This window comes from Hyla sarda, chromosome 11 (assembly GCF_029499605.1).
Source record: "Hyla sarda isolate aHylSar1 chromosome 11, aHylSar1.hap1, whole genome shotgun sequence".
Classification (NCBI taxonomy): Eukaryota; Metazoa; Chordata; class Amphibia; order Anura; family Hylidae; genus Hyla; species Hyla sarda.
In genome coordinates, this window is record NC_079199.1 from 54,407,425 (window position 1) to 54,551,603 (window position 144,179).

General features: G+C 46.3%; 1 protein-coding gene and 1 non-coding gene across 4 annotated transcripts; both read right to left on the bottom strand.

Annotated features, from left to right (window-relative positions):
- Positions 1-9,029: 9,029 nt before the first annotated feature.
- On the bottom strand, positions 9,030-70,968 carry EIF5 (eukaryotic translation initiation factor 5). 3 transcript variants are annotated; one of them, XM_056544945.1, is made up of 12 exons: positions 70,823-70,967; positions 29,901-30,097; positions 26,886-27,165; positions 26,697-26,778; positions 26,256-26,428; positions 23,402-23,513; positions 22,969-23,087; positions 12,882-13,046; positions 12,643-12,804; positions 12,271-12,435; positions 10,553-10,693; positions 9,030-9,385 (listed from the first exon to the last, which is right to left on the bottom strand). In XM_056544945.1, exons 3-12 carry the CDS (start codon positions 26,955-26,957, stop codon positions 9,293-9,295), a joined length of 1,284 nt encoding a protein of 427 aa, XP_056400920.1. In that variant the 5' UTR covers positions 26,958-27,165; positions 29,901-30,097; positions 70,823-70,967; the 3' UTR covers positions 9,030-9,292. The 3 variants fall into 3 exon arrangements, with proteins under 3 accessions (XP_056400920.1, XP_056400919.1, XP_056400921.1); XM_056544944.1 differs by lacking the exon at positions 70,823-70,967 and adding an exon at positions 30,298-30,453; XM_056544946.1 differs by lacking the exon at positions 29,901-30,097 and having other exon boundaries at positions 70,823-70,968.
- LOC130296125 (small nucleolar RNA SNORA28) lies at positions 23,161-23,285 on the bottom strand. The gene has a single exon (XR_008849125.1). It is a non-coding gene; the product is annotated as a small nucleolar RNA SNORA28 (small nucleolar RNA).
- Positions 70,969-144,179: the final 73,211 nt, after the last annotated feature.

The window sequence follows — 144,179 nt, forward strand, 5'->3', positions numbered from 1 at the left end:
GCGCTGCACTCTGTCTTCCGAGCGAATGCGCTGTTTTTTTTTTTTTTTTAACCCAGCCCTCCGTCCTGATGACGTGAAAGCCGTGCATCCTCAGAACCGCTCGGCGCCGCAAAACCGCGCATGCGCTTGGAATACAGAGCGCAGCGCTTAGGGGGGGGGGGCGGATAACTAAAATGTATATGCAACAAGGGGGGCGGGCTTTGGGCACCTGCCTCCAGAACCCAAAGTAAGACTTCCGGCAGAGGATCCGCCTTCTGTGCACAAAACCGGGATGGATGGCGGACATTTTAGAGGACGCAAACTCATCCAAAACAAAACTTTACTAAGTAAGTGAGCACGTTACAGACTCCTGTTCACCCACACTATAACCCAATGTATTGGGTTTAGTGTGGGTAAACTTGCTGACAGTTTTCCTTTAAGGGTCTTAAAAATGGGAAAAGTCTTGGCCCCAATAGGTTTACTGCCCATTTTTATAAAACATTTTAAGACCTGCTGTCTCCTCCCCTGTTGCTGACCCATAATTCGCTGGTAGATGGAGCCTCCTTTCCTCCTCAGGCTCTGACGGCCCATATCACTGTGATCCCCAAACCAGATAAGGAGCAATTATCGACCTATCTTATTGCTCAATCTTGATATCAAGATCTATTCTAAGATTTTAGCTCTCTGTTTAGGCCCTCTGTTTCCATCCCTGATCCATACTGATCAGGTCGGATTTGTCTCGGGTAGAGAGGCCAGGGAAATACCCTGAAGACGTTTCCCTCATTGTCACCGCTAGATCCCATAGTCTTCCATAGGCTTTTGATAGTGTAGGGTGGGACTTTCTAAATTTAATTTTAACTCACCTGGGTATGGATCCTTGATTCCATGAGCATATTATGGCCTTGTACCATGGTGCCATGGCACAGGTTAATGGACAAGGCAAGGGTGCCCCCTATCCCCCCCTTCTCTACATTATTGCTATTGAGTATATGGCATGGCATTGAGGCAAAATGCATCCATCCCTGCTCTCTTACACTTCTGCCCTTATAAGCTCTCCCTCTAACAGATGACCTGCTGTAAGTCACGAAATCCTGCTGTAAATCTTTGGGTCTCCCTACATGAGATTCTTACGGAATTTGCAGAGTATGAAGATCTTAGTCCCTTCAAAGTCCCGAGGTACTTGCTTGGACCTCTTCTCAATTCCCTTTTCAGACTCAATCACATTCTCTCCAATACCTCGGAGTTAATCTATTAGCTGACCTCAATAGCTTGTTCGAGGCTATCTCCAACTGTTACAGGTAATTGAGCAAGACCTCTTGGGGAGCTCTCCTTCTTGGTTTGGCAGGATGGTGACAGTCAAAATTGATGTCCTTCAATGGCTTCTTTATCTCATGCAGACTCTTCCAGTCTGTGTCCCAGCCTCTTATATTGGGAAACTCTGTTCTTTAGTTACGAGTTTCATCTGGACCTCTAGTGGTCCTCCCCTGTGCCATCAGGTGTTAGTTCTAAGTAAGGAGAAGGGGGGAGTGGCCTACCAGACTTTCGTTTGTATTATAGGGCTGCACTTTGCTCTTGTATACTTGACCTGTGCCATGATGCCAAGATTAAACAGTGGATGAGCCTTGAGATAGGTCTTTCTTCTCCACATCCTGCTGCCCTGCCCTGGTTACCGCCTCCCTCTTGCCCATCTGGAGTTGATGTTCCTTACCTCTCCTGGGTCCTTCTTCCGGTATGGGATTCCTTATTGAGCTCTTCAGATATATCTGCCCACCCTGGTCCACTCACCCCCTTTTCAGTAACCCAGCTTTTCCTTTTGATGCTGAATTACTGGCCTTAACGGGTCGTGAGTAAGCTTCGCGACTCCGGCTTCTTGATGTCACCTTGGGGTGGCTTTGGTACCCCTGACATCCTTTACCTCAGAGGTTGGTTCACATTTGAAAAGCTTTGGTGCTACTACTCTTCTTTATTCCCTAAGGAACAGCTTCATAGGCCACTTATACCCTTTGAACAGATGGGTGTCCTCTCCTTGCCCTCCTCTCATATGATTTCTTGATTTACGGAGTGCTGCTTAGTTCAGTTGAGAGCCCTGTCAAACCCCCATACTTTCTGGGAGTCTGATCTGGGGTATGAGTTCACCACCGATGATGATCATAATGACTATTTCTTCCAGAATACAAGAACATAACTTTAAAATTCTGTCAAGGTGGTACCGTTGCTCTTCTTTCTCTTATCCTGGTCTCACTCCTGCAGGCTAAAAGGGGGCTTTTGTTAGTATCTGGTTATCCTGGGAGTCACCTAAGTTTTTCTCCTGGGTCGGTTGACCCCCGTGGTTGTGTTTAATAATGTAGGAATGCTCCCCTTCCCTGACTTTCCCTGATATCCATAACCTGTAATATTATAGCTTACTAGAAAAACATCCAGGCCCCCCTTGAACTTGTTTATTGAGTCAAACATCACAACATCATGTGACAGAGAGTTCCATAGTCTCACAGTAAAGAATCTCTGTCTGTGATGATGGTGAACCCTTCTTTCCTCTAGATGCCTCCTTGTCATGGTTATCAGCCTAGGTATAAAAAGATCACTAGTAAGATCTCTGTACTGTCCATTCATATATTTGTGATCAAATCGCCCCTTAGACATCTTTTCTCCAAATTAAATAACCCCCAGCTTGATAACATGTCTTGGTCCTGTAATCCTCCCATACCACCAATGATCTTTTTTGCCCCCTGCACCCTCTCCAGTTCAGCCATGTCCCTCCTATACCCAGGTGCCCAAAACTGAACACAATACTCCATGTGCGGTCTGACTAATGATTTATACAGAGGCAAAACTATGTTTCTGTCCCGAGCCTCTATGTCACTCTTGAAACATTCCATGACTTCGTTAACCTTGGCAGCAGCTGCCTGGCACTGATCACTAAAGTTGAGCATACTGTCAAATAAAACCCCTAAGTCCTTTTCTGTAGAAGTTTTACCTAATGTTTTATTATTTAGCACATTATTTAGTACATGTTTTTACGGCCCAAGTGCATCACCTTACATTTATCCACATTAAACTTAATTCGCCTTGCCTGTGCCCAAGTCTCTAGCTTCCCCAGATCCCTCAGTAATATTATGTTATCCTCCTCTGTGGTGATCACCTTACCTAGTTTAGTGTAATCTGCAAATATAGAAATTCTTCTCTGTATTCCCTCTACAAGGTCATTAATAAAAATATTTAAAAGAAGTGGATCCAGTACTGACCCTTGCGGTACCCGACTTGTAACTGTCACTCAACCAGAGTAAGTTCCATTACCATCCTCTGCTTCCTGTCACAGGGCCAGTTACTAACCCATTACATATATCCTCCCCTCGTCCCAGCATTTTCATTTTATATACTAACCTTTTGTGAGACAGTATCAAATGCTTTAGAAAAGTCCAGATATACAACATCCACAGCTTCACCCCGATCCAATCTATAACTGACCTCCTCATAGAAGCTGATCAGATTAGAGGACCGATCCCGCATAAACGCATTGTGTTACTTTGTTATTAGGTTACTTTCATTGAGATATCCCAGAATAGCATCTCTCAGAAAACCCCCAAAAATCTTACCCACAACAGATGTTAAACTTACAGGCCTACAGTACCTAGGATCCCATTTTGACCCCTCTTTGAATATCGGTACCACATTTGCTAAGCGCCAGTCCTTTTGAACAATTCCTGTCATAATAGATATATTGGTGTCATAATACCATCAATATAAATATAGCTAGATGTCAGAAAAATAAGTTCCTAAAATAAGACCAGAATAATCTGACAGGATAAAAGTATTTGGTCTTAGAGATGGAGTCGACAGGGAATGAAGGGGAAGTATTTCCGAAAATCCATCATAGCAGTTACTGGGGAAAATAATTGCCAAAACTCAAAAATGTAACAGGGCTATAGCCAACTTGATTCTACAAATGGGAATAATGAGTTCTGAAATGTTATTATTCTGGACAGAGTGGTGGAGGTCAGAGTCCCCAAATTGGAAATATATACTGATAAAATAGCACAGCGCATATATAAGCAATATAGAAAGATAATGAATGACTAAAGACCAAAGTTTGCGGCATCGAGGACAGATCAAGGAAATAAAATATTAGGATCCTGGGGTTCTCTGAAGGGACTAAAAATGGAGATCCAGTCGCCTTTGTACAACAACGGATTATTAAAGGGGTATTCCAGGCAAAAACTTTTTTTTATATATCAACTGGCTCCGGAAAGTTAAACAGATTTGTAAATTAGTATAAAGGAAAAGTTGTGTGCAGCTCACAAATCTGAAATCCGAGGATATAATTGGTTTTATGCCGAAACCCCAACGGCCGGGAATAAATAGTATATGAAAAGAAAATATATAACCAATCCTAGGATTTTACCCCGAAGGGTACACAATGAATTCAAAAATAATAGAGAAATTTCAATTGATATGTTATTAAACATATATAAAACAGTTGATGAAATTGTATAAAATTATTCTAATCCTGGCACAGATATATATAGGTGAATGTTCCACATAACTACTACAGCGCAAATAAGGCGCTGTAGTAGTTGCACCAACACACACACACACACACCAGATAATAAAGTGCCCCATACTATATGCCCCATAAAGTAAGGAGCCTTATAAGATATGCCCCCTCAGGTGCCACTGCCCCCACAGCATAACGTGCAGTCCCTGTATAATCAAGCCCCATGACTGAAGATGGGCAAAAACAGGGGGTCTCCAGAGGTTGCGAGTCAGTACCTATGGAGAAAAAAAAAAGGGGGGGGGGGGGGGGGGGAGTACTTACCTCAGTCAGAAGAACTTACCTAATGGAGTCTTCAGTGAAGTCTTCAGTCCGCTTTTGTCCCTGCATCACGCCTGGCTACTATGCACGAGCGAGGAGAGAAAAAGGGGGACCCGGACCCATGAGGTTCCACCCAGACGCTGACCGTTGGCGAGGGGGGTAAACAGCGCATATACACAATGTCTGTGCCCCCTTACTCGCAATGGGGGAACAGGGAACCGGAGTCCCTGAGCCCCCACCTGAAATCGGAAAAGAAAAAGGAATAAAAAAACTAACACGTCCCTATACTAGGAAAATAAAAAAATCAGAAGACCTGGTCTGGAAAATCCAGACCATGTCCACCTCTTTGACACTAAGCTTAAACTGACTAGCTCAGAGCCTGAAGGCGGGTATATCCTGCTGGGAGCAGCTGACTTTTTTTTTTTTACCACCATAGTGTCACACCTCCTTAGAGACAGCAGCATACACCCACGGTCTGTGACCCCCAATGGAGCCGATAGAGAAGTAAGGTTTGCAGGATTTCCAGAGGAGACAGAAATAGGAGATATTAGAACTTTCTTGTCCCAATGGATAATAGACTCTTTCGGTGCCCACTCTTTTCCCCCTTATATTATATATGGAGCGAACCCACCGTGTTCCATCCGTAAGGCCACGGTGCTATGCCAAGGACTATTCTGGCTAAAGTTCTATGTTCATCAGATTGTGATATGCTGTTGTGTAAAGCTAGAGAGACTGGTCCAGGTTTCTAAAGTTAACATAATATGTTAGTTATTTTCTGATTTCTCTAGACCACCACCGGTTCAGCGGGCCCCTTTAGACAAATTAGAAAGGGGTTAATGGCAGGAAAGATCTCGTACTCATTGATCTTCCCTGTCAAATTAAGGATAAAGATTAGAGGGTCTATTTTTAGAGATGCTAAAGAAGCTAGAGACTGGCTTGATAAAGGAGGGTTTGTGATAATTGTATCAATATATTGTGTATTACTGGGGGAGGGAAGGGGAAGATGAATATGATGAGGTTGAGGGCCCTGTTTCTTCTCTTGAACAGGACAAGTGTTGGGGGTGGGTGGATAGGGAGGGATGCGCCTGCATGGTATGTTGGTGTTTTTTTTCTCCTTTAATTGAAGGTTAAAGTTGTGTTCTGGAATGTGTTGGGAATGGATGTAAGAGAATGGCCGTTTAACAGATACAGAATTTTCTTCCAGCAATTGTTTATCAGAATCACATGTAACAATGGATAACATACATAAAAGTTATAAAGAGATGGGCAAAAGTGACTTTACATTTGCACTTTTCGAACTTCTCGGGTATTTATACGTGCATAATTCAAATTGTACTCACTATAGTGGGAGAAAAAAAAAAAATCAAAGGGGTCGGTTTTTTATTCCCTGTAAAATTAAAAATCAGGAACTGTTTATGACCTTTTATATGCCCCTTCAATGCTCTATATAACCGTTAGTTATTGATTGAATTGACATATATTGCTACTATTCTGCATCATACCAGACTATTTCAAGTATAGACCTGGTATTGGGAAATAGGAAGGGAATGAGGATGGTTAGAAATATCAAATACTACCCTAAAAAAAAACAACAGTATCAGACCATTGCTTAGTGGCCACCAAAACTGATTTGGGAGGGCCTGTGCTGGGTTGACAGCAATGTTACGATTAATTCCCATTGGCTATCGATATTAGATAGGAAGGATTTCATTAAATCTCATCTACAGGAGTTTTGGGAGGTCAACTACTCCTCCACTAGTATACAAATGGTATGGGATAGTCCTAAGGCTTTTTGCGTGGGCTCCAATGCGCACGGTCACACAGGATGTAAATGTTCTGGTGCACTAAGTACCGCCGTACATTTATGTCCGTGGTTTTTAAGGGGTTAAAGCCGAAGAGGCTTCCCAGAATTTTTTGTAGCAGACCATCCATTTTGCAGTCAATGGTGTCTTTAAGTGGAGCCGCACCCTCAAATGGGAGTGCAGTACTTTTAAACACCTTAGAAAGCTGGACATTTTATTAACCTAATTCGGTTCAAAGGGGAAACTGTTGCGAAACTCTAGGCATTCGCAAGCGCCTCTCCATAGTCGGCCACTCATCTGTGGTGAGATTTTATACTATCACGAATCGGGAAAAAATAAAAAAAAACTTTAGAGGTTTTAGCCAGCAAACATTCTGTCTTGAACAGACATGGATTCTAATGAAGACTTAAATTCTGACATATTACTTACTGCCATAAGAAGTGCAATGAATATTTTTGACACTCCAGAACATGAGTGAGCCCAAAGTAATAGCAATTTTTCATTTTTTTTTTTTTTTATAAATGGAGGAGGTTCAGCCACAGGCATATCAAAAGTAGCGGGAGCTGAAGTACTAGGCAAAGTAGCTGTGGCAGATTGTACTTGCTCATTAAGTGAACGAATCTCACCCATAAAGGACGAGGATTCTTGGGAAACAATTTTCAGTGCAGGCTTTGGAAAGGTTTAGGATGGGTATTCGGTAATACTACAGCACAGATTCCACATTTTTTTTGGACATTGATTCTTTACATGTTTCTTTAGAGGATTCTCTTGAATTCTTTGGGGCCTCCTTGTCTCCCCAAGAGGGGAAAGGAACACCCACAAGAATCAAACTACAGTGACCCCCGACCTATGATCAAATCAACATACGATGGCCTCTCAAAGGCCATCGCATGTTGATGTCAGCATCGACATACGATGCTTTTTTATGTCGGGGCCATCGCATTAAGTGCTATCCGGCAGCGCCAAATGCTTTAGCTGCTGCCGGATAGCAGCTTAATGTTCCCTGTGTGGTGCGGTAAGCATTACTTACCCCTCCACGATGCTCCTGGGTGCCCTCCAGGTCCAGCGCTGGTCTTCCGGTGTCTTCTCGGCCCTCTCTGATGGTGTCAATACGCTGCTGTGCACGTCATCCAATAGGAATGGTGTACGCAGCGGCGTAATGACGTCGCTACGCAGGCCCAGTAAGGCCTTGCAGAAGAGGACCGGAGAAGACAGCGGAGGCCAGGGTCACCATCGGGAGCGACGGGGACAGGTAGAGTACAGCTTCCGATACTTTACACGAATCCCTCAACATACGATGGATTCGACAAACGATGGCTCATTTGGAACCAATTACCATCGTATGTTGAGGGACCACTGTATACACTACTTGAAGTAGAATATAGGGGAACAGCAGAGCAAAGCAATATGGTGCTAACCCCAAAGAAACCACTGGCAAGAAAACATGTGAGCGAAAGATATTTAAAAAAAAAAATAAAAAAATAAAAAAAACACAGGAAGTGAACCCCTGAGGGCCAACTACTCAGTTACAGCCAATGCTGAGCACTCCAGATGAGCAGAGCGGGGGGCAGCAGACCCATCCATGACTCAGGAGGGATGTATGATTGAACAGAGAAAATGTATACTCTGTTCAAAGTCTGCATCCCTCCATGATTTTCAGGCAGGTGCCGCCACCTTGGGAGAGCGACTTCTGGTCCCCAGCCAGTGCTTGAGCGCGTACATGTCAGTGCACGTGACACCACACGTGTCACAATGTCGGACTCACACCCGGGCGGCATGGAGCCCAGAATGGCCAGGGAGCTCCAAGTAGGACTGCAACTGCCCCCCCCTGCCGCATAAACCCACAGCACAAGGAAGGGACCAGGAGGCAGCAGCCCGAAGGAAGCACGACCTGTTGCAGCACAGAGGGACATTCCGGCATGACAGACCCCTGCTGCCTGGCATCCCCGCCCAGATGAGAAACCAGGCCACCAGAGATAAGAGCTCACACTTATGTATGCTCCTAGAAACAAGGGTGGATGGGGAGGGGCCTAACCTCTGTGTTTCCTGTTCCTATTAGAGCGACATGGGATAATCTTCATGGTGGTGCTGTCATGATGGAGATTTGAAAAATAAAAAATAGTGATTCTGTACTGCAATCTGGCAATGTCATCTAATCTAAAGAAGGATGTAGCTACTTCTCAACCTATTCAGGTATGAAAAGGTGGGTAAACATCCAGTTTCCATGTATAAGCTGCATCACACAAAAAAAATAAATAAATAAGATGTCACCTGTTTCCAAGCCCTGCAACTGTCTTTAACTGAACAACGTTTTACAGAAACCCATGTACTTGCTGCAGGAACAGCCTCACTCACATGTATTTAAAAGCCACATGCAAGTGGATAGGCTCTCACACAGAAGAGTCTTTGCTTCCAAATAAAATCCAATACTGCAGTGATCAAAAACAAAAGCCTTTATTCACAACTGTATAAATGTGCACCAAACACTGGAATTTAAAAAGTAATTAACATGCTTATAGACAAAACAAGTCTCATTTCTGTCTGCAGTTCTCAATAGTGAAGCTTAGTAAAAGACCAAAATCACAGTAGAAAGAAACTAAGCATACAAAAGTGTAGCAGGATGTTCAGCTAGTGCAGCTCATTCACATACATGTCGCACTTTAGGCATAAAAAGCAAGTGGTGAACTGCTTTATGTGAACTTTAAATGGCATCGATGTCAATATCATCATCCTTCTCGACAGGTGACTTTATAGTCTCCACTTTAGGGACGCTCACTGTTGTTGAATATACAACCTGTGGAAACAAGTTAACAGATTAGACAGATTAGCCTGTACTAGGCTGCTGTAACCAGTTAGAAACAGAAAGTCTGCCATGCACCAAATACATTACAGAAAGTTTCATATCTCTTGAAAGTAGGTAACTGGATGGCTGTCCTGTCCTCTTTCTGAACAGTCAGAGTACCCTTCATGATCTTAATACATTTTATATTCCCCCCCAAATTCACTCCACCCCCCCCCCCCCCCCATCATGAACCACTACCTGTCTATTTTTCTACCTTATTACTGTGCTGTATTTTTGCTTGGTCTCAGTCAGCTCCACAGACTGGGAAGGGGTGTTCCCCAGCAGGCATGACCTCATCTGAAGCACTGCTAGGGAGAACTTCCCCTCTCACTATGCTTCACTACTCTGAACTGCTATCAGTGGTGTTCAGTGAGTGATTGGCTGAGACCACCCCCTCCGCTCTGTGCACTGAATTTTATATAGTGTGTCAGCTATGCCCACCAGCAGAAAAAGGAGCAGAAATATCAAGCACTTTGCATCATAACTCTACAGCAGTATTTCCCCATCCAGGGTGCCTCCAGAAGTTGCAAAACTATGAACCCACCCCAGCATGCCTGGCTGTAGTTTTGCAATAGCTGGAGGCACACTGGTTGGGAAACCCTGCTTTACAGTCTAGTTCAGCTCAAAAGGGAGCAAAAATATTCAGTTCTATACACAGCTGAGGTTCCACCTGAATTTCCTGACTTGTCTCTGCCAGGCTGCTGCAGAAGACAATCTGCTAACAGGACCAGAAGATTGGGTTAAATTAGCTTGGCCAACAGGAATCAGTTACAAAATGCTATCCAGGAATTCCACAGAGCAAATTTATTTAAAATACAGCTCCCCATCTGTCCCCAGGTTGGGAGTGGTATTACAGGTTGGCTCCAATTACTTCAAAGGAACTGAGCATCAGAACTATACTCAACCTGGAGACAGACGTGGAGCGGTTTTTGGAAGAAATTAGCTGTCTTTCTATTCCTGGATAACCCCTTGAAGTATATATGAGAAGTAATTCTAATAGGCTAACCTCTAATATAAATTTGATTGTGACAGGTACCATTTAATTTTTTCTAGTGATTCTCCTTTCCTGTTATATTGCTTATTTTCTTTCCCTATATGGATCACATAAGTAGATCTTACCTCAATATTTTCATCTTCCTCTTCTTCCTCATCATCATCTCCAGAAGACTCCTCTTCGGCTTCCTTCAGCCATTTAATGAAGGGCTCTGCCTTTGCCCTTATGTCTTTGGCAAGTTCTTTAGACACATATTTTTTGGACGGCTAAGAGAGGGGGGGGGGGGGGGGGGGGGGGGATGGGTTGAAGAAAGAAAAAACACTGAGTAGAGACAACGAGAAAAAACCCTTATGATTGGGTTGAGACCTATACAAAAGCTTTAATCTATTTTATGTAAGCACTTTAAGCACTTAGAATTAGCAGGCTAGACATGCACACTGCTGCTCCATTCAACTGATTAAGATTGCTGCACTTTCAGGACCTGGAGTTGAATGGAGTGGCAGCACACCTGTCCAGCTAACTGCTGCTCCATACAAAAAGGGGACACTCCTGAATGGTGCGTCACTGCAGTCAGCCTTTCAGACTTCAGTCACCCACACTATAACCCGATATACTGGCTTATAGTGTGGGTGAGCAGGAGCCCAATGCGTGGTCTGGAACTGCTATACCTACCTGCAGTTTGGAGGTCCCCCTCATCCAGCGCCGACTTGCATATTCATAATCCCAGGTCACATGAGTGCTCAGTAGGCACGAGCGCTTATGAATATTTAAATCCTGCGAGCACGCCTCAAAGCACACGTCAGCACTGGAAGAGGGGGGCTCCAGAATGCAGGTAGGTAAAGCAGTCCGCGACCCCGCACTATAAGCCAGTGTATCAGGTTATAGTGTGGGTGAACGTTTTCTTTTAAAATCAACCCTTTAGATAAGTGATGCTTTCATGGGATGATCCCCTTAAGCACAAAAAACAAAAGGAATTCGTAACTTTTCACCAATATCCAATATAAAAAAAAAAAAAAAAAAAAAAAGTAGGCTATGTTCACATCTTGTTTTTCTGTCCATTACGCTTGTGAAGCGAAGAGTTCCCCAATATTTTAAAATTGAGGATGTGATTGACAATATTATAGCTTCCATTTTAACATTCCTGATTGTTTGCCCTCACACGCCACCATGTCTGCCTATGGAAACACATAGGTTAGTGTTTTTAATAAAAGTATTAAAGTGCAAGTTATTCACAGTCTACAAACACATTAGCTTTCCCAGCATACACAGTAAACTTGAGAAAACCTGATCATGAATAGGGCTTTAAAAGTTGTTCTCCTGGAGTTTATATATGAACTAACCAGTGAATTCCCATACCACTAGTGCTCCTCACCTATTGCAGATATCACATGTATTCATGAGACCTCTGCAGCCAGTCACTGACATAAGCAGTGATGTTAGCATGTACAACATGAAAGCACTGAGGCTACTGACCTGCTCTAGCAACTATTTTTTTGCTGCAGCAAACCAGAGGCCACAGGAGCATTAGAGTTTATGAGTTTGACCAAGTGCCCATCCTTTTTCAACTCAAACAAGCCTAAAAACGATATATTGTATATTTACTCCATACACAGTGATGGCACTGGTTAACTGCAGAACATCTCCCAGTGAAGTTAATGGAACCTGTGCTGTAGTGAAACCACTACAAACAGTCTCTGGAGCTTATGTTTCCAGCACTATTAGTGATGGCCAATCCTGTGGCTAGAATAGTGATTGTTTTAGGTTGAACCCCTTTTAAGAGCACTATATGCAAAAAAATAAAATGTTTTTTGTTTGTTTTATTTTTTAAGTAAAATGGCAGTACCTTCTCAGCCCAGCCAAAGATCACCTCTTCTTCCAAGAGATCTGCATCATACATTTCTTTCAGGATATGTGGAATTTTGGAGAGAAGCTGTGTCTGGTGAATACGCACAACACACTCAAAGCCATGGAGTAGATATCTCTGTGCTTTCTTGTTGTTGTGGCAAAACTAAAAAAAAAAAAAAAAAAGTGTTAAAGATTTATTGGAAAAGTTCATAAAAAAAAAAAAAATCTAGGAAAGTCAGAACAGCCCAATCATTTGCAGTTTACAGAGTTCTTGCTGTATACTAAGTACAATATGCTGACTAAGTAAGAATGACAAACTGCTGGGCAGTAGATTTGTGTAGTAATTGGTGGTTCATATGACCAAACTTACACGTAGGAAGTGTCGTCTGTATTTCTTTATCTGCTCTCTGATCTTGTCATCAAAAAGAACTTCAGTTAAGACCAAAGGTCCCAAAATCTTTACATCAAGTCTTTCAGCTTCAGCAAGAATCTCTTTGTCAGAAGAATCAATAATACCTTCTTCCTTCTTTTTCTGTGAGATAATACGCCACATTAGCTTTAAGTCCCCATTGCTGGACATTACATTAGTAAATTAGACCTTTATCTTACTTTCACATAGTCAAACAGCATGTTTACTCTGTACTCCACAGGCTTCTCTAGGTCTTCACTAAGAGTTAGATTTTTTGCATGATCACTTATTTCCTCCATTCTGCGTCTCTGAGCCTCATCAGATGTGTCTTCACCCCAGTCTTCATCATCATCCTCCTTGCTAACCTTTAAAATAGACAAAACCTCTAAATAACCAAAGCCAGCAAATACAGACAACTTTGCAGGAAAACCCCCTTTAAAAGGCAACTGTCATGAATATCTGTCATCAAAGCATAATTTCTAGTTATCCCCTTTCCACAGACTAGGGGATATGTTCACAAGATGGCACAACCCCTTAACGACTCAGGGTTCCCCCCCCCCCCCCCCCCCACTCGTTTCTTTCTCCACCTTTTAAAAATCATAACGCTTTCAGTTTTCCACCTACAGGCCCATATGAGGGCTTGTTTTATGCACTACCAATTTTACTTTGCATTGACAGTCATCTTACCAAAAAATCTACGGCAAAACAAAAGCCATTTGTTAACTTTTGGGGGCTTCTGTTTCTACACTGTGCACTTTCCAGTAGAAATTACACCTTATTTATTCTGTAGGACCATACAATTAAACCCTACTTATAGGTTTATTTTTTACTACTGTTAAAAATTGTTTATTTTTTTATAACTTTTGCACGAAAATTAGTACGTTTCACAAAAAAAAAAAAAAAAAAAAAAAAAAAAAAAAAAAAAAACACAGGTCCTTTTCTGACCCCTATTACTTATATTTCTGCATACAGGGCGGTATGATGGCTCTTTTTGTGCCGTGATCTGAAGTTTTTATCTGAACTTTTATGGGAGTTTTTTTTATACTCTAAGGTATACAAAGTGACCATAAATACGCAATTTTGGACTTTGTAATTTTCTGACAGTGTCGTTAAATTACCATATTTATCGGGGTATACCACGCACCGGCCTATAACACGCACCCTCATTTTACCAAGGATATTTGGGTAAAAAAAGTTTACCCAAATATCCATGGTAAAATGAGGGTGCGTGTTATAGGCCGGTGCGTGGTATACCCCGATACAGCCCCAGGAAAGGCAAGGGGGGGGGGGGGGAAAGAGGCCGTCGCTGCCCGCTTCTCTCCCCCTGCCTTTCCTGGGGTCTAGAGCGCTGCTGTCGGCCCTTTTCACCCCCTCTCCCCCTGGCTGTCGGCGCCGCTTCTCTCTCCCTGGCTGTCGGCGCCGACACCGATAGTCAGGGGGACAGAACGGGCAGCGGCGCCGATAACCAGGGGGTGAAAAGGGCCGACAGCAGCGCTCTAGACCCCAGGAAAGGCAGGGGGAGAGAAGTGGGCAGCGACTGCCTCTCTCCCCCTGCCTTTCCTGGGGGTGTATCGGCGTATAACACGCACACAGACTTTAGGCTAAAAATTTTAGCCTAAAAAGTGCGTGTTATACGCCGATAAATACGGTAAATGTTTTTATAGTTCGGACATTTACACACGTGGCAATATCACAAGTTTATATTTATTTTGTTAACTTTTTTTAAATGGGAAAAAAACCTTAAATCACATTTGTTTAAAAAACACTTATAGCCCCCATAGGGGACCATAACATGCAATCCTCTGATTGCATACACTGAACAATGCTATGCCATTGATTCAAGTCCTTCAACCTCTTAAGGACAAAGAGTGAGATTTATCAAAACCTGTGCAGAGTCAAAGTTGCCCATAGCAACCAATCAGCTTGCTTCTTTCATTTTTCACAGACCTTGTTAATGTAAGAAGCAAGCTGATTGGTTGCTATGGGCAACTTTGACTCTGCACAGGTTTTGATAAATCTCCCCCATGTGTACAACCTGTTCTCCCTTAAACTTTAGAGCACATTTAAAGCAGCAAGGACCCAGGGTAAGTGCTGGACAGTGCCAAATCAGGCAGATTCCCAGCATTAACCCGTTAAGGACTCAGCCCATTTTCCCCTTAAGGAATCCAAACAATTTACATTTTGCACTTTTGTTTTTGCCTCATTTTCTAAAAATCATAATGCCTTAATTTTGCAGCTACAGACCCATATAAGGGCTTGTGTTTTTTTTGCGTCACAATTGTACTTTGTTTTAAAATAAGTAATGTCAATACAATCTGCAGGAAAAAAAAATAAAAATAAGCCCATTATGCAAATTTTTAGACTTCCGTTTCTACGTAGTGCACTTTTTGGTAAAATGACATTTTTATTCTGTAGGTCCATATGGTTACAGGGATATCCAATTCATGTAGGATTTATTTTACTAAAATTTAAATCTTACTTATTTTACTTTGAGCCCCCTCAGGGGACTATACCATGCAGTCTTCTGATTGCATATACTGATCAATGCTATGCCATAGCATTGATCTGCTACTGTGCTCTGCTGAGCATGCATGAAGCAGTAGATCAGACGACGAAGAGGCAGGTGAGGACCCTTCAGTCGTCCAGTAAGTTGATCGTGACTTTGCGATTCTGTTGCGATAGTCCTGATCAACTGGGAGTTTCACTTTCATTTTAGACGCCTCGATCAAAGTTGAAGGGTCAATGCTGGTACTAGCGTACTGTAAGTCTATGGGAAGGAGCGTGACGGCCGCCACACCCCCTCTCAGACTTATTGAGGGGGCGGGAAGTGATGTCAGAAGGGCACCCCGCTGTCACAGCAGAGGAAAAATCTCTGTGCGTGATGACGGGGTGATACAGGGGCTGGAGCACCGTGACTGCCCCAGCATTGCCCTGTCACCACACAGATTTTCATCTGTGCTGTGATGACAGCGGGGTGCTGCTACTGAGAACACGGGGTCCCCAGTGGTGGGACCCCCACGATCAGACATCTTATCCCCTATCCTTGGATGGGGGGGGGGATGATATCTAGGGGCGGAGTACCCCTTCAACCCCTTAACGACCAGATGTAAGTGTTGCTTGCATCATACACTGCCAGTCCTGGCTGTCATCAGCAGCCGGGGACCCGCTGGTAACAGCGGACATCTGTGAACGCGGAGGTCAGCCATTAACCCTCAGATGCCGTGATCAATACAGATCACAGCATCTGCGGCAATGCGCATGTTAAAATACATTATAGGATCGCCCACAGCGATGCAGCGAAGATCTGACAACACATTTTTACTGTAAAGTGTGAAAACGAAACCCTACAAAATGTGCAAAGTTGTGGTTTTCATTTAAATTTCCTCCCTAAAAATGATTTTTTTGGTAAAATGAGGTTTCATTACAAAGTACAATTGGTCACGCAATAAACAAGACATTATATGGGTCTGTAGATTGAAATATAAAAAAAAGAGTTATGGATTTTAGAAGGCGGAGGAGGAAAAACCGAACACTCAAAAATAACAGGCCTGGTCCTTAAGGTCAAAATGGGATTGGTCCTTAAAGAGTAGCTCCCACCACCACTTTTTTCTGTCCCTGCCTATTATCCATCTATCCCTAACCCCCTCCCTGCCTTTAACCCCTTAAGGACCAAGGACGTACCGGTACGTCCTTGGTCCTGCTCTTCTGATATAACGCGGGGTTACACAGTAACCCCGCGTCATATCATGGCGGGCCCGGCGTCATAGTGAAGCCGGGACCCGCCTCTAATAGCGTGCAGCGCCGATCGCGCTATTAACCCTTTAGCCGCGCGCTCAAAGCTGAGCCGCGCGGCTAAAAGTGAAAGTTCCCGGCTAGCTCAGTCGGGCTGTTCGGGATAGCCGCGGCTAATCGCGGCATCGCGAACAGCTGACAGGACAGCGGGAGGGCCCCTTCCTGCCTCCTCGCTGTCCGATCGCCGAATGACTGCTCAGTGCCTGAGATCCAGGCATGAGCAGTCATGCGGCAGAATCGTTGATCAATGGTTTCTTATGAGAAACCAGTGATCAACATAGAAGATCAGTGTGTGCAGTGTTATAGGTCCCTATGGGACCTATAACACTGCAAAAAAAAAGTGAAAAAAAAAAGTGAATAAAGATCATTTAACTCCTCCCCTATTAAAAGTTTGAATCACCCCCCTTTTCCAATAAAAAAAAAAAAGTGTAAATAAAAATAAACATGTGGTATCACCGCGTGCGGAAATGTCCGAATTATAAAAATATATCATTAATTAAACCGCTCGGTCAATGGCGTGCGCGCAAAAAAAATTCCAAAGTCCAAAATAGTGCATTTTTGGTCACTTTTTATATCATTTAAAAAATGAATAAAAAGTGATCAATAAGTCCTATCAATGCAAAAATGGTACCGTTAAAAACTTCAGATCACGGCGCGCAAAAAATGAGTCCTCATACCGCCCCATACACGGAAAAATAAAAAAGTTATAGGGGTCAGAAGATGACAATTTTAAACGTATTAATTTTCCTGCATGTAGTTATGATTTTTTCCAGAAGTCCGACAAAATCAAACCTATATAAGTAGGGTATCATTTTAATCGTATGGACCTACAGAATACATATCAGGTGTCATTTTTACCGAAAAATGCACTACGTAGAAACGGAAGCCCCCAAAAGTTACAAAACAGCGTTTTTTTTCAATTTTGTCGCACAATGATTTTTTTCCCCGCTTCACCATAGATTTTTGGGCAAAATGACTGACGTCATTACAAAGTAGAATTGGTGGCGCAAAAAATAAGCCATCATATGGATTTTTAGGTGTAAATTTGAAAGAGTTATGATTTTTTAAAGGCAAGGAGCAAAAAACGAAAATGCAAAAACGGAAAAACCTCCGGTCCTTAAGGGGTTAATTTCCTTTTTTTTTTTTTTTTTTTTTACATATTAAAAATGCCTTTTGTCTGCCTGGTAGTGTGCTCACTACCAGGCAGACTTCCCCAGCAGGCACCACGTCACTGATGCCTGCTGGGGCCGACACTTCTGCCCGTAGTTCACCTATACAGGGCGCCTCAATCTGTTTCCCCACTGCAACTCCCAGCTTGTCCTGACATCTATTGGCTGTCGGGGCATGCTGGGAGTTGTAGTGGGGAAACTGGAGGCATACTGTATAGGTGAACACTGATGGCCGCACATCCCGCTCCCCGCCGTGCAGCCTGCAACCCCCCCCCCCCGGCGCGCCGCTCAACTCCCTCCCCACCCCCCCCCCCCTCTTAGTTCACCTATTCAGTGTCCCTCCAGCTGTTTCCCCCACTACAACTCCCAGCTTGCCCTGACATCTATTGGCTGTCAGGGCATGCTGGGAGTTGTAGTGGGGAAACAACTGGAGGCATACTGTATAGCCCGCAACCCCCCTGGCCCTGCTCAACCCACTACCTCCCCCCCTCCCCTCACAAAAGCACAGTCACATTGAGAACTTTACCTGTCGCCGGGAGCCGGCGTGCGAGGCCAGGGAGCCTGCGCGCGTACTCTTCCTTCAAACTGTCTGACAGGCGGGAGCGAGCACAACAGTGAAGGAATCCTGACTCGTTGCCAGGCTTCAACGAGTCTAAATTCATTAGTGACGTCACTGCCTAATGCATTCGGCCATTAGGAGGGCGACCCCTAGTGGCAGAATTTAAAAGTGATTTTAAACAGTTTTAAAATCACTTTTTTTAATTAAAGTATATTAGAGATATGTTTCAGTACTTAAGTACTACAACATATCAATTTTTTGATTTCATGACAGTGCCCATTTAACTGGTTAAGATGCAGAGATCAAAGTTGATTGTGGAGTCTAAATGTGTGATCTATTGCTGCCGGTTAGCTCAAAGAGCTAATCGGGACATCCGCGGCAAAATAAATGACCCCTCCTGTAATAAAAGTTTGTATCACCCCCATTTTTTTTATAAAATACTGTAATAAAAAATTAAAAAATAAACTTACCACATGTGGCATCTCTGCATGCATAAACAAACTAGAGTTGAGCAAACTTACAGTATATTGGCTCGTAGAAAACCTCGCAGCTCGGCTGTTGATTACTTTAGTCTGCATAAATTAGTTCAGCTTTCCAAGGGATCCAGTTGCCTGGAAAAAGGTGGATACAAACCTAGGAGACTTAAGACTGTCATCCCGGACTTTTCCAGGCAACCAGAGCCCTTGGAAAGCTTAATTTAGGCAGACTAACGTAAACAGCCTAGCTGCCAGGTTTGCTACAAGCCAATTTACTGTAAGTTTGCTCAACTCTAATTAAAACATAAGGTTAGTTAAACCACACAGCTGATGGCTTAAACGTTAAAAAAAAAAAAAAAAAAAAAAAAAAGCCCTTATATAGCTCCGTATGGAGGAAAAATATATAAAAATAAAGTATGGTAGTCAGAAGGGGACAATTTTAGGTATACTATTTTTGGAGCATGTAGTAATTTTAAAAGCAGTAACATAAAACCTACATAGATTGGGTAACCTTGTAATCATATGGACCTACAGGATAAAGATAAGGTGTCATATTTTCCAAGAAGTGCACAGTGTAGAAACGAAAGCTTGCTTCCTATAAGTCACACAGCACTTCAGCCTATCACCTGCCGCAGCGATGTCCCGCATCGGCCAGTGATAGGCTGAAGCGCTGTGTGACGTATCGGGCTAAAGGAAGTAGGAAGTAAACAGCCTGGCCGACCGATCAGCTGTTGCAGATCTCCGGGAGAACATATGGAGGCAAGTGAAAGTTTGTTTTGTCTTTTTTTGCAGCCCGGAATAGAAAGAGTCTGCGCCGGACATCTCCTTCAAAGGCCAAAACGGGCTTGGTCCTTAATGGGTTAAATGTTTATTCAAGTGCTTTCAAAACAATACTGCTTAGAATTCTGAATACAAAGTCACATGGGGTCAGGGAATGGGGTCTCCCATTAAAAAAAAAAAATAAAAAAAATATAAAAAGGAGCAGTGGTCATGTAAACACCAACAGAATTGTTATTTTTGGCAACTCCAATAAAGAATGGAGATTCAATTGCTCAGTTTCAACAAGAGACCTAAATCTGTTAAGATACCATGAGGTACCAATCTCAAAGGTGTACAGCCAACTGAGATTTTCTAACTAAGCAATGTATGAATTACTACATACACACCAATGCATCGACTTATGGACTGCACAGCATTTGCTATTGCTGGACTTATGTATGCCTTATGCTGACTAATCATGTACAATAAGTAAGCATAGCTACATATGACTGCCACGTCATTTCAATGTCAGAACTTTGACAGCCTGTTATATGAAATGTCAATAGCTCTGACCCCTCAACCGCCAACCATACTAGATACGCGCACAGTAAAGCAGTTTAACCCCTTAAGGAACAAGCCAATTTTAGCATTTTTTCCTTGCCTTCTAAAAACCACATATTCATCCACAATTATGAGAGCTTGTTTTTTGCGCAACCAGTTGTCCTTTGTAAGGACTCATTTTACCATAAAATGTATGGCGCAAGAAAAATTAAATTTGGGTGGCGAAACTGAAAGAAAAAAAAAAACGCAATTTTACTAAGTTTGGAACGTTTTGTTTTCATGCTATACAATTTATGGTAAAAATGACATGTTCTCTTTATTCTGTGGGTCAATACAATTAAAATGACATCCACGATTACACTTTCTATTGTACAGCCTAAACTAAAACTTTTTAAACCAAAATTAGTACAAAATTAGTCGTCTATTTTGACGACAACTTCCCCCCGTATAAGCGGCGGTATGAGAGCTTATTTTGTGCTCATGATCTGTAGTGTGAGCGAGATTATATATTATATAAATTAGGGATCGACCGATAGTTTTTTTTAGGGCCGATACCGATAATCGGTGCAGGTTAGGGCCGATAACTTATACCGGAATATCGGTATAAGCTATTTAACCCCCCTGTGACACCGCTGCAGAGCATTGATTTAAAGCGGGCGCTTTAAATCAATGATCTGCAGTGGCTTTTGCGGGGCCATAGGCCGCCGCCACCACTCGCTTCTCTCCCCCTACCTGTCAGGGTGGTCCGGGCCATCCATCCATCCTTCCTGTAGTGTCCGGGGGCGTTCCGGGTGAAGAGTGAACCGGTCCGGGCTGTCCTTCTCCCACGGTCTTCTCCACTCCAGGCAAGCTCCGGCCTAGTACGCTGCATAGACGCCGCTGCGCAGTGACGCCCGTGCGCAGCGACGCACCTGACGTCACTGCGTAGCAGCGTCTATGCAGTGTACTAGGCCGGAGCGGAGAAGAAGACCGTGGGAGAAGGACAGCCCGGACCAGACCACCCTCCACCCGGAACGCCCCCGGACACTACAGGAACGATGGATGGATGGCCAGGGAGTGCGCAACGCAGTGCGGTGGGTCGGGGGTGCGGTGCGTCGAGGGGGTGGCGGCCGCGGTGCGGGCATTATCGGCAAGATAATTGCTGATACCGATATTGCCCAAAATCGTGATTATCGGCCGATAACATCGGCCATACCGATAATCGGTCGATCCCTAATATAAATTATGGAAAAAATTTTTTTTAAAAAGCAGAAATTTTGGACTTAATTATCCCGTTTGGTGAACAGCATAAACATTGTTTGGACATTTATGCATGTGGTGATACCAAATATGTTTACACATTTTCTCATGCTTTATTGGGGTAAAATGGGAAAAGGACTTTTAATGTCTCCATAGGGGACTATTTCAATCACTTCATTGCAGATACTGAATAGTGCCATGCATAGGGAATAGCACTGATCGGTATTGCGGATCTTCTGCTCAATCTCAGAGCAGAAGACCCCCAGGAGACGGACAGAGGCAGGTGAGAGGAACCTCCGTCCACCATTACGGATGATCAGATCCCCGCGGCAGCACTGCGAAGTGAACCGATCATCCATTTTAAGTGCCGCACTGCCATGATCTGTATTGATCTCAGCATCTGAGGGCTAATTGAGGACATCGGCTCGATTGCTTATGTCTGCCATTACCGGTGGGTCTCTGGCTGCTTACAGTAGCCAGGACCTGCTGTGCATGATGTGAGCACCGGTCCGGTGCTCGGGTCATGTCTGGAGTGTAAGTTAATTCAGTACCATTGCACCATGACGTACATTTACATCCATAGTCATTAAGGGGTTTAAAACATACTTCAGTCATATGGCAAGGGTGTGGAAATATAAAAAAATATAAAAAAAAAAAAAAAAAAAGCACACTTGTCCACAGGACTAAAATGAAGCAAAATCTACTTGTCCGGGCCAATTTTTACTTTTACACAAATTTTTTCCTCCTTGCCCTATAACAGCCATAGCTACCTACTATAATGATACCTTTAAAATTTTACTATAACCTTCTCCAAACCAAATGTTTTTATATAGGAAAGGGGTTGATCTGAACTTTTAACACGGAAGGGGTCAATGTGTGTCTTAAACTTTTTTTTACTTGAGACTGGAGGAATCATTAGATTCCTCATACAGATCAATAGAGTTCTATAGAACTCCATTGATCTGTATGTTCTGCAATCCATTGATCATGCCTAGTCCAGCAAGTAGAGATGAGCGAACTTACAGTAAATTCGCTTTGTCACGAACTTCTCGGCAGTTGATGACTTATCCTGCATAAATTAGTTCAGCTTTCAGGTGCTTGCGTGGGCTGGAAAAGGTGGATACAGTCCTAGGACTCTTTCCTAGGAATGTATCCACCTTTTCCAGCCCACCGGGGCACCTGAAGGCTGAACTAATTTAAGCAGGATAAGTCATCAACTGCCGAGCCGAGAAGTTTGTGACAAATCGAATTTACTGTAAGTTCACTCATCTCTACCAGTAAGGCTCCATCAGTGACAGAGCCAGACAGACAACTGGGAACAGAGGTAAGCCCTCCGGCTACCTCTATAGTGGAACTCCTCCTCCCCAGCGAGCATTCAGATGTCCCTTTATATGCCGCTGTCAGCTGTTAAACAGATTTCTAAATTACTTCTATATAAAAAAAAAAATAATCTTAATCCTTCCAGTACTTGGCTGCTGTATACTACAGAGGAAGTTGAGTGGTTCTTTTCATTCTGACCAGTGCTCTGCTGACAGACAGGTGTCAGAGAGCACTGGTCAGACTGAAAAGAACCACTTAACTTCCTCTGTAGTATACAGCAGCCAAGTACTGGAAAGATTAAGATTTTTTTGATAGAATTTGCAAATCTGTTTAACATTCTGGAACCAGTTAATCTGAAGAAAAATTCTCAGAGTACTCCTTAAGAAAATAAATAAAAAACTTCAATACTTACAACAGGAGGACTTAAATCTGTCAAAACTGCTGTCTCGTTTTTATCTGCAGCACCGTTTTCTTTGACCCTTTTGTTTTTCTTGTCTTCTTTCTTTTTGCCTGTAACGCTGTCTGTGTTCTCTGTAATGAGAGCCACAACTAAATATTTAAAGCCAAATCAATGCCAGATTTTTGCCAGGTAAAATACAGAGATAGTGTCCAAGTCATTATAACAGTAGAACTCACAAGACAGAGAATACTGGAATAGTAGAGACTTTAATTTCTCTAGCAAGCATAAATTGGGACAGATGGTTTTGCAACTGCCCCAGAGTGTTGCTTGCACTACAGGATGTTGAACTATAAGAAGTACATAAATATTTATTGGGTGACTTGTATGTTATGAGTACAGTCACCACAGCTTGCATGCAATCTCAGGTGGCAGCATCAGTCCTTACCTGGTGGATTTTTGAGAATGAAAGTACAGAGCTTATGGTTTGTGTCCAGCATGCCTCGATAGCCACAGGCTTTACAGGAATTGCCTATTGTTTGTTTCTTGGGATTGACATGCTGAAACAAGCAAATTAAATCTTTTTTACACAAATCAGTGCATGATAACTCAATCCACAAAATTGACTGCAGAGATTTTTTTTTTAATGAAAGCTCTGAGCTTTCTAAGATAACTGCCAAGCTGTGTGCGCCCCTTAACCCCTTAAGGACGCAGGACGTAAATGTCCTGGTGCGGTGGTACTTAACGCACCAGGACGTACATTTACGTCCTAAGCATAACCGCGGGCATCTGAGCGATGCCCGTGTCATGCGCGGCTGATTGCAGCCAGGGACCCGCCGGCAATGGCCGACGCCCGCGATCTCGCGGGCGTCCGCCATTAACCCCTCAGGTGCCGGGATCAATACAGATCCCGGCATCTGTGGCAGTTCGCGATTTAAATGAACGATCGGATCGCCCGCATCGCTGCTGCGGGGATCCGATCATTCATAACGCCGCACGGAGGTCCCCTCTCCTTCCTCTGTGCGGCTCCCGGCATCTCCTGCTCTGGTCTGTGATCGAGCAGACCAGAGCAGGAGATGACCGATAATACTGATCTGTTCTATGTCCTATACATAGAACAGATCAGTATTAGCAATCATGGTATTGCTATGAATAGTCCCCTATGGGGACTATTCAAGTGTAAAAAAAAAAAAAAAAAAAAAAGTAAAAAGTAAAAAGTAAAAAAAAAGTGAAAAATCCCCTCCAATAAAAAAGTAAAACGTCCGTTTTTTCCTATTTTACCCCCAAAAAAGCGTCACTTTTTTTTATTAACATAATTGGTATCGCCCCGTGCGTAAAGTTCCGAACTATAATAAAATGTTAATGATCCCGTACGGTTAACGGCGTGAACGACAAAAATATAAGTCCAAAATTCCTACTTTAATACATTTTATTAAAAAAAAAAAATTATAAAAAATGTATTAAAAGTTTTTTATATGCAAATGTGGTATCAAATAAAAGTACAGATCATGGCGCAAAAAATGAGCCCCCCATACCGCCGCTTATACGGAAAAATAAAAAAAGTTATAGGTCATCAAAATAAAGGAATTATAAACGTACTAATTTGGTTAAAAAGTTTGTGATTTTTTTTTTTAAGCGCAACAATAATAGAAAAGTATGTAATAATGGGTATCATTTTAATCGTATTGACCCTCAGAATAAAGAACACACGTCATTTTTACCATAAATTGTACGGCGTGAAAGCGAAACCTTCCAAAATTAGCAAAATTGCATTTTTCGTTTTAATTTCCCCACAAAAAGTGTTTTTTGGTTGCGCCATACATTTTATGATATGAGTTATGTCATTACAAAGGACAACTGGTCGCGCAAAAAAACAAGCCCTCATACTAGTCTGTGGATGAAAATATAAAAGTTATGATTTTTAGAAAGCGAGGAGGAAAAAATGAAAACGTAAAAATTAAATTGTCTGAGTCCTTAAGGCCAAAATGGGCTGAGTCCTTAAGGGGTTAAGGACTCGGCCCATTTTGGCCTTAAGGACTCAGACAATTTAATTTTTACGTTTTCATTTTTCCTCCTCGCTTTCTAAAAATCATAACTTTTATATTTTCATCCACAGACTAGTATGAGGGCTTGTTTTTTTTGCGCGACCAGTTGTCCTTTGTAATGACATAACTCATATCATAAAATGTATGGCGCAACCAAAAAACACTTTGTGGGGAAATTAAAACCAATTTTACTAATTTTGGAAGGTTTCGCTTTCACGCCGTACAATTTATGGTAAAAATGACGTGTGTTCTTTATTCTGAGGGTCAATACGATTAAAATGATACCCATTATTACATACTTTATTATTGTTGCGCTTAAAAAAAAAAAAAAAAAAATCACAAACTTTTTAACCAAATTAGTACGTTTATAATCCCTTTTATTTTGATGACCTATAACTTTTTTATTTTTCCGTATAAGCGGCAGTATGGGGGCTCATTTTTTGCGCCATGATCTGTACTTTTTTTTGATACCACATTTGCATATAAAAAACTCTTAATTTTTTTATAATTTTTTTAATATAATGTATTCAAAAAGTAGCAATTTTGTACTATTTTTTTCGTTCACTGTACGGGATCATTAACATTTTATTTTAATAGTTCGGACATTTACGCACGCGGCGATACCAAATATGTCTATAAAATTTATTTTTAACGCTTTTTGGGGTAAAATAGGAAAAACGGACATTTTACTTTTAATTGGGGGAAGGGATTTTTTTTTTTTTTTTTTTTTAAACACACACACTTGAATAGTCCCCATAGGGGACTATTCATAGCAATACCATGATTCCTAATACTGATCTGTTCTATGTATAGGACATAGAACAGATCAGTGTTTTCGGTGATCTTCTGGTCTGCGCAATCTCAGACCAGAGCAGGAGACTCCTGGAGCCGGACGGAGGCAGGAGAGGGGACCTCCGTGCGGCGTTCTGAATGATCGGATCCCCGCAGCAGCACTGCATGCGATCCGATCATTCATTCAAATCGGGCAGTTATGACAGCTGCCTAAATGCAGAGAAAAGAGTCACCTAAGAATATGCATCTTTATGGGGTAACTGAAACCACAATCATTTTCTCTACAGCCAAATCCAGACCTCAATCGTTATTCTGGTCAGTTAAACAATTCAGGTTTGGTGGGAGGAGAACCATAAACAATGCTTACACTGAAGCCCAAGCAAAATTTGTCTGTTTGTCCATGAAATAGATTGTAAGCCATTATAAGATCATAACCAATAAGAATTAGCAGCAAATTCAACTTACCAGATCAGTTTCAGGGTTCTCGCACTCAGGACATAGAACAAACTTTTTAATGAATCCATCCAACATGTCTTGCAGCTTATTTGCCTCATGAGATCCATTGACAATGTAACGGTCATTCTTAACATCAAACTGGGTCTGTGCTCCCAGCTCACAACCAAAAAATTTGGTGGGATCTGTGATAGAGGAGAATGTGTTTAACAGGCAAACAGTCACCCCTTACAAACACACCATTATCCTTCATTTAAAACTGTCAACATATTTTAAAAGGGGTTCTGGTGTTGCAGGAAAAGACAATTTTAAGACAACCCATTTAAACAAGCACTAAAAATAAAATGTATTTTCCCCAAACAGCACACAACATTCCAAGTTGCCTTGACATCATAGGCTTCATGACTACCAAGACAAAAATTGTTTAAATTAGCTGCAAGCCACTTCACTTACACGTTGGAGGCCGATTAAGCGCCTTTGCAACGTCAACCATGTTGACTATTACTGTCTTTATTCCATTTCCTTTGCCCTCTACCTGCAAGAACAGAAAAAAAAAAGTTACAAAAATACTGACAGACAACTCATTCAGATACGTTTGCAGTGGAAGAAGAAAAAAAAAAGAAAAAAAAAAAGACACATTACCTTGGCAATCAGACGGGGCATTTTGTACCGATAGAACTGATCGGAAACACTGCGGTTGACGTTGACAGACATTTTGGTCTATTACTGTCTCTTTCAATAAGAGGAAAAGCTCTTTGATTGCAACTTTTTGGTATCTTCTGTCTGGAGAAGACTGGATGACATAAACGAGTGCAAGAGTTCTCGGTCTCTGACATGAAAATAATTTCGCCACCGAGGCTGTGAGCTTCTTGTTTGTATGCTATGTTTCCCCAATACAGGTACCAATGGCTGCGCAACAGCTCTGAATAAAAAATAAATAAAACAACATTTGTATCAGTTTGTTTCCAGTAGAACAAGCCTAGAAAGTTGTAGTGGTTTTAACTTGGTGTTACGCTTTTTTTAAATGCTAGTGTAAGTCATGTATTGATTGGTGCCGAGACCTTTACCCTATCACTAGATTAGACAGAGAGAAGCATTTCTGCAGGAGACCAGTTCTCTAAATCAGCCTCCTGAAGCAAGGAGAGACACACGGAAAAAGAATGCTCGGCTGATCTCTGCCCCAATCAAAATGTTTAACAAGTAAATTTTTTTTTTTTTAAAGACTAAAAGATAGATAGATAGATAGATATATATAGATATATATATATATATATATATATATATATATATATATTTATTTATTTTACACACACAGACTTCTAGATAACAATTGTTCTATCTACATGCTGATTAAATTCCTTGAGGCAAACTGTTTCCTATAGAGAAGTCAAGTTGGGCTTCAAGCTTTGCCAAACAGAATAACCAAGTGTAAAAGGTGGTTAAAAATAAATAAACAGACCTTCTTTAAAACCTGTTCACAGAGGGGAAGGGGGGCAAACACATTCCTCGCTCCCACACCGCTGCAACAGAGCTCCACTGTCCAGCACTTCTGGGTTTGGAGACATGACACCTGCTCAGCAAATCAGTGGCTGGGGCAGGACATCACTGGGCTGCTGATTGGATAAGTAATGAGTGGTGGACGGCAGAGCTCAGTTGCTTAGTGTTGGAGAGAGGAAATTTAACTAACTCTCCTGACTAGTAGGGTTACCCCACAATTCAGTTTTAATTAACCTATCCTTTGGATTGGGGATAAACCCTCTAAGGCTGCCAAAAAACTAGTTTTGATTGGCTCTTTCCTGGAAAGGGGGGGGGGGGACGCACACCAAAAATGTAGGCTTGGAGTTTAATGAGGGAATATTCCTTATTGAACCAACTTTCAGTCTAACAGCAGTATCATATCTGCAGCTACCCCGGTCAGCCAGCTTTTCAGGCTTTCCTTACACTGCATTCAGCAAAGGTATAACATAGGAGGATTTCTGTTGTATGAGCACGACAGCCTTTTACTGAATCTTGTCCAGCAGTGTTTCCCACCAATCAGCATGCATCCTGCTGGTGCAAGTGTACAGCCATCAGCATGCTGGGATTTGTAGTTTGACAACTTCTGGAGGAACACTGTAGCCCCACCCACCAAAACAGACCTTGGAATGCTGCACCATATATACTGTCCCATTACTATAGTCATGAAGAAAAAGGATAAGAGCATTTACAACATACATATGGCTTGTGTGTATGCTCAGACAAGCTAAAAGGGAAAAAAAAAAAAAAAGTTTCAACTACTCTATGGAGACAGCCCAGAGCTGAATTCATAGTTGTTTGCCTTGGGGGTTGAATCCCTGCAGTTGTTAAGTTTAAGACCGGGGTCTAAAACGTGCGGAACTAAATTTTGCAGCCCACTGCAAAGGGCTGGATGAAGTTACAGCTCCAGACCCCTATGTTAAAATTGGCCCAGAGGCCTGCTGCATAGGCGGCCAGGCACTTGCACTGTGGTCACAGAACACTGACCGCAGTTGCGAGTGGTGTGACCGCTGCCGCACAGAGCTTGTATGCTTTTACGTCAGAGTCTAGCTGCGCCACGCTAAGGACAGCGCTGATGTCGAGAAGGAAGACCGTGTTAGAAAAACAGCAGAACACAGGAGCCCTCTCGGTACATTACATAGTGATTGATTTAGGGTGGATAAGGCATGGGGAACCGTAATAGAGAAGGGAGTCCAGGAATAAGGCACAGTGAAAAGGTGTGAGGGCAGTGCAAGAAAGGATTGAGGAACTGTAATGGAGAGGAAGGGGGATGCAGGCATGAGGCAGTTATGAAAGATGCAGGCAGGAGGAACAGTAATGGAGGGGGATAAAGGAGTGAAGCATTGTAATGTGTATTAGTTCAGAGGGCGCAGTGAGACAGAATTATATTTATAGGATGCAATGTGAGGCAGGGTTAAAGTCAGCACATGATGGGGGCATTATATGTGAGAGGCCTCACCCAGTTGCTACCTCCAGTGGCCCCCAGATTACTTGAGTTTAAGGTAAACTACTGCCCCCCAGTATAACACCAGCTAAGGCTGAACATGACTGAGCCCTGGACCACAAGTGTGACAGGATAAGGAAAAAGGAACACACTTGAGAACTTTGATCTACATTGCCCATGTTAAAAGGCGAGCATGCCCTACAAAGCCTGTGCCAAGCCCATACACTCACATCCCTGTTCCATTAGCAGCATATGTTCACTAAGCCTGACATCACAGTAGTAGAAAGCCTAAGAGGCAAGGTATAGAAATAATGCATGGAAATAACATAGGAATACACCCCCATCCATCCAGCCTGAGCTCTAGGGATAAACACACAGGGGAGGGAGCGCTGATGACTCACAACTGCAGCACTGAGTCAGCCCTGCCAGGTCACGCATGCGCAGTGAGCCTCCTCTGCTCTTCTCCCCACCATACACCCACCTCCCTGCACCCGCCACACAGGGCTCCCTACACCCAGTGGGGCACCACACCTCAGCTATGTATCTCCTCCAGCGCCCATTATACAGTGCCCGAGAAACCCCTCCACCCGCTCCACAGCGACCTGCGTCACGTCCTCGAGTCATGAGGCGCGGCCGCCATTTTACCTCAGCGTCCCCGCCATCCCGCACTCTCCTCTCACACTCGCACAAGTACTCACCGTTTTCGTCCAATAAAGACATAAACACAACGCTGCTCGCCCTTGGGTGCGATGAACGGAGAAGGGCAGAATGAAGCAACGGATACACCGCGGAGTATGGACGGCACAGCGCAGAGCTGGCCACGGCACTGGACACGGGCCGAGCGGAGCCGGAGCCTTTTAAACACCAAGCGGGAGACACCCTCCGAGTGGAGAACCTGGGGCACAAACCGGTCACATCGTTAATTCCAAGGGAGGGCGATGACGAAAAACAATGAACTTACACACACTGCATAGGGTTAATAGACACAGGTGGGCGGGTAATACACGGACACCGCGTGCGGGTCATTACAGATCATTAGGTCACAGGTGCGGTAATTGGCTTCATGTGCGGGACCCACGTTGCGCCGCTACTCACCTCAAGAAGCTTCTAGTTCTCTAGTACGGAGGCGCAGTGACCGAAGCCTCTCAGCCAGAGACCAGCCTACCTGTGGGCGGGCACCGCCTACTCCTATTCTCAGCGGACATTGGACGACGTGGGGGTTCTACATCGTGTCTGATTGGCCGGCTGCTCCAGCCAATCAGGAGGCGTACTCTGGCAGCCCAATGACCGCGCTTTTTCACAGGGCGAGGGAGGGGTGAGGTGTACGGAAATCTCGCGAGAGTGTTGATGAGTGCCAGGCCACATGTGACTGGCCTAACCTTTATGTGTGGTGTATGGTGGAAAGGGCAAGGATAGTTTATTATTAACCTGAACCTTGTTCACACCACAGAGCTATGTAATGATCAGAACGTCTAGTGTATGCAGAGCACTACCTGAGTTGTAGAAAGTAATGTTATATCAAAGGTTTTAACCAGTGGGGTAACAATAAATTTGGGGGCCCCCCTGCGAGATTTTTTGAGGAGGCCCTTAAGCTCCTCCCCCACAAGGTATGTCACGCCCACGCCAATATACCCGACCCATCACAAATTACTCCGCCCATACTGATATGTACTGCCATGGGCATTTTGGACTTATGAAGAGCATCTGTAGGTAATTCTTACATTTGTTTTTGCCCCCGCGCAGCAGCGAAGCGGCACACAATTTTCGGTAAGAGGTCCACGAGCGGCAGCGCAGTGCAGCGCCAGCGGCACACACAGGGCCGTCTTTAATTTTGATTGGACCATGGGCAAGCGATTTTTTTTGGCCCCCCTGGTCCCCCACCTCCATCCCACACACACTCGGGATCAGTACAGGATAAGTAATGTAATGTATGTACACAGTGACCTCACCAGCAGAATAGTGAGTACAGCTCTGGAATATAATACAGGATATAACTCAGGATCAGTACAGGATAAGTAATGTAATGTATGTACACAGTGACCTCACCAGCAGAATAGTGAGTACAGCTCTGGAATATAATACAGGATATAACTCAGGATCAGTACAGGATAAGTAATGTAATGTATGTACACAGTGACCTCACCAGCAGAATGGTGAGTACAGCTCTGGAGAGAGGTTGTGTTCTGCTGAGCTCCTGAGTCTTCCAGTGAAGCAGTGATTTCCATCCGCCCCTCCCCAGGTGTGTGGCAGATACCTGGGTAGAGGGTTTTCCTGCTATGGAGCCCCAGGAGGCTTCATCTTGCACTCCCCGTACCCGGCCGGCGGGGGGTGCAAAGGAAAATGCGACGGCCAGCAGCCAGGATGGGGTGAGACGATCCACCAGGGCCCATCGCCATGTGGGGCCCCCTCCCCCATCCCCAGCTGGGAGCTGCAAGGCTTCCAGCAAAAGTTCCTCTGGGAAAAGAAGCGCATCCAGGCAGAGGAGTGGAGTGAAGGCTTCTACCTCAGGCTCCTCAGAACCCCAGCAATGGGGGGTAAAGGAGCCAAGGGAATCCCTGGAGACTTTCGGATCTAGAATCCAGGCAAAGATGGCCCAATATGAGCAACTTGGGAAACAGCTTCGTGGTCTTAGAGAAGACATTAAGTTTGCAACTTACCAGGCGGATACAGCAGCCAAGGGCAAGAGAGCAGCGTTCACTGCAAAGGTGAGAGCACTAAAGAAAGAGGTGGAGGAGATTGTGCAGCTGAGAGCGGACATTGTGGCTGGAGCCGGCTTCTTCAGTGAGAAGATTCTTAATGAAGAGAGGTTCCCCAAAAAGGGGGTCTCCAGAGGTGCAGAAAAAGAAAGTCACCAAGATGAGAGTGAGGAGGAGGAGGAGATGGAGGGAGGTGAGGAGGGGGATATGAGTGAGGGGGATATGGACACGGGTTCTGTTTGTACCACCACTGTTACCCCAGACCCCCCACTTACCCTCAGTGTGGACTACATAAATCCGGCTCAGGTGGCCTTACCTCCCTCCAGTGAGGACGATGAGGATGGCAGTGACTGTAGTGATTGCAGCAGCTTGGCAGATGGGGGTCTCCTGCGTGCGATTGTTATGCAGGAGTCCCCCACCCGTCTGGAGAACTTCACTTTTGGTGATGATTTGGGCCCAGAAGAGAAGGGGAAGAGGAAGAAAGTGAAGGGCAAGAAGAGGAAGAAGGCACAAGGAGTGAAATTTGTATTTTCTTCTTTCCAGCAACCTGGGTCGGCTGAGAAGTCAGCTCAGGGTGCTGGGTCCCCCAATCTGCCAGACCCCGTTTCTGTAGTGGAGCGGGGCCAGCATGGGGGATACAGTAGTGCACCCAAAATGGCCGCGGGTGCTATAGAAAAAAAAGGGCACCCTCCTGTGAGGGGGGAGGGTGTCCAGGCACCAGAAAATGGCGGCAGTTTCTCCCGTTCAGGGGGCGGTCCCCGGGTTGAAGTGAGCGGTACAAGTCCTGGCGCTGCAGGGCACTCCCCTGTGAGGGGGGGGAGTGTCCGGGCACCAGACCTTGGTGGTTCAGGGGGCGGTCCCCTATGTGCGGTTGGTACCGTTTCTGGCGCTGCGGGGCACTCACCTGTAAAGGGGGAGGTTCCCTGCACGTCAGCTGCAATAGGCGGGGCAGGAGTGCGTCCGGAGGGACAGCTCCTGCCAAAATCCATGACTTCGTGTGAGGGGGCGGTGCCATCCATATCAGAGGCGGAGCCTGTGTCTGCACCCCAGAAGACTGGAAATGCAACCTTAGTCCTGAAACCAGCGACCCTTATACATAATGCAATAGACCCAGCCAGCCCAGCCTGTAATATACAGAGTGTAAGCAAGAGTGAAAGTGAGAGCAAAAATGTGTGGAAAAATGGTAATGTCCAGAGTGTGAGTTATGGTAGTGCGCATGGGAGGAGTTGTAGTAGCAGTGTGGATGAGGGGTGTGCAAGTGGGGTGCAAGAGAGGGGTGCAAGGGGAGTGCAAGAGAGGGGTGCAAGTGGAGTGCAAGAGAGGGGTGCAAGTGGAGTGCAAGAGAGGGGTGCAAGTGGAGTGCAAGAGAGGGGTGCAAGTGGAGTGCAAGAGAGGGGTGCAAGTGGAGTGCAAGAGAGGGGTACAAGTGGAGTGCAAGAGAGGGGTGCAAGTGGAATGCAGGTGAGGAGTGGTAGTGGAATGCCAGAGAGAGGTTTGACTGACACCTCAGCTAAGAACAAGGGTCCTGGTTTGGGATCTGGGTCAGGTCCTGGTTCGACTGCCCCCCCGGTAGTGGCTGCTTCTCCCAGAAGCTATGCCAGAGTCACTGCCGGGGGATCAGGGGGATCCCCATCTCCATCTGGCTCTGGGGGTCACTTGCAACAGCGCCTCCTGGAGGCTCTACGTAGGGGAGACAGGTCAATCCATGTAGAGGGGAGGGGTGAGGTTGACCTGTCTTTTTGGATAGAAAGACATGGCTTAGGCGCATTCCGAGAACATAATGGGGAGGTGGTCTGGTCCCTCCCGACATCCGGGCAGGAAAGTGGCCGTAGGAATGTGGTCCGTTTAGTGTGGAGGGGCGAAGATGCATGTCCGCCTCGGGGTAAGGTGGTTGAGCTCCTCCTCCGGATGGAATTCAGGGCAAGTGACATCTTTGCCCTGATCCACCCCTATGGTACTTCCGAGTTTGACATCAGCTTCGTTCGGCCGGAGGGTTTGGAACTCTTCTGGTCGAACTATGAGGTGGTGAAGAGTGAGCCCGGCTGGCGGGATTTCGCCGTAAAGGCGATATCCCGTCAGAATCTGGCCAAGAAAGTGACCGTATTGACACGTAACGAGTCACTATCTTGCTATGACATCATGACCTGGCTCAGCCGATATGGGGATGTGACGGACATGCCAAAAAAGAACTATGACGAACATGGGATCTGGTCTGGGGCCTGGACGTTTTCCGTCAAACTGAAGCGTTCGGGGAGCACTGTTGCCCACATCCCATCAGCTGCTTTTCTTGGGAGAGACAGAATCCAAGTTTTCTACCAGGGGCAGCCCAAGGTCTGTCACAGATGTGGCAGCCCCACCCACTTTAGCGCAGCTTGTACCGTGCAGGTCTGTGCACTGTGCGGTGGGGTAGGTCATCTTGCCGCATCCTGTAGGCAGATCCGGTGTCATCTGTGTGGTGTCTTAGGACACCCTTTCAGCCGTTGTCCTAGCGCTTTTGCCCGGGCAACTGTCACCTTGGCTGGGGAGAGCAGTAATGTTGCCTCAGCTGGGGAGGGCACGAGTGCGGGTGAAGGTGCAACAGGGTCAGTGAAGAGGAAAAGTCCCGCCAAGCTGAGGCGGGAGGCTAATCGCAGAAGGAGCAGGGAACTGGAGAGTTCCCATGTGGCAGGGGTAGCTTCTGACCCTGCTCCAGAGGTTAGTCCTGAAACTGCTGAGGCCCTGGAGGAAAATGTGCTGGAGGAGGAAGCGAGGAGAATCTGTGGAGAAGAGGGCAGCAAGGCCGATCTTTCCGATTCCTCCCACTTTGAAAGTGTGGATGAGGAGGGTGAAGAGCGGCCAAAAAAGAAGGGCAATAAAAGGGGAAAGAAGAGGTCGGAGCCCTCTAGTCCCCGTGCTACGGACCAGGTCCCAAGCGGAAGCCTACCTGCCCCCCCTCTGATTGATCTGTCTAACCGGTTCTCTGTCCTTGATGACATCTCCTCCCCCTCTTTGGAGGGGGTGGTCGAGGATGGGGTACCTGAAGTGGGGGAGCCTCCGGGGGGAACTGGGCCCTGTCCTGATGGGGCAATTTCCTCAGGGGATGGGGCCAAACCAGAGCCAGATGGAGATGGGGATTCAAAAATGGACCAATCAGAGTCTAAAAAAAGGCTAAAAGAGAAAGAAGCCTCCTCGTCTGGGGATGAGGGGGTAAAGAAAAGACAGAAGTGAGGGGGTTAGGGCCGTCTAACTCAATCACCCATGATGGCGGCACTCACCCCATTGACGCTGGCATCTATTAATTGTGCCAGTATAAAGTCTGATACGGCTAGATTCGCAGCCTTTGATTTTCTCGGCCGTGTTGAAGCCGATATTTTGTATCTGCAGGAGACCAGGTTGTCAGATCTTGCCTCCCTGGTAAAAGCCAGGAGAGAGTGGAGGTGCGGGCCCTCCCACTGGTCTCTTGCGGCTGAGCCGTATAGTGGGGTGGCGGTCCTTTTTACCGCTCCGGTTGAATGCAGACGGGTTATTGAGTTAGAAATGGGGAGGTGCCTGATCTTAGATGTCCTCATGAAGGGACAGGAGCTCCGGCTCATTAACATCTACGCCCCACAAACCAAGTGGGGCCGCAAAGATCTCTTTATGAGGATCAAGCCCTTCCTTTTTACTAGCCGGCAAGTGATCTTTGGAGGGGACTTCAATACTGTCACAAGGTCCCAAGATAGGAGAGGTTCCAATGGTCCGCTGGCTTACGATAGCATAGCTCTAAATAATATAGTTAGGGAAGCTCGCCTAGAGGACGCCCACATCCGGAGCCCCTCAGGCCACGCGGGTTTCACCTATCATCGAGGTAGCTGCAGGTCTAGGATAGACAGGTTTTATTTAAAGGAGGAAGCCGTCTCTTCCGCAGTGTCCGTGGTTGAGGTGGAGTTCTCCGATCACTGTATGATTTTGTTTTCCTTGAATGTTTCAGAGACCCCCCGGATGGGTAAAGGTTATTGGAAGCTGAATTCGTCCCTCCTGGAGGAAGCGGAGGTAAGACAGTCCTTTGAGGATTTTCTTCAGAGTCAGGTACCTTTACTGGACCTTTGTAGTAGTAAGTCAGAGTGGTGGGAGATATTCAAGAAGCGGGTTGCGGGATTCTTCCGCCAGCTCTCGAGCCTCAGGTCCCTGAACAGGTATCGCTTGTATCAGGGTCTGAGGAGGAAACTCGAGCTTCTCGTCTCGACTGGAGGTAGTCGTGATGATATCTCCAGAGTGAAGTCCTTGCTGATGAGGTGTCAGTATGATAGGCACGCATCTTTGGTTTTTGAGAGGGATTTTGGGAAGTACCGCTCGCCCGACCCTTACAGAAACTGCAAGATGTCAGTGAGTAGTAAAATCATCTCAGGACTGATTGATAGTACGGGATCTCTGAATCGGTCCAGATCAGGGATCCTGGAGGTCGTCAGATCCTTCTACTTGCACCTCTTGGGGAGGAAGGATCTAGATCGGGACAAGATGTCGGCTTTCCTGGCTGAAACCATTCCTGAGCCAGGGGTAGACCCCTCTCTTGGCGTTTTGGCAGAAGAGATTAAGGAAGAGGAAGTGAGACTGGCGATCGAGGGGCTTGCCCCCAAGAAGTCGCCAGGTCCGGATGGCTTAACATCCGAGTGGTACAAGACCTTTAAGGAGTCTTTAGCTCCCCTCTTGACTGTGGTATTCAATGAGTGTCTCTCCTCGGGCACTCTGCCTAGGTCAATGAGGAGGTCAGCCCTGATTCTTCTCTCAAAGGGTAAAGATCCTAGCCGGATTGAGAATTGGAGGCCCATAGCTCTTCTCAATACGGACAGGAAGCTTCTGGCCAAGATACTGTTTAATCGGTTGGTGGATTTTGCACCCCGACTCCTTTCGGGGGCCCAGCACTGCTCTGTTCCAGGCCGAAGCACGTTAAGTGCTGTCCTCAGTGTCAGGGAGGCAGTGGAGCGGAGCAGTGCAGGTCTCTGGAAGGGGTACTTACTGTCCTTGGATCAGGCAAAAGCATTTGATCGGGTGAACCATGACTACCTCTGGTCCGTCCTTCTAAGATATGGCTTACCGAGTACTTTTGTTAATTGGCTCAAGATCTTGTATGCAGGGGCAGAGAGTTTCCCGCTGGTGAACGGTTGGTCTGGCCGCTCTTTTGAGGTTGGGTCCGGAGTCCGTCAGGGTTGTCCTTTGAGCCCGCTGTTATACGTGTTCGCAATCGATCCCTTCGTCCGGAGGGTAGATTGTGGACCGTTGGCGGGAGTCGGGATGAGTCTGGCGGAGCCGGATGTCGCCCAGAGAGTTGTGGCGTATGCTGATGATGTCACCATTTTCGTCTCCTCGAGGGGGGAGGTCGATGTGGTGATGTCAGAGGTGGACCGCTACTCGGAGGCTTCCGGGTCTAAGATCAACCGGGATAAGTGTGAAAGTCTCTGGCTGGGAGGGGGGGATCCCACATTTGATCTCCCGGACACCCTTCCGGGGCCCCAAGAATCAGCAAAAGTTTTGGGCATCACATTCGGCCAGGATGATTATCCCACCAAAAACTGGGATGGTAAGCTCCAGGATGCCACTCAGAAGGTGAACCAGTGGAAGGGTTGGTCTATGATCCTCAGGGAAAGGGTACACCTGATCAAATCGTACCTGCTCCCCTTGTTTATCTACCTGGGCAGCGTATGTATCTTGCCAGAGGCTTACTACACTAGGGTCTACAGCCTGTTTTTCCAACTGTTATGGGGGAACAGGATGAACCTAGTCAAGAGGGAGGTTACGTACCGCACGAGGAGACTAGGGGGTTTATCTATGGTAAACCCTGTGGTGTTCTTAACAAACACCTTCTTGAAAGCCAACATCTCAAACCTCTGGTCAGAGAGGGCTTTTCCGTGGGTACTCTCCTGCAGGGAATGGTTTCGGCCTTTCTTCCAGGAATGGGAGACAGGAGGGCAAGTGAAGGACCTCCGTACGCCCCATGGATATCTTCCGGCTTATGCTACCCCGACTCTGAAGGCGATACGTCGGTGGGGTCTGGGAGTGTGGGAGATCAGGACCCAGTCAAGGCAGTTCCTTGACAAACGGGTTCTGTTGACCCACTTCCAGAAGCCTCTGGCGCTCAGGGACTGCCCAGGTCAGGATCTGAGGGTGGGGTTGTTTCTTTTAAACATGAAAAGGATCCCCCAGAAGTTTTGGGACTTGGCCTGGCGCTGCTTTCAGGGGAAGCTATATGTGAGGGACAATTTGAAGTGTAGGAGATCTGATGACCGGGACTGTCCCCGAGAAGAGTGTGTGGACACGCTGGAAAGCATGGACCATTTCCTCCTTCATTGTCCCTTTAATATAGGGGTTTACAACAGGGTGGGCGCTTCCATTGGCTGGAGTCAACTTGCCGGCCTTACCTACCCGGAGTGGGCTTATGGGGCATTCAGGAACCTGGGTGGTCGAGACCGGGGCACTTTATTCTTAGTTAGCTTAGTGATTAGGTACCACACGTGGAACGCACGGTGTTTAGTGTCTACGCAGCGTAAAGTCCTCTCCGAGGTGGAGGTCTGTAGGAATATCACAGGTGACCTCGGGAAGATCAGGTCTTTGGAGTATGGCAGTCTTGGTACCAGTAGGGCTTCTCTCCTATGGAGAGGGTTTTCTTTTGATGTGCCCTAGGTACTAGACCTTCTGGGTAGAGTACCCTTGTTTTGGTTAGGGACAGTGATGTAAGGGGACAGGGTTAGGGTGATAGTAGGGTCAGTTTCTATTTTAGGGATAATGGTAGGGTGAGAGGTAGGGAGGTGTTAGGGAAAGTATGTAAATTTTTGTATGTATCAGGATTGCCATCCTTCTTCCTGGTGGTGGGCTAATGCATGTGTACCATAGCTTTTTGTTTTGTTTTCCGATGTTTAGGTTATGAAGGGCTTACAGGCACCGAACTTGGGCCTAGTGTGGGTTATATTGTTTATGTATGTTATAAAGTTGGTTATGGTTAAGTTGGTTGGGAGGAGTTCTAGGTTGGGTGGGTGTATTTGGTGGGTGGTGGTTTTTTTTTGGTGGACCTGGCATCGGTCAGTCGTGGCTGGACATTGAGAACTGTGGACTCTGACCCATGTACAGAAGGGCGGGTGGTGTGGGTGAAGGGATAGTTTAGAGTAGGATGTTTTATTGTATATTTAGGTGTGTTTCCTGTATAATAATAGGTGTGTATATAGTGTATATAGTTTATATGTATAAATTGTGTACATTACATGTAATTACTATAAAAATATATATATAATTTTTTTTTTTTTTTTTTTTTTTTTTTTTTTTTATCTTGATTTGTGAATTATATATTGTTTATATTGTGTTTATAGTAGAGATAGATATGGCAGTCGAACCAGATGTTATTTTTGTAGTAATTTTTGTATCCAGTTGTGGTTTAGGTCTTGTGGGATAACGTAGAAAACTAATGTATATATGTGTGTGTGGAAGGGGGGAAAAAAAAGTGTGTGTGTGTGTATATATATATATAACATTTGGTGTGCAGTGGGAGTGTTTTCGGTTTGTAATATGTGATTTTTCCCAAGTTTGGGTGTTTTTTGAGTTGTAGATTAATTTATCTTTATGCCTTTGTAAAGTTATGGATCTGTGATGCATGTGTGTGGCATAGTATTATTATTATTATTATTATTATTATTATTGTTATTATAAAAAAAAAAATAATAGTTTACAAAAAAAAAAAAAATACAAAAAAAAAAAAAAAATAAATAAAAAAAAAAGGGGTGTGGTGTGTAGTGGGAGTGCTGTGTTTTCTGTGTGTTTGTGTTTTTCCCAAGTCTGGGTGTTTTTGAGTTACAGCTAAATAGTGCTATTTTTATGTTTCTTTTTGGTTATGTAAGTTGAGTATGCATGTGAGTGTGTTGTTAGATCTTAGGTTATGTAAGGTGTGTTTCTTTTTGTTAGGAAAACTGGGCTGGCCGGTTAGGCAGGATTTATGTTCTTTTATTTTAAATGTAAAGTTTTGGTTTATGTTATTTCATGTTGCTGTTTTCAGTTATGGCCAAGTTGTGCTGGTTTTGTGTTTTTGTTATGATTTATATTTTTCTAATAAAAGATCTACAGGATATAATCAGGATCAGTACAGGATAAGTAATGTAATGTATTTACACAGTGACCTCACCAGCAGAATAGTGAGTACAGCTCTGGAGTGTAATACAGGATATAACTCCGGATCAGTACAGGATAAGTAATGTAATGTATGTACACAGTGACCTCACCAGCAGAATAGTGAGTGCAGCTCTGGAGTATAATACAGGATATAACTCAGCATCAGTACAGGATAAGTAATGCAATGTATGTACACAGTGACCCCACCAGCAGAATAGTGAGTACAGCTCTGGAGTATAATACATTATATAACTCAGGATCAGTACAGGATAAATAATGTAATGTATGTACACAGTGACCCCACCAGCAGAATAGTGAGTACAGATCTGGAGTATAATACAGGATATAACTCAGGATCAGTACAGGATACGTACGGGGGGAGGGGATTATCAGATTATACATGTGAGGGGAGGATAATAATGATTATTATAATCCTCCCCTCACATATATGTAACATCTCCCCCTCACATGTATAGTCTGATAACCCCTTCCTCACATTGATTATCCCTTCACATATATAATATCATAATCAGATTATATGTGAAGGGATAATCAATGTGAGGAAGGGGTTATCAGACTATACATGTGAGGGGGGAGATGTTACATATATGTGAGGGGAGGATTATAATAATCATTATTATCCTCCCCTCACATGCATAATTTCCTCCCTTCTCACATTATATAATAAATCCCCCCCACCCCCACACTATATAATAAATCCCCCCCACACACACACACACACTATATAACAACAACACTCAGGGCCCATGGACCAAAAAAAAGCAAGGGCCCCTGCTAGGCTCTGCAGCTCGTCAATCTTCTGCCATGCTCCTATTCCACCCAAATCCCACACACAATAAACTAAAATTTATATATATAAGAAACACTTTGACAAAGTTAAATTTCCATGACCAATAATACTGGTATACAAGGAGTAAATATATACCACCACACAATAACTGGATAATACCGCCATACTGTACTGAATAAAACCACTATACACAGACCAGTATACTATAAAGGATCTGTATAAGTGATTATATACAGGACCATATGGCGGTAGATATCAGCTGCACACAGGATGTATATACCATATAAGTGATTGCAGTTACATTTTGGGACTCACAATTACGTCTTTTCTGATCAGCAGCGTCCTCTTTCCTTTTCTTCTCCGTCCTGATAAGACCGCCATGTGGATCTCTTAGCATCTGCAGGAAAAACATGTCAGACTCTGCATATATTCAGTGCCCTCCTCTACACAATCTTTCCATCTATATACCCACAAACTGTAATAATGCCCCCCTTGGTGTCCTGCACAGTAAACGGGCAGGTAGGTAGGTAGCCAGGTAAATAGGTAGGTAGATCAGGAAGCCAGATATGTAGGTAGGTGACATGTTCGGTAGGTAGAGGGCTAGCTAGGTAGTTAGGCGGCCATGGATGAACGCCAGGTATGTACATAGTTAGGTAGCTGGGTATGTAGGTAAGAAGTTAGGCATCCAGGTATAAAGTTAGGTAGCCCCCCTTCCCTGTAGGTATAGGCAGCAGAGTTAAACCCCCTTCCCAATAGGTATAGGAACAGAGTTAACCCCCCTTTCCCCGTAGGTATAGGCAGAGTTAAAAAAAAACTCCCCCTGTTTCCCATAGGATAGAGGCAGAGTTAAACCCCTTTTCTTCCATAGGTATAGGCAGATTCCCCCCCCTCCCTCTTCCCAATTGGTATAGGCAGAGTTACCCCCCTCTTCCCCATTGGTATAGGCAGTTACCCCCCCCCCCCCTATGGAGGTATATGTAGAGTAACCCCCCCCTCCCCCATAGGTATATGTAGAGTAACCCCCCCCTCCTCCCCCATAGGTATATGTAGAGTAACCCCTCCTCCCCCATAGGTATATGTAGAGTAACCCCCCCTCATCCCACATAAGTATATGTAGAGTACCCCCCCCTCCCCCATAGGTATATGTAGAGTAACCCCCCCTCTCCCCCATAGGTATATGTAAAGTAACCCCCCCCTCCCCTCCCCCATAGGTATATGTAGAGTAACCCCCCTCCTCCCCCATAGGTATATGTAGAGTAACCCCTCCTCCCCCATAGGTATATGTAGAGTAACCCCCCCCCTCATCCCCCATAAGTATATGTAGAGTACCCCCCCTCCCCCATAGGTATATGTAGAGTAACCCCCCCTCTCCCCCATAGGTATATGTAAAGTAACCCCCCCCCCCCCCTCCCCTCCCCCATAGGTATAGGCAGAGTTGAGAAAAAATAAATAAAAAAATTATGCTCACCTGATGTCCCACGCAGTGATCTCCTCAGCTGCAGGGCCGCGTCTTCTCCCCTCCACAGTACAGGTGCCGATGAGTGACGTCACCGGCGCCTGTACTGCTTGCTGCGTGGCGGCGGAGGTCACGTCTCCTCTGTGTAGCTGCAGATCCGGCTCACACAGAGGGGACGCCTTCTCCTGTATGTGCGTGTATCGCGCATACAGGAGAATGTAGTGCTGTCTGCTGGGGATCTGGGATGAGTGTCCCGGATCCTCAGTAGTGGTGATGGCGGCGGCTGCGGCGGGTCAGTCCGCCCCTGGCACCCCCCTTGTGAGCGGCACACGGGGCGGGCCGCCCCCCCCCCCCTTAGTACGCTACTGGGGCCAAGGGGCCCCAGCCTGGACGGGGCCCCCCCCCACCGCGGGGGCTGCGGGGGCCCCCGCTACGCCGCTGGTTTTAACCCCTTAAGGACCCAGCCAATTTTCACTGTAGGACACGGCCATTTTTTGCACATCTGACCACTGTCACTTTAAACATTAATAACTCTGGGATGCTTTTACCTTTCATTCTGATTCCGAGATTGTATTTTCGTGACATATTATACTTTATGTTAGTGGTAACATTTTGTCGATACATGCACCATTTCTTGGTGAAAAATTCCAAAATTTGATAAAAATTTTAAAAATTTAGCATTTTTTTTTACTTTGAAGCTCTCTGAATATTCCAAAAAAATTATATATTGATTCCCATATACAATATGTCTACTTTATGTTTGCATCATAAAGTTGACATGTTTTTACTTTTGGAAGACATCAGAGGGCTTCAAAGTTCAGCAGCAATTTTCCAATTTTTCAAAAAAAAATTCAAAATCTAAATTTTTCAGGGACCAGTTCCGTTTTTAAGTGGATTTGAAGGGCCTTCATATTAGAAATACCCCACAAATGACCCCATTATAAAAACTGCACCCCTCAAAGTATTCAAAATGACATTCAAAAGGTTTGTTAACCCTTTAGGTGTTTCACAGGAATAGCAGCAAATTGAAGGAGAAAATTCAAAATCTTCATTTTTTACACTGGCATGTTCTTGTAGACCCAGTTATTGAATTTTTACAAGGGATAAAATGAGAGAAATCTTCCTAAAATGTGTAACCCAATTTCTCTCGAGTAAGGAAATACCTCATATGTGTATGTCAAGTGTTTCGCGGGCGCAGTAGAGGGCTCAAAAGGGAAGGAGCGACAGTGGGATTTTGGAGAGTGAGTTTTTCTGAAATGATTTTTGGGGACATGTCACATTTCGGAAGCCCCTATGGTAATAGGACAGCAAAAAAAAAAAACCCACATGGTATACTATTTTGGAAACTACACCCCTCAAGGAACGTAGCAAGGGGTCCAGTGAGCCTTAACACCCCACTGGTGTTTGACGACTTTTCGTTAAATTTGGATATTAATTTTTTTTTTTCACAAAAATGCTAGTTTTCCCTCAAATTAAATTTTTTTACAAGGGATAATAGGACAAAATGACCCCCAAAATTTGTAACCCCATCTCTTCTGAGTATGGAAATACCCCATGTTAGGACGTAAAATGCTTTGCGGGCAAACTACAATGCTCAGAAGAGAAGGAGCGCCATTGAGCTTTTGGGAAAAAAATTGTTTGGAATGGAAGTCAGGGGCCATGTGCGTTTACAAAGCCCCCCATGGTGCCAGAACAGTGGACCCCCCCACATGTGACCCTATTTTGGAAACTACACCCCTCACAGAATTTAATAAGGGGTGCAGTGAGTATTTACACCCCACTGGCGTTTGACATATCTTTGGAACAGTGGGCTGTGCAAATGAAAAATTAAATTTTTCATTTTCACGGACCACTGTTCCAAAAATCTGCCAGACCCCTGTGGGGTGTAAATGCTCACTGTACCCCTTATTACATTATGTGAGGGGTGTAGTTTCCAAAATGGGGTCACATGTGGGTATTTATTTTTTGTGTTTATGTTAGAACCGCTGTAAAATCGGCCACCCCTGTGCAAATCACCAATTTAGGCCTCAAATGTACATAGTGCACTCTCACTCCTGAGCCTTATTGTGCGCCCACAGAGCATTTTACGCCCACATATGGGGTATTTCCGTACTCAGGAGAAATTGCGTTTCAAATTTTGGGGGTCTCTTTTTCCTTTTAACGCTTGTGAAAATAAAAAGTATGGGGCAACACCAGCATGTTAGTGTAAATTTTTTTTATTTTTTTACACTAACAAGCTGGTGTAGACCCCAACTTTTCCTTTTCATAAGGAGTAAAAGGAGAAAAAGCCCCCCAAAATTTGTAGTGCAATTTCTCCCGAGTACGGAGATACCCCATATGTGGCCCTAAACTGTTTCCTTGAAATACAACAGGGCTCCGAAATGAGAGAGCTCCATGTGCATTTGAGGACTAAATTAGGGATCGCATAGGGGTGGACATAGGGGTTTTCTACGCCAGTGATTCCCAAACAGGGTGCCTCCAGCTGTGGCTAAATTCCTAGCATGCCTGGACAGTCAGTGGCTGTCCGGAAATGCTGGGAGTTGTTGTTTTGCAACAGCTGGAGGCTCCTTTTTGGAAACACTGCCATACAATATGTTTTTCATTTTTATTAGGGGGGACAGTGTAAGGGGTGTATATGTAGTGTTTTACTCTTTATTATGTGTTAGTGTAGTGTAGTGTTTTTTGGGTACATTCGCACTGGCGTGTTACGGTGAGTTTCCCGCTAGGAGTTTGCGCTGCGGTGAAAAATTTGCCGCAGCCCAAACTTGAAGCAGGAAACTTACTGTAAGCCTGCCTGTGTGAATGTACCCTGTACGTTCAAATGGGGAAGCAAACCTCCAAAACTACAACTCCCAGCATGTACTGACAGACCATGCATGCTGGGAGTTATACTTTTGCAACAGCTGGAGACACACTGGTTGGAAAACCTTCAGTTAGGTTCTGTTATCTAACTCAGTATTTTCCAACCAGTGTGCCTCCAGCTGTTGCAAAACTACAACTCCCAGCATGCACTGATCGCCGAAGGGCATGCTGGGAGATGTAGTTATGCAATAGCTGGAGGTACGCAACTACAACTCCCAGCATGCCGAGACAGCTGTTTGCTGTTTGGACATGCTGGGATTTGCAGTTTTGCAACATCTGGAGGGCTACAGTTTTAGAGAACACTGCAAGGTGATCTCCAAACTGTGGTCCTCCAGCTGTTGCAAAACTACAAATTCCAGCATGCCCTGACAGCAAACAGTTGTTTGGGCATGCTAGGAGTTGTAGTTTTGCAAGATCTGGAGGGCTACAGTTTAGGGACCACTATATAGTGGTCTCAAACTGTAGCCCTCCAGCTGTTGCAAAACTACAACTCCCAGCATGCCCAAACAGCTGTCTGGGCATGCTGGGAGTTGTAGTTTTGCAACATCTGGAGGGCTACAGTTAGAGACCATTGTATAATGGTCTCAAACTGTACCCTCCAGATGTTGCTAGGCAACTCACCGGCCTCCGTCTGATCCAGCCGCACGTCATCGCCGCCCGCCGATCTCCTTCGCCCGCAGCCTCCGTCGCCCGCCCGGATCGGTAAGTGGATCTTCGGCGCCGGTCCCCGTTGTTTCCCTGTCCTGCCCCACCTATTGTGGGTGGGCAGGACGGGGAAAACGAAAGTTAACCCCCCCGCCCCCGATTTGCTATTGGTGGTCGCATCTAGACGACCAATAGCAGGGATAGGAGGGGTGGCACCCCTGCCTCCTCACTCCTATGCCTTCAGGGGGATCATGGGTATCTTAGACAGCCGCGATCCCCCTTATATTCCGGGTCACTATAGACCCGTAATGACCCGGAATCGCGCAAATCGCAAGTGTGAATTCACTTGCGATTTGCCGTGATCGCCGACATGGGGGGGGGTCTGATGACCCCCCTGGGCGTTTGCACGGGATGCCTGCACGGGATGTCATGGGCCGGAATTCTCCATGACGTACGCGTACGTCATGGGTCCTCAAGTACCAGGGTGTCATGACGTACACGTACGTCAAGGGTCCTTAAGGGGTTAAAGGAGATCTGTTGCACAAAAAAGTGTAAAATAAATGTAAAAAAAAAGTTTGTAAAAAAATTAGAAAAATCCCCTCCCCCAATAAAGTTTTAAATCACCCTTTTCCCCCATATTAATACATAAAAGCTTAAAAAAAAACTATAAATAATAAACACATTTGGTATTGTTGCGTGCCTAAATGTCTGACCTATAAAAATATAATGTTAATGATCCCCTATGGCGAACGACATAAACGTAAAAAAAAAAAAAAAAAAATGTCTGCTTTTTTTGTCACATCAAACTGAATCAAAAAGTCACATATACGCAAATCTGATACCAAAACAAACTAAAAATCATGGTGCAAAAAATGAGCCCCACACACCCCTGAATACGGAAAAATAAGGAAGTTAGCGCTGGTCAAAATAGGGCAATTTTAAACATACTGATTTTGTAAAAAAAAGTTAGAGATTTTTTAAAAGCAGTACAATTATAGAAAAATATGTAACCATGGGTATCATTTTAATCGTATTGACCCAGAGAATAAAGAAAACATGTATTTTTTAACGCAAAGTGTACAGCGCGAAAATGAAACCCCCCAAGTTGGCTAAATTATGATTTTTGTTTACATTTCCTTACACAAAAAATATTTTTTGGGTTTACCATATATTATAGGGTAAAATGAGTGATGTTATTACAAAGTACAACTGGTCATGCAAAAAACAAGCCCTCATATGGGTCTGGGAATGGAAATATGAATGGAATGGAATGAGTTATGAATTTTAAAAGGCGAGGAGGAATAAACAAAAATGCAAAAATAAAATTGGCTGCGTCCTTAAGGTGAAAATGGGCTGAGTCCTTAAGGGGTTAAGGGGCTGTAGTCTCCACACCAGTTCTCTTTCCCTTGATTCCTGGACAAGAAAGCAAGCACAAGTCCTCTACAAGTTCAGTCCAGCTAGGCCAAAGCCTACAAGTCTGCAGCCACATCTAATCTGTAAGTCTTCTATGTCTACAAGTCAAGTCTCTACTGTCCCTACCAAAGTCATAACAGTAGCACAGTGGCCTGCATCATCATTATTATCACTACAAGTCCAAGCAAGCCTGAGAGGTTCCCTGTGTACCGGTCACCTCTGTGGAAGTTGGCTACCTGTAAGAAATGTTATGCTGCCTTCTTCAGTAAAGTTCCAGTTGCTTTAAAACCCTCTCTCATTTAATATATGCCATTTTGGGTTGGTTGTCGGTGGTGCCCTACACCATACAACCACATCCTGGCGTCATGAACACTAGGGGTTAAAAACATCTTGCCCCAGGGGTTAATTCCATCTGATCCCACCACTCAGTCCGCCACACCCGTGGTCTCACCACAGTGTACAAACAAGATTTATCCTTCAGTAGGGCATAGGGCATTGTGTAAGCATTCTAATTGGGTAGCAGACTACTTTAAGTAAGCATTGTATCATATTTTCTGTGCCAAGCAGGGTGGTCACACAGGACGCGATACAGGGTGTAACCTCCATTTTAGAAGAATGATCTTCATTTTATATCTATTATCCATAATGCTGGAGGGCCACAGTTTAATACCACTGGTCTATGGACATCCATTATGATGGTCACACATGCTCAGTTTAACTGCATGATGCTTGTTGGTCTGTACTGTATATACACCAACAAAAAGAACCAATAGTGTCAAATGTTCAGTTTATTAAACATATATCAAAAAAAGTATAAGACAGACATTTAAAAATAAGTTGTTAAAACTAAGGCACTGATATGACAATACAGAAAAGTGGAGATGGTGGGACAAGCGCATACACATGGAATACAGGGGACAGAGAAATAGAGGAGAAAGTCCAGCAGGCACATTACTCAAGGAAGTCACTGGTAAAAACACAGTATTATAGTAGCCAACATAAAGAAATATGCCACAGTGTATAAAACAGTAGAAAAATCACATGGGAAAAGCATGAACTACACAAAAAAACGACTGAAACTCCATAAGACATTCTGCCATGTGTGCTGCCAACCTACCAACTGGTAGGAGCTGGTAGGTTGGCAGCACACATGCAGAATGTCTTATGGAGTTTGTCTTTTTTGTGTAGTTTATGCTTTTCCCATGTGATTTTTCTACTGTTTTATACACTGAGGCATATGTTGGCTACTATAATACTGTGTTTTTACCAGTGACTTCCTTGAGTAATGTGCCTGCTGGACTGTCCCCTGTATTCCATGTGTATGCGCTTGTCCCACCATCTCCACTTTTAGTTTTAACAACTTATTTTTAAATGTCTGTCTTATACTTTTTTGATATATGTTTAATAAACTGAACATTTTACACTATTGGTTCATTTTGTTGGTGCATATCTTTGAAGTGAACCAACTGTGGTATATTTATCATTGGTTGCTATCTGTTGGAGGTATAATTGGTCTGTACTGTGTATGTAAGCAAGGAGGAGTATGGGAAACTGTATGCTCTTGCATGGCAACACCAGAGTCACACTTCAGAGGAAACCAGGAAGTGATCAGATCCATGGGAATAGGCACAATACAGGGATGTAGTCAATTTGTTTTCCTTTACATATATGTATGCTCCATGACAAACTCCCTTTAAATGGGCACTGTCAGATCCAAAAATGTTTTATATTTTGTTACTGATGAAAATTAAAGACCTTTCGTAGTTGTTTAATATTTTTGGAATATTTAATAAAGAAAACGGCTCCTGAAAATCCAATCACTAGAGGTCCCCATACCGACTGGGACAGTAACCAGTCCTGCAGCAGCAGCATCTTGTCCATGAGTCATGGACAAGAGATGACTCATAGACAAGGCTGCATGAGCAGATGGACTAATCACCTCCCACCACCACAAGTGAGGGACCCGCCCCCTTCCCCTGAGAGGATTTCTAACACTGTGAGCTAATGAAAAGAGGGATTTTTATAATAAATATACACCAGGTGATAGAGGCATAAAAAATAGATGCACATGGTCAGGATCAGGAACTGAGTAACATTTTTTTTTGTAATCTGACAGGTAAACTTCAAGGCTTTGTCTACGCAGCATTCATTGGAGCCAGGGCCGGCCTTCGGGGTGTGCAAGCTGTGCGGCTGCACAGGGCGCCATAGCAACAGGGGTGCCGGGCGGCCGGCACAGCTTGCAGCCCCCGTCACATTCTGGACATCCCTGTGTCCCCAAAAATCTTTTCAGGACACAAGGATGTCCTGGCAGTTACCTCTCTGTGGCGGCCCCCGTGTTAACTTTAAAAACGCAGGGGCCACCGGGAGGTAGCGCCCATGTGTCCCGTGCGTGCGCCCATATGAGAAAAGCGGAGCAGAGCATCGAGGAGGACGCGTGCATGGTAAGTCACCAGCGGCACATCATCTTCAGTGTTCCGACCTCCGCTCCCTGGTCCCGGGACCTACTGCTATGGCCCATAGGCCATAGCAGTAGGTCGTGACCCCGGTCCCCGGGGTCCCCGGACCGGAGGAGCGGTGGTCGGAACACTGAAGTGGGGCAGTAAACAGGCATACAGCTTCCAGCCGTACAGTATATGGCTGAAGGCTGTATGTCTGTAGTGGAACTATAATTCACCTAATGTGAATACTAATGTGAACCTAATGGGGGGGAACTGTACTGCACCTAATTTGGGGGAATTATACTGCACCTAATGTGGGGAGCTATACTGCACCTAATGTGGGGGAACTGTACTGCACCTAATGTGGGGGACTATACTGCACCTAATGTGGGGGAACTATACTGCACCTAATGTGGTGAACTATACTGCACCTAATGTGGTGAACTATACTGCACCTAATGTGGGGAAACTATACTGCACCTAATGTGGGGGAACTGTACTACACCTAATGTGGGGGAACTGTACTGCACTGCACCTAATGTGGGGGAACTGTACTGCCAACCTAATGTGGGGGAACTGTTCTGCCAACTTAATGTGGGGGAACTGTTCTGCCAACCTAATGTGGGGGAACTGTACTGCCAACCTTATGTGTGGGGACTTATACTGCCAACCTAATGTGGGGGACTTATACTGCCAACCTAATGTGGGGGACTTATACTGCCAACCTAATGTGGGGGACTTATACTGCCAACCTAATGTGGGGGACTTATACTGCTAACCTAAGTCTGATTAAGGGGGACTGGTGAAGGGGGGGAGGGTCTGATTAAGGGGTGAAGGGGGAGATGGTCTGACTATGAGTGACAGGGGACTGAGTAATAAGAACATGGGACTGGTGAAGGGGGGGTCTGAGTCTGCTTAAGGGGGACTGATGAAAATATTTGTTACAAAGATTTTTTTGTGTATGTTTATGGGGTAATAAGGGCCCCCCCCTTATTACCCCATAAACATACACAAGGTTAGCTCGCACAGGGTGCCTGAACACCTAAGGCCAGCCCTGATTGGAGCATGGGGTACATGCCAGAAGCCATGGGCGGGATGGCGGGTATGTTGTACTTTACATTTACATGACATTTCCACCCAAGTGTTAAAGTACAGTATAAATTAAGTCAGCAACCTCTTAAAAGTGGACCTGTGGCCCTACATGTCCCCTGTGGTCCATTGACTTTAGTAGGCTGAATACATTATATCTCATAATGACTTTGTTCTCTCTATTTCCAGAACATATACTGTCTCTGTTCAGGACTCAATAACATGGCCTACTATGTTTATAGATGAAACTAAATGAAAGATTATCGTTCTATAGTAATTTTGCCTTGGGTTAGGGTCCATAAGGCTAGATTCATACATGCAGTTTTTGGTTTCTTTTTTGATGCAGTTTTTTGCACCTAGGCTAGTAGGGTATCTTTTGTATCCACTCCTGTGTGCTTCTGTAGCCATATAATAAAAGTTATATTCTGTGAGGTTGTATAACACTATATCATTATACCCTTCAGAGTCGTCCAAGTCATATTATGAAACTTTCTGTACTTTTGTGGCAGGAAGAAGCATGAATGTCACATGCAAATGCAACTTTCATATGAGTTTATCACTTATCACAAGAAAATTGTGTTAATAAAAATCAGAAGCAGTCTTATGTATGTCTCTTTTCATACTGCCTCACGCTGTGTCGGAGGTATACCTTAGGGGCAACAAATAACTGTGAATAACAGTGTGTTTTAGTCTGTATAATCTGCAAAATTTAAATTGCACTGTGTCACAGCCATCATACGTAGGCACCCATTTAATCAAAACTATTGGGAGATTTATCAAGAAATGTCTATTTTAGATCAAATAATTTCCACCTTTTTTTTTTACTATACTTTGACTAGCGTGCGCCTTATTCATCAATAATGCGCAGCGTAATGATGAATAAGGCGCAGCTCTCCTTTAGGGTGTGTTCTCACAGGGCGTATACGCAGCGTATTATACGCTGCATAAAATTTGCGGCAGCAGCGGGAAATACGCTGCGTATTCCTTGCTCACTATACACACGGGCCTTTCCTGCGGCAGCCCTATGTGTTCAGTATGTTTTGGAAGCGGTGCCGCGCGTCACAGACACACCGCCACACTGCCCCGCCTCTAGAATTCACTACACACATAGGGCTGCCGCCGGAAAGCCCTGTGTGTATAGTGAGCGAGGAATACGCAGCGTATTTCCCGCTGCTTCCATAAATTTTGCGCAGCATCAAATACGCTGCGTATACGCCCTGTGGGAACGCACCCTAAGTGTGAAAAGTTGTCTAATGTACACCTTTTCTACAAAAGAGTCAGACCAAAAACCAGAGGCCTGGGTTCTCAACCCGTGGTACACGTACCCATAGGGGTATGCCACGGGTTCAGCGTTGGTATGCTAAAGCGCCGACAAATACTGGCCATGCACTGGCAAGTACTTGTCAGTGCATAGCCGGGCAAACCTCCAGCTGTTGCAAAACTACAATTCTCAAAATGCAGTGACAGAAGGGAATGCTGGGACTTGTAGTTATGCAACAGCTGGAGGCACACTACTATAACTTTCAGCATGCCCTTTGGCTGTCCGTGCATCCTGAGGGTTGTAGTTATGCAACAGCTGGAGGCACACTGGTTGCAAAACACAGAGTTTGTTACATAACTCAGTGTTTCCCAACCCGTGTGCCTCCAGCTGTTGCAAAACTAAAACTCCCAGCGTGCATGGTCTGTCAGTACATGCTGGGAGTTTTAGTTTTGCAACAGCTGGAGGCACACAGGTTGGGAAACACTGAGTTAGAAAACAGATAATGTTTCTCAGACAGTGTGCCTCCAGTTGTTGCAAAACGACAACTCCCAGCATGCCCAGACAGCCAAAGGGAATGCTGGGAGTTGTAGTTTTGCAACAACTGGAGGAGAACAGATTGGGGACCACTGTGTAGTGGTCTCCAAACTGTGGCCCTCCAGATGTTGCAAAACTTCAACTCCAAGCATGCCCAGACTGCCTAGGCATGCTGGGAGTTGTAGTTCAGCAACATCTGCAGGGCCAGATGTTACAGAACTACAACTCCCAGCATGCCTGGACTGTCTGGGCATGCTGAGAGTTCTAGTTTTGCAACATCTGGAAGAGCACAGATTGGAGACCACTGCACAGTGGTCTCCAAACTGTGGCCCTCCAGATGTTGCAAAACTACAACTCCCAGCATGTCCAGACAGCCAGAGGCATGCTGGGAGTTGTAGTTTTGAAACTTCTAGAAGCAGCAGCAAAGATTAGTGACAATCTTCACTGCTGCCTCTGATGCCGCTGCCTCCTCCACTTGCCTGACGCCTCCACGTGTGCCTGCCGCAGGTCCCCGGTCCCCACGGCTGCGCCGTTCCCCCCGCAGGTATGTGCCGTGGTCCCCCCACAGCTCTCGGGGTCCTCTTCACCCGCTCTGCCCGACGTCTAGGGGAGGGCAGAGCGGGGGATCTGAACTTTCACCCCACGTCAGCTGAGACACTATGATTGGTCCACAGGGACCAATCACAGTGATCGCTGACCAGGACCATCCACAGATGGTCCTGGGGGGGCTAGCAGAAGTTGTCCCCCGCTGGTAACAGCGGGACTTCTGCCAGTTAACCCGTGCAATGCTGCACATCGCTGGGTTAACTGAATGCCGTCTATAGATGGCGGAATGCGCAAAGGACCTGGACGGGATTCTGCGGGAAGGGGTTAAAGGTTGAATTGTGGAAGGTAGAAATGATTCTCACGCCTACTAGTAGGTGATGTAGTTTTGTACCTAAAAAAGTCGCAAATGATAAATACGTGACCACTGCATGGTCAAAAAGACAAAGTTCTACGGGTAGACAAAAAGAGTAAAACTGTCTCTATCAAAGGGCGCATAAAAGTCTCAAAATATGCTGCTTGCGCCTGAACTGCAAAAGCAATGATAAATCTTCCCCTATATGTTTTTCATAGTATGCAGCTCCATGAAATAGCTAAAACGGAAAAGAGACATAAGCCAAAATTACTCTATTTTGGCTTCCTTTGGGTAACGGGGTCCAAAGATATGTTTACATATATGTAGGGAGTAGAGACGAGCAAATTTTTTTAAAAATTTGATTCGGCTGATTCGCCAAATTTTCCCCAAAAATTAGTTTCAGTCCGAATTCATTTGTGGTGAATTGCTATTCAAAATGTCTATTTCTGGCCTACAGAGAGCCTCAATAAGGGTGTAGAATACTTTGCTTTGCTGTAACACGCATAGGGGGTGTGCTGGGTTAGAGAAATAATACTGTTATTCAGTATGACATGCAGATTTTTTTGGAAATGTATGTTTACGTCCTTGGCCAGCTCCCGCGATATAACGTGGGGTCACACGGCTTTGCAGTGAACAGTGTAAAAGATCAGTGTGTGCAGTGTTATAGCCCCCTATGGGAGCTATAAAAAAGCAAAAAAAGTGAATAAATGTCATTTAACCCTTTCCCTAATAAAAGTCCAAATCACCCCCTTTTTCGCATTAATAAAAAACCATGTAAATAAAAATAAATATAAACATATGTGGTATCGCCGCGTGCTTAAATGTCCGAACTATAAAAATATATTAATTAAAGCACACGATCAATGGTCTACGCGCAAAAAAATTCCAAAATAACATATTTTGGGTCACTTTTTATGTCATGAAAAAAATTAATAAAAGCAACCAAAAAGTCTGATCAATACAAAAATGGTACCGCTAAAAACTTCAGATCACGGCGTAAAAAATTAGCCCTCATACCGCCCCATAAGCGGGAAAATAAAAAAGTTATAGGGATCAGAAGATGACAATTTTGGGGTGTGTTTGGGATCATTGTCATGCTGAAAGACCCAACCACATTTCATCTTCAATGCCCTTGCTTATGGAAGGAGGTTTTCACTCAAAATCTCACAATATATGACCCCATTCATTCTTTCCTTTACACGGATCAGTCGTCCTGGTCCCTTGGCAGAAAAACAGCCCCAAAGGATGATGTTTCCACCCCCATGCTTCACAGTAGGTATGGTGTTCTTTGGATGCAACTCAGCATTCTTTCTCCTCCAAACACGACGAGTTGAGTTTTTACCAAAAAGTTCTAATTTGGTTTCATCTGACCATATGACATTCCCCCAATAATCTTCTAGATCATCCAAATGCTCTCTAGCAAACTTCAGATGGGCCCGGACATGTACTGGCTTAAGCAGGGGGACACGTCTGGCACTGCATGATTTGAATCCCTGGCGGCGTAGTGTATTACTGATGGTAGCCTTTGTTACTTTGGTCCCAGCTCTCTGCAATTCATTCACTAGGTCCCCCAGTGTGGTTCTGGGATTTTTGCTCACCGTTCTTGTGATCATTTTGAAACCACAGGGTGAGATCTTGCATGGAGCCTCAGATCGAGGGAGATTATCAGTGGTCTTGTATGTCTTCCATTTTTTTTTATAATTGCTCCCATAATAGATTTTTTCACACCAAGCTGCTTGCCTATTGCAGATTCAGTCTTCCCAGCCTGGTGCAGGTCTACAATTTTGTTTCTGGTGTCCTTCAACAGATCTTTGGTCTTGGCCATAGTGGAGTTTGGATTGTGACTGTTTGAGGTTGTGGACAAGTGTCTTTTATACTGATAACAAGTTCAAACAGGTTCCATTTATACAGGTAACGAGTGGAGGACAGAGGAGACTCACGCACCCTTAAAGAAGAAGTTACGGGTCTGCGAGAGCCAGAAATCCTGCTTGTTTGTAGGTGACCCAATACTTATTTTCCACCATCATTTGCAAATAAATTCTTTAAAAATCAGACAATGTGAGTTTATGGATTATTTTTTCTCATTATGTCTCTCATAGTTGAGGTATAACTATGATGAAAATTACAGGCACCTCTCATCTTTTTAACCCCTTAACAACCACCGACATAAATGTACCTCCTGGTGCGGCTGTACTTAGCGCACCAGGACGTACATTTACGTCCTGTGTATGACCACGAGCATCGGATCTGCGATCTGCGATCGCGTGGATGTCTGCCATTAACCCCTCAGATTCTGTGATCAATACAGATCACGGCATCTGCAGCAATGCACATGTTAAAATAGATGATTGGATCACCTGCAGTGCTGCCGCGAGGATCCGATCACCTGCCTCCAGCCATCTCCCGGCATCTTCTACTCTGGTCTGAGATCAAGCAGACCAGAGCAGAAGATAGCTAATAACACAGATCAGTGCTAAACCCTATGCTTAGCACTGAACAGTATTAGCAATCAACTGATTGCTATTAATAGTCCCCTATGGGGACATAAAAAGTGTAAAAACAAAACGTTGAAAAAATGTAAAAATAAAAAGTAAAAAAATGTGAAAAATCCCCTCCCCCAAATAATAACGAAAAATTTTGCCTTTTTCCCATTGTACCCCCAAAAAGCATATACATTTAAAAAAAAAACATATTTGGTATCACCGCATGTGTAAATGTCCAAACTATCAAAATATAATGTTACTGATCCCGTTCGGTGAACGGTGTAAACGTAAAAAATAAAAAAAAAGTCCAAAAATGCTGCTTTTTTGTCACATTTTATTCCTAAAAAAATGTATAAATAGTGATCTAAAAGTTTTATATATGCAAATGTGGTATCGATAAAAAGTACAGATTACGGTGCAAAAAAGGAGCCCTCATACCACCCCATATACAAAAAAATGAAAAAGTTACAGGTGGTCAAAATAGGGCAATTTTAGATTACTGATTTTGTACAAAAAGTTTGAGATTTTTTCAAGGGGTACAAAAATAGAAAAGTATCTAGCCATGGGTATCATTTTAATCATATTGACCCACAGAATAAAGAAGTAAAGTGTGCAGTGTGAAAAAACCCTCCAAAGTGTGCAAAATTGTGGTTTTCATTTAAATTTCCTCCATAAAAAAATAATTCTTTGGGCTCTCCATAAATTTTTTGGTAAAATGAGAGGTTTCATTACAAAGTACAATTGGTCACGCAAAAACAAGCCCTTAAATGGGTCTGTAGAAAGAAATATAAAAGAGTTATGGATTTTAGAAGGTAATAAAATTGAAAATCCAAAAATAAAATTGGCCTGGTCCTTAAGGTCAAAATGGGCTTGGTCTCCGTGGGAGAACTTGCACAACTGGTGGCTGACTAAATACTTTTTTACCCCACTGTATATGGTGGATGTCTGAATCTTCCAACAATGTAAGCCTTCTAGACCAATTTAAGTATAAAATTACATTTATTTAAAACACATGAACAGTTAATGCACTAGTTTTATAAAAGATTCACAGACCGCAGGGCCCTACGGCTGTGTAATAAAATAATCACTTGAACCTCAATTTACACACAAATATAAATATGTTTGTTTGCCACAATGTGTTTGTTTCAATATATACAGTGACCTCCCTGACCTACGATGACCCCGACATACGATAATTTTAACATACGATGGCCTCTCAGAGGCCATTGCATGTTGAAGGCAGCATCAACATACGATGCTTTTGTATGTTGGGGCCATCGCATAAACGGCTATCCGGCAGCACAGACTGCTTCAGCCAGTGGTGTAGCGTGGGTTGTCAGCACCCGGGGCAAGGCAAGTAATTTGCGCCCCCTAACCCGTGGATTTTAGCACGAGTCTCTTCCACTAGATTAGTTAAAGAAACGCTTACCCCCTAAGCACATGTATTGTTGGTTATGAAAATACTGATGTAATTAAAGTAAAATGCATCTAAATACAAGTTTATTTTCAAACACTTTATTGAGTGTGAACATGCATTACACATTCTCCTCATTTTCAGCAGGTCTATGAATACAAATCTACAAATGTAGTAACCTAGCATGGGCCATGCTATTATATGTCATCTCACAACCATCGTAAACGACAAAAAATATCAACAAAAACTAAACATAAAAAGGAACCATACCCTGGAGATGATCCAAGGCGACTTTGGGTATTATAAGTAAGCGGTAAATGTCAGGGGGGTATTAAATGTGCATTATATGGGCACATGACAGGGGGCCCCTGTCATGTGCCCCCACATATATTGCCCCCTGACAGGTGCCCCTCACATATAATGCCCCCTGACATGTGCCCCCAAATATAATGCCCCCCTGACATGTGACCCTGACTTATAATGTCCCCTGTCCTGTGCCCCTCACATATAATGCCCCCCTGACATGTGCCCCGCACATATAATGCCCCTGAGGGGGCAGGACAGGGGGCATTATATGTGAAGGGCACATGTCAGGGAGGGCATTATATGTGAGGGGCACAGGACATGGGGTATTATATATGAGGGGCACATGACAGGAGGGGTCCTGTCATGTGCCCCCACATATAATGCCCCCCTGACATGTGCCCCTTACTCATCATTTGCCCCTCTCACTTATAATTTGCTCCCCCCTCCCCTTTCTCACGCCCGTCACCTTTCTCCCACGCTGCAGCTGCTCCATTCCTGCAGTCAGTGAGAGCCGCGGGGACTTGATCTCCGGGCGCCGGCACGATGATGTGATGTCATCGCGCCGGCCTGCCGTGATTGGCTCTCACTGACTGCAGGAATGGAGCAGCCGTGGCGTGTGATAGCAAGGTGACGGGCGTGAGAAAGTGGTGGTGGAGCGGGACAGCCGACAGCTCCCGCTCCACCATGCGATAACAGTGGGCGGCGACCCGACGGCTCGGATCGGATTCGCACAGCCATCACTGCAGAGAAAGTGAATGAGCCAGGCAGGGGCAGAGAGCTGCGAATGCGCCCCCCCAGATGTTGTGCCCGGTGTGGCCGGCCCACCATGCACCCCCCACACTACGCCTCTGGCTTGAGCTGCTGCCAGATAGCCATTTAAGGTGCCCCGTGTGGTCCGGTGACGATCACTTACATGTCCCCGGTGCTCCGGACCGCCCTCTTTGGGATCCCCTGCATCACCATCGCTCTCCATCATCGTCATGACGGCGATAAGGAACGACGAACCCGTGCAGCAGGAGCGACGGGGACACCACAGGGACGCGGCAACAGCGATGGAGGGCGACATCCAGGGCAGAGGTGATGGTCCGGAGCAGCGGGGACAGGTGAGTAAACCTTCCTATATTTAACATTGCAAGGATCCCTCAACATACGATGATTTCAACAAACGATGGTTCATTTTGAATGAATTGTATGTTGGGGGACCAATGTATCTTACTGGAAAGAGGACCAATACAGCATGTGTTCGGCACTGTGTGCCTGTAAACACATTCACTGAATGATCAGTATTAACAATTTGTCATTCTATATAGACCACCTAAGTTCCCTATTACTCATGTACAATATCTGCCAAAACAATATACATATCCATAATTCCTGTATAAAATGTGCATTGTTCCTCTATATCATGTAAGGACAAATAGCCACAAATCCTGTAAAAGAAGATATGCAGTATTCCTTTGTGTATGATATGCAAAATGACGTCCTTGAATCCTATAAGAAAAAATATGCAATGTCTGCAAATCTTGTGAAAGGTAATATACAGTTTTCCTTTCATATGCAACAGCGGACAACAGGTATCTGTAGTGGTGATTATGTGCCCTTATGGTGAACAGATCCTGCAAAGCAAAATTGTTCAGACCCTAGTGAGACAGTCACAGCATTTGTTCCTGCAAAAGAATATTGTAGGCACTGAGTGCCACTCACCACTCCCGACTCCACGCTTAGACCTGTCCGGACGATGGGATAGTGGTGTCACGTTGTTCCAGCTAGAGGCAGTGATGGAGGTTGGAGGTTTGGGCTGGGAAGTGGAAGATGAGGTTCAACACTGATAAATGTAAGGTAATGCACATGGGGAAGAAAAATCCAGGCTGGGATTATGTAATAAATGGGAGAACACTTGGGACGACTCACATGGAAAAGGACTTGGGAGTCTTAGTTAAAGGGGTTATCCACCATAAGGTGATTTTAGTACGTGTCAGGATTCGGCAGGCTGGAGGTGGATCCTCTGTGTCAGAGAGGGATTGGCGTGGACCGTGTCGGTGGACCGGTTCTAAGTTGCTACTGGTTTTCACCAGAGCCCGCCGCAAAGCGGGATGGACTTGCAGCGGCGGTAGCAACCAGGTCGTATCCACCGGCAACAGCTCAACCTCTCTGACTGCTGAGATATGCGCGGTACAAGGGATTAGACAAGAGCAGGGTCGGACGTAGCAGAAGGTCAGGGCAGGCAGCAAGGATCGTAGTCAGGGGCAACGGCAAGGAGGTCTGGAACACAGGCTAGGAACACACAAGGAACGCTTTCACTGGCACAATGGCAACAAGATTCGGCAAGGAAGTGCAGAGGAAGTGAAGTAATATAGGGAAGTGCACAGGTGAAGACACTAATTAAAACCCATGCGCCAATCAGTGGCGCACCGGCCCTTTAAATCGCAAAGACCCGGCGCGCGCGCGCCCTAGGGAGCGGGGCCGCGCACGCCGAGGCAGCACAGACGGGGAGCGAGTCTGGTAAGCGGGTCGGGATGCGCACCGCGAGCGGGTGCGTCCCGCATCGCGAATCGCATCCCGGCTGGGAACATTATCGCAGCGCACCCGGTCAGCGGGTCTGACCGGGGCGCTGCGAACAGGAGAACGCTGTGAGCGCTCCGGGGAGGAGCGGGGACCCGGAGCGCTCGGCGTAACAGTACCCCCCCCCCCCCTTGGGTCTCCCCCTCTTTTTAGAACCTGAGAATTTGTGGATAAGGTCCTTGTCAAGGATGTTGTCCTCGGGTTCCCATGACCTCTCCTCCAGGCCGCAATTCTCCCAATCTACAAGAATTTTTTTTTTACCTCTGACCGTCTTGGATGCCAGAATTTCTTTAACCGAGAAGATGTCAGAGGACCCGGAAACAGGAGTAGGAGCAACAACCTTAGGAAAGAAGCGGTTAAGGATGAGTGGTTTAAGGAGAGAGACATGAAAAGCATTAGGAATACGGAGAGAAGGAGGAAGAAGGAGTTTGTAGGAGACAGGGTTGATTTGGCATTTGATTTTAAAAAGACCAAGATAACGTGGTCCCAGTTTATAACTGGGGACACGAAAGCGGACATACTTGGCGGTGAGCCACACTTTGTCTCCAGGAGAAAAGACAGGAGGAGTTCTTTTTTTGTCAGCATGTTTCTTCATCCGGGATGAGGCCTGAAGGAGAGATTTTTGAGTCTCTTTCCAGATGGTGGAGAAGTCCCGAGTCCCCTCATCAACAGTGGGCAAACCAGAAGGCATGGTAGTGGGGAGGGGGGGAAGAGGGTGAATGCCGTACACCACAAAGAATGGGGATTTAGCGGAAGACTCAGAGACTTTGAAATTGTACGAGAATTCGGCCCATGGTAGGAGATCGGCCCAGTCATCCTGGCGGGAGGAAACAAAATGTCGCAAATAGTCACCAAGAACCTGATTAACTCTTTCCACTTGCCCATTGGATTGGGGATGATAAGGGGACGAGAAGTTTAATTTGATTTTAAGCTGATTACAGAGGACCCTCCAGAATTTCGACACAAATTGAACGCCTCTATCCGAGACGATATGCGTAGGAAGCCCGTGAAGGCGAAAAATGTGCACAAAAAATTGTTTCGCCAACTGAGGCGCAGAAGGAAGACCTGGAAGAGGGATGAAATGTGCCATCTTGGAGAAACGATCAACGACCACCCAAATAACTGTGTTGCCATGGGATAAAGGTAAGTCAGTAATAAAGTCCATAGCAATCTGAGACCATGGTCGCTCAGGAACAGGCAGAGGATGGAGGAGACCGGCAGGCTTCTGGCGAGGGGTCTTGTCCCGGGCACAGACTGTACAAGCCCGAACAAAATCAGCAACATCAGCTTCCAGGGTAGGCCACCAATAAAAACGAGAGATGAGCTGGACGGATTTTTTGATGCCAGCATGGCCGGCGAGGTGTGAGGAGTGTCCCCACCTGAGAATCCTGAGGCGCTGGCGTGGAGGGATGAAGGTCTTTCCTGGAGGAGTTTGTCTGATGGAAGCTGGAGAAGCGGAGATCAGACAGTCAGGAGGAATAATGTGTTGCGGAGAAGCTTCCATTTCAGAGGCATCCGAGGAACGAGAGAGAGCGTCAGCCCTAATGTTCTTGTCAGCGGGGCGAAAATGAATCTCAAAGTTAAAACGGGCAAAGAACAATGACCACCTAGCCTGGCGAGGGTTCAGCCGTTGGGCAGACTGAAGATAAGAGAGATTCTTGTGATCGGTGTATATAATAACTGGGTATTTGGATCCCTCCAGCAGGTGCCTCCATTCCTTGAGAGCCAGTTTTATGGCCAGTAGTTCTCGATCACCAATGGAGTAGTTTTTCTCCGCCGGAGAGAAGGTAGAAGAAGAAATCCGCACAGGCACAGTAAGACGTGGAGAAGCGGAGTTTACACCTAGAGCTGTCTCACCTTTGTGCGGAATCGGAGTGCGTCTTTCCTGACGTGGAGGTCGGATAGGACAATCCTTCAAGAAGTGTTCGGTACTGGCACAGTACAGGCATAGGTTCTCAATGCGGCGGCGTGTCCTCTCTTGAGGTGTCAGGCGAGACCGGTCTACATGCATAGCCTCCACGGCGGAAGGCACAGGAACAGATTGCAGCGGACCAGAGGAGAGAGGAGCCGGGGAGAGAAACCGCCTCGTGCGAACAAAGTCCATATCCTGGCGGAGCTCCTGACGCCTTTCGGAAAAACGCATGTCAATGCGGGTGGCCAGATGAACAAGTTCATGCAAGTTAGCAGGGATTTCTCGTGCGGCCAGCACATCTTTGATGTTACTGGATAGGCCTTTTTTGAAGGTCGCGCAGAGGGCCTCGTTATTCCAGGACAATTCGGAGGCGAGAGTACGGAATTGGATGGCGTACTCGCCAACAGAAGAATTACCCTGGACCAGGTTCAGCAGGGCAGTCTCGGCAGAAGAGGCTCGGGCTGGTTCCTCGAAGACACTTCGAATCTCCGTGAAGAAAGAGTGTACAGAGGCAGTGACAGGATCATTGCGGTCCCAGAGCGGTGTGGCCCATGACAGGGCTTTCCCAGACAGAAGGCTGACCACGAAAGCCACCTTTGACCTTTCAGTTGGAAATTGGTCCGACATCATCTCCAAATGCAGGGAACATTGCGAGAGAAAGCCACGGCAAAGTTTAGAGTCCCCATCAAACTTGTCCGACAATGATAAACGGAGGCTGGATGCGGCCACTCGCTGCGGAGGAGGTGCAGGAGCTGGCGGAGGAGATGGTTGCTGAAGCTGTGGTAGAAGCTGCTGTAGCATCACAGTTAGTTGGGACAGCTGGTGGCCTTGTTGCGCTATCTGTTGCGACTGCTGGGCGACCACCGTGGTAAGGTCAGCGACAACTGGCAGCGGGACCACAGTGGGATCCATGGCCGGATCTACTGTCAGGATTCGGCAGGCTGGAGGTGGATCCTCTGTGTCAGAGAGGGATTGGCGTGGACCGTGTCGGTGGACCGGTTCTAAGTTGCTACTGGTTTTCACCAGAGCCCACCGCTAAGCGGGATGGACTTGCAGCGGCGGTAGCAACAAGGTCGTATCCACCGGCAACGGCTCAACCTCTCTGACTGCTGAGATATGCGCGGTACAAGGGATTAGACAAGAGCAGGGTCGGACGTAGCAGAAGGTCAGGGCAGGCAGCAAGGATCGTAGTCAGGGGCAACGGCAAGGAGGTCTGGAACACAGGCTAGGAACACACAAGGAACGCTTTCACTGGCACAATGGCAACAAGATCCGGCAAGGAAGTGCAGGGGAAGTGAAGTAATATAGGGAAGTGCACAGGTGAAGACACTAATTAAAACCCAATCAGTGGCGCACCGGCCCTTTAAATCGTAAAGACCCGGCGCGCGCGCGCCCTAGGGAGCGGGGCCGCGCACGCCGGGGAAGCACAGATGGGGAGCGAGTCTGGTAAGCGGGTCGGGATGCGCACCGCGAGCGGGCGCGTCCCGCATCGCGAATCACATCCCGGCTGGGAACATTATCGCAGCGCACCCGGTCAGCAGGTCTGACCGGGGCGCTGCGAACAGGGGAACGCTGTGAGCGCTCCGGGGAGGAGCAGGGACCCGGAGCGCTTGGCGTAACAGTACGTACCTGCCAATCAGTAATGGACATGCTTAGGAAGGATCTGCGCTTGTCTTGGGGCTAAATGGCTATGTTGTGAGATTACATTAACACTGTGGCTAGCTGTTTGTGAACTTGTATTTCCTGTTTGACTTTTCTTTTTTTGACTACAAATCCCACAATTCCATCTTCCTCCCTCCCACACATCAGCCACCCCACCCATTGAAACATAAATGAGCTGCATCCATTCAAATCAGTGTGGTTTTCAATCAGGATGCCTACAGCTGTTGCAGATTGATCCCTCTCCTACAAAGCGATCGCTCCCCCCATTGAAGCAGATAGGCTCCCTGTCATCAGCTGACTAGTGAGTCAGGTCTCGGCCGCATTGCAACCTGGGAAAAATCTGAGACAACATTCATTTTGTATGCTGGTAAAAATAAATATTGGAGTGAAAATCCCAGAAGAATTGTGAGAAAACAGTCACACACAGGTACAGACACTATATCATGAACTACACTAACTTTACAGCACCTGTAGCATAGTCTAATAAAAAAAATTCCTGGAATACCTCTTTAATAGTAAATTTTGCTGTAGTGACCAGTGTCGGACAGCTGATGCCAAGGCTAATAAAATCATGGGGTGCATCAATAGGGGCATAGATGCCCACGACAAGGAAATAATGCTACTGCTGTACAAATCACTAGTCAGACCACACATAGAATACTGTGTACAGTTGTCACGATGCCCTCTGGCAGGAGGTGGATCCTCTGTGCCAGAGAGGGATTGGCGAGGACCGCGCTAGTGGACCGGTTCTAAGCCACTACAGGTTTTCACCAGGGCCCGCCGCAAAGCGGGATGGTCTTGCTGCGGCGGTAGTGACCAGGTCGTATCCACTAGCAACGGCTCACCTCTCTGACTGCTGAAGATACTGAAGATAGGCGAGGTACAAGGGAGTAGGCAGAAGCAAGGTCGGACGTAGCAGCAGGTCGAGGCAGGCAGCAAGGATCGTAGTCGCGAATCGCATCCCGGCTGGAGGCGGGACCGCAGCGCACCCGGTCAGTGGATCTGACCGGGGCGCTGCAGCAACGAGGATGAGGCGAGCGCTCCGGGGAGGAACGGGGACCCGGAGCGCTCGGCGTAACAGTACCCCCCCCCTTGGGTCTCCCCCTCTTCTTGGGGCCAAAGAACCTGAGGAAAAAAAAGTCAATTTTTCCGTGATGAGGTCCGATGCACATTAGGAGGGGTTCTGTGCGGAAACACATGAGACAGTCCAATCTTTCATTGTTAATACAAAAGATGTAGAGGGGTCTGGCGAGACTGGTCACGGGGAACCTGTTGATGAGAGAGGCCAAAAAAAATTTTCCTGCAGACCCGGAATCCAAGAAGATCATAGTAGAGAAGGAGAAGGTAGAGGCAGATATCCGCACAGGCACAGTAAGGCGTGGAGAAGCAGAGTTGACATCAAGAACTGTGTCACCTTTGTGCGGAGTCAGCGTACGTCTTTCCAGGTGGGGAGGACGGATAGGACAATCCTTCAGGAAGTGTTCGGTACCGGCACAGTACAGGCAAGGATTCTCCATGCGGCGTCGTGTCCTCTCTTGAGGTGTCAAGCGAGACCGGTCAACTTGCCTAGCCTCCGTGGCGGGAAGCACAGGAACGGATTGCAGAGGACCAGAGGAGAGAGGAGCCGGGGAGAAAAAACGCTTCGTGCGAACAAAGTCCATATCCAGGCGGAGCTCCAGACGCCATCCGGAAGAACGCATGTCAATGCGAGTGGCAAGATGAATGAGTTCATGTAGGTCAGCAGGAGTCTCTCGTGCGGCCAGAACATCTTTAATGTTGCTGGATAGGCCTTTTTTAAAGGTCGCGCAGAGAACCTCACTATTCCAGGACAACTCGTAAGCAAGAGCACGGAACTGAATGGCGTACTCGCCAACGGAAGAAACACCCTGTTCCAGGTTCAGCAGGGCAATCTCGGCAGAAGAAGCTCGGGCAGGCTCCTCGAAGACAACACGGACCTCAGCGAAGAAGGACTGGACTGTGGCTGTGGCAGAATCATTGCGGTCCCCATCAAACTTGTCCGGCAGGGACAAGCAGGGGTTAAGAACGGCCGGTTGCTGCGGAGGAGTTGCAGGAGCCGGCGGAGGAGATGGTTGTTGCAGCTGTAGCTGTGACTGAAGTTGCTGTATCTGCGGCAGCAGCTGCTGTGACTGAAGTTGCTGTATCTGCGGCAGCAGCTGCTGTAACTGTGACTGAAGACGCTGTGTCTCGGAGATCAAGTATGCCAGCTGTTGATCTCGTTGGGCGATCTTTACGCCAAATTTGTCTGGCAGGGACAAGCAGGGGTTAGGAAGGACCGGTTGCTGCGGAGGAGTTGCAGGAGCCGGCGGAGGAGATGGTAGTTGCAGCTGTAGCTGTTGCTGTATCTGCGGCTGCAGCTGCTGTATCTGTGACTGAATACGCAGTGCCTCGGAGGTCAAGTATGCCAGCTGTTGATCTCGTTGGGCGATCTTTAGGGCTAGCTGGGCGACCAGTGTAGGATCTTCAGCGGGATCCATGGCCGGATCTACTGTCACGATGCCGGCTGGCAGGAGGTGGATCCTCTGTGCCAGAGAGGGATTGGCGAGGACCGCGCTAGTGGACCGGTTCTAAGCCACTACAGGTTTTCACCAGGGCCCGCCGCAAAGCGGGATGGTCTTGCTGCGGCGGTAGTGACCAGGTCGTATCCACTAGCAACGGCTCACCTCTCTGACTGCTGAAGATACTGAAGATAGGCGAGGTACAAGGGAGTAGGCAGAAGCAAGGTCGGACGTAGCAGCAGGTCGAGGCAGGCAGCAAGGATCGTAGTCAGGGGCAACGGCAGGAGGTCAGGAACACGGGCTAGGAACAGACAAGGGAACGCTTTCACTAGGCACTAAGGCAACAAGATCCGGCAAGGAAGTGCATGGGAGGAGGTTAGATATAGGGAAGTACACAGGTGATCACACTAATTGGTAATTGGGAAGATTGGGCCAGGCACCAACATTGGTGCACTGGCCCTTTAAATTGCAGAGACCCGGCGCGCGCGCGCCCTAGGGAGCGGGGCCGCGCGCGCCGGGACAGGACCGACGGAGAGCGAGTCAGGTACGGGGACCGGGGTGCGCATCGCGAGCGGGCGCCACCCGCATCGCGAATCGCATCCCGGCTGGAGGCGGGACCGCAGCGCACCCGGTCAGTGGATCTGACCGGGGCGCTGCAGCAACGAGGATGAGGCGAGCGCTCCGGGGAGGAACGGGGACCCGGAGCGCTCGGCGTAACAACAGTACTGCGCACCAGTGTACAAGAAAGATATAGTGGAGCTGGAGAGGGTTCAAAGACGGGCAACTAGAGTAATACGGGGAATGTGAGGACTACAGTATCCAGAAAGATTATCAGAATTAGGGTTATTTAGTTTAGAAAAAAGAAAACTTAGGGGAGACCTAATAACTATGTAAAAATATATCAGGGGGCCGTACAGAGATCTCTCCCATGATCTATTTATACCCAGGACTGTATCTATAACAAGGGGGCATCCTCTACGTCTAGAGGAAAGAAGGTTTCTACACCAGCACAGATGGGGGTTCTTTACTGTAAGAGCAGTGAGACTGTGGAATTCTCTGCCTGAGTAGGTGGTCATGGTGAACTCTGTAAAAGAGTTCAAAAGGGGTCTGGATGCATTTTTGGACAATAACAAAATCACTGGTTAAGTATGCTAAATTATAGGGACAGAACGTTGATCCAGGAATTTATTCTGACTGCCACATATGGAGTCGGGAAGGAATTTTTACCTCTAGTATGAGGGTTTTTTGCCTTCCTCTGGATCAACTCAATAGGGACTTATTAGGGTTATAGGTGGAACTTGAGGGACTCTGGTCTTTTTTCAACCTTATGAACTATGTTACTATGTTACTGTGTTACTATGATGGAGATACATATTTAATAATACTCTCAATAATATTATTATTATGATTATTTTAGAATTTTTCTACCCTTTTATACACAACTATGCCTTTGTATTCAGTTTATAAGTTTAGTCTCGGCTCTGGATAGAATCATGTATAATCCACCCCAGATTTTGAGGATAATCTAGGTAAACACAGGTGCAAGACCTCTAGACCATGTATAAGAAACATTGAGCTTCATAGTGCACACCACTGCCATTTTGAAATAACTGTATTGAAAAGAGTGTTACTCCAACAAGTAAGCAAATAGAAAGACCTGTGGAAGCCTGGAGAGGTTGATACAAATCTGCACAAATTGCAATAATATCCAGAGCACACAACATGACAACTACTGGAACCAGCATTCCCTGTAAGGACGTAACAATGTTCCTGAAGTGTGCGCTCAGCCCTTTCGACACACTGACCTGCAACCAACGGACCAGCATATGTCACACGCCACCGGGAATTCGCTGGAGTGAGCCGCCGCACTGTGTCTCCATCGCCACCTCTAGCTGGAACAACGTGACACCGCTATCCCATCAAACGGACTGGTCTAACCGTGGAGTCTACAATATTCCTTTGCAGGAACAAATGCTGTGACTGCCTCCAATAGTCGGAACTATTTTGCTTTGCAGGATCTGTTCACCATAAGGGCACGTAATCACCACTATAGATACCTGTTGTCCGCTGTTGCATATAAAAGGAAAACTGTATTTTTCACAGGATTTGCGGACGTTGCATATTTTTTCTTATAGGATTCAGGGACGTCATATTGCATATCATACACAAAGGAATACTGCATATCTTCTTTTACAGGATTTGTGGATATTTGTCCTTACAGGATATATATTAGAGGTGCACCGAAATGGAAATTTCAGAACCGAAACGAAACCGAAATAAAAAAAAATGTCTGGCCGAAACCGATACCGAAACCGAAAATGACTTCTCCCCGTCTTCTGGTAAAATGCAGCGCTCCGCTCATTAGATTAGATTCCCCCACATTAGATTGCCAGCTCCCCCACATTAGGTCGGGAGTTCCCCCACATTAATAGGCAGCTCCCCCACAATAGTAGGCAGCTCCCTCACATTAATAGGCAGCTCCCCAACAATAGTAGGCAGCTCCCCCACAATAGTAGCAATTCCCCCACAACAGTAAGCAGCTCCCCCACATTAGGTCAGCATTTCCCCCACAATAGTAGGCAGGTTCCACACAATAGTAGGCAGTTCCCCCACAATATTAGGCAGCTCCCCCCAACAATATTAGGCAGCTCCCCCCACATTTGTAGGCAGCTCCCCCCCCCCCACATTAGGTCAGCAGTTCCCCCACAATAGTAGGCAGCTTCCACCCACCCCACAGACATACAGCTTCCAGCCATATACAGTGTATGGCTGGGGCTGTATGTCTGTACTGCTGCCCCCCCACAGTGATCCGGTCACCGGAACACTGAAGATGACGCGCCGCCGGTCACTTACCAGGCCCCGGCCAGCGCGCGTTCTCCTGCGACGATCCTGCGGTCCTCCTGTGTCTCTACGGTTGTACGCACAGGATGTCCCATGCCATGCGTACAACCATAGAGGCGGAGAAGTGAAGGACCGAAGGAGGACGCGCGCTGGCCGGGGAAGGGTGAGCGACCGGCGGACATCCTTATGTCCCGAAAAGACAGGGATGTCCGGGATAGGAATACTTCTTTTTATGTGCCCGGGCCGGCTCCCATGCATGGCTGCAGGCGAGGGCCGACCAGAGCATATAAAAACTAATATTGTATATTAAAAACCAGGGGGCCTCCAGCTGTTGTGAAACTACAACTCCCAGCATGCCCGGACAGCCTTTGCCGGTCCGGGCATGCCTGGAGTTGTAGTTTCACAACAGCTGGAGGCCCCCTGGTTTTTAGTATACAGTATATTAGTTTTTATATGCTCTTGCCGGCCCCCACCTGCAGCCACACACGGGAGCCGGCCCGGGCACATAAAAAGATGTATTCCTATCCCGGAGAGCGCGCCCCCCCAGATGTTGTGCCCCACCTGCACCCCCCACGCTACGCCTCTGGCACTGGCAGTGTTTGTAACTTGTGCTGTGGGTGGGCAGGGGAGGTGGGTCATTATCGGCAAATTTTTTCTTGTTTCTATTTCGGCCGATATGTATGCATGCATGTTTTTTTTACAGGAATTATGGATATGTATAATGTTTTGGCAGATATTGTACATGAGTAATAGTGAACTTAGGCGATCTGCTTAGGTGGTCTACATAGAATTACTAATAGTTAATACTGACCATTCAGTGAATGTGTTTACAAGCACACACTGCTGAACACATACTGTATTAGTCCTCTTTCCAGTAAGATATATATTGCAAACAAACACATTGTGGCAAACACACTGTATGTATATGTATATGTATGTATATATATATATATATATATATATATATATATATATATATATACATATATATATATATATATGTGTGTGTAAATTGAGGTTCAAGTGATTATTTTATTGCACAGCCGAAGGGCCCTGCGGTCTGTGAATCTTTTATTATACTAGTGCATTAAAGGGGTACTCCGGTGAAAAACTATTTTTTTTTTAAATCAACTGGCGCCAGAAAGTTAAACAGATTTGTAAATTACTTCTATTAAAAAAATCTTAATCCTTCCTGTACTTATTAGCTGCTGAATACTACAGTGGAAATTCTTTTCCATTTGAAACACAGAGTTGTCTGCTGACATAATGAGCACAGTGCTCTCTGCTGACATCTCTATCGATTATAGGAACTGTCCAGAGTAAAAGGAAATCCCCATAGCAAACATATGCTGTTCTGGACAGTTCCTAAAATTGACGATGTCAGCAGAGAGCACTGTGCTCATGATGTCAGCAGACAGCTCTGTGTTTCAAAAAGAAAAGAATTTCCGCTGTAGTATTCAGCAGCTAATAAGTACAGGAAGGATTAAGATTTTTCAATGGAAGTAATTTACAAATCTGTTTAACTTTCTGGCGCCAGTTGATAAAAAAAAAAAAAAAGTTTTTCACCGGAGTACCCCTTTAACTGTTCATGTGCTTTAAATAAATGTAATTTTATACTTAAAGGAAAACTGTCACCTTGATCACCCACACTAAACCGAATATACACTGCGTTATAGTGTGGGTGACCAGGAATCCAAAGATGGGTCACTTACTATAATCGGTGCTGTGGTTCCCGAGATATTGGCTGGCGAAGTTCCTCTTCTGAATTCAGGGAGTTGCGCGCAGGAGGCCGGGTCCCCTCTGGCTGGCCGCCCCTGCTTCTTTCCGTCTTCTCAATCAGCAGTCCCCTTAGTTAGCATATTCATATTCTGTGACTCCACGTCCTAGTGACGGGAGTCACATGTCACATAAGCGCTGTGCTCTGTCGGTAGAGCACATGCGCCTACAGCTCTCACATGACTGTTTTCAGCAGTTAGAGCTCAGGACATGAAAGCTGTATGTAAACTGCCTGCGCATGCGCTCTACCAACAGAGCGCAGCGCTCACGTGACATGTGACTCATGTCACTAGGACGTGGAGTTGCAGAATATGAATATCCTAACTAAGGGGGTGACTGATTGAGAAGACTGAAAGAAGTAGGGTCAGCCAGCCGGCAGGACCCCTCCTCCTGCACACGACTCCCTGAATTCAGAAGGAGGACTTCGCCAGCCAATATTTCAGCAACCACATCACCGATTATAGTACGTGACAGCTCTTTGGATTCCTGGTCACCAACACTATAACCCATTGTATTGGGTCTAGTGTGGGTTATCAGGGTGACAGTTTTCCTTTAAATTGGTCTAGAAGGCTCACATTGTGATGGATGATAAGCTGAAGACTGAGAAATCCCTTTTTTAACCTTGAGAGAAGGGAACTGCAACCCAAGAGTTGTATTTGAAATCATAGTTTGCAACTGTTCATTATTGTGCTGTTATTTGCTGGATTTATGCAAGTAAAAGTTACTGCAAGTGAATGTGTGCGTGTGTTTGCCACTGCCAGACCCACTTGTCGCCACTGAGCGGCCTTGCTTTAATCACAGAACCTGTAGGCCTGCCACCTACTAGGACAGTGTCATGCCTAAATGTGCCCTCCACATATCCTACCCCTAAAGCTCAAATTTTCTGTCCCCCAGAGATCAGTGGGGGGTCTTTAATCACGCACAGAGGTAATTGGGAAGGGAGGGACAATAAAAATATTTATGGACATTTATCAACGGGTTTAGTCAGATTTTCTTTACTATAATTGTCGCAAAATTGTCGCAACTGCGACTACACGATTTTTCGTGCGACATTTTGACTGGAAAGCGAGAAAAGCAAGTTTTCCTAAAATTTACTATGTAGTAATAATTTTAAAATGGACTACGGGTAGTCAGGTATTTATTAACTGCGACAGTCGCAACTGCGCAAAAGAAAAGTCGCAACAGCGTTAAAAATTTACTAAATTTACTCCAGCTCAAACATGGAGCAGAAAAAGCTACTACCAAAGTAAAAAAGGAAAAATTGCTTACGTGAAAGAAAATTATCAACAGGCTGAAACCAGTTGATAAATACGTCGCACATAAGCAAAAAAAAAGTAAGGAAAAAATTACTAAAAAAAAGAATACATAAGCAAACATTGATAAATGTCCCTCATAGAGATCCTATGTGCCCCCTAAGCCACTTACTAGAGATGCTATGTTCTGGAACATTTACACAGGCTGTGACTATGTCTGAGCCACAGGCAGCATATGGGTGGCAAGTCCTCCTGCAGCTCCTTTAGCGATGAACATAACGCCCACCTTCTATGGTGCGTTGCCCCGAATATACACCTCCAGGGCACATACAGTAATACATTGATAAGTGTAAAAGCCTTCAGCAAACTCTTTTACTTACTGTGATCATGTGATCACTTTTTTTTTTTTTTTGTTAACAACCTCAGTTACTTAAGAATTTTCTGTTGGGATCCAAAATACATTTGTTTAAATTTTGTCATATAGTACAATATTATACTTGAATATCATGGGCGCAGTGTACACCTATACTAATGTTCTTTGTGGTCATGATGAAGTGTTTAGAGAATCCAAATTGATGAATGAACTATAGAAACTAAGAGACTAAGTAAACAGTTTATTACAGCCACATTTCAATAGCTGTACACATACTTATTTCATGAATCTTTGCTGTTTTCATTTGCAGAGTGGCAAAGACAGGATTCGCCTGTTCCCTTAAACACTGGCTCCAGTGTAGCTGATGTGCGTAGGTAGGAGACTCTACTTTTAAAGGGGTATTCCAGGCAAAAACTTTATATATATATATATATATATATATATATATATATAATCAACTGGCTCTGGAAAGTTAAACAGATTTGTAAATGACTTCTATTAAAAAATCTTAATCCTTCCAATAGTTATTAGCTTCTCAAGTTTTCTGTCTAACTGCTCAATGATGATGTCATGTCCCGGGAGCTGTGCATGATTGGAAAATATCCCCATAGGAGCTGCATAGCTCCTGGGACGTGAGTCATCAGAAAGCAGTTAGACAGAAAACAGCAACTCAACTTCAGAAGCTAATAACTATTGGAAGGATTAAGATATTTTAATAGAAGTAATTCACAAATCTGTTTAACTTTCCAGAGCCAGTTGATATATAAAAAAAAGTTTTGGCCTGGAATACCCCTTTAACTACCGGTAACAAGCATTACAATTACCAGTAGAGAGAACACCATGTGGATGCAGAGATAAGGGTACTTCAGCATCAGTAGACTTGGTGACATTACAAACAGTTGTACATTGTGCAAAACATTCATATTGAAATAATTCTTGTTTATCCATTAATGTTAAAGGGGTACTCAGGTGGAAAACTTTTTTTTTTAAATCAACTGGTGCCAGAAAGTTAAACAGATTTGTAAACTACTTCTATTAAAAAAATCTCAATCCTTCTAATACTCATTAGCTGCTGAATACTACAGAGGAAATTCTTTTCTTTTTGGAACACAGTGCTCTCTGCTGACATCTCTGTCTATTTTAAGAACTGTCCAGAGTAGAAGAAAATCCCCATAGCAAACATATGCTGCTCTGGACAGTTCCTAAAATGGACAGAGATGTCAGCAGAGAGCACTGTGGTCATGATGTCAGCTCTGTGTTCCAAAAAGAAAATAATTTCCTCTGTAGTATTCAGCAGCTAATAAGTACTAGAAGGATTAAGATTTTTTTAATAGAAGTAATTTACAAATCTGTTTAACTTTCCGGCGTCAGTTGATTTAAAAAAAAAAAAAAAAAGTTTTTCACCGGAGTATGCGGTATGCCGTATGTGGTCCCGTATGGGACAAAATGTGATGTGAACCCAGCCTTAGTTGTCCCAAGTGTGCTCCCATTTAATACATAATCCCAGCCTGGATTTTTCTTCCCCATGTGCATTACCTTACATTTCTCAGTGTTGAACCTCATCTGCCACTTTCCAGCCCAAACTTCCAACCTATCGAGATCCATTTGTAACAGTGCACTGTCCTCTATAGTGTTTACTGCTTTACAGAGTTTAGTATCATCTGCAAAGATTGCTACTTAACTATTCAACCCCTCTACAAGGTCATTAATAAATATATTAAATAGAACAGGGCCCAAGACGGACCCCTGTGGCACCCCACTAGTAACAGTCACCCAATCAGAATAAGTACCATTAATAACCACCCTCTGTTTCCTATCACTGAGCCAGTTACTTACCCACTTACACACATTCTTCCCCAGCCCATACCTTCTCATTTTATGCACCAACCTTTTATGTGGGACCATATCAAATGCTTTGGAAAAATCCAGATATACGACATTCAGCGATTGCCCCTGGTCCAGTCTGGAGCTTACCTCCTCATAAAAGCTGATCAGGTTAGTTTGACAGGACCGATCCCATGCTGATATGGGGTCATACGTTTATTTTTATTAAGATACTCTAGAATTTCATCCCTTAGAAAACCCTCAAACAATTTACATATAACGGTGGTTAAACTAACAGGTCTATAATTCCCGGGGTCACCTTTTGATCCCTTTTAAATATTGGTACCACATTTGCCATGCGCCAGTCCTGGGGAACAGTCCCTGTTACTATAGAGTCCCTGAATATAAAAAATAGGGGTCTCTCTATCACATTACTTAATTCCTTCAGAACACAGGGGTGAATGCCATCTGGACCTGGCGATTTGTCTATTTAGATTTTTTGTAGGCAGCACTGTACTTCTTCCTGGGTTAGACAGGTGACCTGTACTGGGGAGTTTACCTTATCACACTACTTTTCACCTGGCATTTCATTTCCCTCGGTGAACACAGTGGAGAAGAATTTGTTTAATATATTTGCCTTTTCCTGATCTCCGTTTATAATTTCTTCCTTACCATTTTTTAAAGGGCCCACACTTTCATTTTTGCTATTTATATAGTCAAAGAACATTTTGGGGTAAGTTTTACTCTCTTTGGCAATGAGTCTTTCTGTCTCTATTTTTCCGATTTTTATCATTTTTTTTTTAGTTTTTTTTTACATATTTTACATTTTTCTCTATAGCTTTTTAATGCTTCCTCACTGCCGCCCTGTTTTAGTATTTTAAATGCTTTATTTTTGTCATTTATTGCCCCCTTAACATTTTTGTTCATCCATATTGGTTTCTTTTTGTTTTCTTTTATTTCTGACCCTTTTCCCATAAGGTATATACATCTTACAGTGAGAATTTAAGATATTTTTAAAAGTCTCCCATTTAGTGTCAGTATATAGTGCTATACGTTTTCTGTACAGTATAATAGGAAATATTGACATTTTCAGCACCAGTTGATTTACAGTGCCACATCCCGTCAAGTGGCTGTGGCCCCTGCCAATGTTGCTGGACAACTAACCACTTCACTTCCTCCACTGTTGTCCTGCCTCCTGTCCTCTGTTATGGCCCTGCTAGTTCAGCCTTTGGCTCTTCTGCTTGGACTGTACAGCAGTATCAGGTTCTTAAGGCAACTTTAAATTAAAGTTAACACCTGGTCTGTCTTGCATTTCTATTCATCAAGGTTCGTCTCTATCCTGTTCTTAGCCGTGTTCCTGGATATGGCCTTTTGTTTTGCCCTTTGGATTGTTCATCTGGTATATGCTGTTCTATGGCTCCATTCCTGACTGTACCTCTGGCGTGTTGCTGTTACGCCGAGCGCTCCGGGTCCCTGCTCCTCCCCGGAGCGCTCGCGGCGTTCCTCTCTCTACAGCGCCCCGGTCAGACCCGCTGACCGGGAGCGCTGCACTGACTCTGCCGGCGGGGATGCGATTTGCATAGCGGGACGCGCCCGCTCGCGAATCACATCCCAAGTACTCACCTGTCCCGGCCCCCGGCTGTCACGTCCTGGCGGGCGCGGCTCCGCTCCTTAGGGCGCGCGCGCGCCAGCTCTCTGGGATTTAAAGGGCCAGTGCACCAGTGATTGGTGCCTGGTCCAAATAGCCTTATTAGCTTCTACCTGCTCCCTGGCTATATTACCTCACTTACCCTGCACTTCCTTGCCGGATCTTGTTGCCCTTGTGCCAGTGAAAGCCTTTCCTTGTGTGTCCCTAGCCTGTGTTCCAGACCTCCTGCAATTGCCCCTGACTACGATCCTTGCTGCCTGCCCTGACCTTCTGCTACGTCCGACCTTGCTCTTGCCTTATTCCTTGTACCATGCCTATCTCAGCAGTCAGAGAGGTTGAGCTGTTGCCGGTGGGTATGACCTGGTTGCTACCGCCGCTGCAAGACCATCCCGCTTTGCGGCGGGCTCTGGTGAATACCAGTAGCAACTTAGAACCGGTCCGCCGGTACGGTCCACGCCAATCCCTCTCTGACACAGAGGATCCACCTCCTGCCTGCCGAATCCTAACAGTAGATCCGGCCATGGATTCCGCTGAGGTGCCGCTGTCAAGTCTCGCCGACATTTCCACGGTGATCGCCCAGCAATCCCTACTGATCGCCCAACGAGATCACCAGCTGTCGTACTTGACCACCGTGACACAGCAACTTCAGTCACAGATACAGCAGCTGCTACCGCAGATACAGCAGCTGCTACAGCAACAACCATCTCCTCCGCCGGCTCCTGCACCTCCTCCGCAGCGAGCGGCCGCTCCTAACCTCCGCTTGTCCCTGCCGGACAAATTTGATGGGGACTCGAGACTCTGCCGTGGTCTCCTGTCTGGGAAGGCCCTGTCATGGGCCACACCACTCGGAGCACCTCTCTCACAGTATCCTTTGCAATCTACCCCTGTGCCTCCCGCCGAGGAGGCTATGCAAGTGGATCGGTCTCGCCTGACCCCTGAAGAGAGGACTTGCCGCAGAAATAAAAATTTACGTCTGTACTGCACTATGCGTTACCGCACAGAACCCCTGCTCATGAGCATTGAACTGCATCTCGAAAAAGTTGAACCTTTTGTTTTGCCCAACTGCACCTCTGAAGTCCTCCTCGGTCTGCCATGGCTCCAACGCCACTCTCCTACCCTTGACTGGACCACCGGGGAGATCAAGAGCTGGGGTGCTTCTTGCCACAGAAAATGCCTCACGTCTGCTCCCAGTCCCGTCAGTCTAACCTCAGTGTCTCCTCCTTTACCTGGTCTCCCCAAGGCCTATCAGGACTATGCTGTGTCTCCTCCTCATAGCCCCCGTCCTGTTAACACTCTGCCCCGTGCCAAGCTTCACCCTCTTCCCTCCCTCCCTCCCCACTCCCACGCCTTCTGGTTTGCCCGCTGTTGATAAGGTTTCCCGGGGCTTCGCCACCGTCTGGAAAAAGACTCAAAAATCCCTCATACAAGCCTCATCCCGGATGAAGAAGCATGCCGACAAAAAAAGAAGAACTCCTCCTGTTTTTGTGTGGCTCTCCGCCAAGTATATCCGCTTCCGTGTCCCCAGTTTTTATCTGGGACCACGTTATCTTGGACCCTTTGAAGTTAAGTGCCTAGAGAAAGCTACTCCTGTCTCCGGGTCCTCAGATGTCTTCTCCATTAAAGAATTTTCAGGTCCCAAAAAGAGGGGGCGACCCAAGGGGGGGGGGGGGTGCTGTTACACCGAGCGCTCCGGGTCCCTGCTCCTCCCCAGAGCGCTCGCGGCATTCCTCTCTCTGCAGCGCCCCGGTCAGACCCGCTGACCGGGAGCGCTGCACTGACTCTGCCGGCGGGGATGTGATTCGCATAGCGGGACGCGCCCGCTCGCGAATCGCATCCCAAGTACTCACCTGTCCCGGCCCCCGGCTGTCACGTCCTGGTGCGCCCGGCTCCGCTCCTTAGGGCCCGCGCGCGCCAGCTCTCTGGGATTTAAAGGGCCAGTGATTGGTGCCTGGTCCAATCAGCCTAATTAGCTTCTACCTGCTCCTTGGCTATATTACCTCACTTCCCCTGCACTTCCTTGCCGGATCTTGTTGCCCTTGTGCTAGTGAAAGCCTTTCCTTGTGTGTCCCTAGCCTGTGTTCCAGACCTCCTGCCGTTGCCCCTGACTACGATCCTTGCTGCCTGCCCTGACCTTCTGCTACGTCCGACCTTGCTCATGCCTTATCCCTTGTACCATGCCTATCTCAGCAGTCAGAGAGGTTGAGCAGTTGCTGGTGGATACGACCTGGTTGCTACCGCCGCTGCAAGACCATCCCGCTTTGCGGCGGGCTCTGGTGAATACCAGTAGTAACTTAGAACCGGTCCGCCGGCAAGGTCCACGCCAATCCCTCTCTGACACAGAGGATCCACCTCCTGCCTGCCGAATCCTAACAGTTGCTTTTTGACCACTCCCCTGGTGGCAAGACTTGGCCCACTTCATACATTGCTATTATCTCCAATCCTTGACTATTCTAGGTACTGTGGCTTGGGGATCCTCTTGCATCAAAGTCTACACCTCCTTGAAGGGCAAAGGGGTTTTACAGCTGGTTGAATAAAAAAAAAAATCCTGCTTAGTCAACATAATAAAGTTCCCCTAAGCCACTCACTAGCCACAGATGTGACCAACCTCAGCAGCGATTGGCACAGCGGGGAACAGGCACCACCTGAATGGCCGTGGCAAGGGATTATGGTAGGTGAGTATAGATTGAAAGCATTTTAAAATAAGAGGAACCTCTAGACAACCTCTTGTAAAGACCATGAGATCCTTTAGACTTTGCACCCCAAGCTTACCAGTGTCAAATGGATTAGGGCACTTTTAGATGGCCCAACTTTCAGTTGTAAACAAACACTGATCTCGGTTATAGGTGCTTGTTTACAGAGCCTTTACAAGGCCCAATCAATCAGGCACAGGGCGATGTGCGACCCAAAACAATGATTTTATTAGCTGAACAAAATATGCAATCAACTAACATTTACTCATTACCTGGCTGATCGATGGCCCCTGGCTGACTATAGGGAATGAGTGTGTTAGAAAAGTGTCTGCAATGTCAAAAGTTGTGCTAAATATATTGGCCGTCTGTTCTTCCTGGGGCTGTATGCACTTGCAATTTTTCCCAGCCAGTATGGTGATCCCCAGGCATTGGACGTCTAAGGTGACCCCAACTCAGCTGTATTGACTTGCAGCATTTAATAATATCTATCGCATGGAGGATTGTGCTGTGAAACAGAGAATGAAAGTATGATCCTACTTGGAGAGTATGGTCGCAGGCCCTCAGGGTTTGGCTCTCATGGTCCTCTATCGCTTCCTCGCTTTAGAAACTATCTACTCATTCTCCTTACTCCCCCCCTTTTTTTTACCCCAATAGTATTATCCCATCTTGTCTTATTTTATCTTACTTCAAGAAGATGCATCACCATTTGTGATATCATATTCTTATATATACCTAATTTATGGAGGTTAAAATCTGCCTTGAACCGACGTGATATTTCCTACTAATACCTAATAGACTAGCCAATTGTTTACAATGATGTTCTTTTTGTTAAAACTGTTTTCTTGAAAACGTATTGAACCATAAATATATCAGGTAGTGACGTATTCATGCCCAGTTTGGTTCAATCTTCACCTAATTAAATGACTTGTAATGAATTCTATAAATCATTATTAATAAACTTTTTACTTTTTTATTTGAATCTCCCTTTACTACCTTTATCATTTAATATTTTATGAGAAAACATACGCTGTGATCGTGTTTATAATATGGTAAGAATGCCAGATGATAAATCCACATGAGACTGAGGTTGTGTCATGAGAATTGCTCCAGGTGCCTGGTGTTGGTAATTATACAAAGATAGTGCAACAGAACAAATATGTTGTCTGATCTAGATGAAAATGCTGTCTGATATTTCATATAGAAAAAGTTGTCAACATTAAGACAAGTCATACATATTGCTGTCACGTACCCCAAAATTAGTTGGTTTGCAGATTTTTTAACCTGAGGAAAAGGGTTGTACTCCTTGAAACACATACGGTAATTGCTTGTTACATGGAATAAAAGTTTGTGTGTTACAGTATTCACAGATTTTGTTACTACTTCTTTGGGATTGGAGCACCTGTCTTTACTGTGGCACTTACCAGTTTGACTTTGGGCCATACTTGGGCTTCAAGCCTAAGTATACTCCTGATTTTCACCCTTTTTCCTACTTCAGGATGCAGAAATTGGACTTCAGCTGAAGGGGAGATAACAGGTCGCTACTGCAAGAGTGGTCCTGGCTAAAGGGCAGCAGACCAGGAAGGCCAGAATGCCCCAGTGCCAAGCACTGGGGATACAGGAAGGTGGGTCAAGCTGACACTGTAGATGGTAATAGCACAGTTCAGGTCATACACAGGAGGGCAGCGGGGTACAGGAGGATCAGACAGAGGCTGAGTAAGGAAACAAACTTACTGTATGAAGAAAATGAACAATGTCCCAATGTTTGTATACACCATAGGTACAAAAGACAGGGAAATCACAGGTGACTCGTTTCAGCCCGTCAGAGGGCCTTAGTCTGATGGGCTGAAATGCGTCGCCTGTGACTACCCTGTCTTTTGTACCTATGGTGTACACCGAATAAAGAAGCATATTTTATACGGGAGCAACGCTGGACTTTGTTCTTTTTCTTCAGAAGAAATAGCGTTACAAATTTTGGAGGGCTTTTTTTTCCTATTGTCTTAGACAACCGCGATCCCCCTTATATTCCAGGTCACCGGGTCACCATAGACCCGTAATGACCCGGAATTGCGCAAATCGCATGTGTGAATTCACTTGTGATTTGCCGCGATCGCCGACATGGGGGGGGGGGGGGGGTCTGATGACCCCCCCTGGGCGTTTGCACGGGATGCCTGCTGAATGATTTCAGCAGGCATCCCGGTCTGATCCCCGCCCGGCGCGCGGCGGGGGACGGAATTCTCCATGACGTACGCCTACGTCATGGGTCATTAAGTACCAGGGTGTCATGACGTAGGCGTACATCAAGGGTCCTGAACAGGTTAAGAGACTGTTATGTATAAACACTGTTAAAATCTTCAAGTAAAGTTCCTCAGTTTATTCATAAAATTTGCTGTGGACATTCCGTTATTTTTTGGGACGGTTGGCGGTAGGATCATTAACCCCTTAAGGACGCAGCCCTTTTTCACCTTAAGGACTGAGCCCTTTTTCGCAATCATGACCACCGTCACTTTACGAATTAATAACGCGAAAACGCTTTTACCAAATGTTCTGATTCTGAGATTGTTTTTTTGTGACATATTCTACTTTATTTTGGTGGTAAATTTTCGGCGTTAATTGCATCCTTTTTTGGTGAAAAATCCCAAAATTTCATGAAAATTTTGAAAATTTTGCATTTTTCTAACTTTGAAGCTCTCTGCTTGTAAGGAAAATGGATATTCCAAATAAATTTTATTTTTCTTCACAAATACAATATGTCCACTTTATGTTGGCATCATAAAATGGACATATTTTTGCTTTTTGAAAAAATTAGAGGGCTTCAAAGTAGATTAAAACTACTTTGTAAAATTCATGAAAATTGCTAAATCTGAAGGGACAGATGTTACAGAACTACAACTCCCAGCATGCCTGGGCAGTCGAGGCATGCTGAGAGTTGTAGTTTGGCAGCATCTGGAGGGTTACTGTTTGGGCACCACTGTAACAGTGGTCTCCAAACTGTGACCCTCCAGATGTTGCAAAACTACAACTCCCAGCATGCCCAAACAGCCTTTGTCTGTCTGGGCATGCTGGGAGTTGCAGTTTGGCCTTCCTAGTGGTTGCCTCAGTAAAGATCGTTTTACTTTCACTTTCAATTCCCCCCCCCCCCCCACTGTCGATTCCCTACCTGATCCAGCAGGCTCCAGCGAAGATCCCAGGTCCCCAGGCATCTTCTCCTGCAGGTACGGCCTCCATCTTCTTCCCAGATCCCCTCGACATCCAGGGGCAGGCAGAACGGGGGGTTGCCATGGCAACTCCCGTCCTGCGCTGCCATTGCTCATAACTCCGTTCTGACTAATGGCAGGGGATAGGAGATTGCAGCTTTGCGACCTCACTCCTATCCCATAGGCTGATCGGAGCTGTTGCTGACAGCTCCGATCAGCCCTATTTTCCGGGTGATCGGGTCACCAGAGACCCGATCAGCCCGTAATTGGAGAAAATCGCATGTCTGAATTGACATGCGATTTTCTCCGATCACCAACATGGGGGGGGTCTCAGGACCCCCCTGGGTGATGTGCCAGGGTGCCTGCTGAATGATTTCAGCAGGCATCCGGCTCCGGTCCCCAACCGGCTAGCGGTGGGGACCGGATTTCCCACGGGCGTATGGATACGCCCTCGGTCCTTAAGGACTCGGAATGCAGGGCGTATCCATACGCCCTGTGTCCTGAAGAGGTTAACACTAAGGAAACCATACCCTGGCGTCACGACATCTAAGGGTTAATACCACCAGACCCTGCACTTACATCACCGCAACACCCCAGACCCCACAACTCTCCTGGTTCACCACAATACAACCAGTAATGCTGGGTTCACCCAATATTTTTTTCTGATTGCAGAACAATAAATATAATGGCAGTGCCAAGTCCCCTGCATGCTCGATACTGACGGTCCAGACGAACTCTGTTGACCCTTATCGAGTCGTCCGGGCAGTTTGGAGGTTTCAGTCACAGTTGGTTTTACACGACAAAATAGTGCAGCATTCTGCGTTATGTCTTGGTTTGGGTGGAGGGGACAGGGGTATTATGTTTAGATTGTATAACTGCATACCTGTACTTTATAATCATTAATGGCTTATTATAGTGATGTACATAAAAAAGTGTCAAAAAATAATAAAACTGTAAGCCCCAAAGTTCCCCCTAGTGTTGGCAAAAGCCAGAATCTGATCATTTCACTCAATGGCTATGCAAAAATTTAAAGCTGTGACCACTATAACTTTAAGAAAGGATAATCAAACCAGAATTTGGGACTTTTTTCAAAACCTGTCCAGCGGAAAAGTTGCCCAGTTGCCCATAGCAACCAATCAGATGCCCTAACCAAAGTCACTGACGATCTTCTGACGGCCAAATCAAATGGAAATTTCTCTTTACTGATTCTCTTGGACCTGTCTGCGGCTTTTGACACTGTGGATCACCAACTCCTCCTCCGCTCCATCGGTCTCAAGGACTCTTCTCTCGCTTGATTTTCCTCTTATCTCTCTGGTCGCTCCTTTAGCGTCTTGTTTTCTGTCTCTACTACGTCTACTCTTCCCCTTGCTCTCGGGGTTCCCCAGGGATCGGTCCTAAGTCCTCTACTCTTTTCACTTTACACATCCCCCATTGGAAAAACAATCAGTAGATTTGGAGCGCAAAGATACTGGGGGAGATTTATCAAAACCCGTGCAGAGGAAAATTTGCCCAGTTGCCCATAGCAACCAATCAGCTTGCTGCTTTCATTTTTATGAAGGCCTGTGAAAGAAGCAATCTGATTGGTTGCTATGGGCAACTGGGCAAGTTTTCCTCTGCACAGGTTTTGATAAATCTCCCCCATTGTGATTGGTTGATGGGAGCGTAGGTGTGTGCAGTCCCGCTCCACTGTTTAGACACATTTCTTTACAAACCCAAATCCTCTTATGTACCCAGCTTTCCCCTATTCCTGCAAAACAAACCTGCGCTCTCAGCTTTTCCCCTATTCCTACAAAACCTACAGTTATGTAGTCAGCTGTAGGTTTATCAGGAATTGTTAAAAGCTGAGTGCATAACTGTAGGTTTTGCAGGAATAGGGGAAAAGCCGAGAGCGCAGGTTTGTTTTGCAGGGATAGGGGAAAGCTGGGTACATGAGAGGATTAGGCTTTGTAAAGAAATGTGACTGCACACACCTACGCTCCCATCAACCAATCACAGTGAGCGCAGGTTTGTTTTGCAGGAATAGGGGAAAGCTGGGTACATGAGAGGATTAGGGTTTGTAAAGAAATGTGTGTAAACAGTGGAGCGGGACTGCACACACCTACGCTCAGGAAAGCTGGGTACATGAGAGGATTGGCGCAGGTTTGTTTTGCAGGAATAGGGGAAAGCTGGGTACATGAGAGGATTAGGGTTTGTAAAGAAATGTGTGTAAACAGTGGAGCGGGACTGCACACACCTACGCTCCCATCAACCAATCACAGTATCTTTGCTGGCAGCAGCCAATCACACACTGTCTGTGCTAGCAGGTCTGCCGAAGCTCTGCTGACTCAGCACTTTCATTTTCATCTGAGGTATGACAGACTTAAGGATGACAAAGGTTTTGCCTGACGCCTGACGGAGGAGGGAGGAGGCGGGACGCCGTTTTGTCTGAAGGATGAGCAAGGGAGGAGGCGGGACGCCGTTTTGGCTGAAGGATGAGCGAGGTACAGCTTGACGGCTGATGCTGTCCTAAAATGGACACCGTACATTTATATAAAAGAACCGGATTTATAGTCTCAGAAATTTCTGCAACAAATCTGCTGCATGTGACCTCACCCTAAGGCTCTTTTCACACCATCGGGGGAGATTTATCAAAAACTGTGCAGAGGAAAAATTGGCCAGTTGCCCATAGCAACAAATCTGATTGCTTTTTCCATTTTTCAGAGGTCTCTTTAAAAATGAATGAAGCGAGGTTTTGATAAATCTCCCTCCATGTTTTTATGTTTCCAATACATCTCAAGAGCATAAGGACTAGTGCTATATGCGGTTAATGGATACATAGAGCGCTACTATAATACATGTCAAAAAGTTTCATGAGTTTCTTTAGCATTTTTTTTTTTTTTTTTGCTGAATAGGATAACGCAGACCTCTACACTATTCTGTTCAGCTAAAAATGTATATGAAGAAAGCAGTAAAAGGCTTGCAATTTCACATTTAGATAATAGCAGAATGCACAAAAGAAATTTAGCAATAAAATCATGGAATTCATAAGAACATAGTTACATTATCATAGGTCACAGCATGCCCTGTGAATTATATGATTTTATTGCTAAATTTCTTTTCTGCATTCTGCTATTATCTAAATGTGAAACTGCAAGTCTTTTAAAACAAGTTTTTTATATATATGTCTGAATTGTAAATTTTGTGTATAGCTCCGCCCACCTTAAGTGGGCACCCATTTTAGTGTATATAAAGCACTGTTTGTGCCATGTCCTGTATGCCAATCTGAGGAAGGAGGAACAAGCCTCCGAAATGCGTCATTGGCATCACATCAATAAATACAGTGCCACTGGGCACTTTTTTCTTATACACTCATGTTTGATTTTCCTGGAAGTACGAACAGCGCCTAGATTAGGTTCTCTTTTTTTACTGCTTTCTTCAATACTGCATGGGAGAAGATTCTATCCTCTCCTGTTGGACCCTGGGCTTGGCAGTTTGTTCCTGGCTTCACGATAAGTAGCCCAGTGGGGTGGTATGCTTGTTTAATTGTTTATCTGGTTAGCAGCCATCTTGAAGAGACGTTGCTTGTCTAGTCCCTTCTGGGACTCTGGTTAGCAGCCATCTTGAAGAGACGTTGCTTGTCTAGTCCCTTCAGGGACTCTGATGTATGTGTCGCTTCTGAATGCAGCAAAAAAAAATCTATGCAAGGGTTTGGAGAACGGATTGTGCTGGATGGCATCAAATAATATTCATTTTACTGTCATTAAACAAATCCTTTTTTTTTTTCTCTGCTTAATCCAGCAAATAAAAAAAAACAAAAAAAACCATACTATTCTGGAATAATAAAAATGTGGTGTGTAAAGTCTAAGGTTACATTTTTCATACTATAAAATAGTGCATTTGTTTCTGAGCTGTGTACAACCTTACCCATTGAAATAACAGGTTGTAAGAAATCCTTGAAGAATCAACAACTGGCTTCTTCTGTGATATAATTATGACTATTATCTCTCTAGTCCACTGGGAAGATATTCTTTGTGCCTTCAGGTGTAGTGAGACCAAGTGAAAAACACACATTGACTTGTAAGAGCTAAATGCAAAGAAGGTCTGCAATGCAGTACAGTAGCTTCAGCACAAAAGAGGGCTATCCATCAATCCTTGCTAAAAATGTGAGCAAATAAATGAAAAGCAAGTGTAATTAAAGGGGTTATCCCAAGATTATGTATCCTGTGATAATGTTTTTTTAATATCATGTAGAATAGAAACATATTTGTAGCTGTCTATAGATGTGTAAAAAATTGTATCCTGAAACTAAACAAAAATCCACAAAATGAACCCTGTCAGGGTCAAGGGCGTATCAGTACCAGAATCATAAATGCCCGAAGGGCACAAAAACCCCTCCTTAAAGCTCTCAAGTAAAACATAACTTTTATTGGTGTATATAAATGAAACCGAAAAAAGTGCAAAAAGTTCAGTGTTACTATAGTGTGTGAGGGAAATGAATAGTGATGTCGCAAATAGAGATGAGCGAATTTACAGTAAATTTGATTCGTCACGAACTTCTCGGCTCGGCAGTTGATGACTTTTCCTGCATAAATTAGTTCAGCTTTTAGGTGCTCCGGTGGGCTGGAAAAGGTGGATACAGTCATAGGAGACTCTTTCCTAGGAATGTATCCACCTTTTCCAGCCCACAGGAGCACAGGTAGAGCCTCCCTTTAGGCAGCACATAGTTAGATCCCCCCTTTAGGCATCACCTAGTTAGATCCCCCCTTTAGGCAGCACATAGATTCCCCCATATTAGGCAGCACATAGTTAGAGCCCCCCTTTAGGCAGCACTGGTTTTATTTCACAGCCAAAAAAGGTATTCTTTTTTTTTATTTGAACAACTGTCACACCAAATGTGATTTGCACTAGTGTGACAATGAGCAAAAAAGGTTGCCAGCGGAGTTCCCCTTTTAAGCAGAGGTCCCCAACCAGGGTGCCTCCAGCAGTTGCAAGACACACGGACTGAACTTATAGCCCTTTTAATACAGTAGTTAGTTGCTTGAAGGAACTTACGTTTTACACTGGAGTACCCCTTTTAACCAGCGGTCCCCTCCCAACCAGGGTACCTCCAGCTGTTGCAAGACACGGACTGTACTTATAGCCCTTTTAATACTGTAGTTAGTTGCTTGAAGGAACTTAGTTGCTTGAAGGAACTTAAGTTTTACACTGTACCATCATCTACACGCATTTCACCTAAATTGAATTTGGGGTATGTTCAGGATTGGGTTAATAATTAAGAATGCCAGGGAGTGTCAAGTTCACAGGAGTTATAAAACATTTTTTTTTAGGTCGTTAGCTTTAAATCTCCTAGTCGTGCGCAGAGGAATTCCGTTTCCGGCCACAGCCCGTAAAGCCAAACTGTATCGCTTGTTAGTCACCGAGCAAGCAGGTCCTAGAGACCAGGCAGGCACAAGCTTGTGGGAAGTATCCATGCAGACACTGCACACGTCCATCACGCAGTTACATACCCTCGTTAATTCTCTCTCCACTAGGTTGGAGAACTTAGAGAACCGGGCTGCTACACCTCCGGTTTCGGTCACTCTGTCTGTCCAACCACAACTTTCAGTTACGTCAAAGGGGCTCAATGCCGTAATCCCCAATGTCACTCCAGCCCACTTCATCCTGACCAATCTCAAGAAGGACATAGTTGACGATAAGGACGTTAATTTAGCGTCTCTTCTCATTGCCACCCATGACGTAACTGAAAACAAAACCCATAGCTTGTGGTGAAGGGTCGTTAATCCTCAAGGCTAAGGATGTTAGACGAAGTCACAAATTATCTCTCGTAGAGTTCAGCATGGCCTTTGCTATTTACAGAGATATTATTTGCTCCGTGAAACAGGAGAGAAAGGAAGAGTTAGACATGTACTTATTTAAAGTCACAGAACTCTCAAGTATGGTGGCCACTCGTTTTATGACTATCACAAGTCATTCTCGGCGAAGGCAGTAGCAGCTCCGGCTCAATTCAATTACTCCATGAATTGGGCATTAACTGATACTGAAATTTTCTGCAATCATTTTGAAGGTTTAAAAGCCCCGGTGTGCGCCCGTTGCCAGTCTATAGAATACACCACGGAGTGGTGCAGCAGTATCAATAACGCTTCCGACAAAGCAATCACGGGGACATCCACATCCACCACACAGTTAAAAAAATCAGAAGTCCTCAGGTCTCACAGACAAGCTAAGTCCCAGATCTGCAATATTTTCAACTATGCAGTATGTAATTATAACCAGTGCAGGTTGCTTCACGTGTGCATAGTATGCTTCAGAGCACATCCAAAGAGTGCTTGTCCACAAAAGTACAGAGCATGACTAGCAGTGGTGGATGTGCCGTCCTTGGAGCTGTTTTTGCAAGAACACCCAGATGAGCAGTTCATAGAATTTTTGTTAGGCTGCATTCACACCACGTTTTTGCAATACAGTTCCCGTTTCAGGTTTTTGAGGAAAAACGGATTCCTCAAAACTTGACTAAACTGTATCAAAATGTGTGTACAAATTTTAACCCGTATACAGTTAAAAACCGTATACGGTTTGAAAAATGACATCCGGTTGCATCTGTTTTTTAAGAAAAAAACGTATACGTTTTTAACTTTTCACTCCATTTTGAATAAAGTTTTACTTGTTTGATTGAAATTCCAAGAAAAAAAAATGTGCAAAGTCAAAAACCGTATAGTGAAAACCGGATGGAACTGTATGCACATACAGTTCTGTACGCTTCCCATTGACTCCCATGTTAAAAAAAACGTATCCGGTTAATACAGTTTTTCAACCGGACCTAAAACCGTGGTAGGCTACGGTTTTGGGTACAGGAAAAAAACCTGACAAAACCGTACAGGATGGAAAACGGACACAACCTGATGCATCTTTTGGCATACGGTTTTCAATGGAGAGTCAATGCATACGTTTTCCAATATGGTTCCATACGGTTTTCACATAGAAAACGTATACAGGAACTGTATTGCAAAAACGTGGTGTGAATGCACCCTTAGAGGGCATGCAGTCAGGTTTTCACACTGGCTTTGTGACGGTTCCAGGGGCCACATTCGAGTGTGAGAATCTAAGATAAGCACTGAGAGACCCTACTGTGGTTGACGAATTAATAGTTAGTGAGGCCAATAAGGGCTTCATCATCGGGCCCTTCGATATCTCTCCCTTTAATGCGTGGAGGGTTAATCCAGTAGGACTGGTTGTTGGTAAATTTAGCAATAAAAAGCGATTAATTTACGATTTGTCAGTGCCTTACTCGTCTTCCACACCAAGCCTGCATTCCCTTATTCCAGCTGAGGAATTCACCCTTAAATACGCCTCCATAGACAAAGCCATAGCAGTAATCCTCAGCATGGGGGGGCGGGGCATGATTGTCCAAAGCCGACATCTCGGACGCCTTCAAGCTCCTCCCCATAAGTCCATATCTATGGAAATGGCATGGAATAAAATGGCGCAATAGATATTATTTTGCTGTTAAGCTGACCTTTGGATCCCGTAGCAGTCCCTGGTTGTTTGATAGATTTGCGCAAGCGTTACACTGGGTGTTAGAGCACAGGTTCGACTGCACTCATGTCATACACTATCTTGATGACTTCTTATTAATAGAACAAGGTGACATATGCCCTAGAGACTTGGATGTTTTGTTGGCTACTTTTGATCAGTTGGCGGTCCCGGTATCTAGCAAGAAGGTGGAGGGTCCTAGCAAATCACTCACCTTCTTAGGGATAGTCCTCGACACACAGGCCATGGAAGCTAGACTTCCTCCAGATAAGTTGACATGCATAAAGAGTACCATTCACAGGGTATTATTGTCTCCTAGAGTCACCAAGGTCGAATTGCAATCTGTCCTTGGCATGTTGAATTTCGCCATGAAAATTATACCCTAAGGCAGGTCCTTCATTTTTAGGCTACTAGAGCTGATGGCTTCGTTACCCTATCAGAATGACGTGGCGCTATTGGATAGTCAGGTGAGGGCTGACCTCTTCATGTGGGACTCATTTTTAGCAGAGTGGAACGGGATATCTTTCTTCACACCGGGCATTGACAATTGGTCCCCTTTTACACTGCAGTATGGGAGAAAAGATGGTTGCCAGGGTTCAATTCCAGTTCCTTGGCATTGTTCGAGCTATATCCGATCGCTGCAGCAGCTAGTGTGTGCGGTCATTTGTGGCACAGGAAGACAGTCATGTTTGAATCTGATAACGCGGCCACAGTCGATATTCTGTTGAGGGGCAGATCCTAATCTTCAGTGATCATGTCCTTATCCAGTAGATTGGTGTGGCTATCCCTGCATCATAATTTTCATTTCACTAGTGCTCACATTCAGGGCATCAGGAACACAGCGGCTGGTGCACTATCCAGGAGTAAGTTTCCACTTTTCTTCCAGGTGATACCCGCGGCCGACCGCTCAGGGTCTCCAGTACCTCCAGTTGATCCTGGATTAAAAGCACACTTGTCGGCAGCAAATAAATCTCATGAACAAATCCTTGTCCCCCAGCACACAAAAAATGTACACCACAGCCTGGAACACTTACACAAAGTTCTGTAATAGATATCCAGATAATGTCCAACATACTATTTAATTTCTACTGTCATTTATTGGGTTTTGCCACTCTTCACTGCATCTTGCTCATAACACCATTAAGTTATATCTGTCAGGTATACAGCACCATATTTCTTTATCTTGCCCTGACAAGGCGTCTGTTACGCCGAGCGCTCCGGGTCCCCGTTCCTCCCCGGAGCGCTCGCCTCATCCTCGTTGCTGCAGCGCCCCGGTCAGATCCGCTGACCGGGTGCGCTGCGGTACCGCCTCCAGCCGGGATGCGATTCGCGATGCGGGTGGCGCCCACTCGCGATGCGCACCCCGGCTCCCGTACCTGACTCACTCTCCGTCGGTCCTGTCCCGGCGCGTGCGGCCCCGCTCCCTAGGGCGCGCGCGCGCCGGGTCTCTGCGATTTAAAGGGCCACTGCGCCGCTGATTGGCGCAGTGGTTCTAATTAGTGTGTTCACCTGTGCACTCCTTATATATACCTCACTTCCCCTGCACTCCCTGGCCGGATCTTGTTGCCCTTGTGCCTAGTGAAAGCGTTTCCTTGTGTGTTCCTAGCCTGTGTTCCAGACCTCCTGCCGTTTCCCCTGACTACGATCCTTGCTGCCTGCCCCGACCTTCTGCTACGTCCGACCTTGCTTCTGTCTACTCCCTTGTACCGCGCCTATCTTCAGCAGTCAGAGAGGTTGAGCCGTTGCTAGTGGATACGACCTGGTCACTACCGCCGCAGCAAGACCATCCCGCTTTGCGGCGGGCTCTGGTGAAAACCAGTAGTGACTTAGAACCGGTCCACTAGCACGGTCCACGCCAATCCCTCTCTGGCACAGAGGATCCACCTCCTGCCAGCCGGCATCGTGACAGCGTCATTGTTCACGTCACATGCCATCAAAGCTGCTCTGAATGGTGTCCAAAAAAGTGATGTTTGCAAGCTCTCCAGCCGTCAGCCTATGTCAGCTGACTTGTTTAGGCAGATAGCAGATGCCCTAGATAAGTCACCGTTCGGACACCAGGATAGCTGCATTATTTTTAGAGCATTATGGTTTTCTAAAGCCCGGAGAATTTACCTGCAGATCAGTTAGAAGTGGGTGGTTGATGTTACATCAACTTTGTTGGGACATAGATCATTACATACTGATATTACACAGTACTAAAACTTTGTTGCCAGGGTAGGTCGTTACCATACAGTATTTTACCACGTCTCACAAGTGGTGCCCAGTTAGAGTGCTGCAAGCTATGCTATCTGCATGTTCAGAATCTGACGGGGTTCAACCGCTGTTGTTATTTAAAGGGGCCGCTCTCACTACCTCGCAATTTGTTAAACATGTTTGCATTCTCGTTAAAGCTTTAGGTTGTGATCCATCCATTGTGATCCATCTGGTCACTCTCTACGTATCGGTGCAGCTGTGTCCGCATCGCGTCATGGTGTGCCGGCAAATGTGATCAGGAAGTTGGGGCTCTGGAAGTCAGACTTCCCCAACCCGAAGTCTGAAATTTGTCAGGCGTTCCAGTCATTGGTGATGTGATTATTATTATGTGTTCTTAATAAAGCTCTTTTAATCTGATACTGGAGTTTTTGCCCTCTAATTTCAGGTGTACTCGTATGCGGCAGTATATGGCCCAACACAAACTGCCTACAGGTTATAGAGTTTTAGCCTGGTATAGGGGTTCTTTAGATAATTACGCTATACTCATGAGCACCGAGCACAAGTGAGAAGGCTAATCTATTAGCCTGTATTTGTGGGCGGGGAGGGGTTTCCCTTTAAGAACCTGCAGCCGTACCTTTTACCTACTCCGCAGGTTCTTCACGTCCCACACAACCCTCCCTCAATCAATTTCTCACTCCTTGACTATCATTTTACTTCAGGGTATGCCCTCTAGTTTCAGGTGTACTCGTATGTGGGAGTATATGGCACAACACAAACTGCTTAGAGGTTATAGAGTTTTAGCCTGGTATAGGGGTTCTTTAAGTAGGTACCCCATACTCATGAGCACCGACCACAAATTATCTTATAACATATCCAGCTCTAAGGCAATTTTCTTAAAATCACAGATAAACCCAGAACTCAGACATTCCAACATTATCTAATATATATATATATATTTTGAACTCTCTCTTTAAACCTTTTTCTGTATATTTGAAATATAAGAAATGTAGGACCTTATTTATTTACATGATCAATGACAAAACAGGCAAGCTATCTTCCACCCTGCATCATACATCGCTCATCTCTGCAAATCCCGAGAACTTGTTAAAGCAATAATGAACAAATCCTCTGACAGATACTGTCCCTTATTAAATGCACTGTGAAGCTGCCAGGTAACTCATTTATATTTAGCTCATGTTGGGAGGTGATGTCATCGACAGTACCATTAAACTCATTGCAGTATCATTAAAGTTAATCTCATAGAATGCATTGCATAGTGTAGTGTACCGAGTCCTATTGTACACTATAGACACTAAGTGGATGTACAGTATGCTAGAATGCATTAATGACCGCATTTTCTGTATATATTTTTCCCCACTATTTTTCTGTAATGCGATCCACTCGCACTGCTTTTTTGTGTGGTCATGCCCTAGAGCAGTGGTCTCCAACCTGCTGACCTCCAGATGTTGCAAAACTACAACTCCCAGTATGCCCGGAAAGCCGTTGGCTGTGCGGGCATGCTGGGAGTTGTAGTTTTGCAACATCTGGAGGTCCGCAGGTTGGAGACCACTGCCCTAGAGTGTATACAGGAGCAGGGACTCCTGTTTCTCTCCAGATGTCCTGTACTATCTTAAGTGCCAGTGCATAGATAGTTACATTATTTGTATGGCTTTTTAATACTTTTCCTAATATTAAGGAGACACATTTCTTCCTGACTCCAAATCAGGTGACTATAACCTATAGTTGCATAGTTTGAAAAGATACAAAACAGTAGGGCATAAATCGCCATTCACTACAGTACATTTACTATTGTGAGTACACCCGGCCCAGCAAAGGAGCACAGATTGTTTGCTGTTTTAACTCAATGTTGTGCTGCCTCAATATTGTTGGTGCTTGCTACATTTGTACCCTTTGAATACCACCCAATGACATGATTAAGTAAGAACATCTGATTTTCTAAAGAAGTCTAACAGGTGAAAGACTACTCTCATGAAGTCAGACCCTTTTTAGAGCTTTTGGACATCATTGAGGGCATCACCTACTGCGGCCCCGTCTTTCTCCCGTGGTGCGGCCCCTGCTTCCACCTGTGATTCGGCACCTGCTTTCTCTTGTGGTGCGGCTCCTGCGGCGGCCCCTGCTTTCTCCTGGGGTCCGGCACCTGCTGTGGCCCTTGCTTTTTCCTGTGATCTGGCACCTGCAGCGGCCCCGGCTGGGTCTGTAAGTGCTATCCTCCCAGCCAGGGCCTCTGCACATAGGGCTAGGTGCACTGCAGAACATTGCACCCTAGTGTCTTCCACAGATCCAAGGGTGCAATGTTCTGCAATCTGCACAACCCCCCCAATGTACCACATTCATACCCTATGGGAGCTATAACAAACAGTAAAAAGTGTAACAAAAAAAAAAAATGAACCCCTTCCGGAAATAAAAAATTTAACCCTCCCCCTCCTCCTTTCCCATTTTTTAAATCAAATAATGTAAAAAAAAAAAATTACGCACAAATGTACTACAGACAAGGGTGCAATGCTCAGCACATACCCCCCATGTATAGCAGTGTGTGTACTACATGTATACCTGGGGAGTATGTGCAGAGCATTGCACCCTACTGTCTGTACATTCCTATGTTAGTGGGAGTGGGTGGGATTGGACAAACATTTTAGCGGGAGCTAGGGACAGATTAAGGCTGCCTGGAAGACGGAGCACTTCATTATGATGCCCCCCCCCCCCTGACAGTTCCCACACATTAGGTGCAGTATAGTTCCCCCCCACATTAGGTGCAGTATAGTTCCCCCGCATTAGGTTGTAGTTCGCCCACTGTAGGTGCAGTATAGGTCCCCACATTAGGTGCAGTATAGTTCCCCCCACATTAGGTGCATTATAGTTCCCCCACCTTAGGTGCAGTATAGTTCCCCCTACATTAGGTGCAGTATAAGTCCCCGCACATTAGGTTGACAGTACAGTTTCCCCACATTAGGTTGGCAGTACAGTTCCCCCACATTAGGTTGGCAGTACAGTTCCCCCACATTAGTTTGGCAGTATAGTTCCCCCACATTAGGTTGGCAGTACAGTTCCCCCACATTAGGTTGGCAGTACAGTTCCCCCACATTAGGTGCAGTACAGTTCCCCCACATTAGGTGCAGTACAGTTCTCCACATTAGGTGCAGTATAGTTCCCCCCACATTTGGTTGGCAGTATAGTTCCCCCCCCCCCCCCAACATTAGGTGCAGTATAGTTCCCCCCGCATTAGTTTGTAGTTCCCCAACATTAGGTGCAGTATAGTTCCCCCCACATTAGGTGCAGTATAGTTCCCCCCACATTAGGTGCAGTATGTTTCCGCACATTAGGTTGGTAGTACAGTTTCTGCACATTAGGTTGGCAGTACAGTTCCCCCACATTAGGTGCAGTCCAGTTCCCCCACATTAGGTGCAGTCCAGTTCCCCCACATTAGGTGCAGTACTGTTCCCCCACATTAGGTGCAGTACAGTTCCCCCACATTAGGTGCAGTATTGTTCCCCCACATTAGGTGCAGTATAGTTCTCCACATTAGGTGCAGTATAGTTCCCCACATTAGGTGCAGTATAGTTCCCCCCACATTTGGTTGGCAGTATATTTCCCCCAAACATTAGGTGCAGTATGGTTCCCCCTGCATTAGGTTGTAGTTCCCCCACATTAGGTGCAGTATAGTTCCCCCCACATTAGGTGCAGTATAGTTCCCCCAACATTAGGTACAGTATGTTTCCGCACATTAGGTTGATAGTACAGTTTCTGCACATTAGGTTGGCAGTACAGTTCCCCCACATTAGATGCAGTACAGTTCCCCCACATTAGGTGCAGTACAGTTCCCCCACATTAGGTGCAGTACAGTTCCCCCACATTAGGTGTAGTACAGTTCCCCCACATTAGGTGCAGTACAGTTCCCCACATTAGGTGCAGTATTGTTCCCCACATTAGGTGCTTTATAGTTCCTCCCACATTAGGTGCATTATAGTTCCCCCCACATTAGATGCAGTATAGTTCCCCCCACATTAGGTGCAGTATAGTTCTGAAGAAGTTGATCAGACATTCAGGAGTCTGTGAAAGATGAATGACACACATAGTGACAGCTATGCTGATTAGCATCCAGCTTTACTAGGAGAAGATAAAACAGATAGAAAACATATTCATAAAAATGCTGTACTTTTTTCTAAAAAAATCTTGCACTAATTTTATAAAGATCTATACTTATATTTATACATTTTATCCTGTTATGAACTCGCCATAATGTCTTAGGAATACGTCAGACAATCTCCAAGCATCTTCCTCTGTGTAACATGTACAGCATAAAACCAGAGAGGAAAGGGTTACAGAAGAGAGTTGGCTGACTGCCCAGGCTCGCTCCCGAGAATCAGAGCAGATGAGTCATCTCTGTGAAGGAGACAGACAGACTCGCCCCCTCCAGCCAGCACAATGAAAAAGTTACTCACCAGTATATAAATGCTTTTATCTCTGGATACATAGGTCCGAGACACATAAAAATGATATGCACATGATCAGGATTGGGTCCTGAGTAAAATATCACTTTTTTTCTTTTTTTGCACTATGACAGGTACACTTTAAAGAAATTCTAGCCACTTAGACTGTGCGAAGAAGAAAATTCTTCTTAGTTGACTGGAGGGGATTTGGTCCTGATTAGAGATCCTGTGAGCCCGAGGAGAATTTCCTGGACCGTAATCTCCACAAGAAATTTTTGAGCCTCAAATAGAGTGGGAGACCAAAGGGGGGGGGGGTACTGTTACACTCTGCGGTCCGGCCAGAAACGCTGGCTGTGAGTCCATTTCCCCTCTCTCGTCCCCAGTCGGCGGGGCATGCACCCGCATGTGTGGTGTCTGGGTGAGGCAACGATGTTACATGGTCTGGTTGTATTAACCCTTGGTTTGTCGTGATGCCAGGGTGCAGTTTGCTTAGTATTGAAGGTCCTGCTGCCAACCGGCCCAAAAATGGCAGGGAATAAATGGAATGTCCACAGCAGGGTTTATGAGATAACTGGAACTTTTGCTTAACTTCTTGACCAAACATTCTTTACAAATATACAGTTTCTCCTGAGGTAACTGGGATGCAGGTTCCTCACAGGCTTTGCTGGGACTAATAGTCTTGAGCTTTAAGCAGGCCACTGTGCTACTAATTATAGGATTTAAGTTGAATAGTAGTCACTGGTGTACTCACATCAGATTCTGCTGTAGGAATCTCGGCCCAGGATCCCCATGTCCTGTGGTGAGGGCACAGTCTCACTGGTGATGCCGTCGCTGATGTCTCTGGTGATGCCCCTTTTGGGGTAGCTGGCCACTTGTCATCCTCTTGTAGTGGAGGCAGGTGGCAGGCCTCCTCGGCCCCAAGGGACAACTGCTGCAAGCGGTCAGCAAGTTCTTGGAAGAGTTGCGCTGCGGCAACTTTCCGCTTCTCTGACACCATCTTGCTGCTCTCCTCACATGCTGTGGTGGGCTCCGCCATCTCCGTACACCTCGCTGCCATCTCCGGACTGTAGAGGTCTGGCCGCCCCCTTACTTCTTCTTGTGCCCCGGCTAAGCACAGTTTCAGCAATAAAGTCCCGTACACTTTTGGGTGCAATTTTAATCGCTACTTGCGATACTTCTGGACAGTTCATAAAACACATTCCTGCATAGGGATAGGACTATGGCTCTTGCAATAATGGTATACACCAGTTTTTCTTTGCGGGTGGTAAGGGTAGCAAAGTTATTGAAGGCACACACCCGTATCCTGTTCGTGGGACACCAAAAGAGTTGTGGTGTCTGGGTGAGGCAATTATGTTACAGGGTCTGGCGGTATTAACCCTTGGTTTGTCACAACGCCAGGGTGCGGTTTGCTTAGTATAGAAGGTCCTGCTGCCAACCGGCCCAAAAATAGCAGGGAATAAATGTAATGTCCACAGCAGGATTTATGAGATAACTGGAACTTTTACTTAACTTCTTGAGCAAACAGTCTTTACAAATATACAGTTTCTCCTGAGGTTACCGAGATGCAGGTTCCTCACAGGCTTTGCTGGGACTAATAGTCTTGAGCTTAAAGCAGGCCACTGTGCTACTAATTAAAGGATTTAAGTCGAATAGTAGTCACTAGGAATTTGTAGATAGAGCTTGGTAACTCACGGTTTTAGTGGCTGCTGGTTCTTTAGGTTTTTGCCTAGGTAAGATGAATTGAGATATACTGATTGTGCTTGCTTTGGATCCGGGAGATAAGAGAGAGAACTTAGTGACTGCGGCCCCTTATATACTAGGGGGCTGGACTAATCCCATTGGTTGTCAAGCCTGGAGGTCCTGAACCCAGAGAACTCTGGGTACATCACATGACAGTATCACATGACCCCGGAAGGTCCTATACATTATACTATATAACTTTGTACGTAATTGTATACATATTGACCAATATACATTATATCTTTAATGCATTATGCGAGGCGAGTAAAGGGTAAACCCTGCAGAAGAGCCCTGTGTAATGGAGGGACTCTAACTGAAGGGACTTAAGACAGGGACAGGACAAGGTCCTGTACCGGGATACCACACATGCAAATCTCAGCCCGTCACTCACCTCTGTCTTCTGCTGCTTCCTTAGTCTCTCAGCTCCGGCGCACGTGCCCTCGTCTCCTAGGGCACGCTTGACCTGACCTTGCTCCTTTGCCGCCTGCCTACTGACCTCCTGCTTCGATCCTGACTATGCACCTGTGCTGCCTGCCCTGACCTTCTGGTATCCTGACCATGAGTTACCGTATCCTTCCTGTGCCTCGAAACTCCTCAGCCGCCTGTGTGGTCGAGTCGTGCCAGGGGTAGCGACCTGGGTGCCACCTGCTGCAGCAAGACCATCTTGCTTTGCGGCGGGCTCTGGTGAAAACCAGCGGCACCTTAGATTACGCTCCCTGGCACAGCCCTCGTCATCAGCCACACAGGTCCAGCGGATCTACTAACTACAGCGTTCCAGTCTACTAACCATGAGTCTTACAATTTCTTTTATTTTAATGAGACAATTCCTTTGTACTGGGAACATTTTATTAGAAACTATGACATCTCATAGAAAACCATGCAGTAAAAAGTTACTATATTTATATGGGCGGAGTTGCTTTGGCAAAATCTGCAGCAAATTTGTAACATACTTGCTGAAGATTTTGATCTGGATTAAACTATGAATTTCACCAATTGTAATGCCAAGAGTGAAATTGACAAGCAGAATAGAGCTTGTTGCATATTTGAGAGCACACCAAGCCTTAAAATCCACATTAATGTGTGAAAATCCCATACACTTGCATCATATTGTAAATTGGACAAACGTTATGTGCTGTAAAACATATGCTGTTATATTTATGTCATGTCTATTTTGAGTATACTTTACCTATACATATTAGTACTAGTTCCTATAAAACCTAGAAGTGTGCACCACCTCAGGGACAGTCATCTGTAATCACGTTTGTTTTCTCTGCTCTCATCCACTGGCTGTGATTCTCCCAGCCTTTCATTTCCTATTTCCTATATTGTATTCAGGATATTCAAGTCTAACTTGGAAGATTTGTGAGCATTACAAGACTTTGTTTTTTGGCGTTTCCCATAACAATCATTTAGTGCAAGCTGCAAATCCATCTGTCATAAAGCAGAGTAAATATGGTGTAATAGTAGTAATAGCATCAAATCATGATGCTTGAGCTATTTGTGGTATTACTTGACATAAACCGAGACATATGAATCAGTTATATGTACGCCCTCAGATTTATCCTCCCAGCACTGAATTACAGGAAACACTGATAAAAAAAGGAGGTGCATTTAAAATATTTGATTTATTTATTTATTAAAATTTAGAGGCTTGAGCTGGCCATACACATTAGATATTTGTTGACCATACCCACTGATTTCCATCTAGTGTGGATGGGGGTCTCCTGACTCTCCACCAATGGCAGATGTTGTGGCAGAGAAGGGTCTGACATGTTGAATTTCAAACATTTTACACTCATTTATGATAGTTAAAGAGGTACTTCGGTGGAAAACTTTTTCTTTTAAATCAACTGGTGCCAGAAAGTTAAACAGATTTGTAAATTACTTCTATTAAAAAATCTTAATCCTTCCAGTACTTATTAGCTGCTCAATACTACTGAGGAAATTATTTTCTTTTTGGAACACAGTGCTCTCTGCTGAATCACGAGCACAGTGCTCTCTGCTGACATCTCTGTCCATTTTAGGAACTGACCAGAACAGCATATGTTTGCTATGGCGATTTCCTCCTACTCTGGACAGTTCTTAAAATGGATAGAGATGTCAGCAGAGAGCACTGTGCTTGTGATGTCAGCAGAGAGCTCTGTGTTCCAAAAAGAAAAGAATTTCCTCTGTAGTATTCAGCAGCTAATAAGTACTGGAAGGATTAAGATATTTTAAATAGAAGTAATTTACAAATCTGTTTAACTTTCTGGCACCAGTTGATTTAAAAAAAAAAAAAAATAAATAAAAAGTTTAGGGTACTTTAGGACGAAGGGAGTATATGCATACGCCTGTGGGAATTTCGGTCAGCAGTCACCCCGCGCAAATGCACAGGGGGGTAATCAGACCCCCCCATGTCGGTGATCGGCGCAAATCGCAAGTTAATTCAGACTTGCGATTTGCGGCTATTCCACGTTATACGGGTCTATGGTGACCCGGTGACCCGGAAAATAGGGGGGATGGCAGGTGTCCAAGACAAAGATGATCCCCCTGAAGGGATAGGAGTGAGGTGGCAGGGGTGCCACCCCTCCTATCCCTGCTATTGGGCATCTAGAAGCGACGTCCAATAACAGATCGGGGGCGGGGGGGGGTTAACTTTCGTTTTCCCCGTTCGGCCCACCCACAATAGGCAGAATGGGGAAACCGAAGGGGACCGGCGATGAAGTCCATTTACCCTGCGGGCGAGGCTGCGGTTGACGATCGGTGTCAGAGATCGGCGGGCGGCATGTCGTGCGGCTGGCTCCCTGGATCCGACAGAAGCCGGTAAGTTGCCTAGCAACATCTAGAGGGCTACAGTTTGAGACCACTATACAGTGTTCTCTACACTGTTGCCCTCCAGATGTTGCAAAACTACAACTCCCAGCATAACCAGACAAGCTGTCATGCTGGGATTTGTAGTCTTGCAACAGCTGGAGGGCTACAGTTTGGATATCACTGTGCAGTGAACTGTAGCCCTCTAGATCTTGCAAAACTACAACTCATAGCAGTTTGCTGTCTGGGCATGCTGGGATTTGTAGTTTTGCAACATCTGGAGGTCCACAGTTTGGAGATCACTGTGCAGTGGTCTCTAAACTGTAGCCCTCCAGATGTTGCAAAACTGCAAATCCCAGCATGCCAAAACAGCAAACAGCTGTCTCGGCATGCTGGGAATTGTAGTTGGGTACCTCCAGCTGTTGTATAACTACATCTCCCAGCATTCACTTCGGCGATAAGTACATGCTGGGAGCTGTAGTTTTGCAATAGCTGGAGGGACACTGGTTGGAAAATACTGAGTTAGGTAACAGAACCTAACTGAAGGTTTTCCAACCAGTGTGCCTCCAGCTGTTGCAAAAGTACAACTCCCAGCATGCACGGTCTGTCAGTGCATGCTGGGAGTTGTAGTTTTGAAACAGCTGGAGGTTTGCCCCCCCCCATGTGAATGTACCCTGCAGGTTTACAGTAAGTTTCCTCCTTCAAGTATGAGCTGCGGCAAATTTTTCGCCACAGCGCAAAGCTCACTGTAAACCTCCGCCAGTGCGAATGTACCATAAAAACACTGCACTACACTACACTTCACTAACACATAATAAAGGGTAAAACACTACATATACACCCCCTTACACTGTCCCCCCCCCCCCAATAAAAATGAAAAACGTATTGTACAGCAGTGTTTTCAAAACGAAGCCTCCAGCTGTTGCAAAACAACAACTCCCAGCATTTCCGGACAGCCACTGACTGTCCAGGCATGCTGGGAGTTTAGCAACAGCTGGAGGCACCCTGTTTGGGAATTACTGGCGTAGAATACCCCTATGTCCACCCCTATGCAATCCCTAATTTAGTCCTCAAATGCGCATGGCACACTCTCACTTCAGAGCTCTGTCGTATTTCAAGGAAACAGTTTAGTGCCACATATGGGGTATTTCCGTACTCGGGAGAAAGTGCACTACAATTTTTTGGGGGCTTTTTCTCCTTTTACCCCTTATGAAAAGGAAAAGTTGGCGTCTACATCAGCCTATTAGTGTAAAAAAACATGTTTTTTACACTAACATGCTGGTGTTGCCCTTTACTTTTTATTTTCACAAGAGGTAAAAGGAAAAAAAGACCCCCAAAATTTGTAACGCTATTTCTCCTGAGTACGGAAATTCCCCATATGTGGGTGTAAAATAATCTGCGGACTCACAACAAGGCTCAGGAGTGAGAGTGCACTATGTACATTTGAGGCCTAAATTGGTGATTTGCACAGGGGTGGCTGATTTTACAGTGGTTCTGACATAAGCACAAAAAAATAAATACCCACATGTCACACCATTTTAGAAACTACACCCCTCACAGAATGTAACAAGGGGTATAGTGAACTTTTACACCCACAGGTGTTTGACGTATTTTCATTAAAGTTGAATGGGAAAAAAAAATTCACTAAAATGCTTGTGTTACCCTAAATTTTTCATTTTCACAAGGGAAAATAGGAAAAAAAGACCCCCCAAATTTTTAACTCCATTTCTTCTGAGTATATGTAGTACCCCATATGTTGATGTAAAGTGCTCTACGGGCGAACTACAATGCTCAGAAGAGAAGGAGCGCCATTGGGCTTTTGGAGAGAAAATTTGTCCGGAATTGAAGGCCATGTGTGTTTACAAAGCCCCCATAGTGCCAGAACAAGGAACCTCCCCCACATGTGACCCCATTTTAGAAACTACCCCCCTGACGGAATGTCATAAGGGGTACAGTGAGCATATACGCCCCACAGGTGTCTGACAGATTTTTGGAACAGTGGTCCTTGGAAAGGAAAAATAAAATTTTTCATTTGCACAGCCCACTGTTCCAAAGATCTGTCAAACACCAGTAGGGTGTAAATGCTCACTGTACCCCTTATTACATTATGTGAGGTGTGCAGTTTCCAAAATGGGGTCACATGTGTGGGGGGGTGGTCCCCTGTTCTGGATCCACGGGGGGCTTTGTAAACACACATGGCCCCCGACTTCCATTCCAAACAAATTCCCTCTCTAAAAGCTCAATGGCGCTCCTTCTCTTCTGAGCATTGTAGTGCGCTTGCAGTGCACTTGACATCCACACATGGGGTATTTCCATATTCAGAAGAAATCGGGTGACAAATTTTGGGGGGCATTTTCTCCTATAACCCCTTGTAAAAAAGTAAAATTTGGGGGAAAACCAGCATTTTAGTGAAACATTTTTTTTTCTTCATTTACACATCCAACTTTAACAAAAAGTCGTCAAGCACCTGTGGGGTGTTAAGGCTCACTGTACCCCTTGTTATGTTCCTTGAGGGGTGTAGTTTCCAAAATAGTGTGCCATGTGTTTTTTTTTTTTGCTGTCCTGGCACCATAGGGGCTTCCTAAATGTGACATGCCCCCCAAAAACCATTTCAGAAAAACTCACTCTCCAAAATCCCATTGTCGCTCCTTCCCTTCTGAGCCCTCTGAGCCCCTCTGAGCCCACCGAACACTTTACATACACATATGAGGCATTTCCTTACTCGAGAGAAACCGGGTTACACATTTTGAGAGGATTTTTCTCCTTTTACATCTTGTAAAAATTCAAAAACTGTGTCTACAAGAACATGCGAGTGTAAAAAAATGAAGATTTTTAATTTTCTCCTTCACTTTAGTGATACCCGCGATCTAAAACTGTGGATAAGGGATACGTTTTCTAGTAATATTTAGCATGAGACATCTCCTTTAATAGCAGCTGTTTAGGTAAAAAAGAATGTACACCACTGTATATTGCAACAAAATACCGTATTTATCGGCGTATAACACGCACTTTTTAGGCAAAAATTTTTAGCCTAAAGTCTATCTGCGTGTTATACGCCGATAAGCCGCTGCAGTTCAATGATTTAAAGCGGGCGCTTTGCCTGGGTCGGGTCCGCGCTGCTTCAGGCCTCCGGTGTGCATCCCCTGCGTCATTGCTATGCACTGCAAGGCGCAGCGCACTGACGTCACTCGGCAATGGGGCGCCGGCACTATATTTTACCCAAATATCCTTGGTAAAATTAGGGTGCGTGTTATAGGCCGGTGCGTGGTATACCCCGATAAATACGGTAGATCATGGCATCAGGAGGAATCTCCTATAGGAATAAAGGTTGTAGTAAAATCCAACAAGGCCTGTTCATTTTTCCCCATAGGAGATAAGCCATTTTCTAAATTTCTCCTGCTGCAAAGATCTATTTTGCTAACCAGTGGAATACAGAAAAGAAGAGGTGCCCCATGGCAAAAATAAAAAATGATCTCCCCAAATAGGGCAATGAGGTGGGACAAACCAGGAAAGGGCTCCTTCTCTTCCCATAGCAGCAACATAGGTAAAACATATGCCCTTTCACAAGTGGATCATCTCTTCATGGAAAGTAAATGTGAGTCTCTGAAGTGCAGCATAAAATGATCTGAGCACCTTTTCTGTGATTAGCTTCAGTGTGAATCCCCAATAGAATTGAAAATCCAGTAATCTGAGGGACGTGAAATGAAGATTTCACTGCCAACCTTGTAAACTTTTATATACAACGGTGTTGAGGATATACCAGGAATGGTGGGAAATTATCCAGCCGGTGTGTAGGAGCAACTCATCATTGAAAGGGGTCAGAGGAGGATATCAGGAATCATCCGGAGGAACAAGCGGTGCACATTCAAGCATGGTGCTGATCAGAAGTTGTCAGTACATCTAAATTCCAGAAACTGCAAAAAGCATTCATGTCGTTATGGGCCGATATTCCTGCAGAGCCAGTTCTTCACATAGCCAAATCTATGGCACGACGAATGGCTGCAGTTTTGAAGGACAAAGGCAGATCAACATCCTACTAGCTGGGGTGCTTTAATACAGTGGCCAGTGTATATGACTCTATATAACTAAAATGCTGTTTATGTCATCCCTAATAATTCATGTAAAGTATCAGTGAAATAATGGTGCTGATGTTTGCTACTATACACCAATTATTCTGTCTATAGATCCTAAATGATACGGTTGGCATGATTCCACAGCTCACCCATATAACTTTGCTGAAAAGCGCAGATTATCAAACACATTTATTACATGAAATAACTGCACCATCCTGGGAACTTCATAGAAGTTTATCCTGACTTTTCAAAGTTCTGTGATCTCCTATGGAAAATGTCCAGCACTTACCATGGCAACCAGGAGATCACATGAGACTGGCTCACACGCCACATCCGCATACAATGAGATGCAAAATGCCTCCATTGTTCCTGAGAGTCGCTGTGAATCAATTAGAGCAGGTCATGGGAAACACAATAAAGGAGGAGAGCTTGCTCAGTAATAATGGGATACAAATAAACCCCATTAGTACGCTGATATGTACTCATTTTATTTGCTTACTAGAATAAAACTCTCCCAGTTATAATGCTGCTCGAATTTTTTTCACCCATCCAGTAAACTTTATTGTTATTGCAATAATCTTAACACTTGTTTTGTTAGCAGATGCTGCGACCTGCTTGTTAAAGGGAAAATAGACAAAGGGTTAATGCAAGGTCCACAAAAGCACATTCCACTGCAGATAGAATGGCCTGAAGTCCAAAAATGTTTTCTAGTGGAGTCTGAAAAACCAGGTCATAGGAGAGAAGTTTTTTTTTTTTTTGCTAAATGCTGAGTAGATAGACAAGTCTTCTGGAATGGGAAGAGGTACTAGGATAGTGCAACAATTGCAGCAATGTTTGTATAGCCATGTGTGTAAACAATAGTGCCCATGGCAAAGTTTCACAGTGCTCCTCCCCTCTGACATGAGTGAGCCAATTCTCATTAAGTGTCTTTGATGATCCTTTGGATATTGCATAATCTTTGGTTCCCAGTATTAAAGGGATATTCCAGGATTTTTATTTATTTGTCTATGCTACAGGGGCTGTAAAGTTAGTGTAGTTCATAATAAAGTGTTTGTACCTGTGTGTGACAGTTTTCTCACAATTCTTCTGTGATTTTCACTCCAATATTTATTTTTAACAGCATACAAAATGAGTGTTGTCTCAGATTTTCCCAGCTTGCAATGCGGCCGAGACCTGACTCACTAGTCAGCTGATGACAGGGAGCCTGTCTGCTTCAATGGGTGGAGGGATCGCTTGGTGGGAGAGAGATCAATCTACAACTAATGCAACAGCTGTAGGCACCGGGATTGAAAACCACAGGTCTTTTGAATGGATGCAGCTCATTTATGTTTCAATGGGTGGGGTGACTGATTTGTGGGAAGGAGGAAAATGAAATTGTGGGATTTGTAGTAAAAAAAAGAAAAAGTCAAACAGGAAATACCAGTTCACTAAAGCTAGCCACAGTGTTATGCTAATCTCACAACATAGTCATTTAGCCCCAAGACAAGCACAGATCCTTCCTAAGCATGTCCATTACTGTCTGCCAGGTACGTACTAAAATCACCTTATGCTGGATAACCCCTTTAATATAAGGATTTGTCGAGGATTACCGAAACATGGCTTCTTTTTTCAAGAAACAGCATTATACATGGGTTGTATCCATCTAGGCTGCGTTGAAGTGAATTGGTACTGTTGGCTCCACTATGGCTGGTAACTACCATTGCTTGTAGTAATAATGGTCATTTTTACATGTGATACAGTGTCACTGGTCTATAGTTGTTTGCAACTGCATGAAGAGGTCAATTGAAGTAATTCGATACTGTGGACATCCATGCAATTACATTATATGTCCGAGGCCCAGACTGGGACCAAAAATAGACCCAGGCATTTTTGACTAGTGTTGAGCGGCATAGGCCATATTCGAATTTGCGAATATTCGCGAATATATGGACGAATATTCGTCATATATTCGCATAGTCGTAATATTCTCGTTTTATTTTCGCAAATGCGAAAAATTCGCGTATGCGAAAATTAACATATGCGAAAATTAGCATACACATATGGATACGCCCTCGCGTCCCTGTACTTAAGGACGGAGGGCGTACCTGTATGCCCTCCGCACTTCCGATCACTGCTGCTGATCGGACCGGGATGACTGCTGATATCTATCAGCAGGCATCCCGTGGCAATGCCTAGGGGGGTCCTGAGACCCCCCCATGTCGGCGATTGCGGCAAATCGCAGGTCAATTCAGTCCTGAGATTTGCCGCGATCTGGGCCAATCGAGTCACTGGGAAATAAGCCAGGAAAATAAGAATGATCAGAGCTGTCAGAGACAGCTCTAACCATCCTAAAGGATAGGAGCGAGGTGACAGTGTTGCCACCCCCTCCTATCCCCTGCCATTGATCGATCAGGCTGACGACCAATGGCAGGAGGGGGGTGTGGGGGTTAGAGTTAATTTCCCCCACTCTGCCCACCGTTCGAACTAAGGGCAGAGTGGGGGGGGGGGGGGGGAACACGGGCGGCGAGGGGGAGCATGGCCCGGCTTACCGGACCAACAGAGGTGGCATCCTGGAGAAGCGGCTGCATCAGCGGCATCATCGGAGCAGCGTCCGGAAAGTGCGGCGGAGAAGGCTGCAGCGAAGATCACCGTAAGTGATCTTCACTGTGGCCTTCTAAAAGCTGCAAAACTACAACTCCCAGCATGCCCACACAGCCAAAGACTGTCTGGGCATGCTGGGAGTTGAAGTTTTGCAACATCTGACGTGGCACAGTTTGGAGACCACTATATGGTGGTCTCCAAACTGTAGCCCTCCTAATGTTGCAAAAGTACAATTCACAGCATGGCCAGACAGTCAGGGATGCTGGGCGTGTAGTTCTGCAATATCTGGCCCTTCATATGTTGCAGAACAACAACTGCCAGCATGCCTGGACAGTCTGGGCATGCTTGGAGTTGGAGTTCTGCAACATCTGGAGGTCTACAGTTTGGAGACCACTACTTAGTGGTCTCCAAACTGTTCTTCCCCAGTTCTTGCATAACTACAACTCCTAGCATGCCCAGACTGTCAAGGCATGCTGGGAGTTGTAGTTCTGCAACATCTGAAGGGCCAGATATTGCAGAACTACACGCCCAGCATCCCTGATTGTCTGGCCATGCTGGGAATTGTAGTTTTGCAACAGCTGTAGGCACACTGGTTGGGAAACACTGAGTTGTAACTCAGTGTTTCCAACCCGTGTGCCTCCAGCTGTTGCAAAACTACAACTCCCAGAATGCACTGACAGACCGTACATGCTGGGAGTTGTAGTTTTGCAACAGCTGGAGGCACACTGGTTGGAATCACTGAGCTAGAGTCTGTTTTCTAACTCATTGGTTCCCCACCAGTGTGCCTACAGCTGTTGTAAAACTACAACTCCCAGCATGTACGGTCTGTCAGTGTATTCTGAGAGTTGTCATTTTGCCACAGCTGAAGGTTTGGGGCGCCCCACCCCATGTGAATGTACAGGGTACATTCACACGGGTGGGTTCACAGTGGGTTTCCTTCTACTGGTAGAGAAGGATCTGGGTGTACTTGTAGATCACAGACTACAGAATAGCATGCAATGTCAGGCTGCTGCTTCCAAAGCCAGCAGGATATTGTCATGTATAAAAAGAGGCATGGACTCGAGGGACCGGGACATAATACTCCCCCTTTATAAAGCATTGGTACGGCCTCACCTGGAATATGCTGTTCAGTTTTGGTCACCTGTCCATAAAAGGGACACTGTGGAGCTGGAAAGGGTGCAGAGACGAGCGACTAAACTAATATGGGGCATGGAACATCTTAGCTACGAGGAGCGATTAGAGAAGTTACAATTGTTTAGTCTTGAGAAGAGACGTTTAAGGGGGGATATGATAAACGTATATAAGTATATAAATGGCCCATACAAAAAATATGGAGAAAAAAACTCTTCCAGGTTAAATCCCCCCAAAGGACGAGGGGGCACTCCCTCCGTCTGGAGAAGAAAAGGTTTAGTCTAAAGGGGCAACACACATTCTTTACCATAAGAACTGTGAATTTATGGAAAAATCTACCTCAGGAACTGGTCACAGCAGGAACAATTAATAGCTTTAAAACAGGGTTAGATACATCCCTGGAACAAAATAACATTAATGCTTATGCAGAATTATAAAACAACATCCCTTCCCCTTATCCCCTTACACCCTTCCCTTCAATTCCCTGGTTGAACTTGATGGACGTATGTCTTTTTTCAACCATACTAACTATGTAACTATGTAAGTTTGAGCTGTGGCAAATTTTCCACCGCAGCGCACACTCCCAACGGAAAACTTACTGTGAACCCTCGCCTGTGTACCCTAAAAACACTACCCTACACTAACAAATAATCAAAAGTAAAACACTACATATACACCCCCTTACACGTCCCCCCAAATAAAAATGAAAAACGTCTCATACAGCAGTGTTTCCTAAACCGATCTTCCAGCTGTTGCAAAACCACAACTCCCAGTATTGCCGCACAGCCATAGACTGTCCTGGCAGGCTGGGAGTCTTGCAACAGCAGGAGGCACCCTGTTTGGGAAACACTGCTGTAGGGTTTTGGTGGAGACAAGCCCCATCCTTGTAACCGGGTCCGCTCTTATTGCAAATTCCTTATTTAGGCCTCAAATGCGCATGGCGCTCTCTCACTTCAGAGCCCTGTCGTATTTTAAGTCAACAGTTTAGAGCCACATATGGGGTATTTCCGTACTCGGGAGAAATTGTGTTACAAATTTTGGGGGGATTTTTCTCCTTTTTTATTTTAAAGGTAAAGTTGGGGGCTACACCAGTCTGTTAGTGTAAAAAAATTAAAATGTTTACACTAACATGCTGGTGTTGCCCCATACTTTTCATTTTCACAAGAGGTAAAAAGAGAAAAAGACCCCCAAAATTTCTAACGCAATTTCTTCTAAGTATGGAAATACCCCATATGTGTACATAAAATGCTCTGCGGACGAACTGCATGACTCAGGAGTGAGAGAGCGCCATATACATTTGAGGCCTAAATTGGTGATTTGCACAGGGGTGGCTGATCGTTACAGTGGTTAAGACATGAACGCAAAAAAAGAACACCCACATGTGACCCCATTTTGGAAACTACACCCCTCACGGAATGTAACAAGGGGTATATTGAGCCTTAACACACCACAGGTGTTTGACAAATTTTCGTTAAAGTTGGACATGAAAATAAAAAATTAGATTTTTTCCCCTGAAATGCTGGTGTTACCCCAAATTTTTGATTTTCACAAGGGGTAATAGGAAAAAAGCCCCCCAAAATTTGTAACTTCATTTCTTCTGAATATATAAACACCCCATATATGGATGTTAAGTGCTCTGCAGGCGAACTACAATGCTCAGAAGAGAAAGAGCACCATTGGGCTTTTTGAGAGAGAATTAGGCTATGTGTGTTTACAAAGCCCCCATGGTGCCAGAACAGTGGACCCCCTCCACATGTGACCCCATTTCGGAAACTACACCCCTCACAGAATGTAACAAGGGGTGCAGTGAGCATTTATTCCCCACAAGTGTCTGACAGATGTTTGGAACAGTCGTCCGTAAAAATTAAAAATACAATTTTTCATTTGCACAGCCCACTGTTCCAAAGATCTGTCAAATGCCAGTGGGGTGTAAATGCTCACTGCACCCCTTATTAAATTCTGTAAGGGATGTAGTTTAAAAAATAGTATGCCATGTGTTTTTTTTTTTTTTACTGTTCTGGCATCATGGGGGCTTCCTAAATGCAACATGCCCCCCAAAAGCCATTTCAGCAAAATTCGCTCTCCAAAAGCCCAATGTCGCTACTTCCCTTCTGAACCCTCTAGTGCACCCGCAGATCACTATACATCCACATATGAGGTATTTCCTTACTCGAAAGAAATGGGGTTACAAATTTTGTCGAGCATTTTCTCCAATTACTCCTTGTGAAAATGAAAAGTTTGGGGTAATACCAGCATTTTAGTGTTAAAAATCTAATTTTTCATTTTCACGTCCCACTTTAACGAAAGTTCGTCAATCACCTGTGGGGTGTTAAGGCTCACTGTACCCCTTGTTATGTGCCTTGAGGGGTGTAGTTTCCATGCGACATGCCCCCCAAAAACCATTTCAGCAAAATTTGCTTTTAAAAAGCCAAATGTGACTCCTTTTCTTCTGGGCATTGTAGTTCGCCCGCAGAGCATTTTACGACCTAACATGGGATATTTCCATACTCAGAAGAGATGGGGGTTACAAATTTTGGGGGGCATATTCTGCCATTACCCTTTGTAAAAATGGTAAATTTGGGAAAAGAAACTGCATTGTCACGATTCGGCTGGCTGGAGGTGGATCCTCTGTGCCAGAGAGGGATTGGCGTGGACCGTGCTGGTGGACCGGTTCTAAGTTGCTACTGGTATTCACCAGAGCCCGCCGCAAAGCGGGATGGTCTTGCAGCGGCGGTAGCAACCAGGTCGTATCCACCAGCAACGGCTCAACCTCTCTGACTGCTGAAGATAGGCGCGGTACAAGGGAGTAGACAAGAGCAAGGTCGGACGTAGCAGAAGGTCAGGGCAGGCAGCAAGGATCGTAGTCAGGGGCAACGGCAGGAGGTCTGGAACACAGGCTAGGAACACACAAGGGAACGCTTTCACTTGCACAATGGCAACAAGATCCGGCGAGGGAGTGCAGGGGAAGTGAGGTATAAGTAGGGAGTGCACAGGTGAGAATACTGATTAGGCCTGCTGCGCCAATCAGTGGCGCAGCGGCCCTTTAAATGGCAGAGACCCAGCGCGCGCGCCCTAAGGAGCGGGGCCGCGCGCGCCGGGACAACACAGACGGGGAACGGGTCAGGTACGGGAGCCGAGATGCGCATCGCGAGCGGGCGCGTCCCGCATCGCGAATCGCATCCCGGCTGGGAGTAATATTGCAGCGCACCCGGTCAGCAGGTCTGACCGGGGCGCTGCGAATGAGAGAACGCTGCGAGCGCTCCGGGGAGGAGCGGGGACCCGGAGCGCTCGGCGTAACAGTACCCCCCCCCCTTGGGTCTCCCCCTCTTTTTGGAGCCTGAGAACCTGAGGATAAGACTTTTGTCCAGGATGTTGTCCTCAGGTTCTCAGGATCTCTCCTCAGGGCCGCAATTCTCCCAGTCGACCAAGAAGAATCTTTTACCTCTGACCGTTTTGGATGCTAGAATCTCCTTCACAGAAAAGACGTCAGAAGATCCGGAAACTGGAGTGGGAGAAACAACTTTGGGAGAGAAGCGGTTAAGGATGAGTGGTTTAAGGAGAGAGACATGGAAGGCATTGGGAATACGGAGAGAAGGAGGAAGAAGGAGTTTGTAAGAGACAGGGTTGATCTGGCACTTGATTTTGAAAGGACCAAGATAGCGTGGTCCCAGTTTGTAACTGGGGACACGAAAGCAGACATATTTAGCGGAGAGCCATACCTTGTCTCCGGGAGCAAAAATGGGGGGAGTTCTTCTTTTTTTATCAGCAAATCTTTTCATCCGGGATGAAGCCTGTAAAAGAGAATTTTGGGTCTCTTTCCATATGGTGGAAAGATCACGAGTCACTTCATCCACAGCGGGCAAACCAGAGGGCAAGGGAGTAGGGAGGGGAGGAAGAGGGTGACGGCCGTACACCACGAAAAATGGGGATTTAGCAGAAGATTCGGAGACTCTGAAGTTGTATGAGAATTCGGCCCATGGTAGAAGATCTGCCCAGTCATCCTGGCGGGAGGAAACAAAATGCCGTAAATAGTCACCCAGGACCTGATTAACTCTTTCTACTTGCCCATTGGATTGGGGATGATAAGAAGAAGAGAAGTTTAATTTGATCTTGAGCTGTTTACAGAGGGCCCTCCAGAATTTAGACACGAATTGGACGCTTCTATCTGAGACGATATGCGTGGGCAACCGTGAAGGCGAAAAATGTGTATAAAAAATTGCTTTGCCAACTGAGGCGCTGAAGGAAGACCAGGAAGAGGAATAAAATGTGCCATCTTGGAAAATCGATCAACGACCACCCAAACAACTGTGTTGCCACGGGATGAGGGCAAGTCCGTAATAAAGTCCATACCAATCTGTGACCAAGGCTGTTCAGGAACAGGCAGAGGATGAAGGAGACCAGCAGGCTTCTGGCGAGGAGTCTTATCCCGGGCACAGACAGTACAGGCCCGCACGAAATCAATAACATCAGTCTCCAGAGTCGGCCACCAATAAAATCGAGAGATGAGTTGCAAGGATTTTTTGATGCCCACATGGCCTGCGAGGTGGGAGGAGTGTCCCCATTTGAGAATCCCGAGACGCTGGCGTGGAGAAACGAAGGTCTTCCCTGGAGGAGTTTGCCTGATGGAAGCTGGAGAAGTGGAGATCAGACAGTCCGGAGGAATGATGTGTTGCGGAGAGACCTCTACTTCAGAGGCATCAGAAGAACGAGAGAGGGCATCGGCCCTAATGTTCTTGTCAGCAGGGCGAAAATGGATTTCAAAGTTAAAACGGGCAAAGAACAACGACCACCTAGCCTGGCGAGGGTTCAGTCGTTGGGCAGACTGGAGGTAGGAGAGATTCTTGTGATCAGTGTATATGATAACTGGAAATTTTGATCCCTCCAGCAGGTGCCTCCATTCCTCAAGCGCCAATTTAATGGCCAGTAGTTCTCGATCCCCGATGGAATAGTTTCTCTCCGCCGGGGAGAAGGTCCTAGAAAGAAAACCACAAGTCACAGCATGCCCGGAAGAATTTTTTTGTAGAAGGACAGCTCCAGCTCCCACTGAGGAGGCATCTACCTCCAATAGGAAGGGTTTAGATGGGTCAGGTCTGGAGAGCACGGGAGCGGAAGAAAAGGCAGACTTGAGATGTTTAAATGCGTCTTCCGCTTGGGGGGACCAGGACTTGGGATTGGCATTTTTCTTGGTTAAAGCCACGATAGGAGCCACAATAGTGGAAAAGTGTGGAATAAACTGTCTGTAATAATTGGCGAACCCCAAAAAACGTTGGATAGCACGGAGTCCGGAGGGGCGTGGCCAATCTAAGACGGCAGAGAGTTTATCTGGGTCCATTTGTAGTCCCTGGCCAGAGACCAAGTATCCTAGGAAAGGAAGAGATTGACATTCAAAGAGACATTTCTCCATTTTGGCATAAAGTTGATTGTCACGAAGTCTCTGAAGAACCATGCGGACATGCTGGCGGTGTTCTTCTAAGTTGGCAGAAAAAATCAGAATATCGTCCAGATAAACCACAACACAAGAATATAGGAGATCACGAAAAATTTCATTAACAAAGTCTTGGAAGACGGCAGGGGCGTTGCATAGGCCAAAGGGCATGACCAGATACTTAAAGTGTCCATCTCTGGTGTTAAATGCGGTCTTCCATTCGTCCCCCTCCCTGATGCGGATGAGATTATAAGCACCTCTTAAGTCCAGTTTGGTAAAGATGTGGGCACCTTGTAAGTGATCAAAGAGTTCCGAGATAAGAGGTAAGGGGTAGCGATTTTTTACCGTGATTTTATTAAGTCCGCGGTAATCAATACAAGGACGTAGGGAGCCATCTTTTTTGGACACAAAAAAAAATCCAGCTCCGGCAGGAGAGGAGGACTTGCGGATAAACCCCTTTTTTAAATTCTCCTGGATGTACTCCGACATGGCAAGAGTCTCTGGAGCAGACAGAGGATAGATTCTGCCCCGGGGTGGGGTAGTACCCGGGAGGAGGTCAATAGGACAGTCATAAGGCCTGTGAGGAGGCAAAGTCTCAGCTTGCTTTTTGCAAAAAACGTCAGAATAGTCCATATAAGTGTTACGCCTAGCGCTCCGGGTCCCCGCTCCTCCCCGGAGCGCTCACGGCGTCTTTCTCCCTGCAGCGCCCCGGTCAGTCCCGCTGACCGGGAGCGCTGCACTGTCATGGCCGTCGGGGATGCGATTCGCACAGCGGGACGCGCCCGCTCGCGAATCGCATCCCAGGTCACTTACCCGTCCCGGTCCCCTGCTGTCATGTGCTGGCGCGCGCGGCTCCGCTCTCTAGGGCGCGCGCGCGCCAGCTCTCTGAGACTTAAAGGGCCAGTGCACCAATGATTGGTGCCTGGCCCAATTAGCTTAATTGGCTTCCACCTGCTCCCTGGCTATATCTGATCTCCTCCCTTGCACTCCCTTGCCGGATCTTGTTGCCTTGTGCCAGTGAAAGCGTTTAGTGTGTCCAAAGCCTGTGTTACCTGAACTTCTGCTATCCATCCTGACTACGAACCTTGCCGCCTGCCCCTGACCTTCTGCTACGTCTGACCTTGCCTCTGCCTAGTCCTTCTGTCCCACGCCTTCTCAGCAGTCAGCGAGGTTGAGCCGTTGCTAGTGGATACGACCTGGTTGCTACTGCCGCAGCAAGACCATCCCGCTTTGCGGCGGGCTCTGGAGAAAACCAGTAGCCTCTTAGAACCGGTCCACTAGCACGGTCCACGCCAATCCCTCACTGACACAGCGGATCCACAACCCGTAAGCCGAATCGTGACAGTAGATCCGGCCATGGATCCCGCTGAGGTGCCGCTGCCAAGTCTCGCTGACCTTACCACGGTGGTCGCTCAGCAATCGCAGCAAATTGCCCAACAAGGACAGCAGCTGTCGCAGTTGACCGCCACGTTACAGCAACTTCTGCCTCTGCTACAGCAGCAACCATCTCCTCCGCCAGCTCCTGCACCTCCTCCGCAGCGAGTGGCCGCTCCTAGCCTCCGCTTGTCCCTGCCAGACAAATTTGATGGGGACTCTAAACTCTGCCGTGGATTTTTGTCTCAGTGTTCCCTGCATATGGAGATGTTGTCGGACTTGTTTCCTACAGAACGGTCTAAGGTGGCGTTCGTAGTAAGCCTTCTTTCAGGAAAGGCCTTGTCTTGGGCCACACCGCTCTGGGACCGCAATGATCCTGCCACAGCCACAGTCCAGTCCTTCTTCGCTGAAGTCCGGAGTGTCTTCGAGGAGCCAGCCCGAGCTTCTTCTGCCGAGACTGCCCTGCTGAACCTGGTCCAGGGTAATTCTTCAGTGGGCGAGTACGCCATCCAATTTCGTACTCTTGCTTCCGAGTTATCATGGAATAACGAGGCTCTCTGCGCGACCTTTAAAAAAGGCCTATCCAGTCGCATCAAGGATGTGCTGGCCGCACGAGAGATTCCTGCCAACCTACAAGAACTCATCCATTTGGCTACCCGCATTGACATGCGTTTTTCTGAGCGACACCAAGAGCTCCGCCAGGAAAAAGACTTAGATCTCTGGGCACCTCTCCCACAGTATCCGTTGCAATCTACGCCTGGGCCTCCCGCCGAGGAGGCCATGCAAGTGGATCGGTCTCGCCTGACCCAGGAAGAGAGGAATCGCCGTAGGGAAGAAAATCTCTGTCTTTACTGTGCCAGTACCGAGCATTTCTTGGTGGATTGCCCTATCCGTCCTCCACGTCTGGGAAACGCACGCACGCATCCAGCTCACGTGGGTGTGGCGTCTCTTGGTTCTAAGTCTGCTTCTCCACGTCTCACGGTGCCCGTGCGGATTTCTCCTTCAGCCAACTCCTCCCTCTCAGCCGTGGCCTGCTTGGACTCTGGTGCCTCTGGGAATTTTATTTTGGAGTCCTTTGTGAATAAATTCAGCATCCCGGTGACCCGTCTCGTCAAGCCGCTCTACATTTCCGCGGTCAACGGAGTCAGATTGGATTGCACCGTGCGTTACCGCACAGAACCCCTCCTGATGTCTATTGGACCCCACCACGAAAGGATTGAGCTCTTCGTTCTCCCCAACTGTACCTCTAAGGTCCTCCTCGGTCTGCCATGGCTCCGGCTTCATTCTCCCACCCTTGATTGGACCACCGGGGAGATCAAGAACTGGGACTCTGCCTGCCACAGGAAGTGCCTCTCCCCCCCTCCCAGTCCCGTCAGGCAAGCCTCTGTGCCTCCTCATGGCTCCCGTCCTTGTGTCTCCCTGCCCCGTGCCAAGCTTCACCCTCTGCCCTCCCTCCCCATTCCAACTCCTGCTGTACTGCCTGCCGTTGAGGAAACCCTCCATTCTTTCCCGGTGTCCTCATCCCAGGGGAGGCAGTTACCGGACAAAAAAAAGGGGAGACCTAAGGGGGGGGGGGGTACTGTTACGCCTAGCGCTCCGGGTCCCCGCTCCTCCCTGGAGCGCTCACGGCGTCTTTCTCCCTGCAGCGCCCCGGTCAGTCCCGCTGACCGGGAGCGCTGCACTGTCATGGCCGTCGGGGATGCGATTCGCACAGCGGGACGCGCCCGCTCGCGAATCGCATCCCAGGTCACTTACCCGTCCCGGTCCCCTGCTGTCATGTTGTCACGATGCCGGCTGGCAGGTAGTGGATCCTCTGTGCCAGAGAGGGATTGGCGTGGACCGTGCTAGAGGATCGGTTCTAAGTCACTACTGGTTTTCACCAGAGCCCGCCGCAAAGCGGGATGGTCTTGCTGCGGCGGTAGTGACCAGGTCGTATCCCCTAGCAACGGCTCAACCTCTCTGGCTGCTGAAGATAGGCGCGGTACAAGGGAGTAGACAGAAGCAAGGTCGGACGTAGCAGAAGGTCGGGGCAGGCAGCAAGGATCGTAGTCAGGGGCAACGGCAGAAGGTCTGGAATCACAGGCAAGAAACACACAAGGAACGCTTTCACTGGCACTAGGGCAACAAGATCCGGCGAGGGAGTGAAGGGGAAGTGAGGTGATATAGGGAAGTGCACAGGTGTAAACACTAATTGGAACCACTGCACCAATCAGCGGTGCAGTGGCCCTTTAAATCGCAAAGACCCGGCGCGCGCGCGCCCTAGGGAGCGGGGCCGCGCGCGCCGGGACAGAACTGACGGGGAGCGGGTAAGGTACGGGAGCCGGGGTGCGCATCGCGAGCGGGCGCTACCCGCATCGCGAATCGCATCCCGGCCGGAGGTAGTAACGCAGCGCCCCGGGTCCGTGGAACCGACCGGGGCGCTGCAGTGAGGGAAGTGTAGCGAGCGCTCCGGGGAGGAGCGGGGACCCGGAGCGCTCGGCGTAACAGTACCCCCCCCCTTGGGTCTCCCCCTCTTCTTGGGGCCTGAGAACCTGAGGATCAGACTTTTGTCCAGGATATTGTCCTCAGGTTCCCAGGACCTCTCTTCTGGACCACAACCCTCCCAATCCACTAAAAAAAAAGTTCTTCCCCTGACCTTTTTAGAGGCCAAAATCTCTTTGACAGAGAAGATGTCCGAGGAGCCGGAAACAGGAGTGGGAGGAACAGATTTAGGAGAAAAACGGTTGAGGATGAGAGGTTTAAGAAGAGAGACGTGAAAGGCATTAGGGATACGAAGAGAAGGAGGAAGAAGAAGTTTGTAAGAGACAGGATTAATTTGACACAAAACTTTAAAAGGACCAAGATAGCGTGGTCCCAACTTATAGCTCGGGACACGGAAACGGACATATTTAGCGGAGAGCCATACCTTGTCTCCAGGGGAAAAAATGGGAGGAGCTCTTCTTTTCTTATCTGCGAATCTCTTCATGCGAGAAGAAGCCTGTAAGAGAGAATTTTGGGTCTCTTTCCATATGGTGGAAAGATCACGAGAAATTTCATCCACAGCGGGCAGACCAGAGGGCAAGGGGGTAGGGAGGGGGGGAAGAGGGTGACGGCCGTACACCACGAAAAACGGAGATTTGGAGGAAGATTCAGAGATTCTGAAATTATACGAGAATTCGGCCCAAGGTAGAAGATCTGCCCAGTCATCCTGGCGGGAGGAAACAAAATGTCGTAAATAGTCACCCAAGATCTGGTTAATTCTCTCTACTTGTCCATTGGATTGAGGATGGTATGCAGAAGAAAAATTTAATTTAATCTTGAGTTGTTTACAGAGAGCCCTCCAGAATTTAGACACAAATTGGACGCCTCTATCCGAGACGATCTGTGTAGGCAACCCGTGAAGACGAAAAATGTGTACAAAAAATTGTTTAGCCAACTGAGGCGCTGAAGGAAGACCAGGAAGAGGGATGAAATGTGCCATTTTGGAGAATCGATCAACGACCACCCAAATAACAGTGTTGCCATGGGATGGGGGTAAGTCAGTAATAAAATCCATACCAATCAGAGACCAAGGTTGTTCGGGGACAGGTAGAGGATGAAGAAAACCAGCGGGCTTCTGGCGAGGAGTCTTATCCCGGGCACAGATAGTGCAGGCTCGCACAAAGTCCACCACATCAGTCTCTAGAGTCGGCCACCAATAGAAGCGAGAGATGAGTTGCACAGATTTCTTGATGCCCGCATGACCTGCGAGATGGGAGGAGTGACCCCATTTGAGGATCCCAAGGCGTTGGCGTGGAGAAACAAAGGTCTTTCCTGGAGGAGTTTGCCTGATGGAGGCTGGAGAAGTGGAAATCAGGCAGTCAGGAGGAATGATGTGTTGAGGAGAGAGTTCAATTTCAGAGGCATCTGAGGAACGAGAGAGAGCATCGGCCCTAATGTTTTTATCAGCAGGCCGAAAGTGAATTTCAAAATTAAATCGGGCAAAGAACAGAGACCACCTGGCCTGACGAGGATTCAGCCGTTGGGCAGACTGGAGGTAGGAGAGGTTCTTGTGATCGGTGTAAATAATAACTGGAAATCTTGATCCCTCCAGCAGATGCCTCCATTCCTCAAGTGCTAATTTAATGGCTAGAAGCTCTCGATCCCCGATGGAGTAGTTCCTCTCCGCCGGAGAGAAGGTCCTGGAAAAAAAACCACAAGTAACAGCATGCCCGGAAGAGTTTTTTTGTAGAAGGACAGCTCCAGCTCCCACTGAGGAGGCATCAACCTCCAATAGGAAGGGTTTAGATGGGTCAGGTCTGGAGAGCACGGGAGCCGAAGAAAAGGCAGACTTGAGTCGTTTAAAGGCGTCTTCCGCTTGAGGAGGCCAAGACTTGGGATCGGCATTTTTTTTTGTTAAAGCCACAATAGGAGCCACAATGGTAGAAAAATGTGGAATAAATTGCCTGTAATAATTGGCGAACCCCAAAAAACGTTGGATGGCACGGAGTCCGGAGGGGCGTGGCCAATCTAAGACGGCAGAGAGTTTATCTGGGTCCATTTGTAGTCCCTGGCCAGAGACCAAGTATCCTAGAAAAGGAAGAGATTGGCATTCAAACAGACATTTCTCTATTTTGGCATAGAGTTGATTATCACGAAGTCTCTGAAGAACCATACGGACATGCTGGCGGTGTTCTTCAAGATTGGCAGAAAAAATCAGGATATCGTCCAGATATACAACAACACAGGAGTATAGTAGATCACGAAAAATTTCATTAACAAAGTCTTGGAAGACGGCAGGGGCGTTGCATAGACCAAAGGGCATGACCAGATACTCAAAGTGTCCATCTCTGGTGTTAAATGCCGTTTTCCATTCATCCCCCTCTCTGATGCGGATGAGATTATAAGCACCTCTTAAGTCCAGTTTGGTAAAAATATGGGCACCTTGGAGACGATCAAAGAGTTCAGAGATGAGGGGTAGGGGGTAGCGGTTCTTAACCGTGATTTTATTAAGACCGCGGTAGTCAATGCAAGGACGTAGAGAGCCATCTTTTTTGGACACAAAGAAAAATCCGGCTCCGGCAGGAGAGGAGGATTTACGGATAAAGCCCTTTTTTAAATTTTCTTGGACGTATTCAGACATGGCAAGAGTCTCTGGGACGGACAGAGGATAGATTCTGCCCCGGGGTGGAGTAGTGCCCGGGAGGAGGTCAATGGGACAATCATAAGGCCTGTGAGGAGGTAGAGTCTCAGCTTGTTTTTTGCAAAAAACGTCCGCAAAGTCCATATAGGCCTTAGGGAGACCGGTTACATGAGGAAGCACAGGGACACGGCAAGGTTTACTGGGAACCGGTTTTAAGCAGTCCTTGGAACAAGAGGGCCCCCAACTCTTGATCTCCCCAGTGGACCAATCCAGGATTGGGGAATGGAGTTGAAGCCAGGGAAGTCCAAGAAGGATTTCAGAAGTGCAATTGGGGAGAACCAACAGTTCAATCCTCTCGTGATGAGATCCGATGCACATTAGAAGGGGCTCCGTGCGGAAACGTATAGTACAGTCCAATCTTTCATTGTTTACACAATTGATGTAGAGGGGTCTGGCGAGACTGGTCACCGGGATGTTGAACCTGTTGACGAGAGAGGCTAAGATGAAATTTCCTGCAGATCCAGAGTCCAAGAAGGCCACAGCAGAGAAGGAGAAGGCAGAGGCAGACATCCGCACAGGCACAGTAAGACGTGGAGAAGCAGAGTAGACATCAAGGACTGTCTCACCTTTGTGCGGAGTCAGCGGACGTCTTTCCAGGCGGGGAGGACGGATAGGACAATCCTTCAGGAAGTGTTCGGTACTAGCACAGTACAGGCAGAGATTCTCCATGCGGCGTCGTGTCCTCTCTTGGGGTGTCAGGCGAGACCGGTCGACCTGCATAGCCTCCACGGCGGGAGGCACAGGAACAGATTGCAGAGGACCAGAGGAGAGAGGAGCCGGGGAGAAGAAACGCCTCGTGCGAACAGAGTCCATATCCTGGCGGAGCTCCTGACGCCGTTCGGAAAAACGCATGTCAATGCGAGTGGCAAGATGGATGAGTTCATGTAGGTTAGCAGGGATTTCTCGTGCGGCCAGAACATCTTTAATGTTGCTGGATAGGCCTTTTTTAAAGGTCGCGCAGAGTGCCTCATTATTCCAGGATAATTCTGAAGCAAGGGTACGGAACTGTACGGCATACTCGCCAACGGAAGAATTACCCTGGACCAGGTTCAACAGGGCAGTCTCAGCAGAAGAGGCTCGGGCAGGTTCCTCAAAGACACTTCGAATTTCCGAGAAGAAGGAGTGTACAGAGGCAGTGACGGGGTCATTGCGGTCCCAGAGCGGTGTGGCCCAAGCCAGGGCTTTTCCAGACAGCAGGCTGACTACGAAAGCCACCTTAGACCTTTCAGTGGGGAACTGGTCCGACATCATCTCCAAGTGTAATGAACATTGGGAAAGAAAGCCACGGCAAAACTTAGAGTCCCCATCAAATTTATCCGGCAAGGATAGTCGTATTCCAGAAGCGGCCACTCGCTGCGGAGGAGGTACAGGAGCTGGCGGAGGAGATGATTGCTGGAGCTGTGGTAGTAACTGTTGTAGCATAACAGTCAGTTGAGACAGCTGTTGGCCTTGTTGCGCAATCTGTTGTGACTGCTGGGCGACCACCGTGGTGAGGTCAGCGACAACTGGCAGAGGAACTTCAGCGGGATCCATGGCCGGATCTACTGTCACGATGCCGGCTGGCAGGTAGTGGATCCTCTGTGCCAGAGAGGGATTGGCGTGGACCGTGCTAGAGGATCGGTTCTAAGTCACTACTGGTTTTCACCAGAGCCCGCCGCAAAGCGGGATGGTCTTGCTGCGGCGGTAGTGACCAGGTCGTATCCCCTAGCAACGGCTCAACCTCTCTGGCTGCTGAAGATAGGCGCGGTACAAGGGAGTAGACAGAAGCAAGGTCGGACGTAGCAGAAGGTCGGGGCAGGCAGCAAGGATCGTAGTCAGGGGCAACGGCAGAAGGTCTGGAATCACAGGCAAGAAACACACAAGGAACGCTTTCACTGGCACTAGGGCAACAAGATCCGGCGAGGGAGTGAAGGGGAAGTGAGGTGATATAGGGAAGTGCACAGGTGTAAACACTAATTGGAACCACTGCACCAATCAGCGGTGCAGTGGCCCTTTAAATCGCAAAGACCCGGCGCGCGCGCGCCCTAGGGAGCGGGGCCGCGCGCGCCGGGACAGAACTGACGGGGAGCGGGTAAGGTACGGGAGCCGGGGTGCGCATCGCGAGCGGGCGCTACCCGCATCGCGAATCGCATCCCGGCCGGAGGTAGTAACGCAGCGCCCCGGGTCCGTGGAACCGACCGGGGCGCTGCAGTGAGGGAAGTGTAGCGAGCGCTCCGGGGAGGAGCGGGGACCCGGAGCGCTCGGCGTAACACATGTGCTGGCGCGCGCGGCTCCGCTCTCTAGGGCGCGCGCGCGCCAGCTGTCTGAGACTTAAAGGACCAGTGCACCAATGATTGGTGCCTGGCCCAATTAGCTTAATTGGCTTCCACCTGCTCCCTGGCTATATCTGATCTCCTCCCTTGCACTCCCTTGCCGGATCTTGTTGCCTTGTGCCAGTGAAAGCGTTTAGTGTGTCCAAAGCCTGTGTTACCTGAACTTCTGCTATCCATCCTGACTACGAACCTTGCCGCCTGCCCCTGACCTTCTGCTACGTCTGACCTTGCCTCTGCCTAGTCCTTCTGTCCCACGCCTTCTCAGCAGTCAGCGAGGTTGAGCCGTTGCTAGTGGATACGACCTGGTTGCTACTGCCGCAGCAAGACCATCCCGCTTTGCGGCGGGCTCTGGAGAAAACCAGTAGCCTCTTAGAACCGGTCCACTAGCACGGTCCACGCCAATCCCTCGCTGACACAGCGGATCCACAACCCGTAAGCCGAATCGTGACAATAAGCCTTAGGAAGACCGGATACAGGGGGAACCACAGGGTCACGGCAAGGAGTACTGGGCACCGATTTAAGACAGTCCTTGTGACAAGAAGTACCCCAGTTCTTGATTTCTCCTGTGGACCAATCAAGGGTTGGGGAATGGCGTTGAAGCCACGGTAATCCAAGAAGAATTTCAGAAGTGCAGTTGGAGAGGACCAAAAATTTAATTTTTTCGTGATGAGGTCCGATGCACATTAGGATAGGTTCCGTGCGGTAACGCACGGTACAGTCCAATCTTTCATTGTTAACAGAATTGATGTAGAGGGGTCTGGCGAGACTGGTCACCGGGATGTTGAACCTGTTGATGAGAGAGGCCAAAATAAAATTTCCTGCAGATCCGGAATCCAAGAAGGCCGTAGCAGAGAAGGAGAAGGTAGAGGAAGATATCCGCACAGGCACAGTAAGGCGTGGAGAAGCAGAGTAGACATCAAGAACTGTCTCATCTTTGTGCGGAGTCAGCATACGTCTTTCCAGGCGGGGAGGACGGATAGGACAATCTTTCAAGAAGTGTTCGGTACCGGCACAGTACAGGCATAGGTTCTCCATGCGGCGTCGTGTCCTCTCTTGAGGTGTCAAGCGAGACCGGTCAACTTGCATAGCCTCCACGGCGGGAGGCACAGGAACGGATTGCAGAGGACCAGAGGAGAGAGGAGCCGGGGAGAGAAACCGCCTCGTGCGAACAAAGTCCATATCCTGGCGGAGCTCCTGACGCCTTTCGGAAAAACGCATGTCAATGCGGGTGGCAAGATGAATAAGTTCATGCAGGTTAGCAGGAATTTTTCGTGCGGCCAGCACATCTTTAATGTTGCTGGATAGGCCTTTTTTAAAGGTCGCGCAGAGGACCTCATTATTCCAGGATAATTCGGAGGCAAGAGTACGGAATTGGATGGCGTACTCGCCAACAGAAGAATTACCCTGGACCAGGTTCAGCAGGGCAGTCTCAGCAGAAGAGGCTCGGGCAGGTTCCTCAAAGACACTTCGGATCTCCGTGAAGAAGGAGTGTACAGAGGCAGTGACGGGGTCATTGCGGTCCCAGAGCGGTGTGGCCCATGACAGAGCTTTCCCAGACAGAAGGCTGACTACGAAAGCCACCTTAGACCTTTCAGTTGGAAACTGGTCCGACATCATCTCCAAGTGCAGGGAACATTGCGAAAGAAAGCCACAGCAAAACTTAGAGTCCCCATCAAATTTATCCGGCAAGGATAATCGTAAGCCGGAAGTGGCTACTCGCTGCGGAGGAGGTGCAGGAGCTGGCGGAGGAGATTGTTGCTGGAGCTGTGGTAATAGCTGCTGTAGCATCACGGTCAGTTGAGACAGCTGGTGACCTTGTTGCGCTATCTGTTGCGACTGCTGGGCGACCACCGTGGTGAGGTCGGCGACAACTGGCAGTGGGACTTCAGCGGGATCCATGGCCGGATCTACTGTCACGATTCGGCTGGCTGGAGGTGGATCCTCTGTGCCATAGAGGGATTGGCGTGGACCGTGCTGGTGGACCGGTTCTAAGTTGCTACTGGTATTCACCAGAGCCCGCCGCAAAGCGGGATGGTCTTGCAGCGGCGGTAGCAACCAGGTCGTATCCACCAGCAACGGCTCAACCTCTCTGACTGCTGAAGATAGGCGCGCGCGCGCCCTAAGGAGCGGGGCCGCGCGCGCCGGGACAACACAGACGGGGAACGGGTCAGGTACGGGAGCCGAGATGCGCATCGCGAGCGGGCGCGTCCCGCATCGCGAATCGCATCCCGGCTGGGAGTAATATCGCAGCGCACCCGGTCAGCAGGTCTGACCGGGGCGCTGCGAATGAGAGAACGCTGCGAGCGCTCCGGGGAGGAGCGGGGACCCGGAGCGCTCGGCGTAACATGCACTTTAGTGAAAAAGTTTTTTTTTTTCATTTACACATCCCACTTTAATGAAAAGTCGTCAAACAGCTGTGGGGTGTTAAGGCTCACTGGACCCCTTGTTACTTGCCTTGAGGGGTGTAGTTTCCAAAATAGTATGCCATGTGTTTTTTTTTTTTTTTTTTTTTTTTGCTGTTCTGGCACCATAGGGGCTTCCTAAATGTGACATGCCCCTAAAAAAACATTTCAGAAAAACTCTCCAAAATCCCATTGTTGTTCTTTCCCTGCTGGTATTTCCTTACTCGAGAGTATTCTCCTATTACCCCTTGTAAAAATTAAAAAACTGGGTCGACAAGAGCATGCGAGTGTAAAAAATTAAGATTTAGAATTTTCTCCTTTCTACTATTCCTGTGAAACACCTACTTTGAGGGGTGCAGTTTTTATAATGGGTCATTTATGGGGTATTTCTAATATGAAGGCCCTTCAAATCCACTTCAAAACTGAACTGGTCCCTGAAAAATTCCGATTTTGAAAATTTTGTGAAAAATTGGAAAATTGCTGCTGAACTTTGAAGCCCTCTGATGTCTTCCAAAAGTAAAAACATGTCAACTTTATGATGAAAATATAAAGTAGACATATTGTATATGTGAATCAATATATAATTTATTTGGAATGTCTGTTTTCCTTACAAGCAGAGAGCTTCAAAGTTAGAAAAATGCTAAGTTTTCTTTTTTTTTCCCCATCAAATTTTGGAATTTTTAACCAAGAAATGATGTATCAACACAAATTTACTACTAACATAAAGTAAAATATGTCACGAAAAAACTCTCTCGGAATCAGAATGAAAAGTAAAAGCATCCCAGAGTTATCAATGCTTAAAGTGACAGTGGTCAGAATTGCAAAAAATGCTCCCATCCTTAGGGTTATAATGGGCTCCGTCCCCAAGGGGTTAATATAGTGTTAATCTTTAGAACACTGGTTTTGAGCTCAGTTTCTTGCGTTCAATCATCTATTTTCGGCCTTCTGCTTTTATTCTATGATTGGCTATTAGCATCTATCATTTTGTGCTCCTACTGCCTTCGTTGATAGAGAATTTTCCAGTCCCGTTGGTATCTTATTGCAACTAACAGATGTTCTATTTCAATTTAACAGCTTTTTACTTTTGTGCATTCCAGCCATATGCTCCTATATATACATTTTGTGTACGTCATTGTGTGGTACTGTACATGTACTGTACCTTGTGGTTTAAGTCCCCAAAGTCAGAGTTCCTCCGTACCGATAGGATGCTCTTAGTGGGATAACCCCTAATCACCTCTTCCTTCTTTAATTTTATGTGTTTGTAATATATATAATGTATAGTGTAAATATTGCTTCCAGGACCTTAGGTCACATGATTAACAATTATATTGTTCTGCTAAGGTTAAGGACCTATCAGGTCAGGTGCTCATGTCACATGTTGTACCACAATGCTTTGTATTGGGATTGACAGGTCTGGGGGATGAATAAGCTTGAAGCCCGCCCCTTTAGATATAAGGGCGCTGTTATCCAATCCTCGCTCTCTTGGGTTCCGGACTAGCAGAGAGAGAGGTGTTCTGTGTATACCTGCAAGACAAATCTAAGCCTGAAGCCTGCTAACTTCAGCCGAATACAAAACCGTGAGTTCAATCTAACTCAATCCTAACCCTACGTGACTGCTGGACCTAAACAATTCCCCTAAATCCAGTGGAACAGCGTAAAGCAATTACTTAAAGCTTATTTCCTACAAGGTCCCAACCAAACCTGTGAGGAATCTAAAGTCCGGTCCTCTGTAAAGACTGTTACTACGTTTAACCTGCATAAAATCTGCAGTAAAGTTATCTTCAGTTTACTAAAACTCTGGTTATGGACAATCCTTTATTCCTCCCTATCGTTCCTTGGACGAGTTGTGGTAGGATACATATACAGAGAGGAACCCACACCGTGGCATCACGACAGTTAAGGGTTAATCCAACACCCTTTCATCACTGCACAGCTACACACTACCTACCCTACACCCCCAAACTACCACATAGGTTTTAGGCGTCACGAACCAGATACGGGTGTGTGCCTACAGCTTTTGCCGCTGTTTAAAGTGTACTCCCCCATATAAAGAACTATATTAATGTACTGTGAAAGGTCTTAGCATACTGCGAATAACTGTGCGCACACAAGTGAATGGGACTGTGCTAGTATTGTTGTGTGTATGAAGTGCGCACGAAAAGTAAGGGGGGAGGCGAAAATGTATTTGCTGCGAAGATGTGTAAAGTGTGTAGTGAAGCCATGCTACAATCCTCTGGGCTATACAGTACTGCAGGGGTTAACTGGTTGCCCGAAAAGCACGCGAAGCACACGTGTCGCAGCCAAAGGGGAACTTAAAGTCACGGCTGTTGTTTGCCGGGGGACCGGAAGTCGGGGCTACACCGATGACGTCCTTCCGGTTGACAGCCATTTTGGAGAAGCCCAAGATAAAAGGAGCACTGCACAGCGACCTCTGCAGTCTGCCCGAAGAAGAGGAGAGTACAGACATGGCGGAGAGCAGCGTTCCACGTGGCAAGAGTCCAAAGATGGCGCCATAGCAGCAGAAAGTTGTGGCGGTCGCAGCCCAACAATTCCAAGAACTTGGCGACCGTCTGCAGCAGTTGTCGCTGAACACGGAGGGGGGTCTGTGTACTACCGCCATTGCCCAATGGCGACGACGACTGGCCGGCTACCCCTCTGGGGGAATCTTCAGGGACATCAAGAGCGGCATCACCGGTGAGACTGTCCCCTCACAACCGGACATGGGGATCCTGGGCCGAGATCCTGATGGAGGAGTCTACTGTGAGTACTCTGGCGGAAGCCGCATTTTCATCCTCCTCCAGCCCAGAGCCAGAAGTACCCCTGTCCCAATTAACCCTGCCAAGCATGACCGCGCTCAACCCCTCTGCCTAAGTGGGTGTTTGGGGACAAACCAGATTTCATTCAGTTTATGCACGAGACTGTTCTCCCTGAGCCCAGGAAGTCACTCCCACCGGTCCCCACGGCACAGAAGGAGAGGGCCCGCAGGGAGGAACAGCTTAAAGCTCGAGATCGGGAACTCTATGCCCTTAAGTCTGTTCATCTCCCCTATGAAGAAAGGGTCCGCCAGCAGCGAAATACCAAAGATCTGGAGGCCCTCTACATCCGCATGTGGGACCAATCCCGGGAAGGGGAAACGCCGTTTGAGCGCTGCCACTCCATGGTGCCTAAATTCTACAAGGCCAGGGGATATAGTACTCTTCTTGATTGCAGAACAGGGAGTACCATCCTGGTGAACAGAAGGGCAATCCAAAGGGAGTATCTTCACAAAAAATACCACTCCCTGGAAGTTGGAGAAATAGTAGAATATACACCGGTCCAGAGTCTAAGGGGTGAGTGAGCTGCAGCGGTCACAAGGCCAAAGAACCCCACGCAGATCCGCTTCAAGTATTTCCCCTCCGATGACTGGGAGGCGGATCCACATGGACTGAGGCCAAAGAGGTCCACCCCTATTGCCTCCAACAAAAGAGATTTCTTCCCACAACAACCGGATGTCTCCATGCCTTGTAATGTGCCCAGGCCTACTCCTACTGAGGAGGTTTGGCCTAAACTGCGGGCACCAACCACAGTGCCGCGGCTTACTCCTACTGAGGAGGTTTGGCCAGACCAACCGGCACCAAAGAGAACAGCAGCCATCAATTTCATGGTAAACGTAAACCCCACGGTGTCTCAGTCTGCCCTGTCCAATGTTGCTTGGGACACCACCATCAACCCCGTCAAGGGGTTCTTATCTCATCCTCACTCCCAGAGGCACAAGAGTGTCACCAAGAGAGGAGGGCATGTCAGGAAGGGGTTTATGTGAAGCCTGCCTTGATTTTTTTTGTTTGTTGTTGTTCAACTCTATCTTTATAGACTCATGTAACATTGAAGAAGGTGCCTAGCAGGACTATGCTACGACAGTTCCAGTTAATAATGCAACCACCAAGCTTGTGCCTGGCCTATGGCCAAGAGACTACTATTCCTTAGGAGATTTGTAAGTGTGCGCCCGGCTAAGTGGTAGTAGCCGTGTTTTGTGGACTCCTAGCACAGGTGGACTGCTGATCCTTGTGTGCCTTTTTATATGTACATACATATCCATCTATAAAGTAATATATTGTGTCCCTGCATGGATAATTTGCACTTCTATCAGGTGAATGCACCTGCCAATTTGTGTGCTCTCCAATAAATGTGTGTTTAAAGGTTAAACTAATGTAAATGGTTGTTGTACAGGTATTTCAACTCTGTACATGTGTACACAAAATCTCAAAGTTCTGCTCAGGGTAATCTACCTCTCAGATACCAAGACTGACTTCCAAATAATTTCATGTACACATAGTGCATATCCTCACTTCTCTAGTGTACTTACCTCACACTAATTTCTGTACACAAAATATATATATCTCACACTTCAAGTAACTTAACACAAAGCTTTCAGGACTGTAACATGTCATTATTCAATTCCATACCACTGTTTGTATACTAACTTGTTCTTTTTCTTTCTACGTGTTCAGGATGCTCTTCCTGGCCAGAAGGCGCTCCTGGAAGCCTAAGTGTATACACGTATTCAGTAAGGTAACCTATGTCAGGATTATCTAGAAAGAGTTCTGGGATAAGTGCGTGTAGCCAATGGACCCTAGTAGCCAGGTATTGGTCAGATAGACTCATGCAAGCCAGTACATCACCACCAGTGTGCATAACAGATAACTAGTGTGGTATAAATAAAAATAAAAAATGAGATTCAAATGTCTTAGTATATATATTCCTAACAGTTTAGACAAAGTAGAAAAATAAAAAATAAATAATAGAAGTCAGTAAATGATAGGATGTATCTCATGTGTAATAATGTCATCCTGTTCGTAAATTCATGGACAATACAATCCTGTTCATGAGTTTACTAGCTTTCCATGTTTGTATACTAAAGTGGTATAGTATAATTTTGTTAGCATAAGAAAGAGAGAAAAAAAATCTCTTTTAATATTCAGAGCCTGCAAGGACTTTTATCAAAAGCAAGGACTCTTTTGTTCTCTGTTGATACAGCCTGACTAAAATGACATTTCAAATTTATACCCAGGACTGTTTAAAAACTATCAGTACTTCGTCCCTCTGTCTCAGGGGACAGTCGTCGAGGGTGACTCATTTCAAGTAAGGAGGTGTGTGGTGTCCCGGTACTGTAAATGTACTGTACCTTGTGGTATAAGTCCCCAAAGTCAGAGTTCCTTTGTACCGATAGGATGCTCTTAGTGGGATAACCCCGTCACCTCTTCCTTCTTTAATTTGATGTGTTTGTAATATATATAATGTATAGTGTAAATATTGCTTCCAGGACCTTAGGTCACATGATTAACAATTATATTGTTCTGCTAAGGTTAAGGACATTTTTGGTCAGGTGCTCATGTCGATTGTAATGGCCTAGGTCAAATTGAGCAATTCATGTGAGCAAATTGTAAAAGCTGGTCTAATCTACCTCTAAGTATACATGCTCAGTTTGTCGTTTGTAATTTTTCGCTTCTTCAGTTTCTAAGCAGTGCACTTTTCGGTAAAATTGACACCTTCTGTAGGTCCATATGATTACAAGGATACCCAATTTATGTATGTTTTATTTTATTATACTACTTTAAAAAAAAAAAAAAAAAAAAAAAAAAAATATATATATATATATATATATATAACTACATGCACCAAAATAAGTATGTGTAATGTCTCGGCTGTCTAGGTACACAGCTGCACATCAAATTTATACCGAATCTCAAGGAAAGACACGTTGGTTGCTTAACTGATGTAATCTTTACTGAGATATATGTGCGTGGTAAAAAGGCTTTGGTATTAATCAGATTTGCAGTCTATATTAGCTTTAAGAAGTCCTGTGGATCTCATCACTACGGTGGCTGAAGTTGTAATGAACGGGATGAGTCTGGACTAATCTTACAGTAAAGAGAAGACCCGCCTCTAGGCTGCAAGAAAATGGAGGGTCTTAAAGGGACAGACCCTGCTGAGTGCCAAGCATGTAATATACATTGCGAAGGCAGCACACTCCCCACCTGGCATACTTTTTGTTATGCCACTGACCCTTGGACAGAAGTAAAACAACTTCAGAAATTGGCCTTGCATACTCCTTGGGAATGCCCTGTTTAACAATTCTAACTTCAACCTTTCAAACTCTAGCATCACTACTAGGATCAGTCCCCGCAATGAGTCCAATCGGCCACTCGTTCCTGTGGGCCTAAAAGTCTTTCAGTAAGACAACATCTCCAACTTGTAAATTGGGCTTGTCATCTTGCCATTTCTTGGGTATATAGAGTGTCACCAGGTATTCCTGTCTCCACCTCTTCCAGAAAATGTCCGCAAGACTTTGAACTTGTTTCCATTGCTTGGTGTACAAGTCCTTGAGCGAATTGTGTCGAGAAATCTCTTCCTTTTTCAGAAGGGCTTGGATTTCTTCTTTAAAGACTTCCTGCTAGACGCATCTGATGATCGTGACCTTGGCTTATTCACGGTGGTCGTTGCTACGCTGATCAGTATTGGTAGCTCTGCAGGAGGATCTGGCTAGACTGATAAGTTTTCCGATTGCACGGGTCAGCGACTTCCAGCTGGAAAACCTTTCAAATCTATGGGCGCCCAGACTGTCTCTTGTAACTTAAGTCCTACAAACTGCAACTTGTGGTCTTACCTCTTTGTCTTGATCTGGTTCTACGAGCTGAAAGGTCTCTACCTGAGTAGTTTCTTTAGTTTCTGGTTTACCAAGAAAAGATGGACCTACGAACCAGTTAGTTTGCTTGAGTGCAGCGGCTGGCACCAGTCTTTTCCCATGATCAGCTGGGTTCTTGTCTGTGCTGATGTGATGCCACTGTTCTGGGCTTGTAGACTTTCTGATACGTGTCACTTTGTTGGCCACGTATGTATAAAATCTTCTTGAAGCGTTGTGCATATATCCTAACACAATCTTGCTGTCTGTATAAAAGTTTGCTGCATGGATCTCAATGTCCAGTTCTGTTGTAATCATGTCTGCCATCTCTACAGCTAAGACAGCAGCACAAAATTCTAGACGTGGGACAGTGTGAGCGGGTCTGGGAGCCAGTTTAGATTTTCCCATGATGAACCCGACATGGCTTTGTCCCTCAGTATCTATCACCCTAAGGTAGTCTACAGATGCGATAGCCATAGTGGAAGTGTCAGAGAATACACATATTTCTCTTCTCTTTGTAGCAGACAAGGAAACAGATACGTATGGTCTTGGGATGTTGAGTTGTTCAAGCTCTAACAATGAGTCTTTCCACAACTTCCACTGCATTTCCTTCTCTTCTGGTAGAGGTACGTCCCAGTCACTTTGTTCTTGCTCAGTTGCGATCTGTCTCAAAAGAGCTTTGCCTTGCATGATGATGGGTGCTACGAACCCCAGGGGGTCGTAAAGACTGTTGACTGTAGATAGGACACCTCTTTTTGTGAATGGCTTCTCTTCTTTGGAGACCCTGAAGGTGAAACTGTCAGTCTTCAGGTCCCAACTAATTCCAAGATTTCTTTGCAAGGGTGGTGATTTTGTTCCTAGATCCAAGTCTTTAACCCCTTAAGGACTCAGGGTTTTTCCGTTTTTGCACTTTCGTTCTTTCCTCCTTACCTTTTAAAAATCATAACCCTTTCAATTTTCCACCTAAAAATCCATATTATGTCTTATTTTTTGCATCGCCAATTCTAATTTACAGTGACATTAGTCATTTTACCCAAAAATGCACGGCGAAACGGAAAAAAAAATCATTGTGCGACAAAATCGAAAAAAAAACCGCCATTTTGTAATTTTTGGGGGCTTCCGTTTCTAGGCAGTGCATATTTCGGTAAAAATTACACCTTATCATTATTCTGTAGGTCCATACGGTTAAAATGATACCCTACTTATATAGGTTTGATTTTGTCGCACTTCTGGAAAAAATCATAACTACATGCAGGAAAATGTATACGTTTAAAAATGTCATCTTCTGACCCCTATAACTTTTTTATTTTTCCACGTACAGGGCAGTATGAGGACTCATTTTTTGCACCGTGATCTGAAGTTTTTAGTGGTATGATTTTGGTTTTGATTGGACTTTTTGATCACTTTTTATTCATTTTTTAATGGTATAAAAAGTGACCAAAAATGCGCTTTTTTTGCGCGTACGCCATTGACCGTGCGGTTTAATTAATGATATATTTTTATAGTTCAGACATTTACGCACGCGGCGATACCACATATGTTTATTTATTTATTTTTTTACACAGTTTTATTTTTTTTTATGGGAAAAGGGGGGTGATTCAAACTTTTATTAGGGAAGGGGTTGAATGACCTTTATTAACACTTTTTTTTTATTTTTTTTTTGCAGTGTTATAGGTCCCATAGGGACCTATAACACTGCACACACTGATCTTTTACATAGATCACAGGCGTGTATTAACACGCCTGTGATCAGTGTTATCGGCGCTTGACTGCTCCTGCCTGGATCTCAGGCACGGAGCAGTCATTTGCCGATGTTAGGATTCTGCTAGCTGGATGTGGATCCTCCGTGTCAGAGAGGGATTGGCGTGGACCGTGCCGGCGGACCGGTTCTAAGTTGCTACTGGTTTTCACCAGAGCCCGCCGCAAAGCGGGATGGTTTTGCTGCGGCGGTAGCAACCAGGTCGTATCCACCGGCAACGGCTCAACCTCGCTGACTGCTGAGAAGGCGTGGGACAGAAGGACTAGGCAGAGGCAAGGTCAGACGTAGCAGAAGGTCAGGGCAGGCGGCAAGGTTCGTAGTCAATAGCAACGGCAAGAGGTCAGGAACACTGGAAATGGCAAACACAGTGATAGCTTTCTCAATGGCAACAAGATCCGGCAAGGAAGTGCAGGGGAAGTGAGGTAATATACACAGGGAGCAGGTGGAAGCTAATTAGACTGATTGGGCCAGGCACCAATCACTGGTGCACTGGCCCTTTAAATCTTAGAGAGCTGGCGCGCGCACGCCCTAGAGGGCGGAGACGCGCGCGCCAGGACGAGACAGCCGGGGACCGGAACAGGTGAGAGACTTGGGATGCGATTCGCGAGCGGGCGCGTCCCGCTATGCGAATCGCATCCCCGCCGGCAGTGGGTCTGACCGGGGCGCTGCAGAGAGAGGAACGCCGCGAGCGCTCCGGGGAGGAGTAGGGACCCGGAGCGCTCGGCGTAACAGTACCCCCCCCCTTGGGTCTCCCCCTCTTTTTGGAACCTGAAAATTCCCGGAGACAGGAGTAGGAGCAACAACCTTGGGAGAGAAGCGGTTAAGGATAAGCGGTTTAAGTAGAGAGACATGAAAAGCGTTAGGAATACGGAGAGAAGGGGGAAGAAGGAGTTCGTAGGAAACAGGATTGATTTGGCACTTGACTTCAAAGGGTCCAAGATAACGTGGTCCCAGTTTAAAACTAAGGACACAGAAGCGGATATACTTGTCTCCAGGAACACACTTTGTCTCCAGGAACAAAGACAGGAGGAGTTCTTCTTTTTTTGTCGGCATGCTTCTTCATCCGGGATGAGGCCTGTATGAGGGATTTTTGAGTCTCTTTCCAGACGGTGGAGAAGTCCTGGGAAACCTCATCAACAGCGGGCAAACCAGAAGGCGTGGGAGTGGGGAGGGGGGGGAAGAGGGTGAAGCTTGGCACGGGGCAGAGTGTTACCAGGATGGGGGCTAAGAGGAGGAGACACAGCATAGTCCTGATAGGCCTTGGGGAGACCAGGTAAAGGAGGAGACACTGAGGTTTGAGTGACGGGACTGGGAGCAGACGTGAGGCATTTTTTGTGGCAAGAAGCACCCCAGCTCTTGATCTCCCCGGTGGTCCAGTCAAGGGTAGGAGAGTGGCGTTGGAGCCATGGCAGACCGAGGAGCACTTCAGAGGTGCAGTTGGGCAAAACAAAAAGTTCAATTTTTTCGAGATGCAGTCCAATGCTCATGAGCAGGGGTTCTGTGCGGTAACGCACAGTGCAGTCCAATATTACTCCGTTGATCGAGGAAATGTAGAGCGGCCTGGCGAGACGGGTCACAGGGATGTTGAACTTATTAACGAAAGAGGCCAAAATAAAATTTCCCACAGAACCAGAGTCCAAGAAGGCCACAGCTGAGAAGGAGGAGTTGGCAGAAGGAGAAATCCGTACGGGCACAGTGAGACGTGGAGAAGCAGACTTCAGACCAAGAGACGCCAATCCCACGTGAGCTGGGTGCGTGCGTTTCCCAGACGTGGAGGACGAATAGGGCAATCCACCAAGAAATGTTCGGTACTAGCGCAGTACAGACATACATTTTTATCTCTGCCGCGAGTCCTCTCTTCATGGGTCAGGCGAGACCGATCCACTTGCATAGCCTCCTCGGCGGAAGGCACAGGGGTAGATTGCAAAGGATACAGTGAAAGAGGTGCCCAGAGCGGTGTGGCACATGACAGGGCCTTCCCAGACAGTAGACCACGGCAGAGTCTAGAGTCCCCATCAAATTTGTCCGGCAGGGACAAGCGGAGGTTAGGGGCGGGCGCTCGCTGCGGAGGAGGTGCTGGAGCCGGCGGAGGAGATGGTTGTTGCTGTAGCAGCTGCTGTAGCTGTGACTGAAGTTGCTGCAGCATGATGGTCAAGTGCGACAGCTGGTGACCTTGTTGGGCGATCAGTAGGGATTGCTGGGCGACCACCGTGAATATATCAGCGAGACTTGGCAGCGGCATCTCAGCGGGTTCCATGGCCGGATCTACTGTTAGGATTCGGCTAGCTGGTTTGGATCCTCCGTGTCAGAGAGGGATTGGCGTGGACCGTGCCGGCGGACCAGTTCTAAGTTGCTACTGGTTTTCACCAGAGCCCGCCGCAAAGCGGGATGGTCTTGCTGCGGCGGTAGCAACCAGGTCGTATCCACCGGCAACGGCTCAACCTCGCTGACTGCTGAGAAGGCGTGGGACAGAAGGACTAGGCAGAGGCAAGGTCAGACGTAGCAGAAGGTCGGGGCAGGCGGCAAGGTTCGTAGTCAATAGCAACGGCAAGAGGTCAGGAACACTGGAAATGGCAAACACAGTGATAGCTTTCTCAAGGCACAATGGCAACAAGATCCGGCAAGGAAGTGCAGGGGAAGTGAGGTAATATACACAGGGAGCAGGTGGAAGCTAATTAGACTGATTGGCCAGGCACCAATCACTGGTGCACTGGCCCTTTAAATCTTAGAGAGCTGGCGCGTGCGCGCCCTAGAGAGCGGAGACGCGCGCGCCAGGACGAGACAGCCGGGGACTGGGACAGGTGAGAGACTTGGCATGCAATTCGCGAGCGAGCGCGTCCCGCTATGCGAATCACATCCCCGCCGGCAGTGTCAGTGCAGCGCTCCCGATCAGCAGGTCTGACCGGGCGCTGCAGAGAGAGGAACGCCGCGAGCGCTCCGGGGAGGAGCAGGGACCCGGAGTGCTCGGCGTAACAGCCGATCGGACACCGAGGAGGCAGGTAAGGGCCCTCCCGGTGTCCTGCAAGCTGTTCGGGACACCCCGATTTTATCGCGGCGGTCCCAAACAGCCCGACTGAGCCGGGTCATTTTCACTTTCACTTTAGAAGCTGTGGTCAGCTTTGACCGCCGCTTCTAAAGGGTTAATACCGCACATCGCTGCGATCGGCGATGTGTGGTATTAGCCGCAGGTCCCGGCCGTTGATGAGCGCCGGGACCGATGCGATATGATGCGGGATCGCGGCGCGATCCCGCTTCATATCGCGGGAGCCGGCGCAGGACGTAAATATACATCCTGCGTCGTTAAGGGGTTAAGGTCTTTAGCACGGTCTTCCATTGGAAATGCTTCCATGACTCTGTTGCTGTTGGAAGCTACCTTGTTCAGGCTTATCTTGGATTCTGCTAACATTTCTCTTGTACTTTTCAGGATGTTGATAGATTCTTCGTTGCTGGGAAAGAAGCAAGTCCATTGTCTACGTAGAAGTTCTTCATGACGAACTGTGTGGCTTCTTGACCATGTCTTTCACCTTGCTGTGCTGCTCGTCTCAGGTTGTAGATAGCTACAGCTGGAGAAGGGCTGTTTCCAAACACATGTACCTTCATCCTGTACTCTGTGATGTCTTTGTTAAAGTCATTGTCTGCATACTACAGGAACCTTAAGTAATCTCTGTGATCTTCACGAACGAGGAACAATAGAACATCTGATGTACGTCTGCTGTCACTGTTACGAGTTCTTTTCTGAACCTGATGAGTACTCCAAGGAGTGTGTTGTTCAGGTCAGGTCCGCTTAGAAGGACATCATTTAGTGAGATGCCTCTGTGCTCCGCACTAGAGTCAAATACTAGATGTATCTGACCTGGTTTCTGAGGATAGTACACCCCAAATATTGGTAAGTACCAGTGTTCTTGGTTCTCTTGTAGTGGTGGTGCCCTTTCAGCTTGATCGTTGTCAAAGATCTTCTGCATGAAGGCTTGGAAGTGTTTCTTTGTAGTGTGTGCTGCAATGAAGTGAAGCAATTCTCTCCTTGTACCCTGTTATCAGGAAGGCGATGGCGTGGTGACCGGAAGGGTAGAGGGGCTACCCAGCTGCCTGATTTGTCTCTGAAGACTTCTCTGTCCATGATCTCATGGAAGAGAGTATCTTCCACCGAGGGTGCTGGCTTGTCATCGTCTTGTGTTCTTTCAAACACCTTACAGCCCAGTTCATCTGTATCTCCAGTTGAGGCGAAGTCTTCCATGCACCTCTGGATATTCCGATGATGTGTTGGGTTAACAAGTCTCTCTTTAATGTGTAGACTGTTGGTACATGGGCAAAGACAAGATGTACGACCATTCTGTAACAGATGTGTTCTGTAGAGATTTACCTTTTCTGGTTTGTGGAGTCCGTCTAGACATACTTCTCCAACGATGACCCATCCGAGATCAAGGCGTTGTGCAAATGGTGCATTGTGTGGCCCATTGTACTGTTCTCTGACTTTGTGCACTCTGAGGATATCTCTCCCAAGTAAAAGGATTAGAGATGAGCGAACTTACAGTAAATTCGATTCGTCACGAACTTCTCAGCTCGGCAGTTGATGACTTTTCCTGCATAAATTAGTTCAGCTTTCCGGTGCTCCGGTGGGCTGGAAAAGGGGGATACAGTCCTAGGAGACTCTTTCCTAGGAATGTATCCACCTGTAAGTTCGCTCATCTCTAAAAAGGATGATTGCAGCATCTGAATCTAGTGCTGGTATCTGGTCTGCTATTTGCACCAGATGGGGTTGATGACGAGCAACTTCAGGTGTGGGGATCTATGACCTGTCGTCTGGTATCTCATATGATTCTATGAGGGTAGGAAGAGTCACCTTTGTCTTTCCATCTAATGACTCAATGATGTAGTTGTTTGCTCTTCTTCTTGTTGTCTCTACAACTCCAGATAAAGGCTTCAGGGTGTATGGAGTTGGACTTCCTTTGTCACCGAAGAGGTCAAAGAACTCTGTTTTTGCCAGAGATCTGGTACTCTGTTCATCCAAGACTGTGTACATCTTGATTGCCTTTTCTCTGAAACCTGCAGGATACACCTTGACTAAGCATATTTTGGAGCATGATCTAGGGCGGCCCTGCTCTGTACAGATCTCAGTGCACTTTGAGGTTACTGCTGGTGTTGTACTCTCCCCACCATGATCTTCTTGAGTTGTTGGAACTTCTCGTTTCCATGGTGGTGGTCCTGGGTGCAGTGCTGACAGGTGTTTGTCACTGTTGCACTCTGTGCATTGTATTGTTTTTGTACAGTCTTATGCAAGATGCTGAATTGAAGCGCAACATCTGAAACAAATGTGATTGTCTTTGAAGTAAGCTTTGCGCTCTTCTAATGTCTTACTTCTGAAACTGCGACATTTTCTTAGTGGATGAGGCATGTTGTGGATGAGGTATATTTTGTCTGGCTCCTCAACTTTCTTACTTGCGTTGTCTTCCTGGTTGACTGCAGACTCAGGCTGGACTTCTGACTTCCGTACAGAAACTGTTGCTCTGCGTTCTTTGTAAGGCATTGGAGGTTTTTGCTCTACCTTTGGGGAGCTTGCAGTTCTCTTGTTCAGGAAAGCAAAGCTTGGATCATTGCGTGTTTCAGCTTGGTCTACGATGAATTCAGCAAGGAAGGCGAACAGTGGGAATGCGACTCGATGATCTTTCTTGTATCTTAATGCTTGAGTGACCCACCTTTCCTGAAAGTTGAAAGGAAGTTTCTCGATTATGGGATCAACACCACGTGCTGTATCCAAGTATGAGAGACCTGGCAGGTATCCACTAGACTTAGCGACTTCTATTTCTAAGAGTAGGTCCCCAAACCCTCTCAGCTTTTGATTGTCTTTGTCATTCTTGGATAGTTTTCTATCCTCTTCAGAAGAGCATCTTCGATCACTTCGGGTGACCCATAGCAGTGTTCTAGTCTCCGTCACACCATTGCAAGTCCTGCTGCTGCGTCATGAACATGTACTCATCTGATTCTTTGGGCTTGCTCAGTGGACTCTGGTCCTAGCCATTTGACGAGCAGGTCAAGCTTTTCTCTGTCTGTCAGATCTAAGTCTTGGGTACCACTCAGGAAAGATGACTTCCAGGCCCAGTAGTTTTCTGGATGGTCATCGAATTTCATGAGACCAGCGCTCACTATTTCACGGCGCACCAGGAATCTTGCTACTTCTGTAGCTCTTGCTGCTTCTCGTGAAAACTTCCTAGGAGTAAACTCAGGGTATGGCTGCGGCTGGTAAGGCTGATGAGGCACTTGACTGAGTCCACATTGGTTAGGTGGTTGTTCTCCTCTGTAAGTCTTTCTGCTATAATCCAGACTTGTATTTGCTTGAAGAGGGAGTACAATCAGCATCCATTTGCACTCTTGTAAGGTTGGCAGATTGGTCTCTGAGCATACGACCACTTGACTTCCCATCCTGAGGTTCTTATTCAGTCTTGCAGTGTTGCATAGTATCAAAGTTGCTTATTGCTGGTGGAGTCAATGATGGCCTTGGTGTATCACTGGACTGCTGGTCAGTGTACATGATTGCTTGTGACTGTATGTACTCACGGGTACGTTGGCTTGCGCTGAGGGGTGACATCTGGGTTTCTATGCCAGCGAACTGAGCTTCGACAGCCCTTGTGAGAACTTCTGCCTCGGCTAAGGCTGCTGCAGCGTTTTTCTGCTGTTGCAGTAAGTGTAAAGATGCTTGCACTTCTACTTTTCTTCTAAGCCCTTCAGCTCATTCTTTCATCAATTCAGCTTCCTGCTTTGCATAGGAAGCCATCGCACAAGCTGCTTCTGCTTTTGCTCTTGCCATAGTTGCTATGACGCTAGCGGACGACAGGCTGGTAGTGCTTGAATGTCTAGAACTATGGCATTTAAATCTTGCTGCATCGGCGCTAACCAAAGTTAGATTTGTTTGACTGGACGCTGTAGACAATGTTGTGCATCTAGACCTGCTTCTTGGCAATGTGTCTCCCTCTTTGTAGGAACATTGAGGGTTAACTGTCAGTGTTGTTAGATAGGCAGCGTAGATAAAGTAGATAAATATGATGACTGGACACAGCACAGCGGTGTTATAGCATGTGAGAGAATTAGTTTCACTTTCTAGTGCTTCGCACCATGACTCCCACACAGACTGCAGGCACAGGATTTATGAGTCCTTTTACTGCTGCGGACTGGTTGCTTAACTGATGTAATCTTTACTGAGATATATGTGCGTGGTTAAAAGGCTTTGATATTAATCAGATTTGCAGTCTATATTAGCTTTAAGAAGTCCTGTGGATCTGGTCACTACGGTGGCTGAAGTTGTAATGAACGGGATGAGTCTGGACTAGTCTTACAGTAAAGAGAAGACTCGCCTCTAGGCTACAAGAAAATGGAGGGTCTTAAAGGGACAGACCCTGCTGAGTGCCAAGCATGTAATATGCATTCCGAAGGCAGCACAGTATGTTTAAAATTGTTATCTTCTGACCCCTATAACTTTTTATTTTTCTGCATAGGGCTCATTTTTGTACTGTGCTCTGAAGTTTTTATCGGTACCATTTGCTGTTTTTTGGACTTTGGAATTTTTTTTTACGTATACGCCATTGACCGTGCGGGGATGCAACATATGTTTATTTTTGTTTCCATATATATATATATATATATATATATTTTTTTTTTTTTTTAACGGGAAAGGGGGGGGGGGTGATTCAAACTTTTATTAGGGAAGGGGTTAAATCACATTTATTAACTTTTTTTTAAAACTTCTTTTACACCATTTTTTTTAGTCCCCATAAGGCACTATTACATGCAATCTGCTGATTGCATACATTGTTCAGTGCTATGCTAGCATAACATTGATCAGTTTTATTGGTGCTCTGCTGCTCCAGCCTGCTGAGCAGGCATGGAGCAGCAGATCGCCGATCGGACGGAAAGGAGGCAGGTAGGGACCCTCCCCCATCCTCTGAGCTGCTGTGAAGCCGCGTCTAAGGGGTTAAGGCCGGGCACCAGCCGGCTATGACGTGGGGTCAGCCGGTGAGCCCGCATCATAGCAGGGGAGCGGGCAAACACCCTGATTCCTTAAGAGGTTAAAGGGGTATTCCGGTGGAAATGCATTTATTTTTTTATATTAACTGGTGCCAGAAAGATAAACAGATTTATAAATGACTTACATTTAAAAATCTTAATTCTTCCAGTACTTATCAGCTACTGTATGCTCCACAGGAAGTTCTTTTCTTTTTTCTTTTTCTTTTTAACTTATTTTCTGTATGACCACAGTGCTCTATGCTGACACCTCTTTCCAGAACATGATAGGTTTGGAATGGGGATTTGCTTCTTCTCTTGACAGTTTCTGACATGGAGAGAGGTGTCAGCAGAGAGCACTGTGGTCAGACAGAAAATAAATTAAAAAAGAAAAGTACTTCAGGAAACGCCTTGACGGCATGACGCGCTAGTGGTCTCTCCGCCCTCTCCTCCTCACCTCTCTCCCAGCGAATGGATGTGCTCCTGGCGTGATGGGCTCCCCGGACGAGGCGATTTTCCCGGTGGCATGCTGTGGCCTTGTGGGGCTGGAGTTTGTGGAGGTGCCTGATGTCCCTTTCTGCGGCCGCTGCTGTTTGACCCTGGTGGTTTCCCGTACCCCTGCGAGATTCGTGCCGGCGTCCCTGGATTGTGCCGGGACTCGCGTCGGTCACGTGGTGGAGAGCCCCGCACGTGACCTCACTCGGCGCCCGACATATATGCCTTTGAGCGGGCCTGTGTGCTGACGGGCGGCTGTGCTGGACTGGGAGCAGGAGAATCTCCAGAGCTGAGGTAGGACACCTTGGACTGCAGTGTGTGCCACTCCACATCCCCTTGCTCCCCTCTTTTCCGTGCCACGATCCGTGTTGGCCTGTGGAGCGGACGGCCCCAGTCTTGGACATGTGGGATGAAGGGACGCTGCTATGGCTGGTGTGTGGAGGGGAGATGAGCCACTGTCTAGAATATCGGTGATGGGTGGAGGGGACATGGAACCATTGATTGAAGTATTAAGGGGGGTCCTTGGGTGGCAGCATGGGGGCCCCCCTCCCTTATTCCCTCCCCTCCCCCCTACTCCTCAGGATAAAAGGGACACCCGGTCCGGAGGATTTTGGTACCATCTCCTTCCCCCATGCATTTCTGTTAATTTAAGAATCCTTAATGCTTCCTCATTTTTTTCTCAGGCTGACTCAAGCTGCAGCAGTACATGCTCCACTGGAACACTTGATGCCCTTGAACTCTTTTCAGGATATGTGAGTGTGTTTTTATTATCATAATGTTTTGATTTGCTGGACTCCTCGAATATTGAAGCTTTAAAGGGGTACTCCGGTGGTTAAGATTTTTGGCTATATTGCATCTTCTTTTAATGTTCATGTTTTTTGCAATTGACATGTATTATATGTTTGTGTAGCATGTGTCTTTTTTTCTTACCTGTTTGTGGGCCAGGAAGTTCTGTAGTTCTGTGTTGGATCTCTGACTGTTGTCCACAGGTTAGGATTAGGCTGTGGACAAGATGTTATGTTTTTTTTTTCTCTGTTCTTTCAAAACTGCATGACAGAGATAGGCCATGCCCCCTCATCTCCCCCTCCAGGTGGTCACAGGTGTGCATGAGAGCAATAAAAACCTACACAGCTCCTCATCTCCCCTCCCCCCTGCTTTGTCTTGTGAGGTCGCAGGTCTGCACTGAAAGAAGACAGAGAAGATGTATGTGAAGGGGAGGATAACAAGGTGCACGGGCTGGGGATGTATGGACTGCAGGGGAATAAATCTCGGACTGGGGATGATTTCTATATGTGAAGGGGAAGACTCCTGAATGACACATGCTGGGAGTTGTAGTCCCTGTTATGTGTGTGTATGCTAGTGTTTACAAACCAGTCTGCCTCCAGCTGTATCAAAACTACAACTCCCAGCATGCCTGGACAGACTTTGGGCATGCTGGGAGTTGTAGTTTTGCAACAGCTGGAGGCACACTGGTTGGGAAACACTGTCCTAGCCTATTCAGCATACACCATGTTACACCAGTGTTTCCAAACCAGTGTGCCTCCAGCTGTTGTAAAACTACAACTCACAGCATTCCCTGACAGCCTTTGAGCATGCTGGGAGTTGTAGTTTTGCAACAGCTGGAGGCACACTGATTGGGAAACACTGGCCTAGCCTATTCAGTATATTACAAACAAAGTGCATTGTTTCCCAACCAGGGTGTCTTCAGCTGTATCAAAACTACAACTCCCAGCATGCCCAGACAGCTTTTGGCTGTCCGGCCATGCTGGTAGTAGTAGTTTTGCAACACCTGGAGGCACCCTGGTTGGGAAACACTGGTGTATGCCCTACAGAGGTGTGGTGAACTACAACCCCCAGGAGACTACAGAAGCAGCATGCTGGTGTTATACCACAGACTGAAGACTCCTGAATGACACATGCTGGGAGTTGTAGTCCCTTTTGTATGTGTGTATGCCAGTGTATCCCAACCAGGGCTGATTATATTAGTGTGCTGTGTATAAGGGGGCCGACCCGGGAAAATAGAAGGGTGGGTAAAGGGCGGAAAAAAAAAAAAAGGAGCCGCCCCAAACCAGCAAGGCATGTGGCATGCTGGGATTTGTAGTTTTCAGCACAGCAAGAAACAGGAAATGGAAGCAAAGATAGGAAAAAAAAGTGGGAGATAAAAAGACAACAAAGAACGGAAATATAGTAGCCTAAACAACAAGAATAGAAATGAAACAAAACAAATAGGGTAAGTCAACAACGGAAAAACACGTTGACCACCGGAGTTCCC

Excerpts from the sequence above, each read along its gene's own strand:
- EIF5 (XM_056544946.1), bottom strand. The coding sequence starts at position 26,957 with ATGTCTGTCAACGTCAACCGCAGTGTTTCCGATCAGTTCTATCGGTAC. Across the intron at positions 10,694-12,270 it reads TCTTTGGCTGGGCTGAGAAG|CCGTCCAAAAAATATGTGTC; the intron begins GTACTGCCATTT and ends CCCCTCTCTTAG. Across the intron at positions 9,386-10,552 it reads AGGAAGATGAAAATATTGAG|GTTGTATATTCAACAACAGT; the intron begins GTAAGATCTACT and ends TTGTTTCCACAG.